The sequence below is a fragment of the Mercenaria mercenaria genome, chromosome 6 (assembly GCF_021730395.1).
Source record: "Mercenaria mercenaria strain notata chromosome 6, MADL_Memer_1, whole genome shotgun sequence".
NCBI lineage: Eukaryota > Metazoa > Mollusca > Bivalvia > Venerida > Veneridae > Mercenaria > Mercenaria mercenaria.
In genome coordinates this window covers 62,522,890-62,667,068 of record NC_069366.1, presented here as the reverse complement: position 1 = coordinate 62,667,068, position 144,179 = coordinate 62,522,890, and the positions used below count along the sequence as shown (strand labels likewise).

Here is a 144,179-nt window from a genome sequence, read left to right as displayed (position 1 = left end):
AAAACTAAAATTTTAACATTTTATCCATATTCTTTTCATAGATTTACAAAAGAATGACAAACGGTTATGACAACGCAAACAACTTTTCTGGTATTCAAACTTTTACTTTCATTTACTAAAACATTTTTTATTCAAAAAGCATGATTATCTTAAACAATTATCATTTTATCAGACAATAGATGTTAAAATCTTTGAACACCCATCGGCTATTCAACAGGTAAAAACGCTTGTCACCTGTATTTATCATAAACAGTTATCACGGTATAATACAAACCATTAATAACGCAGTTTTGATGCATCTACTGTTTGATTACCAGTAATCGGATATGCGCCTACTTTTGAGGCAAAATTATTGTAAGAGCATGACATGCGCTTATTATCCCATACGAAGTAACGGTAAGGCCGTATGCACTTACTTTTGATATGCGCTTATATTCGAATATGCGCTTATTTACCAGATTCTACAGTATATACTTAGGTGAAAATGAGCATTTTTTTTACTATTTCAGGGGTCATCTCTGAAAATAGGGGGCGGAGCCAGACGAAAAATAGGAGGTGCGCAAGTTCATATCATGATTAATACACATGCAAAGTTTCATGAATCTATATCAAATACTTTTTGAGCTAGGCACGTCACAAGGTGAAAATGTGCATTTTTAGCTCACCTGTCACAAAGTGACAAGGTGAGCTTTTGTGATCGCGCTGCGTGCGTCGTAAACTTTTCCTTGTGACCACTCTAGAGGTCACATTTTTAACGGGATCTTTATGAAAATTGGTCAGAATGTTCACCTTGATGATATCTAGGTCAAGTTCGAAACTGGGTCACGTGCCTTCAAAAACTAGGTCAGTAGGTCTAAAAATAGAAAAACCTTGTGACCTCTCTAGAGGCCATATTTTTCACAAGATCTTCATGAAAGTTGGTCTGAATGTTCATCTTGATGATATCTAAGTCAATTTTGAAACTGGGTCACGTGCCATCAAAAACTAGGTCAGTAGGTCAAATAATAGAAAAACCTTGTGACCTCTCTGGAGGTCATACTTTTCATGGGATCTGCATGAAAATTGGTCAGAATGTTCATCTTGATGATATCTAGGTCAAGCTCGAAACTGGGTCACGTCCGGTCCAAAACTAGGTCAGTAGGTCAAGTAATAGAAAAACCTTGTGACCTCTGTAGAGGCTGTATTTTTCATTGGATCTGCATGAAAATTGATCAGAATGTTCATCTTGATGATATCTAGGTCAAGTTTGAAACTGGATCAACTGCGGTCAAAAACTAGGTTAGTAGGTCAAATAATAGAAAATCCTTGTGACCTCTCTAGAGGTCATATTTTTCATGGGATCTGCATGAAAATTGGTCAGAATGTTCATCTTGATGATATTTAGGTCAAGTTCAAAACTGGGTCATGTCCGATCCAAAACTAGGTCAGGAGGTCAAATAAAAGAAAAACTTTGTGACCTCTATAGAGGCCATTTTTTTCATGGGATCTGCATGAAAATTGGTCAGAATGTTCATCTTGATGATATCTAGGTCAAGTTCAAAATTGGGTCAACTGCGGTCCAAAACTAGGTCAGTAGGTCTAAAAGTAGAAAATTCTTGTGACCTCCCTAGAGGCCATATTTTTCATGGGATCTTCATGAAAATTGGTCAGAATGTTCATCTTGATGATATCTAGGTCAAGCTCGAAACTGGGTCATGTGCGGTCCAAAACTAGGTCATTAGGTCAAATAATAGAAAAACCTTGTGACCTCTCTGGAGGTCACATTTTTCATGGGATCGGTATGAAAATTGGTCAGAATGTTCATCTTGATGATATGTAGGTCAAGTTTGAAACTGGGTTATGTGCGGTCAAAAACTAGGTCAGTAAGTCAAATAATAGAAAAACCTTGTGACCTCTGTAGAGGCCATATTTTTCACGGGATCTGCATGAAAATTTGTCAGAATGTTCATCTTGATAATATCTAGGTCAAGTTTGAAACTGGGTCACATGCGGTCAAAAACTAGGTCAGTAGGTCAAATAATAGAAAAACCTTGTGACCACTCTAGAGGCAATAGTTTTCATGGGATCTGTACGAAAGTTGGTCTGAATGTTCATCTTGATGATATCTAGGTCAAGTTTGAAACCGGGTCAACTGCGGTCAAAAACTAGGTCACTAGGTCTCAACATAGAAAGAACTTTTGACCTCTCTAGAGGCCATATTTTTTAATGGATCTTCATGAAAATTGGTGAGAATGTTCACCTTTATGATATCTAGGTCAAGTTCGAAACTGGGTCACTTGCGATCAAAACTAGGTTAGTAGGTCTAAAAATAGAAAAACCTTGTGACCTCTCTGGAGGCCATATTTTTCAAGAGATCTTCATGAAAATTTTTGAGAATGTTCACCTTGATGATATCTAGGTCAAGTACAAAACTGGGTCACATGCCTTCAAAAACTAGGTTATTATGTCAAATAATAGAAAAACCTTGTGACCTCTCTAGAGGCCATATTTTTCAATGGATCTTCATGAAAATTGGTCAGAATTTTTATCTTGATGATATCTAGGTCAAGTTCAGAAGTAGGTCACATGAGCTCAAAAACTAGGTCACTATGTCAAATAATAGAAAAAACGACATCATACTCAGTTCATGTGGGGGCAGGTGAGCGATTCAGGACCATCATGGTCCTCTTGTTAACTATTTCAGGGGCCATTACTCTAAAAATAGGGGGCATAGCCAGACGAAAAATAGGAGGTGCGCAAGTTCATATCTTGATAAAGAGTCATGCAAGGTTTCATCAATTTATATGAAATACTTTTTTAGCTAGGCATGTCACAAGGTGAAAATGTGCATTTTTTACTATTTCAGGGGCCATAACTCTAAAAAATTGGGGGCAGACCTAAAGAAAACTAGGAGGTGCGCAAGTTCTTATCATGACTAATACACATGCAAGGTTTCATGAATCTATATCAAATACTTTTTGAACTAGGCGCGTCACAAGGTGAAAATGTGCATTTTTGACTATTTCAGGGGCCATAACTCAAAAATAGGGAGAGAAGCCAGATGAAAAATGGGAGGTGCGCAAGTTCATATCATGATAAAGACTCATGCAAGGTTTCATCAATTTATATGAAATACTTTTTGAGCTAGGTGTGTCACAAGGTGAAAATGTGCATTCTTGACTATTTCAGGGGCCATAACTCTGAAAATAGGGGGCGGACCCAAATGAAAAATAGGAGGTGCGCAAGTTCATATCATGATTAATACACATGCTAGACTTCATGAATCTATATTAGATACTTTTTGAGCTAGGCTTGTCACAAGGTGAAAATATGCATTTTTGACTATTTCAGGGGCCATAACTCTAAAAATAGTGGGCAGAGCCAGACGAAAAATAGGAGGTGCGCAAGTTCATATCATGATAAAGACTCATGCAAGGTTTCATCAATTTATATGAAATACTTTTTGAGCTAGGCGTGTCACAAGGTGAAAATGTGCACTTTTGACTATTTCAGGGGCCATAACTCTGAAAATAGGGAGTGGACCCAAATGAAAAATAGGAGGTGCGCAAGTTCATATCATGATTAAAATAAATGCAAGGTTTCATGAATCTATATCAAATAGTTTTGAGCTAAGCGTGTCACAGGGTGATAATGTGCATTTTTGATTATTTCAGGGGCCATAACTCTAAAAATAGGGGGCGGAGCCTGACGAAAAATAGGAGGTGCGCAAGTTCATATCATGATTAATATAAATGCAAGGTTTCATGAATCTATATCAAATAGTTTTTGAGCTAGGTGCGTCACAAGGTGATAATGTGCATTTTTGATTATTTCAGGGGCCATAACTCTAAAAATAGGGGGCGGAGCCTGACGAACAAGAGCTGTCAGTAAGACAGCCAAGCTCGACTATTCGAAATATTGTCCCAGAAGCAGGAAAATATTACCCAAAAAGGTTAAATATCAAAAGAGTTTTAAGTTCAAAAGGGGGAATAATTTGACCAAAATGCATATCAGTTATGGGACTTGCTGCTATCAACTAGTTTTATAACCCCGAAGGCACATGTGAAGTTTCAATTCAATATCTGCATTAGTTCTGGAGATAATAACTTGCATGTAAAACTTTAACCAAAATTTTCTAAGTCTAAAAGGGGGCATAATTTGCTCAAAAAACATGTCAGAGTAATGGGACTTGACCCAGAGAGGTTGGTAATTGATCTAGAAAAAGAAAAAATAAGTTTCAAATCTATATGCCTTTTAGAAATAGCTGTATGTACTTGCACGCAAAACTTAAACCAGAATTTTCTAAGTCCAAAAGGGGGCATAATTTGGCCAAAATGAAGGTCAGAGTTATGGGACTTGCTGCTATTAACTAGATTTATAACCCCGAAGACACATGTGAAGTTTCAAATCAATATCTGCATTAGTTTTGGAGATAGTAACTTGCATGTAAAACTTTAACCAAAATTTTCTAAGTCTAAAAGGGGGCATAATTTGATCAAAATACATGTCAGAGTTATGGGTCTTGACCCAGTGAGGTTGGTTATTGATCTAGAAAAAGAAAAAATAAGTTTCAAATCTATATGCCTTTTAGAAATAGCTGTATGTACTTGCACGCAAAACTTTAACCAGAATTTTCTAAGTCCAAAAGGGGGCATAATTTGGTTAAAATGAAAGTCAGAGTTATGGGACTTACTGCTATCAACTAGTTGTATAACCCCGAAGACACATGTGAAGTTTCAAATCAATATCTGCATTAGTTTTGGAGATAGTAACTTGCATGTAAAACTTTAACCAAAATTTTCTAAGTCCAAAAGGGGGCATAATTTGCTCAAAATACATGTCAGAGTTATGGGACTTGACCCAGAGAGGTTGGTAATTGACCTAGAAAAAGAAAAAATAAGTTTCAAAGCTATATGCCTTTAACTGATGGCTGTATGTACTTGCATGCAAAAACTTAACCAAGGTGTGACGCCGACGCCGACGCCGACGCCAACACCGACGCCGACGCCGACGCAAGGGTGAGTAGAATAGCTAGACTATTCTTTGAATAGTCGAGCTAAAAATAGGAGGTGCGCAAGTTCATATCATGATAAAGACTCAGGCAAGGTTTCATGAATTTATATCAAATACTTTTTGAGCTAGGCGTGTCATAAACTTCGGACGGACGGATGGCAGACGTACGCACGGACAAGACTAAATCTATATGCCCCCACAACTCATGGGGGCACAAAAAGGGCTAAACTGAGTTAAAGTCCTTGGCCTAGTTATGAAGTCTTGCATATACAAAGTAAACTGTGATGGTAAATAAGTGGCCATATGACAGACTTGTATGAAAAATTCAACTGATTTCCAAGTCCAAAAACTGCCATAATTCTGCCAAAATAGTTGACAGAGCTATGTACTCTTGCCTACAGATGGAAATCATGATGATAAACAAGTGTTCAAAGTTAAAAAGTCATATGTCAAATAGTTTCAACAAAACATGGACTTGCATGAAAACAAAATCAATTTCCAATTCCAAAAGGGTCCTAATTCTGCCAAAATAGAAGACAGAGTTATGTACTCTTGCCTACACATACAGACTATTATACTGAACAAATGATAAAAGTTTCAAAGCCATATGTAAATCACTTTACACAAAATGTAAACTGGTACAAAAAACTTAACGAAGATTTCTAAGTCCAAAAAGGGCCATAATTCAGCCAAATTCTTTGATGGAGTTATGTATGGTAAACAGGTGTTGAAAGTTTCAAAGCTTTATCTCAAAAGACTTTGTCAAAATATGAACTACTAGGAAAGACTTAACCACAATTTCTAAGTCAAAGGGGCCATAATTAAGTCAAAATCCTTGATGGAGTTATGTACTCTTGCCTATAACTTGACATGGTGATGGTAAACAAGTGTTAAAAGTTTCAAAGCTATATCCCAAAAGACTTTGTCAAAATGTGGACTGGTACGAAAAACTTAACAAAGGTGTGACGCCGACGCCGTGGCGAGTAGGATAACTCTACTTATTCTTCGAATAGTCAAGCTAAAAATGAAGGTAACAATTGAAACTAAAGTATGAAAAGTTTATTGTTCAAAGACCCAATTATTGTTCAATAAAGTTTTGAGATCCTATGGAAACTATTAATCCTAACTTTTGAAAGACTTCTATGAAAATATTACAAATATCTACAGAGAACGGAAAGAAATGTTAGAAGAAAGGCAATGCTAATCACTGCATTTATGACCTTTCTGGATACAGACAAAACATGATCACTAAGCTCCTGTCGTAAGGCTCGGTTTGTTAAAATTAAGTTTGTTAAAAATACCAGACCATATGAGAACACATTTTTAACCAAAATGGCATACAGAAAAATACTAAAAGCAAACATACCAGAAAAATACTTACAAATAACAACCTTAATAAAACTGGGCATACAGAAAAACGCATTTAACGAAGTGCAGATAATTAAAATCATTGTGCATTTCAGCATGATTCGAATGCTTGGCCAGCAATTGGTATAGAATAATGTTCTTGTATAGCAGATAATGACTTTTTTTGTTCCATTACAGGCTACATAAATGTCTAAACTGTCATGTATACATAACTTTGAGATAGTTTAAAGCATGCATAAAAAGCTAAAACACTACTGTATGATGATGATAATACATTCAACAAAACAAATAATCTGTTGAAACAAAGTTGGTGGGGCAAGATATATTTTGATTATTTCACATTATTAAATTGTTTATACCCTTACAGAAGCAAGCCTCTGTGGCGTACATGCTGCGTATTTGCTGTGTATATGCCGCGAACACAGTAGTACGCCAGAGGAGTACATTTTACATACACCGCATGCCGCGTACATGCCGCGTACTATTTCGACGAGTACACAGCATGTACGCAGGAGGTCACTAGTACACTTCAAGTACGCAGCACAGACTCTGAAAATTTAAGGAGTACACTGCATGTACGCAGGAGGGACTTGTACAAGAAAATAGTACACTGCATGTACACTGCAGATACTTTGAAATTTGTGCAGTACACTTCATATACGCGGGAAAGACTTGTACAATTTCTTTTGGCATTTATACTTAGTGTTTTTTTTATAAGTTAAAGTCTGAAGTAAACTTCATATATGCGGGAGGGACTTGTTCATTTTCTTTTGGTGTTTATACTTTGAATTTTTTTAGGTAAAAGTCTGAAGTACACTTCATGCAGGAAGGATTTGTACATTTTTTTTTTTTTTTGGAAGCAAGAACTTGATTTCCGAGTAACTTTTATCTTAATAGCATAGAATAGTTCAGATTACCGGTATTCTGAACAATGAAAATTTGCCAAACTATTTGCAATGTTCATTTGTGAAGCTTACATCTTAGTGATTTCTGAGCTGCACCTTGCATGCAGTGTAAAAATATATTCTTTTTCATTTTGAATTAATCCTGGAGCTTTCTAACTTGGATAATTGAAAAGCCTGATTTGAACTTCGTTGCATTACATTTTGTAATACATGAAATAATTACCAAGATAATGCCTCAACTGCGCCCGAATGAGAAGAATTAATAGCTCTCTCTGTTATTTGAATACTCTTAAGCAAAACACCATTTTATCATGTTTTATAAAGGCTTTAATGCTCATTATGTTAACTCATTAAGGCCTCACCAAATTAAAAAGTTGTTCATCGGATTTGCTGCTCGTATATTTTCAGAACGTTTTTTGGCTAATTGCGCTCGCCCCATTGGAAAAATCAATCCACAATTTTTTGGTGCGCTACTTTTTACGGACGTAAAAGTGTATAAATGCTTATATAATTCCAGTCCTAGATTGTTCTCAGATGGATTTTAATCAAAATAAATACATACTACGCACACATCGTCTATAATAAATCATAACACTTATATTAGTTGCATTAAAGTTGTTTCCCCTTGATGCAGTTACGCCATTTTCTTCAAAGGTTTACCAAATTACATGCTACAAAATTTGATTTATTTCATTGAAAAGTGGATGGAGAAAAGCATACTAATTTATTTGATAACATCAATCTACATTATTTTGGTAAGGGTAAATACTTGTTGATGCATGTAACTTATCTTTTTTCTGTTTTTTTCTGTCCAAATGATCAGCATTTGCATACGAAAGTTGGTGGGGTAAGGAATTTACATTATCACAGCAGTTTCGCCACAAGAGTACACAGCATGTATGCAGCAGGAGTACACAGCATGTACGCCGCAGGACTCGGGCCAGGAGTACACAGCATGTACGCCGCAGGAGTACACAGCATGTACGCCGCAGGGGTAGTACACCGCAGGCTCATTTGCATGTGAAAAGTGTATGTGCTGCGTACATGCTGCGTACTATTTCCCGCATACTAAATTCCTCCAGCGTACATCCTGTGTACTATGTAGTCCACAGCATGTACGCAGCAAGTAGTACGCGGCAGAGCTCATTTGCATGTCAAAAGTGTACTACAAACGTACTATCGGTGTATGTGCGGTGTATATCCTGCGTACTATTGATTTCAGTACACATCATGTACGCATCATATACGCTGTATGTACACAGCAAGAGTACGCAGCAGGCCTTTTTCTTCTGTAAGGGTATACTTCAATATTGTTATTACATTGACAACAAATATTCTAGGATGAAAACCAAAGATAATAAGATGAAGTTTTGCTGTGTTATGTCACCATTAATCTTTTTTTCTGATTGCATGGGCTTCCCGTTTTGCATACACTACTGCATATTTACTGACAAACTAAGAAGTTTACATATAAGAAAATTTGCAGCATTATTTCTGCATCGGATATTCAGAGATTTCATGTAGCATCGTAAAGCATCAATATGTCGGTTTTCCTGTTCCATACACTGTCCTATTAAGTTCAGCGCTGTTTCCCTGTGACCTAGGTTTTGTTCTGTTTCAATGGTAGTGACAAGGTTTGCAAGTGCACGTTGTTGGTCTGCCACTCTCTGAAGAGCTCCGTACGTTTTGTACTGTAGAAAGTAGAGATAAGGTAGAGAATCTACCACTGCAGAGTCCATCCAAAAGTCAAAAATTTCATCCCTTTCAAGTCTGTCCTCTTGTGTAGACCTAAACATTTCATACTGTAGCTCTTCAGGAACACAGCAAATTTCACACCGCAGAAATCTAACACAAAATGCTATGATATGTTTAATTATCACTTCTTCATTTCCAGTGTTACATTTATGCTTGAATCCTTGCCTTTGGTAATACATGGGATGATAATGACATCCACATACAGGTTCAACAGAATTCAGATCATAATTTTCTTCTGTATTCCTCAGAACAAACTCTGCTCTTTCCATATCTCCTATACAGTATAATGCTGATGCAAGTTTCAATCTACCAGATGCTACATCCGAGTTCAAACAAACTGAAAACCAGGTCAGCGCCTCTGGAGATATACTGTGAGTAGTATAAATGTCATAAGATGCTATTACAGACCCAAGTGAAGATGAAAGCAGAGGTGCTAGAAGCTTCAATGCAGATTTTTCCAAACTGCTAATGCCCACTTCTCTGTACATTCTAGTTAGTGAAAACATAAAGTTTAATAATCTCTCACGCACCATCTCATTTCCATCATGCATTATTTCGTTTAAAAAGTGATCGTGATTCATGCTTATTGCAATGGTAGTATTAAGTAACAGTCCTGTTGAAATTTTGTTATGTATTTGGGCTGGAGTTTGGTAATACTGAAAACCTTCATCCATGTTCATCTTCACTTGTAGTCTCATGCCAAGGTCATCAGTGGGAATCTCCTGGAGTGCACAATCTCCACCTTGTAAGATATTTTGCAGGATTTCAAGAATTTTATGTTTGTTATGAGGAGAAATTCTTCCAGCCATCAGGTTGTTTTCAGGTATTATAAAATGTGGACAGTTTTCTTGTCTTACAAAGTTCTGCAATACTGTAAGGCAGCACATCAAACATGGGAGTAAGTTAGATTGCACCCAGTTATTTGAACGTGTATTTTGTATACAATGAAATAAAACAGTTTTGCACATGAAACTTGAAAGGACACCATTACACCGAGGATTTATGAATGTTTTAAGAATCATCTTCATCAGGATGTAACACCTTAATTGTGTGATGTTTATATTAAACATCAGACATCTTTCAGCCTGGGAAGTAGATATTCTCCATTCAAGTTGCTCATTCTGGCCATTTTTACTGCTCACTGGTACAACAAAACATCCTGTAGTCTCACAATATCTCTTAATGTCTTCTGAAGGCCATCTTCCTAGACCTTGTTGTAATAACCATGGTCGGGCTTCTACAGGCCATGAGTTACAGTGGTGTGCTGGAACAGAATCATGATCAGCAAAACCTGGCCCTCCTTGTATTGATGAAGCAGGACCATTACTTACACTTCCTGGGATAGCACTGTCTCTATGAGCTGTATTCTTCACCAGCACTTTACCTCTGCTAACTCTTAAATATCTGCCTAGTTCATGATTAAGTAAAGCAGTAGGAAAAGGAAGAGGCTCATCAAGTTTCAGACATTGTAGTAGACAGTAACCTGGGGATGTGGTCTCATCCTGGATCATCAGTAGATTGAGCTTGCCAGGTTGCCACTCACCCCAGTCCTGTATCACATTATACTTATTGTAGCAGAAGAGTGTATCAGTGTCTGAATGAAGTCCTAATGTTGTAGACCCTTCAGTCTGGCTACCAAAACGATAGGTGGAAATGTTCTTGCCCAGCAATCTGTCTGTACCTAAAGTGTCCATAGTATCCCACAACAAGACCGTCCTCCTCCTCTTCAGAATCATTCTCTCATTGACACCAATATCATTGAGCACCTTTGACAGTTTCAGTGATACAGTCCGGTGATCTCGAGACATTCTGGGAATGTAAAACAGAAAAAATAAACATCTACGGTAACCATCTTATCGTTTCTTGCAGTCTAATAATTGCAAGAGCAGCTTTTGAAAAAAACAAAAACAAAAAAACAAAACATTTCATATATAAAATTATATTTTTCATACTATGAGTCTGCATAACATCTTTAAAATTTATGAACTCTTTAATGCATTACAATTATTGTAAATTTTGAACAATTTATTGGTGGTCAAGTCACATTCTAACCATATAAACATACCTTAAAATAAAGTTCACCCACCTTGAAATTATTTTCTCATAAATTGGGACTGTATGTACTGTTTACTTCTCGGTCTTAAAACATATATAATAAAATTACTTTAAATCAACTTTCTTTTTTAGTTTTATTTGGAAATTCAATTCTAATTAACTTCCTCTTTTGGTTTTATTCTGCTAAGCGGGGTAATTCATTAAAGTAAAAAAAATCAAAACAAATGCTTATTATTTCCCCTTGACAGGATCTGTTACATTAAACTCCTAAAAGGTATTTAATCTGCTGGAATCAGAGGTTCAGCAAAACCATGTGGTCATACCCATGTGTCTTTTACTATTATGAAAATATGCATGCATTTATGGAAGGGTAAAACATTGGTTCCAAATTCTTTTCTGTTGCCCAGTTTCTGTAAGTCCTCTAGTTTTTCGATTTCATAACTCAGAAATTAGGCAAAGGTTCATCACCTTCAGCCATATATCATTCTGAGATTTAAGACTGGACGTCGCTTTCTACCATATGTTGAACAACAAGAGTGCCGCCAAGCGGGGCAATATACACCCGAAGGGTTATATCACAGGATGGGAAAATTTAAAGAACATGACTGTTGAAGCCCAAAGGACAGGAACAACAAAAAGAAGAAATTCAAAAAAAAAAAAATTCTAAGTCCATAAAAAAATTCTTAAAGGTAAAGTTATGTCAAAATACATCTAAAAATTGGATGTACCATCCATGTTGTACAACAGGAAAGTGGTCTCAGTTTTTCCCTACAGCCAATAATAAACAAGAGCTGTCATAGGAGACAGCACGCTCGACTATTTCGATGCTGGATAGTGAAACTGGGCACATCTGAGGAAACTAGAGCTGTCACTGGAGTGTTTAATGACTCCAATTGTGGACGAAGATATTGCACAATAGCCTGAGTCTATGTCAAAAATATCAACTTGAAGTAATAAGAGAGGTAAAGATAAAATGTATCAAAACACTATATAAGTATATCCTAAGCAAAAAGGGGCATAATTCATTAAATATTGGTGCCAGAGTTATGCAGCTTGTGTCATATAAGTGTTGGTGATGATGCTGAACAACTATTTTAAGTTTGAATCAAATCCATTCAGTAATAACAGAGACAGAGTGAAAGTGCATCAAAACTTTAACCTAAAGTTCTAAGTAAAAAGGGGGAATAATTAATGAAAAATTGGTGCCAGAGTTATGCACCTTGCGTCATATGGTGTGGGTGATGATGTTGAACAACTATTTTAAGTTTGAATCAAATCCATTCAGTAATAACAGAGACAGAGTGAAAGTGCATCAAAACTTTAACCTGAAAATCTAAGTGAAAACGGGGGGATAATTAATGAAATATTGGTGCCAGAGTTATGGCCCTTATGTCAGATGATGTGGATGATGATGAGGAATAAGTATTTCAAGATTGAATCAAATCCATCAAGTAATTACAGAGATAAGTTGAAAAAAGAGAAAGTGCACCAAAACTTTAACCAAGACGCCGACGCCTGAGCGAGTAGGATAGCTCTCCTTATGCTTCGTATAGTCGAGCTAAAAAATAAGCTATATATAGTAACAAAAAGGGAAGTAATTCAAAACAAGAGGGCCATAATGGCCCTATATTGCTCACCTGTCATCACTGGATTTAAGGACAAGAAGGTCAAACAAGAGCTGACGGATGACAGCGCGCTCGACTATTCGAAGAATTGATTGAAGAATGGGGTCAAAAATATTTTCCATAGATTTTCAGACAAAAGAAAAAAATGGATTAAACAAAAAATGTTCCTGTATTTGTGGATTTCGATTAGTCTTGCATTAAGTGGCAATGTGTGACCATGATGGCAAATATGTTATTAAGTTATATGTTAGGCAAAACATGGACTTGTATGAAAAGTTTAAACTAATTTCCAAATCCAAAAAGGGTCATAATTCAGTCAAAATAGTTTACAGAGTTATGTACACTTGCCTACAGATGGAAATCATGTTGATATACTAGTGTTAACAGTTCCAAAGCCACAGTTCAAATATTTTGACAAAAATTTTAAAGTCCAAAAAGGGCCATAATTCAGCCAAAATAGTTGTCAGAGTTATGTACTCTTGCCTACAGATGGAAATCATAATGATAAGCAAGTGTTTAAAGTTTAAAAGCCATATGTCAAATAGTCTTGACAAAACATGGACATATACGAAAACAGAACCAATTTCCAAGTTCAAAACGGGTCATAATTCAGCCAAAAAAGATGACAGAGTTATGTACTCTTGCCTATTGATACAGACTATAATTCTGAACAAGATATAAAAGTTTCAAAGCCATATGTCAAACACTTTACACAAAATATAAACTGGTACGAAAAACTTAACCAAGATTTCTAAGTCAGAAGGGGCCATAATTCAGCCAAAATGCTTGATGGAGTTATGTACTCTTGCCTACAACTGGACATGGTGATGGTAAACAAGTGTTGAAAGTTTCAAAGCTTTATCTCAAAAGACTTTGTCAAAATGTAGACTGGTACGAAAAACTTAACCAAGATTTCTAAGTAAAAAAGGGGCAATAATTCAACCAAAATGCTTGATGGAGTTATGTACTCTTGCCTACAACTGGACATGGTGATGGTAAACAAGTGTTGAAAGTTTCAAAGCTTTATCTCAAAAGACTTTGCCAAAATATGAACTGGTACGAAAAACTTAACCAAGATTTCTAAGTCAAAAGGGGCCATAATTCAGTCAAAATGCTTGACAGAGTTATGTACTCTTGCCTATAACTGGACATGGTGATGGTAAACAAGTGTTGAAAGTTTCAAATCTTTATCTCAAAAGACTTTGTCAAAATATGGACTGGTACGAAAAACTTAACCAGGGTGTGACGCCGACGCCGACGCCAACACCGACGCCGACGCCGTGGTGAGTAGGATAGCTCTACTTATTCTTCGAATAGTCGAGCTAAAAATCATAATCAAGATCAATCAAAAGAATTATGAGAAACTATAGCTGAAATTTTCTTAAAGGTACAGATATGTCAAAATACACTTATAAATTGGAGGTACCATCCATGTTGTACCACAGGAAAGTGGTCTCGGTTTTTCCCTACGGCCAATAATAAAAAGTTACTAAATAAGCTATTTATAGTAACATAAAAAGGAAATAATTAAAAAAAAATATTGTAAGTGAATAAAAGGATCTGCCAAATAAAAACAAGAGCACTGCAATGCAACGCAAATGCAGAGCAATATACACATAAAACAAAGTCATATGACCTTTGACCCCTAAGTGTGACCTTTACCTTGAAGTGAGCCATCCAAAACATGCACTCTGCACATAGTTTTGATGAGGTGAACATTTGTGTCAGGTTTCTTTGAAATCCTTCAAGGGGTTCAAGAGTTACGGAGCAGAACGGAAATTGCTAACTAACAGACATACAGACAGACGGACACCGAGGCGATAACATAATACTTTTCTTAGGGTGTATAACAAGAGCTGTCTGATGACAGCGCACTCGACTATTCAAAGAATTAATTGAATAACGGGGTCAAAATATTAACATAGATATTCAGACAAAAGAAAAAAATAGATTAGACAATGTTCCAGTATTTGTGGATTTCGATAAGTCTTGCACTTAATGGCAATGTGTGAACTAATTTCAAAGTCTAAAAAGGGCCATAATTCAGCCAAAATAGTTGTCAGAGTTATGTACTCTTGCCTACAAATGGAAATCATAATGATAAACAAGTGTTCAAAGTTTAAAAGCTATATGTCAAATAGTTTTGACAAAACATAGACTTGTATGAAAACAGAACAGATTTCCAAGTCCAAAAAGGGCTGTAATTCAGCCAAAATAGATGACAGAGTTATGTACTCTTTCCTACAGATATAGATTATTATACTGAATAAGTGATAAAAGTTTCAAAGCCATATGTCAAACACTTTACACAAAATATGAACTGGTACGAAAAACTTAACCAAGATTTCTAAGTAGAAAGGGGCCATAATTCAGCCAAAATCCTTGATGGAGTTATGTACGTTTGCCTATAACTGGTCATGGTGATAGTAAACAAGTGTTGAAAGTTTCAAAGCTTTATCTCAAAAGACTTTGCCAAAATATAAACTGGTACGAAAAACTTAACCAAGATTTCTAAGTCAAAAAGGGCAATAATTCAGCCAAAATTCTTGATGGAGTTATGTGCTCTTGCCTATAACTGGACATGGTGATGGTAAACAAGTGTTGAAAGTTTCAAAGCTTTATCTCAAAAGACTTTGTCAAAATATGAACTGGTACGAAAAACTTAACCAAGATTTCAAAGTCAAAAGGGGCCATAATTCAGCCAAAATCCTTGATGGAGTTATGTACTCTTGCCTATAACTAGACACGGTGATGCTAAACAAGTGTTGAAAGTTTCAAAGGTTTATCTCAAAAGACTTTGCCAAAATATGAACCGGTACGAAAAACTAAACCATGATTTCTAAGTCAAAAGGGGCCATAATTCAGCCAAAATCCTTGATAGAGTTATGTGCTCTTGCCTATAACTGGTCATGGTGATGGTAAACAAGTGTTGAAAGTTTCAAAGCTTTATCTCAAAAGACTTTGTCAAAAAGTGGACTGGTACGAAAAACTTAACCAAGGTGTGACGCCGACGCCGACGCCGTGGTGAGTAGGATAGCTCTACTTATTCTTCGAATAGTCGAGCTAAAAAGGAATCGAGATCTTATGGTGATACAAGTTGTGTGCTTGTTTGGTTAAAATCAAATCATAAATGAAGCTGCTATTGTACAGACAAAGTCAAAATAACTAATTCTGGCCCTTTCAGGGGCCATAACTCTGGAACCCATTAAGGGATCTGGCCAGTTCAAGAAAGGAACCAAGATCTTATGGTGACACAAGTTTCTGTGCAAGTTTGATTAAATTCAAATCATAAATGAAGCTGCTATTGTGCATACAAGGTCAAAATAGCTAATTCTGGCCCTATCAGGGGCCATAACTCTGGAACCCATGAGGAATCTGGCCAGTTCAAGAAAGGAATCAAGATCTTGTGGTGATACAAGTTGTGTGCAAGTTTGGTTAAAATCAAATCATAAATGAAACTGCTATTGCACAGACAAGGTCAAAATAGCTAATTTTGGCCCTTTCAGGGCCCATAACTCTGAAACCCATTATGGGTTCTGGCTGGTTCAAGAAATGAAACAAGATCTTATGGTAACACAAGTTTTGTGCAAGTTTGATTAAATTCAAATCATAAATGAAGCTGCTATTGTGCAGACAAGGTCAAAATAGCTAATTTTGGCCCTTTCAGGGGCCATAACTCTGGAACCCATAATGGAATCTTGCCAGTTCCTGAAAGGAACCAAGATCTTATGGTGATACAAATTGTGTGCAAGTTTGGTAAAAATCAAATCATAAATGAAGCTGCTATTATGCAGAGAAAGTCAAAATAGCCAATTTTCGCCCTTTCAGGGGACATAACTCTAGAACCCATATTGGGATCTGGCCAGTTCAAAAAAGAAACCAAGATCTTATGGTGATACAAGTTGTGTGCAAGTTTGGTTAAAATAAAATCATAAATGAAACCACTATCATGCAGACAAGAAATTGTGGACGGACGACCGACGGACGGACGAAGGGCGATCACAAGTGTGTTAAAAAAATTATTGTAAAAGAACAAAAAGGGATCTGACAAATAAAAACAAAAGCACTGCAATGCATAGCAATATATACAAAGCAGTCATATATGACCTTTGACTCCTAAGTGTGACCTTGACTATGAAGCGAGTCATCCAAAACAAGCACTCTGCATGTCGCCTCAGTGTGGTGAACATTTGTGCCAAGTTTCTTTGAAATCCTTCAAGGGGTTCAAGAGTTACAGAGCGGACACGAAACACACTCATATAACCTTTGACCCCTAAGTGTGACCTTGACCTTTAAATGAGACATCCAAAACATGTACTCTGCACGTCGTCTCAGTGTGGTGGACATTTGTGCCAATTTTCTTTGAAATCCTTCAAGCAGTTCAAGAGTTACAGAGTGGACACGAAACACACTCATATGACCTTTGACCCCTAAGTGTGGGCTTGACCTTGAAATGAGACATCCAAAACATGCGCTTTGCACATCGTCTCGGTGTAGAGAACATTTGTGTCAAGTTTCTTTGAAATCCTTCAAGGGGTTCAAGTTACAGAGCGGACACAAAATTGCTAACGGACGGACAGACGGGACCATAACATAATACCTCCCTTCGGGCGTATAAAAATAATTACCCGTTACAAATGAAATTTTACAACATTCTTCCAATACTGACTTGTGTTAAGTAATTAAAGGCTTGTTGTAACAGTTTATTCCAAAATTTGGCAATTTCTACTTAAATGCTTCAACAAGTAGAGCTACATTTTCACTAGTTTAAATAACTAGACCTTTTGGTATGTGTTTAGAATCATAATTTTATCAACTTTCATGAGGAAATATAATATTTTGCAATAACATTAGGTTACAGACAACAGTCTTATAAATGTAATACATACAAGGCAGTCTGAAAGACAGCTAAATCCCCCGCCACTGCTATGGATAGTGAAAGGGTAAAACCTTTGATTTTAGCTGTGACCTTGACCTTGAACTGACATGGCTGACTCATGAATTCTGCACAACGTCTTGATGAGGTGATCATTTGACCAAAGTTTCATGAAAATCCTTCAAGGGGTTTAGGAGATACAGAGCTGAAACCTTTGACCTTCAGTTGTGACCTTGACCTTGAGTTGACATGGCTGACTCATGAGTTCTTGATGAGGTGATCATTTGACCCAAGTTTGATGAAAATCCTTCAAGGGGTTAAGGAGATACAGAGTGGACACCAAATGGAAGGCTCAAACCTTCGACCCTTAGTTGTGACCTTGACCTTGAGCTGGCATGGTTGACTCATAATTTCTGCACATCATTCTGATGCGGTAATCATTTGATCCAAGTTTTATAAAATTCCTTCAAGGAGTTTAGGAGATATAGAGCGGACACAAAATGGAAGGCTCAAACCTTTGACCTTCAGTTGTGACCTTGACTTTGAGCCGAAATGGCTGACTCATAAGTTCTGCACATCGCCTTGATGAAGTGATCGTTTGACCCAAGTTTGATGAAAATCCTTCAAGGGGTTTAGGAGATAATAGAGCGGACACAAAATGGAAGGTTCAAACCTTTGACCCTAAGTTGTGACCTTGACCTTGAGCTGGCATGGCTGATTCATGGGTTCTGCACATCGTCTTGATGAGGTGATCATTTGACCCAAGTTTTATAAAATTCCTTCAAGGGGTTTAAGAGATATAGAGCGGACACAAAATGGCAGGCTCAAACCTTTGACCTTGAGTTGTGACCTTGACCTTGAACCGACAAGGCTGACTCATGGGTTCTGCACATCGTCTTGATGAGGTGATCATTTGACCCAAGTTTCATGAAAATCCTTCAAGGGGTTTAGGAGATATGGACCGGACACGATTTTGTTACGGACGGAAGGACGGACGGACGGAAGCAGACCATTCCTATAATCCCTCAGCCACAGCGGGGGATTAATAAACTGCATGTTATTTATCAATAAATTGAGTGAATTTATGTTCAAGTCTGAAAGATTTGGTGTACCAAATTAGTTTCCTTTTATTTCACATGCCAAAGTAAGCAAACTTTCATAATTTTGACATTTGGTGGGTAAAGGTTCTCTGTAAGTAATATATATTACCGTCTTCACTTAAATTTTCCAACGTAGAGAATTAGCAAAACTGAAATTACAACTACACAGTGATGGCATTTGTATGAATAAACCATGTTTACTGAACATTCGCACAAGACCGTTATAACTGTGTTTAATTAAAACCATGTTGCTATACTGAATTATTGTATATTGACAACCTACAGTTAAGGCTATAATGCCTCTTTTAAAATCACTGTTAAGATAGCACTTATTAGCATTTGTTCATGGTTTCTGCTTTGAAGTAAATGTATACAGTCTAACCTGTCTTAAGCAGCCAGCCAAGGGAAGCAGACGGCTAGACTTTAGAATCTGTCCGTAGCTATTCTCGTTATTTGGGCAGTCTTTTATTTATCGATATGGTAGCATGGATATATTTTCCTCGCCAGGTTTAGAAAATGCGGGGGGTGTGGGGGGCAGCAGCCCAATGTTATGAAATTCACAATATACTTTTAAAAACATGTCTATACTATTATTTATATACAACTACAGTTATGGCATAATGCCTAAATATTTAATGCATATTTACTTACGGAAGTATGTATACAAATGTTTGCTCCAAGCAGACAATTTGGCCGCTTAAGCCAGGTGACCGCTGACCGGAGGTGCAGCCAGTATATGTATTTTTCAGACTTCTGACCAGTCTATAGCCTTTAGGCCCATTTCTTTTTGGGTTTTCTATTATTATTTTACCAGGATACAATGACGTGCATTTGCCTTTGCAATACGAATGGTATTCTTAGCAATCTAAAACTCCGGCGTGGTTTTTTTTTTACTGCAAAAATTGTTACAGACAATTTTCCAACTTCAAAACAAGTTTGTTTACGATTTTCGCCATTTTGGTAAGGGAAGCTACTCTCGGCGCTTATTGTCTACGCTAAATCTAAGATTGCCGTTACGTTCCGTAAAAGATAAAGTGGTTTATATTTTTTTCAAACACAATTAATTTCGTATAAATTTAATAGTATTTTGATGACAAAAGTATAAAAAATCACAAATATTATGCTACTAATTAGTTATCGAGTATTATCTTTAACCGAGGTCAAACTGTGAACAACAAATTTGACACGAGGTGACACATTAATTGCCGATAATTACTGGCCATTTGATCATAACAAAAGGGGATTACACCTTTGGTTATCAGTTTTAATTGAGAAGCTCATGTCATTTTGTCGTTCTTGTGGTGAAGTCACGCGAAACTTAGCAACCACGTGCTTCTCAAAATCGGGTATCTTCGGCGATTATTGCCTAAAAATAATTGGTTTTGGAAGAAAAATGGCCGCTGAAAGGGGTCAAATACGGCGGTCGGGAGGCAATTTCGGTGGCCGCTGGCCGCGGACGGCAGGTGGCCGCTAAATAAAGTGATAAAATAGAGGGAAATCCGTCGGGGGCGTCATAAAATGGCCGCTGAATGGAGGTGACCGCTGATCGGAGGTGACCGTTAGTAGTGGTAAAGTGGTAAATGTACAAGTCATGCATTCTGGCATTGCGAAACACTTACTCATTTATTTTCTACAGCATTGCAACTTGAAATGAAACATAATAAAAGTAAGAATAAAACAAGGATACTGTATGGGCATTAGTGTACTATGATTTTGTGTATTGATGTGTTCTGTTTTGATATTTGATGGCAGGTCAGATTACAATTTACTGAAGTTATCGGTTTATGTGTATTATGTTTTTTAAGCTGCTGATGGAATTTCTGATGTAAATTAACACTGGACATTTGTTCTATCATACTTTGACATCATGGTTAGTGAAACATTATACTTTTTGTAAAACATTTCATCAAATTAATCTGTTTCTGTAACTTTAAAGGGATTTAAATATACTTAAGACTGCAGGATGTAACTACTTATCTGTGCAATCCTTTACTTCATTAATGTAAACCACTGAGTCTAGTTCTTCATATTTTCAGTATGGTATCTTTGATCTTATTTAATCATCAATATTTGTCTTTTCAAAAAGTTCAGTAAGTACAAAAACTAATTAATTTAAAAGTAGAAATGTATTTAAACTGATACATATAATTTACTTTAGTTTGAAACTGTCTTTTAACAACCTTTATCTAATTTCAGTAACATATGTATCAGAAATATTACTTCAAGCAGACACACTATAACATCAACATATGACAGAAATATAATTTGACATTGACAGGCAGCGACAAGTCATTGTTTAAGAAGTGTGATATGTTCATCATACATGCATACCTGCATACAAACTTGCTTGCAGAACCTTTGACTTTTGTTTGAAGCACACAAGTGGTGCATAGCTGTTTACATGATATATTTATTAAGATTTTGTATTCGATTTTTTCAATAGTAATATTTCTTTTATTGAAATTACATCTTAACACAGAATGAAACATTATATGTATGGACACAATTGGTTCCGTCTCTGCTTCCAGTATAGATCATGATCAGCCTGCACATCTGTGCAATGTTTCATTCCAATGATATTAAATGTGAAAACATTAATTTTCATGGGGGAACAGTTTTTGTGGTCGAGTTCATTCATGAAATTAAATCCTAACAAACAAGCAAAATTCCCCTTCCTTTTAACTTCAAAATTTGAAATCTGTGAACTCATATCCCCGAGGAATAACCATTTTGACCAAAACCATGAAATTTTGTGAACACCAAATGCGAACTATGAAGAAGAAGAAGTGAACACCAAATTATGATTTTACAGTAGCTATTACTGATATGCAGCTTGACAATTAGTTGTGTGCAGAACTTTAACCAAATTCTAAGTGAAGAAAAAACGTCCTTAATTTGAATTATGTTCAAGAAAGAGTTATTTATGGTTATGTCAGTAAGTCTGAAGACAGAGGAGAATTGTGTGAAGTTTCAATCACAAAAACTTGTTACTGAGATACAGATTGATAGTTTCACACAAGACTTTTAACTTAAGGTATTAGACCCCTAATAGTAATGTTTAAAAAATGGCATTTGCTTGGTATATCCTTACAGTTGACTGTGCTTCAATTATAAAACTTAAAATAAAACTGTCAATATCATTTTTTCTAGGGTGTTTCAAGTAAACGGATTTAATGAAACAGAATTCTAACTCCAACATTAAAAAATTAAGGTCGCATCCTGCGGGTGCGGGGCTGTTTTGAATTCTGCTCACTTCATTAAACAAGAGGGCCAAGATGGCCCTAGGTCGCTCACCTAAGAAACACACCATAACAGTGTAAAACATGTTTGACCTAGTGATTTCATGGAAACAAATATTCTGACCAATTTTCATTAAGATTGGACCAAAAAATTGGTCTCTTGTGATAAAACAAGCATTTTCTTAGATTATGATATGACCTAGTTTTTGACCCTAGATGACCCATGTTCAAACTCGACCTAGATTTTATCAAGGCAATCATTCTGACCAAAATTCATGAAGATCAATTGAAAAATACAGCCTCTATCACATATACAAGTTTTTTCTTTGATTTGACCAAGTGACCTAGTTTTTGACCTCAGATGACCCATATTCAAATTCGACCTAGATTTCATTAAGGCAATCATCCTGACCAAATTTCATAAAATTCAATTGAAAAAAACAGTCTCTATCGCATACACAAGATTTTTCTTTAATTTGACCTAGTGACCTAGTTTTTGACCTCAGATAACCCATATTCAAACTCTACCTAGATTTCATCAAGGCAATCACTCTGACCAAATTTCATGAAGATCAATAGAAAACTACATCCTCTATTGCATACACAATGTTTTTCTTCGATTTGACCTAGTGACCTAGTTTTTGACCCTAGATGACCCATTTTCGAACTCGGCCTAGATTTTATCAAGGTAATCATTCTGGCTAAATTTCATGAAGATCAGTTGAAAAATACAGCCTTTATCGCATACACAAGGTTTTTCCTTGATTTGACCTAGTGACCTAGTTTTTAATCCCAGATGACCCATTTTCGAACTCGGCCTAGATTTCATCAAGGTAATCATTCTGACCAAAATTCATGAAGATCAATTGAAAAATACCGCCTCTATCGCATACACAAGGTTTTTCTTTGATTTGACCTAGTGACCTAGTTTTTGACCCGAGATGACCCATTTTCGAACTCGGCCTAGATTTCATCAAGGCAATCATTCTGACCAATATTCATGAAGATCAATTGAAAAATACAGCCTCTATCGCATACACAAGGTTTTTCTTTGATTTGACCTAGTGACCTAGTTTTTGACCCTAGATGACCCATTTTCGAACTCGGCCTAGATTTCATCAAGGCTATCATTCTGACCAATATTCATGAAGAATAATTGAAAAATACAGCCTCTATCGCATACACAAGGTTTTTCTTTGATTTGACCTAGTGACCTAGTTTTTGACCCGAGATAACCCATTTTCGAACTCGGCCTAGATTTCATCAAGGCAATTATTCTGACCAATATTCATGAAGATCAATTGAAAAATACAGCCTCTATCGCATACACAAGGTTTTTCTTTGATTTGACCTAGTGACCTAGTTTTTGATCCGAGATGACCCATTTTCGAACTCGGCCTAGATTTCATCAAGGCAATCATTCTGACCAATATTCATGAAGATTAATTGAAAAATACAGCCTCTATCGCATACACAAGCTAAATGTTGACAGACGCCGGACGACAGACGACGGACGCCGGACATTGAGCGATCAGAAAAACTCACCTGAGCATTGCTCAGGTGAGCTAAAAATAACCTTGGAGCAGAAATAAAACCTACCTACATTTCTTCCACAATATGTAATCTAAAGAATGAAGGCAAAACAGAGAACTTTTACCGCATGTAACTCAGTATTTTTAAAGATGTCTAACTCTACCCCTTCTGTTTCGGAGGTAAATTCACTTTGAACAGCAAGAAATCGCTTATCAAATGAATTTTTCCCATTTTTATACAATAAATCAATAATAGGTCTTGAAAGAAGTAAAACCTTACTAGAAAAAAAGGAAAATTTGGTCCCAGTGGGGCTTGAACCTATGCCCCCCTGAAAATTGCAGTCAAAGTAGGTTTATGGTAGGAATTGAATACTCTTCAAAAAGGAGGTACTCTATTATGGGCCTAATACCTTAATTTTCTAAGCTGAAAACTGGCCATAATTTGAATTAAATTCACCAAGAGTTATCTAACATTGTTATATCAGTAGATTTGATGAATAAAGTTTCAATCCAAAATATGCAATGATTATTGAGTTATGAACTTGCATACAAAGCTATAAACAAGGTGTGAAGCAGATGACATAGTGAGCAGAACAGCTCCATACTTTATATAGTGAAGTTAAACAAGAGCTTGTAGAACACGAAATGCCCACCTTGATGCATTCAGTAACTGCACAAGGAACAGAAATTATTTGGTCACTGTGCACAAAAGTTCTACTGTTCTTGGTCAAAGTGACCTTAACCTTTGTCCTTTTGACCTCAAAATCAATAGGGGTCATCTGCTGGTCATGATAAACCTCCATATTAAGTTTCGTGATCCTAGACCCAAGCATTCTCAAGTTATAGTCCAGACACATTTCAACTGTTCCATGTCACTGTGACCTTGACCTTTGACATAATGACCTCAAAATCAGTAGGAGTCATCTGCTGGTCATGATCAACTTCCCTAATCAGTTTTGTGATTCTAGGCCCAAGGGTTCTTAAATTATTTTCTGGAAATTGTTTTACTGTTCCGGGTCACTGTGACATTGACCTTCAGCCTACTGACCTCAAAATCAATAGGCGTCATCTACTGGTCATGACAAACCTCCCTATCAACTTTCGTGATCCTAGGCCCAAGCTTTCAGGAGTTATCATCCAGAAACCATTAAAATGTTTCTGGCCACTGTGACCTTCGAGCTACTGACCTCAAAATCAATAGGGGTCATCTGCTGGTCATGACCAACCTTCCTATCAACTTTCAAGATCCTAGGCCCAAGTTTTCTTGAGTTACCATCCCGAAACAGACTGTTCTTGGTCACTGTGACCTTGACCTTCACGAGTTATCATCCTGAAACTGATTGGTCTACATACCGACCGACAGACATCTGCAAAACAATACACCCCTCCTTCTTCGAAGTGGGGCATAAAAAGATTCAACAATTGTTGCTACACTGACATTTTATTCAAGTACTGCTAAACTCACTCTTTTGGATATTCTTGACAATCATGTGGGATAAACTGGACTTACTCCTGCTCCTAAAATTCCAAATCTGAATTTAGAAATTACAGAGAAAACACGAACTATTACCATTACAAAATCTGCCCTCTTACTGCATCAATTTATCTAAAAGTTGTGAATAAATACTTTGAAAATTTGTTGAATACTGGTCCTGTAAAAATCTGAAATCCAATTAATTTATTTAGTGAAAATGTTTTGTGATCCTGAGGCAGACAAAACTGAAAACTGCCTGTTTATGGAGAAATAATAGCCAGGAAAACCAAAAAAGTTCTATCTTTTTATTCATGAAAGTAACAACATTGAACACAGAAGTGACAATGAAAGGATGTTCTCCCTGAACACAATGATAATGGAATGTCGTTCTTTAAGAACACAATGATGGAAGGACATCCTCTGTAGAAACAATTATGAAAGAGCGTTCTCCGTGAACATGATGATAGGCAAAAATCAACATCATCGTCCTCTTCTCCTTGCACTTGGGTCAAAACTGAAACATATAAAATGTGAACTCATTGTCTAAATATTAGCAGGAGTTATGTTTTTGTTCTGTTCAATAATGATGTACAGTAAGGGCAAAATCTACCACAACTGTTTAATTTGACCAAGGTGCATAAAATCCCCCTTTGGTTTTGTTAAATAAAGTCTCTGAAATTCAAAAACATATATATAAATTCATAATTAACAATTTCTATGTGATTTGTGTTTGCAGGGTGCAGTTTAATGTCAAATCAACACAATTTTAGGTCATATAGCATCTTTCCAACTTTTTATGGTAGAGGAAGACACCTGGTGTCTTGCTTGGCATTATCTCCTCATGGTTAGGCAACTGGGTAGAACTACCAATAGCAATGATTTTAAGTCAGCTGCCTTAACCATTCGGCCACAGAGGCGAATTTTAATTGTGTTATCTAACAGAATAAAGATATCAGTTTATCAAACAGAATTTTCTGAAGCCATTTTTTTCTGTCTTGAAATTTAATCCATATTCTCATCTAAACTGAATGAACCACATAATTTCAGCATTCCGTGCTGTTAAGATGTCTTAATGTATGTGATAAAAGTAGAACTCTCTAAGATATATCATCCAGCTTTTCAAGGTTTAGTAACACCTTGGTCTCGCTAGGCATCTGTTTATTTTTTTTAATTTTTTTTTTTTGGATTTAACGTCGCACTGATACATGATAGGTCATATGGCAACTTTCCAGCTTTAATGGTGGAGGAAGACCCCAGGTGCCCCTCTGTGCATTATTTCATCACGAGCTGGCACCTGGGTAGAACCACCGACCTTCCGTAAGCCAGCTGGATGGCTTCCTCACATGAAGAATTCAACGCCCCGAGTGAGGCTGGAACCCACATCGATGACGGGAAAGTGATTTGAAGTCAGCGACCTTAACCACTCGGCCACGGAGGCCCCAGGCATCTGTTTAGAACTACAACTTTTCACAAGAGATATTGATAGTTTCTCAACACAAGAGATTTTGTGCTCACAGCATAGCTTGAACACAGAACTTTCATCAATGAAGAGAAAGACAACAGGGAATCAAAGTCAGTGACATTAACATGCTGGTCTACATGAGTCTTGGGGAGGAGATGTACCAGTCACAAAGCTAGCATCTGACTGTTTTTTTCTTAGCTTAATGTTGAAATTGACCAATGACAAGGTCAATTTTGAGACTGGTCTTCAATTGTATAAAACCTAAGGTAGCACAGACTTGGGCTGTAATGGCAGTTTCAGAATATAAGGGTAAGCTTGTGCTGGGGGGCATGAGGGGTGTTGCACTTTCCACTACCTTTCATGAACAGACTTAATCAAGCCAAGTCTGCTATAATTTTGGTTTGTTGCATTCTGTGCTAAGAAAGGATCTCCTTATAGATTGTATTGTGATAAATGACAAAAATTCAAGGTAGCTGTCACCAAAAGGTGTATTAACAAGACCAATTAGATTATAGTTTATAAATTTGTATGTACTTTTTAAATGAATTAAATCTTGACCAAACTGTATGTAATAGAAATTAATGTATAAACACAATGAATGATACTCCAGCTAGGTACTAATCAGTACACTATTGTCATTACAAATTATACGTAGAACAATCCAATTAGCTATCTTCAAATTGAAGGTATCCAATATCTGATTTCAATTACTTATAAATGTCATACATCTTTAGACTGACACTAATTATATGAACTAAACAGCTTAAATTTCATTATAAAAAATGTTGAGTGATTTACTGTGAAATCATTAATATTCCTGGGGACTAATTTTTGTGGATTTCGTGGTTGAGTCAATCCATGAAATTTAATCCCAACAAACAAGTAAAATTCCCATTCATTTTATGTTCAAAAGCTGAAATCCACGGATTCATATCCCCACGAAATTGCCATTTTGACCAAAACCATGAAATTTCATGCCCACGAAATTTAATGAATTTCACAGTAATCCATGCAACATGTCATATTGTATCCTTAAATTATAGAGATGAAATGAGTGACCCTATGTTGACAATAATTATGTCTCCCCCAGGAGACATATTGTTTTTGCCCTGTCCGTCCGTCCGTCCGTACGTCACACTTCATTTCCGAGCAATAACTGGAGAACCATTTGACCTAGAACCTTCAAACTTCATAGGGTTGTAGGGCTGCTGGAGTAGACGACCCCTATTGTTTTTGGGTTCTCTCTGTCAAAGGTCAAGGTCACAGGGGCCTGAACATTGAAAACCATTTCCGATCAATAACTGGAGAACCACTTTACCCAGAATGTTGAAACTTCATAGGATGATTGGCCATGAAGAGTGGATGACCCCTATTGATTTTGAGGTCACTCCGTCAAAGGTCAAGGTCACAGGGGCCTGAACATTGAAAACCATTTCCGATCAATAACTAGAGAACCACTTGACCCAGAATGTTGAAACTTCATAGGATGATTGGTCATGAAGAGTAGATGACCCCTATTGATTTTGGGGTCACTCCAACAAAGGTCAAAGTCACAGGGGCCTGAACATTGAAAACAATTTCCGATCAATAACTAGAGAACCACTTGACCCAGAATGTTGAAACTTCATAGGATGATTGTTCATGCAGAGTAAATGACCCCTATTGATTTTGGGGTCACTCCATCAAAGGTCAAGGTCACAGGGGCCTGAACATGGAAAGCCATTTCCGATCAATAACTAGAGAACCACTTGACCCAGAATGTTGAAACTTCATAGGATGATTGTACAGGCAAAGTAGATGACCCCTTTCGATTTTGGGGTCACTCCATTAAAGGTCAAGGTCACAGGGGCCTGAACATTGAAAACCATTTCCGGTCAGTAACTTGAGAACCACTTGACCCAGAATGTTGAAACTTAATAGGATGATTGGTTATGCAGAGTAGATGACCCCTAACGATTTTGGGGTCACTCTGTGAAAGGTCAAGGTCACAGGGGCCTGAACATTGAAAACCATTTCCGGTCAGTAACTTGAGAACCACTTGACCCAGAATGATGAAACTTCATAGGATGATTGGTCATGCAGAGTAGATGACCCCTAATGATTTTAGGGTCACTCTGTTAAAGGTCAAGGCCACAGGGGCCTGAACATGGAAAACCATTTCCAATCAATATCTTGAGAACCTCTCGACCCAGAATGTTGAAACTTCATAGGATGATTGTTCATGCAGAGTAAATGACCCCTATTGTTTTTGGGGTCACTCCGTTAAAGGTCAAGGTCACAGAGGCCTGAACACTGATAACCAGTTTCGATCAATAACTTGAGAACCACTTGACCCAGAATGTTGAAACTTCATAGGATGATTGAACATGCAGAGTAGATGACCCCTATTGATTTTGGGGTCAGTCTATTAAAGGTCAAGGTCACAGTGGCCTGTTCATGTAATATCATTTTTTTGGAAATAACTTGAGAACCACTTGACCTACAATGTTGAAACTTAATAGGATGATTGGACATGCAGAGTAGATGACCCCTATTTATTTTGAGGTCACTTGATTAAAGGTCAAGGTCACAGGAGCCTGAACAGTGACTTGAGAACCACTAGGCCAAGAGTGTTGAAATATAGCGGGATGACTGGACATGCCAAGTAGATGATCCCTATTGCAGCCAACCATCAGTGTCTCTTTGACTTTTGCTCCTGACCCCTACTGACTTCTTGCCTATAGAACTTTTACATTGGGGGAGACATGCGCTTTTTTACAAAAGCATTTTCTAGTTTACATTTACCATTGACATACTTTAAAAGCGCCCACAAGCAAGTGAGGTCAGGATACAGAGAGAATAAAGACATAAATAATCAATTCTAAGTTATTCAAACCCATTAACACTGTAAAAAAAAAAGCTGATACTGGACAGAGTATCCATGCACAATACGTACTCAAACAATTCCTGAGCTCGTCTCTCCTCGGCATTATGCTCTGTTTCTGCCTGAAAAATAAAAACAAAATTCTGTTCTGTTCAAGATATTATCATATCATTAACCTGGAACAAAACAATTACACAAATCATGTATGCTTTAAATTTTGTGACATCATTTGATTTCATCATCAGGCTTTGATTACATATTTTTTTAGGTAAAATTAAACAGATTTTTACTTTTGTGAGTAGGGAGACAATTTCACAGACATAAATAGCTGCGACAACTTGTTGAGGAATCCCTGGTTGTAGACACAGGCAGAAATATCCAATATCCAGCTTGAGTGTTAACTGTTTTAGGCACTATTTTCTTAAATTATGTATTTGTCACTATGATGTCCTAAACAGCAACACAAATTATCGTACAATAAAAGAGTGTTGGACGAATTTTGCCAGATTGGATTAAAGCATTAATACTTCAATTCAGTATGCAAAATATTACATATATCATAGCTCATACGTAAACATTAAATGTTTGTAAGATACCTGTACAGATTCCCTGAACCAATCATCTAGTTCCTTTGATCTTTTAGCAACATGAACTTCCAGGTCACTGCCCCCTATAATGTTTGGTAACCCCTGGGAACCAGCATGATCAGTCTGCAAATAAAATACTGTGAGTTATATAATTATGTTTTCTTTATAGTAAGGTTTTTGGTAAGGGACCACTAATAAATGTTGCATTATACATTTACTATTGTTCCCCCTAAAAAAAACAAGAGGACCATGATGGTCCTGAATCGTTCACCTGTCCCCATATAACCCAGTTTTGAAATGAGTATGACATCGTTTTTTCTATTATTTGACATAGTGACCTAGTTTTTGAGCTCATGTAACCCAGTTTTGAACCTGACCTTGATATCATCAAAATGAACATTCACACCAATTTTCATACAGATCCCATGAAAAATATGGCCTCTAGAGAGGTCACAACGTTTTTTTATCATTTGACCTACTGACCTAGTTCTTGAAGGCACGTCACCCAGTTTCGAACTTGACCTAGATATCATCAAGGTGAACATTCTATCCAATTTTCATCAAGATCCATTCAAAAGTATGGCAGGTCACAAGGTTTTTCTATTTTGAGACCTACTGACCTAGTTTTTGACCGCAGTTGACCCAGTTTAGAACTTGACCTAGATATCATCAAGATGAACATTCAGACCAACTTTCATACAGATCCCATGAAAAATATGGCCTCTAGAGAGGTCACAAGGTTTTTTATTATTTGACCTACTGACCTAGTATTTGATGGCACTTGACCCATTTTCGAACTTGACCTAGATATCATCAAGATGAACATTCTGACCAATTATTTATGAAGTTCCATTCACAAGTATGGCCTCTAGAGAGGTCACAAGGTTTTTCTATTTTTAGACCAACTGACCTAGTTTTTGACCGCACCTGACCCAGTTTCAACTTGACCTAGATATTATCAAGATAAACATTCAGATTAACTTTCATATAGATCCCATGAAAAATATGGCCTCTAGAGAGGTCACAAGGTTTTTCTATTATTTGACCTACTGACCTAGTTTTTGAAGGCACGTGACCCAGTTTCAAATTTGACCTAGATATCATCAAGATGAACATTCTGACCAATTTTCATGAAGATCTTGTGAAATATATGGCCTTTAGAGAGGTCACAAGGTTTTTCTATTTTCAGACCTACTGACCTAGTTTTTGACCGCACGTGATCCAGTTTCGAACTTGACCTAGATATCATCAAGATGAACATTCAGACCAACTTTCATAAAGATCCCATGAAAAATATGGCCTCTAGAGAGGTCACAAGGTTTTTTATTATTTGACCTACTGACCTAGTTTTTGATGGCACTTGACCCATTTTCGAACTTGACCTAGATATCATCAAGATGAACATTCTGATAAAATTTTTATGAAGATCCATTCACAAGTATGGCCTCTAGAGAGGTCACAAGGTTTTTCTATTTTTAGACCAACTGACCTAATTTTTGACCGCACGTGACCCAGTTTCGAACATGACCTAGATATTATCAAGATAAACATTCAGATTAATTTTCATATAGATCCCATGAAAAATATGGCCTCTAGAGAGGTCACAAGGTTTTTCTATTATTTGACCTACTGACCTAGTTTTTGAAGGCACGTAACCCAGTTTCAAATTTGACCTAGATATCATCAAGATGAACATTCTGACCAATTTTCATGAAGATCCCATGAAAAATATGGCCTCTAGAGAGGTCACAAGGTTTTTCTATTATTTGACCTACTGACCTAGTTTTAGATGGCACGTGACCCAGTTTTAAACTTGACCTAGATATCATCAAGGTGAACATTCTGACTAATTTTCATGAAGATCTTGTGAAAAATATGGCCTCTAGAGAGGTCACAAGGTTTTTCTATTTTTAGACCTACTGACCTAGTTTTTGACAGCAGGTGACCCAGTTTCTAACTTGACCTAGATATCATCAAGGTGAACACTCTGACCAATTTTCATGAAGATCCATTCACAAGTATGGCCTCTAGAGAGGTCACAATGTTTTTCTATTTTTAGACCTACTGACCTAGTTTTTGACGGCACATGACCCGGTTTCGAACTTGACCTAGATATCATCAAGGTGAACATTCTGACCAATTTTCATAAAGACTCCATGAAAAATGTGACCTCTAGAGTGGTCACAAGCAAAAGTTTACGCACGCACGAACGGACTCACGCACGGACGGACGATGAACGCTGCGTGATCAAAGCTCACCTTGTCACTTTGTGACAGGTGAGCTAAAAATCAGTCAAAAATTGCTTTCTTCACACTAAAATGTAAAACTATATAAAGGGATAGTATTCCTATAGATTACATTGATTACAGAGGACTGTAAATATTTCATGCTTCTCTGGCTGTGCTTGTACACATATCCATCAGTTAATACTATGAAAAACATACACTTTCCGAAGGTTTAGGAAAAGCTTGAATTAAGAAGCAATGCTTTCTTTTTAATGTTTAGCCTGCTGGTGGCAAAAAAGTACAAAAAAGGACCATAAATCTAACAAATTCATATTAGAGTTATGGTTCTTGGCCCACATAATCTCCTAATGATGATAAACAAGTGTGCAAAGTTTAAAAGCTGTAGCTATCACAGTTTTTGAGAAAAGTTGAACCTAAACAAAAAATTTAACCAATGCAGACTCATACGATCAAATGATGACAATACCGATCAAGTGATGACAATACCGCATAGATTTTTTTCAAATATCAGAAGAGCTAAAAAACAAAACAGGTAAATTCAAGATATGATATGCAATCTAAATTAATCTATTTGCTTATGAATTTCCTTGTTGTGTTTCAAATATGCACAGATACCTTCAGCTTCCTCATACTTGAAGCACACTCATGTAAGTCGCAGAAGAATGACAAGAGTACCATGATGGTCCTGAATCGCTCACCTCTTCCCACATGACCCAGTTTTGAGTATGATGTTGTTTCTTTCTATTATTTGACATAGTGACCTAGTTTTTGAGCTCATGTGACCCAGTTTTGAACCTGACCTACAAATTATCAAGATAAAAATTCTGACCAATTTTCATGAAGATCAATTGAAAAATATGGTCTCTGGAGAGGTCACAAGGTTTTTCTATTATTTGACCTATTGACCTAGTTTTCGAAGGTACATGACCCTGTTCTGAACTTTACCTAGATATCATCAAGGTGAACATTCTCACTAATTTTCATGAAGATCTCATGAAAAATATGGCCTCTAGAGAGGTCACAAGGTTTTTCTATTTTTATACCTACTGGCCTAGTTTTTGACCGCATGTGACCCAGTTTCGAAACTGACCTAGATATCATCAAGTTGAACATTCAGATCAATTTTCATGAAGATCCATTGAAAAATATGGCCTCTAGAGAGGTCAAAAGACTTTTCTAATTTTAAACCTACTGACCAAGTTTTTGACCGCAGTTCACCCAGTTTTGAACTTGACCTAGATATCAGCAAGATGAACATTCAGACCTACTTTCATACTGATCCCATGAAAGTATGGCCTCTAGAGAGGTCACAAGGTTTTTTTATTATTTGACCTACTGACCTAGTTTTTTAAGGCACGTGACCCAGTTTCAAATTTGACCTAGAAATCATCAAGGTGAACATTCTCACCAATTTTCATGAAGATCCATTCAAGGGTTTGGCCTCTAGAGAGGTCACAAGGTTTTTCTATTTCAAGACCTACTGACCTAGTTTTTGATCGCAGTTGACCCAGTTACAAATCTGACCTATATATCATCAAGATAAACATTCAGACCAACTTTCATACAGATCCCATGATAAATATGGCCTCTAGAGAGGTCACAACGTTTTTTCATTATTTGACCTACTGACCTACTTTTTGATGGCATGTGACCCACTTTCAAACTTGACCTAGATATCATCAAGATGAACATTCTGACCAATTTTTATGGAGATCCATTCATAAGTATGGCCTCTAGAGAGGCCACAAGGTTTTTCTATTTTTAGACCTACTAACCTAGTTTTTGACCGCACATGACCCTGTTTCGAATTTGAACTAGATATCATCAAGATGACCACTCAGACCAACTTTCATACAGATCCCATGAAAAATATGGCCTTTAGAGAGGTAACAAAGTTTTTCTATATTTTGACCTAATGACCTAGTTTTTGATGGCACGTGACCCACTTTCGACCTTGGCCTAGATATCATCAAGGTGAACATTCTGACCAATTTTCATGAAGATCTCATGAAATATATGGCCTCTAGAGAGGTCACAAGGTTTTTCTATTTTTAGACCTACTGACCTAGTTTTTGACCGCACGTGACCCAGTTTCGAACTTGACCTAGATATCATCAAGATGAACATTCAGACCAACTTTCATACAGATCCCATGAAAAATATGGCCTTTAGAGAGGTCACAAGGTTTTTCTATTATTTGACCTACTGAACTAGTTTTTGAGGGCACATGACCCAGTTTCGAACTTGATCTAGATATCATCAAGGTGAATGTTCTGACCAATTTTCATGAAGATCTTGTGAAATATATGGCCTCTAGACAGGTCACAAGGTTTTTCTATTTTTAGACCAACTGACCTAGTTTTTGACCGCACGTGACCCAGTTTCGAACTTGACCTAGATATCATCAAGCTGAACATTCTGACCAACTTTCATAAAGATCCCACGAAAAATGTGACCTCTAGAGTGGTCACAAGCAAAAGTTTATGGACGGACGGACGGACGGACGGACGACGGACGCTGCGTGATCACAAAAGCTCACCTTGTCACTATGTGACAGGTGAGCTAAAAACAACAAAATCAACAACAGGGTCCCCAGCAAGTGTAGAAAAAAAACTTATTTTGTTCTATCTAAGAAACATATATGGCACAGATTTACACACAAAACATGTGTTTACCTTTTTAAATTTTTTGTAGTTGCGTACAACTTTTCCCTTCCACCTAGTGAATCCCTCTGGACAATCCCCTGCTCCTTTCTCTTTTCTTGCTGGCCTACGTGCAATCAGACTCACTGTCTCCACGTGCATACAGCCTACAGGTACATCCTTCTCTTCTTCAAAATCACGACGTCTTTGTACTTGATCCTTGAAAATATAAATACAGTTAATCATTGCCCATTCAAGTAATTGGGCTCACTCTATCAATTCATTATGTGGTCTCAGCTATTTTCCTTATATAATCTATTTTTGGATCACTTAAAACTCAGGATAATTCAAACATTTTGCTCTTCTCCTTTTGACCTATAGTGAGTATTATACACTTTCATTTCATCTAAGCTTTGCTTGTGTCACTTTAACCTAGAAGTAAGTTCAATGCATCAGCTTTTTCCCTGGGAAATGGTTTATCTAGTACATGTACACAGATTTTCTTTTTACAAAGTAGTAAAGAGACTTTAGTTCAAGAATTGTGACACCTTCAAAAACGTAAATATAAATCATTAATATTCATTGGAGATTAATTTTCATGGACTCTGTTGTAGAGACTATGGGCAGTTTAATCTCAGAAAACAAATCAAATTTCCATGTATACAGACAGATCCAAAACTGCCAGTCATTAATGTTTACATAAAACAGATTGTTCAATCAGGACTGTCATATACAATTATCAACCAAAACTGGAACTGTCCATTACAAACAAACGTTGAAATCCACCAACTCATATTGCCAAAAAATAGCTTTTTTTATTTGCCAATGCAACAAAGTTTAGTGCACAACAGTTGAATGATTTCATAGTTGTGTGATCATATACCAAGTCTTAACCAGTACTTTCTATCTACCATAGTATTATTAGTTAAGCCCAATTTAAGTGCATGCCATAAATAAACAGCATTCACAACCAATACTTGCTTGAGTGAAATTTTAACTAGTGAGTACATGTGTCTCTGTTTCTATGGAAGATTGACCATATAAAAAAATTATGCTAGTGAGATGGATTTGTACAAATTGATTCAACATTTAATCACTCCATTACTAACAAGAGCTGTCACAGGAGACAGCGCGCTCAACTATTTCGATGCTGGATAGTGAAACTGGGCACATCTGAGGAAACTGGAGCTGTCACTGGAGTGTTTAATGACTCCAACTGTGGATGAAGATACTGCACAATAGCTTGAGTCTGTGTCAAAAATATTAAGTAATAAGAGAGATAAAGATTAAGTGTATCAAAACACTATATAAGTATTGTTCTAAGCAACAAGAGCTGTCGGAGGACAGCAACGCTCGACTATTCAACAGCCTTGTCGATTGAATGAATACGAGTCGAAAAAGGGACATAATTTAGTAAAAAAGCAAAACAGGGTTATGGAACCTGCATAGTGCTTATCAGCTCAGGACAGTGGACAAGTGTGTGAAGTTTCAATCCATTCCCATTAGTGGGTACTAAGATACCAGCTTACATAATAGGAATTTAACCAAAAACTCCTAAGTCGAAAAAGGGGCATAATTTTGTAAAATGCTAAGTTGAGTTATTGACCCTTTGCATTGCATGTCATATCATGACAGTGAACAAGTGTGTGCAATTTCAATCCTTTCCTATTAGTGGATACTGAGATACCAGCTTACATACATAAACTTAACCAAAAATTTCTATGTTGAAAAAGGGGCATAATTTTGAAAAAAAGCAAAATAAAGTTATGGGACCTGCTTTGTGCATGTCAGATCATGACAGTGAACAAGTGTGTGAAGTTTCAATCCATTCCAATTAGTGAGTACTGGGATACCAGCTTACATACAAAACCTTAACCAAAAAATTCTAAGTCGAAAAAGGGGCATAATTTTGTAAAAAAGCAAAATAGAGTTATGGAACCTGTGCAATGTAAGTCAGTTTATCACAGTAAATAAGTTTGTGAAGTTTCAATCCATTCCCACAAGTGGTTACTGAGATACCAGCTTACATACAAAACCTTAACCAAAATTTTCTAAGTCGAAAAAGGGGCATAATTTTGTAAAAAAGCATAATAGAGTTATGGAACCTGTGCAATGTAGGTCAGTTTATCACAGTGAATAAGTGTGTGAAGTTTCAATCCATTCCCACAAGTGGTTGCTGAGATACCAGCTTACATACAAAAACTTAACCAAATCGGGACGCGGACGTGGACGCCGACGCATGGGCGAGTCCAATAGCTCTACTATTCTATGAATAGTCGAGCTAAAAATGGGGCATAATTCATTCAATACTGGTGCAAGAGTTCTGCACCTTGTCTCATATGATGTGGGTGATGGTGTGGAACAACTACTTCAAGCTTGAGTCAAATGCATTCCATAATAACTGAAAATCTCTCTGAAATATAGTGAAAATGCAAGAAAATAAACCATAAATTCTAAGTAAAAAGGAGCGTAATTCATGAAAAAATTGAAGCCAGAGTTATGCACATTGTGTCATATGATGTGAGTGATAAGTAGGAACAACTATTTTAAGTTTGAATCAAATCCATTTAGTAATAACTGAGATAGAGTGAAAGTGTATCAAAACATTAATCAGAAATTCTAAGTAAAAAGGGGGGATAATTCATGAAATATTGGTGCAAGAGTTATGACCTTTATGTCATAATGTGAGCGATAATGTTGAACAACTATTTTAAGTTAATTTGAATCAAATCCATTTAGAAATTACTGAGACAGAGCAGAAATGCATTAAAACTTTAACCTGTAATTCTAAGTAAATGAAATATTGGTACCCGAGTTATTGACCTTGTGTCATAGGATGTGGAGTGATAATGTGGAACAACTATTTCAAGTTTGAATCAAATCCATGTAGGAATAACTAAGATAAAGTGGAAGCGCATCAAAACTTTAACCTGAAATTCTAAGTAAAAAGGGGGGATAATTCATGAAATATTGGTGCCAGAGTTATGACCCTTGTGCCACATGATGTGGGTGATGATATTTTAAGTCTGAAGGAAATCCATCAAGTAATAACAAAGATAAAGAGAAAAAGCATCAAAACTTTAACCAAAGTCCGGACACGGAAGGACGCCGACGCCGGGTCGAGTAGGACAGCTCTCCATACTTCGTATAGTCACGCTAAAAATCTGTAAAAATTTCAAGTAGGCAAGGTCAGGATTTTTAGACATAATTATTCACCAACATACAGTTCAACCAGCCTAGGTCAAAGATTAAATCCTCATTTCGCGGTTTTAGTCAAAATGGCTATTTCACCAGGATATGAATTCATGGATTTCATCTTTTAAAAAGATTAAGAATGGAAGGTTTGTTTGCTGGAATTTGGTTTCAACGATTACAGCAACCATGACATCAATGAAAATTAGTTCCTCATGAACATCAATGATTTTGCAGTATTGGCATATGCTAATTGAAAAATATAATGTTTTCATTTAAATTTTACATCTAAGCCAAGTAAACTAAAAGAAGTACAGTATAACTTGTATTAAGAGACCATCTAAGGCAATGGTAAAACAATGGTCTCTTAACACAAAGTGTCTCATGATACAACATAATTTGTTCTTAAACAATACAGAACAGAATTGAAAATGTGGTCTCTTTGTGTAAGTGGTCTCTTATTAGACATTGTCTCTCAAGCAAGTTTGACTGTATTGCATTTTGTAAATATCTCTATGTACTATCCTGTTCCTTTTGTGCTCCTGCAAAAGCAATATCTTTACAAAGCATGTTTCTAAGAAATGATTAACATGTAAGAAATACTTTTTAAACACAGAATTAGAACACAGAAGTACCTTGATTGGTTTTCTGGTAGTAAGGAAACCATGTGGTACTTCAGCTTGACTGATGCCGGACTTACGATCATACAACATAACCTCCTCCTCCTCCTCCTGAAATTAAACTACCTATGATAACAGGAGTGCCAGAATGTCACAATATACATGTACGCTTGTCCTAGCAATTTACTTTACACTGCCACCTGTGGAACAGAAAATGTTCCCCTTTTTTGTCTTTTTTTTTATACAAACTGGTCCAGAATAACAAATTTTACAAGAAATGTTTGCAGAATGTTTCTTGATTGCAGGTGTGAAGAAATGAAAATAAGGTAATGAAAATGTTTAATGTTCATTTATACTAAACTGTTTTATAACCTAATAATAATGTTTATATTTTTAAATACATTCTGTCAAAATTCAAGTATTGTTACTGTAAAAACGCTGGCCCAAAGTAAGTGCTTATTGAACTTGACCTAAATGTTATAGTAAAATATAGTATGTGTAAATTTGGTAGATATTAAAGAAAATTAATTTAGTTATCAAGCAAAAAAAAATGGAAATTTGAGCAATTTTGTCTCATTTAAGGACCTTAACTCTTGAGACACTGGATGAACTGCCTAGTTATCAAACTTTTACTCAAAATTACTCTTCTTTTCGAGCAGACACTGTTAATTTCAATTCAAGGACCTTCACTGAAGATACTGGTCTGGTTATCGAACTTGACCTAGATTTTATAGAGAAACATAGTTTGTGTAAGTTTATTTAGTTTCGATACAAAGTACTCTTAGTTATTTTTCTGACCCAGTTTTTTCAGCCAACCTGCCCATAAAGGGTGAACATATTAAACGTCCTTTTTTTTAAACAGATATATATAAAAATCTGTTTGATTTATAGGGTTTAACATCAATACTTAAATCACCAAAATATCCCCTCAAACTGTAAACAAAAGTTCTACTTCAGTGACCATGAACTTGCTGTTGTATTTTAGATCACACCAACAAAGTACAGGTAAGGTAATGACTTCTCAGTATCTAATGGCGGAGGAAGGCTGTAGGAGCTCTGTTGATCATTATTTCAGGAAATTTATTATAGACACTAGTGTAGTACCACAGACCTTCCACTAGTCAGCTGGATTGCTTCCTCAGAAAACCACCCAAGCAGGGCTTGAAAAAAAAAAGACCATGATAATAATCAGATAACCTTTCATTCAGTACTGTCTGTCTATATTCCAAGACTATACCTAAGTTCATGAGTGAAAACAAAAATTCTATTTTAGTAACATAGCCTTTACTTTGATTACACAGATCAAAGCCCAAACTGAGCACTAGTTAATGACTAAACAAGAGTGCCAGAATGTCGCAATATATGCCCGTCATAGCAAATTTATTCACACTAGCACCTGTATTTGCAAATGGAATTTTAATTCTGTGGTTCTGTAGTACTTTTGTTCTTCTAAATCCGCAAAAAAACTCCTTACCAGGTAGATACCTTAAAATACACCTAAATTTTGAAAGTAACATCTATGTTGTACCGCAGAAAAGTGGTCTTGGTTTTTCTGTATGGTCAATTATAAAACAGTAACAAAAAGTTCCAATATAAGTTATTTATAGTAACAACTAAGAGAAGTTAATCTTAAAAAAAAATTCTTACCAGGTAGAGATAGGTCAAAATACACCTCAAAATTGGATGTAACATGCATGTTATACTACAGAAAAAGGGGTCTCGATTTTTTCCTACAACTAGTAATGAAAACAAGAGCTGTCGGATGACAGCGCGCTCGACTATTCGAAGAATTGATTGAAGAATGGGGTCAAAATATTTCCATGGATTTTCAGACAAAGGAAAAAAATGGATTAAACAAAAAATGTTCCTGTATTTGTGGATATCGATTAGTCTTGGACTAAGTGGCAATGTGTGACCATGATGGCAAATATGTTATTAAGTTATATGTTAGGCAAAATATGGACTTGTATGAAAAATTTAACTAATTTCCAAGTCCAAAAAGGGTCATAATTCAGTCAAAATAGCTGATAGAGTTATGTACACTTGCCTACAGATGGAAATCATGTTGATATACTAGTGTTAAAAGTTTCAAAGCCACAGTTCAAATAGTTTTGACAAAAATTTCAAAGTCCAAAAAGGGCCATAATTCAGCCAAAATAGTTGTCAGAGTTATGTACTCTTGCCTACAGATGGAAATCATAATGATAAACAAGTGTTTAAAGTTTAAAAGCCATATGTCAAATAGTCTTGACAAAACATGGACATATACGAAAACAGAACCAATTTCCAAGTTCAAAAAGGGCCATAATTTAGCCAAAAAAGATGACAGAGTTATGTACTCTTGCCTATTGATAGAGACTATAATACTGAACAAGATATAAAAGTTTCAAAGCCATATGTCAAACACTTTACACAAAATATAAACTGGTACGAAAAACTTAACCAAGATTTCTAAGTCAGAAGGGGCCATAATTCAGCCAAAATGCTTGATGGAGTTATGTACTCTTGCCTACAACTGGACATGGTGATGGTAAACAAGTTTTGAAAGTTTCAAAGCTTTATCTCAAAAGACTTTGTCAAAATGTAGACTGGTACGAAAAACTTAACCAAGATTTCTAAGTCAAAAAGGGGCAATAATTCAACCAAAATGCTTGATGGAGTTATGTATTTTTGCCTACAACTGGACATGGTGTTGGTAAACAAGTGTTGAAAGTTTCGAAGCTTTATCTCAAAAGACTTTGTCAAAATATGAACTGGTACGAAAAACTTAACCAAGATTTCTAAGTCAAAAGGGGCCATAATTCAATCAAAATGCTTGACAGAGTTATGTACTCTTGCCTATAACTGGACATGGTGATGGTAAACAAGTGTTGAAAGTTTCAAAGCTTTATCTCAAAAGACTTTGTCAAAATGTGGACTGGTACGAAAAACTTAACCAGGGTGTGATGCCGACACCGACGCCGTGGTGAGTAGGATAGCTCTACTTATTCTTCGAATAGTCGAGCTAAAAATACAGTATCAGCTATTTATAGTAAAACAAAGGAAAGTAAGAAGGGACACTCTGTCTCATGATGGTGTACAATTGTGCCAAGTTACATCAATCCCTCCATGCATGAAGAAGAAATTCTTTAGACAAAGTCATTCTTGCACCTGACCTTTGGCCTCTAAGTGTGACCCTGACCTTAGAACTAAGGATCTGGTTCTTGTGCATGACACTCCTTCTCGTGGTAGTGAACACTTGTGCCGAGTTATTTCAAAATCCCTCCAGGCATCAAGAAGAAATGAAGTTTTGATTCTTGCATCCTTTGACCTCTAAGTGTGACCTTGACCTTAGACCTAGGGACCTGGTTCAAGTTACATCAAAATCCCTCCATGCATGAAGAACATATGCTCAGGACAAAGTCATTTTTGATTTTGATCTAACCTTGACCTTAGACCCATGGACCTGTTGAACAATTGTGCCAAGATTCATCAAAATCCCTCCATGCTTGAAGAAGATATGCTACGGACAAAGTCTGTGGATGCTGTCCGCCCGGCCGAACACCTATCCACCTGCCCGCCAGGGGCGTTCCCATAATACGTCCCATTTTTCAAACGGGCGTATAAAAACAGTTCTTCAGTGTATTAAGTTACTGAAATGAAATTAGCTGAAATGATGCCTCCCTGCTTTCTGTGAAAATCTGTTAAATGTTTTTCCATTATCATGATAAAGTGCAGATACTATTAGGGTTTAAACTGAATTATGAAGGCTTATTCTTCAATGAAGCGTTGTGAATTCCAAATATAAATGGCATCAGTAGAATTAAACAGAATACTGTTTTAGTCTGGTTACCAGAACTACAATGAGGATCAGTGATAGTAAATATGTACTTGACATTCTTTCCTGATTTTTTTTCAGAGCAAGGCCCCTGGTCTTCGGGCATTGCTGTAGGTATAGGAGGGCACCCAAGTGGAATCATTGATCCTCACATGAAAGAATTCTACATCAAAAGTGAGGAGCAGTGAGGGACAGGGGTCCGGAAATTTGCCAGTTTGTCGGTTTTCGACCGATTTTGGACTTTTCAGACCGATTTGTGAAGTGAAAAAACGAAAAAAATCGGTCCCGTAAAAATGGAGAAAAGTATAAATTTCGGTCTGAAATCTCAATACACGATCACCTGCCAAGCAGGAAATTGTTAGTAGCACCCTCAGATAATCAATAAACGTGTCAAACAGTCTGATTGTCACCTTGATAATCGGTCTGTAATAAGCATGTGACACAATCAGTGCTAGCGCGGCACATCCTTTAATGTTTGCAGACAGCCGACTGCAATGTATTAAACAATTTTGACTGGTTTTCTAATGTTTCTGACTGGATCCAAATGCTTTCGACGGGGATCCACTTCAGACTTCTTTTATTTAGAATCCGACGGATGGTTTATTTCAAAAGGCTATGATTAATCACGGGTAAAAAAACAAACGGTCACTGCATTTAATGAGACATCACACGGGTAACCGATATAAACAGTTTTTATAATTACTTGATTTTGTAAAAATTACATGATTCATTTGTTGGGCCTCTGGTTGAAACAAGTATAGAAAAGCGTCTTTGCAGCCCGACTGTACAAAAAAAAAAATAAAAAAAAAAATAATGGACTGGCAAACACGAATGATAAAGAAAACCGAAGTGGCACTGTTTATCAAATCGGTCTTTTAAAAAACATTTCAAAATGAAATTTTGTTTACACCAAAAGAGAACATGTAACTTTATAAAATGTAGTTGCTTACTGAAGTACAACGCCAGTGAAATGAAATATCCGTGGCCAACCTGCGTGACCTTTTGGTACTATACATGCGGGAAATTCGATCTCAGCGTTCACATAACGTACACATTCAGTCCCCGACAGAGTATTCTTAAAATACTGAGGATGTTTGGCAGAGAACATTTCACTTTGACGCATTGTATTTTATTAAATTCCGTCAAAGAATGAGGAAGCATTACAAAGTTTCTGCCGTGAATACGGTACCAAAGTCACGTGCGTTGGCCTTTAGACTAGTTAGGTACACGGTGTCAATGCCTTGGCAATTTTATCTCTGCAAGTATTTTCTCGGAAAAACATCGAAATTTAAACAAAGTAACGAACACTTATAACACTGAAAAACTATTTTCATTGTATGGTAACTCCTGGTGGCCGTAAATCATTCTTAATTAATGACATGCTTATTTCTTTACTCTATCACGTTTTACAAATATGGTATATTGGTAATGCGGTGGGTGGGGTAGCGCCGATGTCATGATTTTCGTTTCGGACCGATTGAGTTCTCAAAATTTCCGTAGCCCTGGTGAGGGACAAGTGATCTGAAGTCAGCAACCGTAAGGTTCCCAATAACATTTTTAACCATCATGGTTTACTACATGACTGAACAGTCTGAAAAAGTTCCAGAACAGTTCTCTAACATAATACTTTGACTAGCACATGGTCTGAGTATGCTGAATCAAGAAATATATGTATACAAAACAAGAGCTGTCCGTAAGACAGCCAATGCTGGACTACTCAAATTTTTGTCCCAGAAGCAGGAATATTACCCTAAATGTTGAAATATCTATACAGTTTCAATCCGGTATCTGCATTAGTTTTGGAGATGGTAACTTGCATGCAAAACTTTAACCAGGATTGTTTAAGTCCAAACGGGGGCATAATTTGTCAGAAATACATGTCAGAGTTAAGGGTCTTGATCCCATGAGGTTGGTAATTGACCTAGAAAAAGAAAAGATAAGTTTGAAAGATACATGCCTTGAAATGATAGCTATATGTACTTACATGCAAAACATTAACCAAGATGTGACGCCAGGGTAAGTACAATAGCTCAGACTATTCTTCAAATAGTTGAGCCAAAAACTAACAAATTTATACCTTTATTCTCCTTTCAGGCAGTGTATTTTGAGCATCTATAACTTCTGGTCTACTCTGAGTTGGACGAAGTGGTTCATTTTCAACTTTTACTTCTGTCTGACCTTTGTCATTTTTGGAGTCACAACCTTTCCTGTTTGGCTTGGAATTTATCTTTGGATTAGGTGATAATGGTTCTATTTTTACATCTTTCTTAGCAGGTGACCTTAACTTTGGAGCAGGTGACCTTGACCTTGGAGCTGGAGACTTTGATCTTGATCTACTTTTGTTTCTATGACCTTTGTTCTGTCTGCCTTCAGGAACAGGTGACTTCTTCCGATTATGTCCTGGTGATGTTTTTTGTTCATTGTGTTTCACGGATACATCTGTGTCTATTGTAGTGTAATCAATGTCGTCATCACTATCCCAAACAAATTCTGCATCTTCTGCTTTGGATGTGTTTGATTTATCGTCTTTTGTTTTTGGTGCACTTGATTGAATACCTGGGGATTTGGAGGGTGTTATTGGCTCAGCTTTCACTCTTTTGCTTATTACTTCAGTTATCTCCAATTCCTCATCTTCCATTCTATTCCTGAATCAGAAAAATAATGTCTTAAAATATCATAACTTTTTTCTGCTGTAAAACACTTTGCGAGAACTTACCTAATTGTTCCTTATATACCAAAGTTTCATCCCTCACCAGTGTTTGCAAAAAGATTGACAACTTTACCTCACCATAATTATATTATAATACATTTCAAGATTTCAGTTTTGCAGCATCATAAATTCTACATTTTGAAAATAAAAAAAGGACAGATCAGTGCAAGTTTACAAAACAAACCTTACAAACCTTAAAGTGTTTTACAGTATTAAGCAAAAAATGTTAGGCATTAATTAACTAACTAATTTCTTCAAATTATCAATGCTGTCTGCTTGAGAATTTGCTTATACCACTTAGCAAACAACATTTCAAAAACTGATTCATATTCTTTCTTCCAAAATTAAGGGTAATATGGCAACTTTCAAGTTTTTGATGGCGGAGAGAGGCCTCAGATAAACCTTCGTATTTTATTTTGGTAATTGTTGGGCACCTAGGTAGAACCACTGCCCTTCTGTAAGCCAACTTGATAGCTTTCCCACCGATGCATGGGTTCAAACCTACAGTGATGAGAGGCAACAACCTTATCACTTGGCCAGGAGGGCACATTAAGGTATCCAGTGCCATAAAATAGATAACATTTCGATGCTGTGTAACCCTGTGTCCTTTTAATATCATTTGAGAGAGTTGTGTCTGCTGAACAAGAATCAATAAATAAGATGACCGTAATAATAAGCATGAATGACTACTGTCATGTTTTGTGACTGCAAAATGATAAATCTTATACTTTAATAACTGGATTTCTGTTAAAGTACCATTGAAAACTATGTAAAAAAATATCCTCCAATATATTTTTGTCATGCAACTTAAATTTTCATTTTCAGTAGACAATTAACCTTTTAAATGATACCAAAATTATATGAGCTTACCAGGCATCCAAATTTAATACATTTTAATAGCACTGTAATATAGAACTTGCTTGTTTTAAGGAACGGATACAATAACTACTCTGTACTGTGAGAAACCTTACACATGTACATGCAGTTATAATGTACAAAAAAAATTTAGTGTCAGAACATTCCAAAATATTACTTGAATGATTTGTTTGTTTAATTTATGTTAAATATAAATTCTTAACAATACAGTAGAGCATTTAATTTCATGGATAAAAAATTAGGTGTTTTCTTTTCTGTTTGGAATTATTTTATGGTTTGACTAAACCTCACAAATATTAATGATTTCACTTGATCACATGTCTGACATCACGAGACAGATATAAAGCCGTAACAAAAAATTGGTAATAAACTAGAATAATAAAAGCTTTGACATCAACGTCATTTAAAGTGTAGGAGACGTTGGTCAAATTGACTTGTTTATAGCAGTTAAAGAAGGTAGAATTTTTTATGCTTTGGCAGGAAAAGCCTACATGTGCTAAAAAGAATATTACATTAATTTTTTGTGACTTTCCACATTGAATTTATTAAACTTATTGAATAAAACTGATAAAGTGCTTGTTCATAAATTCAATATGAAAAGACACTCAAGTAATATCCTCTATGTATTTCTGTAGTCTAATGGTGCACAGTCATAGTGTAACTTCTTCATTCTTGTGCACTGAGGTAAAACAGTTGTGTAACAAATGGAAAAAAGATTTTAGTATAATACTTACCTTTTCTTTGATGATCGTGTGTGTGTTGGTGTACTCTGATCATCTTTCATTTTAACCACAGGAACCACTGGAGACTTCTCACTCTGAAATATTGCACAATTAGCCTACCATTGAAGAAAAGGTTAATACTGTTAAATCTATTCATTTTGTTGCCATGCAATTTTGGGGGATTCCATCAGCTCTCTCATGGGAACATAAAATGTTCATTTCAAATTCTTAAGATAAAACAAAAAGGACTTTAAATTTTTTTGTTCACCTCCAAATCCTCAAAGGCCACATACTAACAAAGATCTTTTCATTTTCACACTGCTGAATCAGTTAACTTTGTTGTCAAGCAAAATAATTCTTCTGACAAAATAGGCTCTTCATAATGTATTCAATTTATTTTGTGGTCCAATATTTGGCATTTTGATTGAAATGTATATTTCATGGAGACATGAAACCATGGAGTTCAAAATAAAAGTTAATAAAGACATATTAAATGGACAACTGTCACTGGTTTCAATTTCGTTGGGACCTTACTTTGTATAATGAATCAACATTAAAATCAACTAAAGTGCCCCATTAATATTTATGATTTTGTAGTACTTGTGTAACTTGCGGCTTCTGGCTGGCCCTCTGAGTCTGTGTCCTAGAGGCGTGGTCTACCTGCATGGTTCTAGGGGTCTGTGTTCTTCCTGTATCATCACCAAACTTTGTCTCATCTATAACTGTCTGAGTATCCTTCTTTGTTCCTCTTCTCTGACTTCTAGAATCTTTCTGGGATCTAGGGAAATATAAGATGGTAAGTTTAACAAAGAAATAAATAAAATATTGCTCCCTTTAAAGAAAACAAGTTTGCTTTAGAAAGAACTAGGTACATGCCACATTTTCAGGGCCAAATAAGGTCTTTATTCACAGGTGGTAAGTACAAACCATTAAACAGGAACAAATTTGTTTACAGGTGGTCTTTAACACAGGTGTTCTTTTACACTGGTGGTCCTTAAGACAGGTGACCTTTAACAAAGATGGTCTTTAACAAAAATTGTCTTTTCAAAATGTGTTTTTAACACAGAAGTTTTTGAACTGAAGTGTGACTTTTGTTACTAACATTTCACAGAAAGCAATCAATTACCTGTCGTGAGTTTCTGTATCTGCTACAAATGGTTCAACTTGAGAAAGGCTCTGTGATGGTAGTCGAGATATATCAGCATCTAAAACACAGAAAATGGCTTTAATATAGTATTCAGACAGTTATGAATCAAGTATATGTCTAAAGATGTTATATCCAACCCAAAAGCAAAGCTTCTTTAGGATTTTGAAAATATTTTGGAGCCTTTTTACTGAAAATAAACATATTAAAAGGAACTTTTTGCTCTACCAGACCTATCTGTGGAATTCATACTGTGAAATGATTTAATTTTGAGTAGAGACTGACTGTAATGAGAGTTCTACCAATATTTTGATATTTGTACTGAAATGGGATTAAAATGTGCACCGGTAACAAGTAAAAGTATAAACATGTAGAGAGGTATTTAATTTGTAACTGTAATTTTCTATCACTGAAATCCTCTTGACACTTGCAAAATTATTGCTGAAATTGCGTTTCAAAGCCTTTTTTGATTCATAACTGTTATGAAACAATTAGGAGATGTCTCTATTTCATGGGTATGAAATTTCATGGTTCTGGCTAAAATGGCTATTTCAAGGAAATTTGAATAGTATTTACATGAACTTCACATTTTTGTCTTCAAAATGAATACAAGTATTGTTTGTTCTTATAGATTCAATTTCTCAGACTGGCACAACTGCAAAATCCTTGAAAATTAATCCCCTACAAATATTATTGATCTCAAAGTATATGCTCAAAAAATAATGCTCATTTATATTGCAGAATTTCGAATCTTGTTGAGTGTCAAATAACTTTACATAAAACATGCTCAATAACTGTATATCACTTCTATATATTTGCATAAATCCCCTTTAAAAAACAAGGATTTCGACCTTAATACAAGATCTCACTACCCCTAACAATTAGAAAGGACAGTGCTGGATATACACTGAAGACAAACTCTGGTAGAGTGAAATGGATTGTCTGTAGATGCCGGGGGCATAAATTTTTTTTACCTGAAATATAATCTGGGTTGCAATGTTTCTCTGTGGAACAATATAACACTGCAAAACCTATCTCAGCATCGGCTATCATGTGCTTGTTATGTCTGAAAATATGGAAAGATTCAATTTAAATTGACCACTATAATATAAATATAAATGTCTGTATCGTACTGTATTTGTGTATGTCTATGATTATTTATATCTGCTAGTATGATTCTTCAAGAAAAGAGTTAACTCATTTTAGTTTCTAGAGATATATGCAAATGTAGAAGATGCTGTAATTGGAGAAGCTTCCCTGGTTCTTTTACATGTAAAGGGAAACCACAATACAGGGGACCTTGATTTAAAGTCACACTGAAAGTCCGTATGTTAGTAGTAGATCATACTCATGAACTGTGGTTTCTAGTCCAACAGTTAACCACTGGACCACTATATCCACTTCTTGGACCAACGGCCGGTCTCAATAAACAGTTTTATAACCTCAGATCCTTAACAATCTGATTGGTTGATTTCAGCACAATCTTTAATCTCCAAAGCTATTTACTCAGTTGATAAACAAACAAATATGACTGATATTTTACATGATAGGTGATTTTGACACAAAAGAATTCATCAACAGTACATTAATATATACTATTAATCAGCTCTCAAGCTAGGTTCAACTTTTAGGGAGGTCATTCCTCCCTCAAGCTGATTTAGAGAGAAGTCTGGAGACTTTATGGAGAAGTGGGAAGACTTTGCATCAATATTTTTTTTTTACCTCAATGTTGTTAAGTGATTCGAAAGATAGCTATAATTTTCTTGTTTTTAGATAAAAAGCATTGATGTGACAATTCATTTTCTTAGTTACATTATTTCCAATGCACTGATTGTTGTTTCAATACCAAATTCTAAAAAAAAAGGTTTTTTGGTTTTTTTTAAATTCCGGCCAATGCTGTAAATCTTACCTGCCAATATATTTTTTTTGTGCTATATCTTGTATGAAGGCAGGGTGAAGGGATATATTATTAACACCGAGTCACCACTTTGGTGAACAGTATCTCACTCGAATAAAGATGAAAGTAAACTATGAAAACTAGAAATATATGTTCAAATCAATTCATTGATGAAAGTCATTTTTACATAGTGAATACTTTTAAAGAAGCTGCTTATGTCATTCTTTTACCATGGATACCAAATAATTGTGTAATTTGTGTATCAATGCCAATTAATTGCTTATTAATCAACAACTTGCACTCACACATGTTGACAATAAAATGCAAAGTGTCAAATCAGCAATCTAAATATCGCTTTAAGGTTAGATCTGAGTGAAGTTTGAAGCTCAAAAGTGACAATTTCACTCAAGTTTCCCACTTACAAGAGCCCTGTTACTGCAAGTATAATGAAAGCAGGGCTCTCGCGAGTGGGGGACTTGAGCAAAATAGGCGCACTAGAACTTCAAACTTCGCTCAACTCTAACCTCAAAGCGAAATGCAAGTCGCCCGACTTTCCTTGATTTCCGCACTCGCTAATTACTGCTACCCGGACTGTTGACAATTTGCACGGTGTCATAACGAGAGTCGAATACACAAACACACGCCGGTAGCATAATTTAAGCTCCGCCTTCTTCAGGTACTTGCGAGATTTTCCCGAGAAGTGTGAAAGCGAATCAAATCATACATGTGATAAGTTCAGAATCCCAAAACTGGAGGTTTGCCATTTTTCAGCTGGAGTTGGGGTCTCAAAACTGGAGGTTTTTTATCGACATAAATTAAGCGCGCGGACACGTAACTTAGAGGCAAAATCCAACATTTCTGGCCACACAATAATGTATATAAGTCTACACCAGAAGAAACAATCCTCATAACTCTTGATTTGAATTTTGACAGAGTTATGCCAATTTTTAACTTCATTTTTTTTTTCTAAGTTTTATATAATGTCTAATATCTCTGTTACATTCGAAGCTATTGACTACTATGCCCCTTTTACTGGCAAAGCTTTAATTCAGAGTCAATCAATGAGAAAAGTCGAGCATGCTATCTTACAGAAGCTCCCTCTTGTTCTAACTTTAACTTTTCTTAAAAGATTAAATTTTTGGAAACAAAGTCTCAATTTAGGTCTGAAATAAAGGTGAACATGCATTTACATTATTCTACTAGAGGACTAAAAAAAAACCGAAGCTCTAAATTGGTCTGAACACAACTCATAATAAATTATGTAAATTCCTTACCCCACCCACTTTTGTATTAAAATACTGATGATCTTGACATGAAAAATAGAAAACAGAAATGCATCAACATGTATTTACCCTTACCAAAATAATGTAGATTGATGTTATCAAATAAATGAGTGTGTGTTTTCATCCAATTTTCAATGAAATATGTCCGATTTAGTAGCAAATTAATTTGGTAAACATTGGAAGACAAGAGCCATGTCAGACATGGCTAATCCCCCCACCGGGCATATCATAATTGAAGGATGTGGTCCGCATCAGGGGTTTTAAGATGTGGAAGAAAGAATAAGTCAGTAGTGAGGTGGTTTACTGCTAAATTTTATTAATTTTCATGAAGAGTATAACTATGATGTTTTTCTATATGGCTACTGTAAAAAGAAGGAATGGAAAGCTAACCGGGAACAAGAGTGCCAGAATGTCACAATATATGCCCGTCAAAGCAAATTTCTTTACTCTAGCAGCTGTATTTGCAAATGGAATGTTAATTTTGTGGTTGTTTAGTAATCATTGTAAGTCTTTTGTTTTTTAAAGTCCACAAAAAAACTCCTTACTAGGTAGAGATACCTTATATATAATAAAATTAATAAAATACACCTAAAACTGGAGAGTAACATCTATGCTGTACCACAGAAAAGTGGTCTTGTTTTTTCCCTAGGGTCAATTATAAAAATGTTACAATATAAGTTATTTATACTAACAACTAAGGGAAGTTAATCTTTAAAAAAAAAAAAAAAAAAAAAAAAAAAAAAAAAAATTGCAAGTCCACACAAAAATCTTTATCAGGAAGAGACTGGTCAAAATACACCTCAAAATTGGATTTAGCATGTTTGTTGTACTACAGAAAAGTGGTCTCGATTTTTCCCTACGACTAGTAATGAAAAAGTTACAATAAAAGCTATTTAAAGTAACAACAAAGGGAAGTAATTCTAAAGAAGGGAACTGCGCATGACACTTCATCTCATGATGGTGTATAATTGTGCCAAGTTACATCAAAATCCCTCCATGCATGAAGAAGAAATGCTTCGGACAAAGTCAATCTTGTATCTGACCTTTGGCCTCTAAGTGTGACCTTGACTTTAGGCCTAGTGACCTGGATCTTGCGCATGACACTCCGTCTCGTGGTGGTAAACATTTGTGCCAAGTTATATCAAAATCCCTCAATACATGAAGAAGAAATGCTCCGGACAAGGTTTTTATTCTTGTATCCTTTGACCTCTAAGTGTGACCTTGACCTTAGACCTAGGGACCTAGTTCTTGCGTATGACACTCCGCATCGTGGTGGTAAACATTTGTGCCAAGATATATCAAAATCCCTCCATGCATGAAGAAGATATGCTCCGGACAAATTTCTTTAAGAAAATATGATAAAGGGGAATAACTCAAAAAATAGGCAAGGTAGAGTTATTGTTCTTGCACACTGCACTTCCTCCCAATGTGTTCTATCAGTGTATGAAGTTTGAAGAAAATCCCTCCAGTACTTTTGGGGTTATGCTCCGGACAAAATGTTTTAAGAAAATATGATAAAGGGGAATAACTCAAAAAATAGGCAAGGTAGAGTTATTGTTCTTGCACACTGCACTTCCTCCCAATGTGTTCTATCAGTGTATGAAGTTTGAAGAAAATCCCTCCAGTACTTTTGGAGTTATGCTCCGGACAAATTTTTTAAAGAAAATAAGATAAAGGGGAATAACTCAAAAAATAGGCAAGGTAGAGTTATTGTTCTTGCACACTGCACTTCCTCCCAATGTGTTCTATCAGTGTATGAAGTTTGAAGAAAATCCCTCAAGTACTTTTGGAGTTATGCTCCGGACAAATATCGTTGCGGACGCACGGACGGACGGACGGACGGACGGACGGACGGGACGCACGGACGGAGAGCATTTCTAATATCCCCTTCACCTTTGGTGGGGGGATAAAAATGGCGTTACTCCATAAGGGGAAATAACACTCCTGTTCTAAAAATAGTAATGGGTTGGTTTTTCCAATAATTATTTATGTGATTTTATTACCGAGTGGAATTCAGTTTGGAATTATTTCTTATGACTGGAGTTTTTTGCTTCAAATTGGTAAAAAATGAAGCTTAATTGGCATTGAGAATGGGCAGATATTCGGCCCCGTGAGACAGGTGGAAAAGGCCCTGCTTGTCTAATCCCTTATCAAAACAAACAATTAATAATTCCCGTTGTGAAAAACAACTCTTTCCTCCAGCTACATGTGTGTCAAACATGCATAATACACAACAGTCGGTGACACTTTGATTTACTGTGTAAACATGTTTGGCACTCCTCGGTAATTATCAACCCAGTCATAATACCGATTTTTTTTTTTTTTTGAAAAGCGGGAGAAATATGGTTTTGGTCGGGAGATGGGAGGCAAGGTGAAAAAATCGGGATTTTGACCCTCCCGCGCGGGAGATCACATGTATGATCAAATTATCCGATACACCAGAGTCGATTGTGTTCAGCCAATCAGCGCCGCGTTTACGTCTTTGACACTTCGCGTTAATTGTCAACATGTTCGAGTGAAAAAAAAACAACAATGTTTTATAAAGAAACTGCTGATTAACCATGCGATTAATTGGAATATGGTACACAATTATTTTTTATCTATGATAAAAGAACGACATGTAATGTATTAACTATGTTAAACTGACTTCCATCAATGAATTTATTTGAATATGTATTTCTAGTTTACACAGTTTACTTTCAGCTATTCCTCGGTGAGTGAATAATAAACACTTCATACAAGATATAACCAAAATTCGGCGGGTTACATACCGGTATATAGAATCAGCTTAAATTTTGAAATCGACTTTTTTCAGAATTTTGTAACGAAACAATAACCACTGTATGGAAAATGACCTACATATGTAACTAAGAAAATGAATGGTCACATCAATGTTTTATCAAGAAACAAGAAAATTACAGCCACCTTTCAAGTCACTCAACATCATTGCGGTAGGAAAAGTCTTCCCACTTCTCCCTAAAGTCTCCCCACTTCTCCCTAAATCAGCTTGAGGGAGAAGTGACTTCTCCCAAAAAATTGGACCTAGTTAGACCCCTGATGAAAGTATAAAGCAATATAATGTGGGCAATAAATACATACTTGTCTAAGAGCTTCTGTACATCAGAGACCCAACTATCAGATGACTGTGTCAACTCTGTGTCTGTACAGTTCATTACAACAGATTCTGTAAATGAAAAACTTCCTTTAATTAGCTAACAAAATACTTTTTTGTGTAAAATAAAAAGTTCAGGTGAAAACAATTATGATATTATACAATGGTTTCCAAGGATTTTTACTTTTGATTTAAATCTTTTGTAATGTAATCTAGCAAATGAAACAAAGGTGTGTGTAGGGGGTAGGGGGCAAATGAATTTTGAAGCAGTATCTTCTTACTTATAGATCTTTTATTTGCAACTATAGTTAAGTAGACCAAAGCCAGGAAAGTAAAATTTCTCAGCAGGATTTTTGCTCATAACCAGAAGCGTCAGAGGCAAAAAACCAATGGGTTATACATGACTTGCAACTTGGGTTATAACTAGAAATTGCTTTCGTAAAAAAGCACATGTCTCCCCCAATGCAAAGTCCTATAGGCAAGAAGTCAATAGGGGTCAGGAGCGAAAGTCAAAGAGACACTGATGGTTGGCTGCAATAGGGATCATCTACTTGGCATGTCCAGTCATCGCGCTAAATTTCAACACTATTGGCCTAGTGGTTCTCAAGTCACTGTTCAGGCTCCTGTGACCTTGACCTTTGATCAAGTGACCTCAAAATAAATAGGGGTCATCTACTCTGCATGTCCAATCATCCTATTAAGTTTCAACATTCTAGGGCAAGTGGTTCTCAAGTTCTTCTCCAGAAATAATTTTACATGACCAGGCCCCTGGGACCTTGACCTTTAATAGACTGACCCCAAAATCAATAGGAATCATTTACTCCGCATGTTCAATCATCCTATGAAGTTACAACATTCTGGGTCAAGTGGTTCTCGAGTTATTGATCGGAAATTGTTTTCCATGTTCAGGCTCCTGTGACCCTGACCTTTAACAGAGTGACCCCAAAATCGATAGGGTTCATCTACTCTGCATGTTCAATCATCCTATGAAGTTTCAACATTCTGGATCAAGAGGTTCTGAAGTTATTGATCGGAAATGGTTATCAATGTTCAGGCCCCTGTGACCTTGACCTTTGACGGAGTGACCCCAAAAACAATAGGAGTCATCTACTCTTCATGATCAATCATCCTATGAAGTTTCAACATTCTGGGTCAAGTGGTTCTCTAGTTATTGATCGGAAATGGTTTTCAATGTTCAGGCCCCTGTGACCTTGACCTTTGACGGAGTGACCCCAAAATCAATAGCGGTCATCTACTTTTCATGACCAATCATCCTATTAAGTTTCAACATTCTGGGTCAAGTGGTTCTCTAGTTATTGATCGGAAATGGTTTTCAATGTTCAGGCCCCTGTGACCTTGACCTTTGACGGAGTGACCCCAAAAACGTTAGGGGTCATCTACTCCAGCAGCCCTACAATCCTATGAAGTTTAAAGGTTCTAGGTCAAATGGTTCTCCAGTTATTGCTCGGAAATGAAGAGTGACGTACGGACGGACGGACGGACAGGGCAAAAACCTTTGACGGAGTGACCCCAAAAACATTAGGGGTCGTCTACTCCAGCAGCCCTACAATCCTATGAAGTTTGAAGGTTCTAGGTCAAATGGTTCTCCAGTTATTGCTCGAAAATGAAGTGTGACGTACGGACGGACGGGCAGACAGACGGACGGACAGGGCAAAAACAATATGACATCTTGCTGATGTACAAATACATGTATAACAAGAGCTGTCTCCATAGGATGACACATGCCCCCGATGGCACTTTGAATGAATAGTTATGGCCGATGTTAGAGTTTAGGACCTTTGACCTACGGACCTGGGTCTTGCGCGCGACATGTCGTCTTACTGTGGTACACATTCATGCCCAATAATTTTAAAATCCATGCATGAATGACAAAGATATGGACCGGACACGCCCATCAATGCACTATCATGAAATATGACCTTTAACGTCTAAGTGTGACCTTGACCTTTGAGCTACGGACCTGGGTCTTGCGCGCGACACGTCGTCTTACTGTGGTACACATTCATGCCAAGTTATTTGAAAATCCATCCATGGATGACAAAGATATAGACTGGACATGAATGCACTATCATGAAAAATGACCTTTAACATCTAAGTGTGACCTTGACCTTTGAGCTACGGACCTGGGTCTTGCGCGCGACATGTCGTCTTACTGTTGTACACATTCATGCCAAGTTATTTGAAAATCCATCCATTGATGACAAAGATATGGACCGGACACGAAAATTGCGGACAGACTGACAGACGGTTCAAAAACTATATGCCTCCCTTCGGGGGCATAAAAAGTCACGGATAAGACATAGCACAAAACTTGGATCATAATATCATACAGCAGTTATCAATATACATTAAAGCATTCTAAAGTTGTAAAATGATCTGCTTCTTCTTATGTAAAAAGGAGGAGTAAAACAGAAGCCTTTTCTTCCACAACAGGTACCAGGGGAGACAGTACACTGCGCTGTTTTGATTAGGAAGCCTCTTATGAAACTAGAGCTAACTAGAATGTGTCTCAAGGACACAGGGTGTGCCCCTCACCGGTACATTTGTCACAAATGAGGGGAAATAATTCAAATGTTTGCATTCTTAATTGGGTATAGCCTCTAAAAAATTATGAAAAGGATTCATTATTCTATACCATATACTTTTTGAGCTATGAGCATCATAAGCAAAAAATCCACTATTTTGGCTATTTCAAGGGCCATAACTCCATAATAAACACTAAGATTCTCAAGAAGAATGCCAAGTGTGCAAGGTCACATTATGATAAAGACTCAAGCAAGGTTTCATGAACTTACATTAAATACTTTTTGAGTTAGGCACATAATTAGGTTAAAATGTGCATTTTTTACTATTTCAGGGGCCATAACTTTAAAAATAGGGGGGCAGAGGCAGATAAAAAAATAGGAGGTGCACAAGTTCATATAATGATAAGGACTCACGCAAGTTTTCATCCATTTATATCATATACTTTTTGAGCTAGGTGCATCACAAGGTGAAAATGTGCATTTTTGACAATTTCAGGGGCCATAACTCTGAAAATAGGGGGTGGAGGCAGATAAAAAATAGGAGGTGCACAAGTTCATATCATGATAAAGACTCATGCAAGGTTTAATCAATTTATATGTAATACTTTTTGAGTTAGGCACGTCACAAGGTGAAAATGTGCATTTTTTACTATTTCAGGGGCCATAACTCTATATATAGGGGGCAGATCTAGATGAAAAATAGGAGGTGCGCAAGTTCATATCATGATAAAGACTCATGCAAAGTTTAATCAATTTATATTAAATACCTTTTGAGCTAGGCGCATCACAAGGTGAAAATGTGCATTTTTTACTATTTCAGGGGCCATAACTCTGGAAATAGGGGGCAGATCTAGATGAAAAATAAGAGGTGCGCAAGTTCATATCATGATTAAGACTCATACAAGGTTTCACGAATTTATATCAAATACTTTTTGAGCTAGGCGTGTCACAAGGTGAAAATGTGCATTTTTGACCATTTCAGGGGCCATAACTCTAAAAATAGGGGGCAGAGCCAGACAAAAAATAGGAGGTGCACAAGTTCATATCATGATGAAGACTCATACAAGGTTTCACGAATTTATATCAAATACTTTTTGAGCTAGGAGTGTCACAAGGTGAAAATGTGCATTTTTGACTATTTCAGGGGCCATAACTCTAACAAGAGATCACAGAGTGATCTTGGCGCCCACCAATGTGCCATTTTTGAGTGTTCCAAATTTCAAGACTTACTGACTAGCTCAAGGTCAAATTTCATTTCCATACACAACACTGTGCATGTGGTCCAAATTCGAAAGCTTTAGCTTGAGAAATGTGAAAGTAGGTCACTAGGTCAATGTCAAGGTCAAACTTTGTTTCGGTATACAATCCTATGCATGTGGTCTAAATTTGAAGCCTGTAGCTACAGAAATGTGAAAGTAGGTCACTAGGTCAATCTTAAGGTCAAAGTTCATTTCGGTACACAAAACTATGCAAGTGGTCCAAATCTGAAGGCTGTAGCTTGAGAAATGTAAAAGTAGGTCACTAGGTCAAAATCAAGATCAAATTCTATTTCGGAATCCAAAACTATACATGTGGTCTAAATTTGAAGCCTGTACCTTCAAAAATGTGAAAATAGGTCACTAGGTCAATGTAAAGGTCAAAGTTCATTTCGGTACACAAAACTATGCATGTGGTCCAAATTTGAAGGCTATAGCTTGAGAAATGTAAAAGTAGGTCACTAGGTCAAAATCAAGGTCAAATTTTATTTCAGAATACAAAACTATGCATGTGGTCCTAATTTGAAGCCTGTACCTTAAAAATGTGAAAGTAGGTCACTAGGTCAATGTAAAGGTCAAAGTTCATTTCGGTACACAAAACTATGCATGAGGTCCAAATTTGAAGGCTGTAGCTTGAGAAATGTAAAAGTAGGTCACTAGGTCAAAATCAAGGTCAAATTTTATTTTGGAATACAAAACTATGCATGTGGTCAAAATTTGAAGCCTGTACCTTCAAAAATGTGAAAGTAGGTCACTAGGTCAATGTGAAGGTCAAAGTTTTTTTCGGTACATAAAACTATGCATGTGGTCCAAATTTGAAGGCTGTAGCTTGAGAAATGTGAAAGTAGGTCATTAGGTCAAAATCAATGTCAAATTTCATTTTGAAACACGGAACTATGCATATGGTCCAAATTTGACGCCTGTACCTTCAAAAATGTGAAAGTAGGTCACTAGGTCAAAATCAAGGTCAAAGTTTTTTCCACTGCACAAAACTATGCATGTGGTCCAAATTTGAAGGCTGTAGCTACAGAAATGTGAAAGTAGGTCACTAGGTCAAAATCAAGGTCAACTCATGTCAAGGTTCATCTTGCCACGCAAAAATATACATGTGGTCCAAATTTGAAGGCTGTAGCTACAGAAATGTGAAAGTAGGTCACGAGGTCAAAATCAAGGTCAACTCATGGCAAGGTTCATCTTGCCACTCAAAAATATACATGTGGTCCAAATTTGAATGTTGTACTTATTGACAAGAACAAATTTCAAAGCTTTTCCCTATATAAGTCTATATGAACCATGTGACCACCGGGGCGGGGCAATTTTTGACCCTAGGGGGATAATTTGAACAAACTTGGTAGAGAACCACTAGATGATGCTACATTACAAGTATCAAAGCCCTAGGCTTTGTGGTTTAAACAAGAAGATTTTCAAAGTTTTTCCCTATATAAGTCTATGTTAAACCATATGACCCCCAGGGCGGGGCCATATTTGACCCTAGGGGTATAATTTGAACAATCTTAGTTGAAGACACTAGATGATGTCACATACAAAATATCAAAGCCCTAGGCCCTGTGGTTTTGGACAAGAGGTTATTCAAAGTTTTTCCCTATATAAGTCTATATAAACCATGTGACCCCCAGGGCGGGGCCATATTTGACCCTAGAGAAATAATTTGAATCATCTTTGTAGAGGACCACTAGATGATGCTTCAAACCAAATATCAAAGCCCTAGGCTCTGTGGTTTTGGACAAGAAGGTTTTCACAGCTTTTCCCTATATAAATCTATGTAAAATATAGAAATAAACAAAGGGCCATAACTCACTTATAAATTGTTGAACCAGTCTGATTTTCAGGGGGACACAACTAGGGTATCAATACATCATTCTGACAAAGTTTGGTCAAAATCCCCCCAGTAGTTTCTGAGGAGATGCGATAACGAGAAATTGTTAACGGACGGACGGACGGACGGAATGACGGACCACGGACGCAGAGTGATTTTAATAGCCCACCATCTGATGATGGTGGGCTAAAAATAGGGGGCAGAGCCAGCCGAAAAATAGGATGTGCGCAAGTTCATATCATGATAAGGACTCACGCAAGGTTTCATCAATTTATATCAAATACTTTTTGAGCTAGGCGCGTCATGAACTTCAGACGGACGCACGGACAAGAGCAAATCTATATGCCCCCACCACTCATGCGGGGGGGGGGGGGGGGGGGGGGGGGGCGGGGCACAAAAATACCCTCAATGTGGATGATGATGTTGGTCAGAAACTTGTGTCAAATCCATTTAGTAATAACAAAAATAGACAGAAACGGTGAAGAATAGCTCTATTTTTTTGGTAAAACCTCAAGCAATGGATGTCTTTGTTTATAACACACGACTACAAAACAGAATTAAGTACAGCAACTAAGGACAGCAACTAACAATGTTTTATATTTTCTTATAATATCTGTTATATTTAGTTCTAAAATACAGCTGTACTCCTTATTTGGATTATTTCTGTTGTTTACTAGCCGAACAGAATTCAGTATTGTACTTAATACTGTTAAGAAACGTGACACATTTATCATTCAAAATACACACATACTTGTTTTCAAAATATTTTTGTCGATTTTCCCCTTGTCCAGCAACAATGGCATTCCTCCAGCAAGTTCTATCGCAACATTCATTTTCTTCAACTATATTCAACATAAAAAGCATCAAATATTTATCTTGGAATATGTCAAAATCAAGTTAAACCAACATCAGAAAATTAAGAAATTATATACAGAAACTTGAAATGCTTCCAGTGCAAAAGGGTGCCCCTATAAATAACGTTTTTTCCATAATGTTTTTTTACAGAACAACAACACTGTCGCTAATTCTTTGTCCAATTCTTTCCTGTGAGGAAACCATCCAGCTGGTGATCAAGCTGACCTGCCAGGCCTAAATTAATGCCTCTAGGGGAAGCAAGGGCCTACACCCACAAAGTGGAAAAGTTCTAATATGACCTTAGCTGTAGGTGTAATTATATAAATTCTTAACCCAACCAACAATCCTTTTGTTACAGGACTTTAGAGGGGCGTGGGGGTCTCAAGAATACCAGTACAAACACAGTTTATCTTAACTAAGAAAATGTGATCAACCTCAGATTATCTACTGCAGTGATACCCACCTGTTTTGGACTCAAGAAGTAGAAAGTCATGCCTTCAAACAATGTCTTCCTCCGACTGTCTGGGTTAAATGAAACTTCACTTCCATCTAACTGAGTCTCTGCTAATTCAGGCGTAAATCTGTAAATAATTAAACTAGAAAATGCTTTTGTAAAAAAGCGCATGTCTCCCCCAATGCAAAGTCCTATAGGCACAAAGTCAATAGGGGTCAGGAGCGAAAGTGAAAGAGACACTGATGGTTGGCTGCAATAGGGATCATCTACTTGGCATGTCCAGTCATCCTGCTAAATTTCAACACTAGTGGCCTAGTGGTTCTCAAGCCACTGTTCAGGCTCCTGTGACCTTGACCTTTGATCAAGTGACCACAAAATAAATAGGGGTCATCTACTCTGCATGTCCAATCATCCTATTAAGTTTCAACATTGTAGGTCAAGTGGTTCTTAAGTTATTTCCAAAAAATGATTTTACATGAACAGGCCACTGTGACCTTGACCTTTATTAGACTGACTCCAAAATCAATAGAGGTCATCTACTCTGCATGTTCAATCATCCTATGAAGTTTCAACATTCTGGGTCAAGTGGTTCTCAAGTTATTGATCGGAACTGGTTATCAATGTTCAGGCCCCTGTGACCTTGACCTTTAACGGAGTGACCCCAAAAACAATAAGGGTCATTTACTCTGCATGAACAATCATCCTATGAAGTTTCAACATTCTGGGTCAAGAGGTTCTCAAGTTATTGATTGGAAATGGTTTTCCATGTTCAGGCCCCTGTGGCCTTGACCTTTAACAGAGTGATCCTAAAATCGTTGGGGTTCATCTACTCTGCATGACCAATAATCCTACAAAGTTTCATCATTCTGGGTCAAGTGGTTCTCAAGTTACTGACCGGAAATGGTTTTCAATGTTCGGGCCCCTGTGACCTTGACCTTTCACAGAGTGACCCCAAAATCGTTAGGGGTCATCTACTCTTTATGATCAATCATCCTATTAAGTTTCAACATTCTGGGTCAAGTGGTTCTCAAGTTACTGACCGGAAATGGTTTTCAATGTTCAGGCCCCTGTGACCTTGACCTTTAATGGAGTGACCCCAAAATCAATAGGGGTCATCTACTTTGCATGTATAATCATCCTATGAAGTTTCAACATTCTGGGTCAAGTGGTTCTCTAGTTATTGATCAGAAATGGTTTTCAATGTTCAGGCCCCTGTGACCTTGACCTTTGACGGAGTGACCCCAAAAACAATAGGGGTCGTCTACTCTTTATGACCAATCATCCTATGAAGTTTCAACATTCTGGGTCAGGTGGTTCTCTAGTTATTGATTGAAAATGGTTTTCAATGTTCAGGCCCCTGTGACCTTGACCTTTGACGGAGTGACCCAAAAATCAATAGGGGTCATCTACTCTTCATGACCAATCATCCTATGAAGTTTCAACATTCTGGGTCAAGTGGTTCTCTAGTTATTGATCGGAAATGGTTTTCAATTTTCAGGCCCCTGTGACCTTGACCTTTGATGGAGTGACCCCAAAAACAATAGGGGTCGTCTACTCCAGCAGCCCTACAACCCTATGAAGTTTGAAGGTTCTAGGTCAAATGGTTCTCCAGTTATTGCTCGGAAATGAAGTGTGACGTACGGACGGACGGACGGACGGAAGGACGGACGGACGGACGGACAGGGCAAAAACAATATGTCTCCTGGGGGAGACATAATAATTAAGTAATTTTACTTAGGCCTAATTACTGTCTAACCTGTAATAAAGACCATCACTGAATAACCAGCACAACTACATACCAAGCCAGGAAAAGTTGGTTGGTTGGGGGTTTGTGGGGGAGGGAACATTACAACATAGAATATAAATTTAATGAAATTTATCACTGTTGTAAATGAACACATCCTCTATCATATGGTACAAGAGAAATTTGCTAATGATTAAAGACATCAGCAAGTTTCAACCTGATTTTGTGATTTTTCATGGACACCGAAACATCAGTCTAGGGGATTAACAAAATGCTTTCCTCAGTTTGAAGTATTCCAACCACAAACGTTTATCTGAGGCATGATTTTTTCTGTATGTCAGATAAAGGATTTAGGCCAAATTCTCAAGATAAATGAAGTTATGCCAGAACTTCCATTGCAGAGCTACCCAAACTGTAGTATCTTTTCGTTCTTTTAGTTCCCATTTTCCCCTATCAACCTCTGCTGCATTTTTCAAGGATTATGAAATTCTCTTGTAGAGTACATCCAAACAGAAATATACCTTTTTTGTCTAAGGTATGGTAAGAAGTTCTTTTCATTTTTTTTTTCATGTTTAAAGTGGTGTCCAAAGTGAAGTCACTGATCAAACAGAAGTCTGTAATTAAATGTAGGTCTAGAATGCTAATGAATACCACGACTTTTCCTAAGAATCTTACTTGCTAGGGTCCGGTTTTTCTCCTGAACCTTGCAGATGTTTTTTGAATGCTTCTAAATACTGTGGTGTCACTATGAACTTCTGTGATACCAATGCACTGATAACCTACAAAATGTTGAATGTTTTAAAATGAATTCATATAAAGCAGCAACAATGAAAGGACTACTGTAAAAGCAGAAATTTTCACAAGGGTTTATATTTGCAAGGACCTACATCTCACGAAAATTAATCCTCACATAATATTCACCATAAGTATAATTCAAATTCAAGTAGGATACCATTTTATAATTTCGCAAATACATTTGTATTAAACCTCGTGAACATACTCAAAAAATCAAATTTGCAAATTTTGACCAAGCAAAAATATGTGTTTTTACAGTATTACTTGAAGTGGAAGTATGTGCATTTTTCAAGTAAAAATCCAGCTGAAGTAGATGTAAGTTTAAAAAGGGTGGCAGTTATTATAGCTTTTAATCCGATAAACCAAACTATTCATGTTAACAATTCGAAATAATAAGTTTCCAAATATGACTTTTCTTATTTTGACTGGTAAAAGCCAAACTGCATGCAGAAGTTGCTTCCCTTCAACTTCCATAGAAGATTGAAGGAAAGAACTATTATTTTATTTCTCCCAATTTCTTTTTTTTGAAACCAGCTTACATACAAAGACAAGAGTTATGAAACTTGCCATGTGAGGTCATCCCAAGATGCCACAGATTCCTGGAGAATCTGAAAACATTTGGTCTAGAAATTCCTGAGAAACATGCTTACATGCAAAACTGTCACAAAATTTCTGTGTTAAAAAAGGGCATAATTTTAGTTATGCAAGTTGTTCTGGGAAGTCATCTCATGACGCCAAAGACAAGCGTGCAGTTTGACCTGGTAGTTTCAGAGAAACATGCCTACATGCAAAACTTTCACCTGAAATTTTAAGTTAAAAAGGGGATAAATTTCAGTTTCTCAGAAACCTGCTTACATGCAAAACTTTTATCTTTGGTGACACAGACTTGGACACCGACAAAAGGATGATTACAAAAGCTCTACTATTTGAAAAATTTCAAATTGTCAAGCTGAAAAGAAGATAATTTCCTTCAAGGGAAAACAGACAAGTTTATATATCATACCTTGATAGTGACACTGATTTTACTCATGACAAGCAAGGAGCAGTCTTTCTGCCATTCACTGATCATGTGACCACCTAGAGTACACATGTACTGCCTCACTGTCTTCTTGACTGCAGCATCAAGGCATGATGCTGTTAGTACTAAAGGTTCATACACCACCCTGAAATGTAAACAAGAGGGCCATGAAGGCCCTGTATAGCTCACCTGACCTATTGACCTAAAGATCATCAAGATAGTTTCATTAAGATATGGTCATAAAAGTGTTAACTAGCTTTTCCTTTGATTTGACCCGGTGACCTAGATTTTGACCCCACATGACCCAGATTCGAACCTGACCTAAAAATCATCAAGATTAACATTCTGACTAAGATTCATGTAGATGCAGTCATAAATGTGGCCTCTAGAGTGTTAACAAGCTTTTCCTTTGATTTGACCTGGTAACCTAGTTTTTGATCCCACCTGACCCAGATTTGAACTTGACATATAGTTCATCAAGATTAACATTCTGACCAAGTTTCATTAAGATATGGTCATAAATGTGGCCTCTACAGTGTTAACTGGCTTTTCCTTTGATTTGACCTGGTGACCTAGATTTTGACCCTATATAACCCAGATTCAAACTGGACTTTGAGATCATCATGATTAACATTCTGACCAAGTTTCATGAAGATACAGTCATAAATGTGGCCTCTACAGTGTTAGCAGCATTTTCCTTTGATTTGACCTGGTGACCTAGTTTTTGACCCAAGATGACCCAATATCAGTCACGTCCAAGATTTTAGTGAGGGTAACTTTCTGACCAAGTTTCATTTAGATTGGGCCAAAATTGTGACCCAGGGCTCCAGATAATTTTTTTGGCCAATGAGTATCTACTCAACATATTTTTTGTGAATGAGTAAAATGGTAAAATCTGAAATTGACTAGAAGTAATTTTACTCCTGAAAATTTATAAATGTGAAAAAAACCAGAAATCAGTTTTATAACATATTTATTGGGTGTAACACCCAGGCATTTGTTTGCAGTTTAGTTTCAATTTATCATTTAAGTTTTTGCTTCTTTTTTTCCCCTTGGCTTGCTTTGGCTTCACACTCGCTACCTAATAAAATAGAATATTCAATATACCTTGAGCTATGTTTTGGGGATCAATTTTGTTGGTTTAAAGAATGCGTGGAGTGTTTGTTCACATATACATTCTCAGAAAGAGACATTTTTGTTTATTCCGCACCAGAAGTTGATATTTTAAATCGACACCACTTTAAAAAACACTACCACACCATCAATATTAATTCCCAACTATTTGATATACGCAGACATTGAGTGTAAAAAAAATAGTTTAACCTAGGTTTATACAGTACCATTCAATGCGTGTGTATGTTCAATGTGGAGAATTAATGCCAACTGTGCTCTGTTACATAAAGCATCCGGACCATTCAGATTTTGTTTACGCCAGTAAATAGTCATTGCGTGCGTTTCTGTTATTTCATATACGTTTTTATACGCTTAAAAATTATCAGACATGCGTATATGCATTATTTCAAAGTGTAATTTACGCTAATATGCATCTTATCTGGAGCCCTGGTGACCTCTAGAGTGTAACAAGCTTTTCCTTTGATTTGACTTGGTGACCTAGTTTTTGACCCTAGATGATCCAATATCGAAATCATCCAAGATTTTATTGAGGGTAACATCCTGACCAAGTTTCATTAAGATTGGGCCAAAATTGTGACCTCTAGAGTGTTAACAAGCTTTTCCTTTGATTTGACCTGGTGACCTAGATTTTGACCCCAGATGACCCAATATCGAACTGGTCCAAGACTTTATTGAGGGTAACATTCTGATCAAGTTTCATTAAGATTGGGCCAAAAATGTGACCTCTAGAGTGTTACAAGCTTTTCCTTTGATTTGACCTGGTGACCTAGTTTTTGAACCCTGATGACCCAATATTAAACTCATCCAAGATTTTATTGAGGGTAACATTCTGACCAAGTTTCATTAAGATTAGGCCAAAATTGTGACCTCTAGAGTTTTAACAGTCAAATTGTTGACGACGGATGGACGATGGACGACTGACGACGGACACAGGGCAATCACAAAAGCTCAACTTGAGCACTTTGTGCTCAGGTGAGCTAAAAACACCTGGCATACAGTTATACACTGTCACATGTACTGTCTTAATGCTTTCTTGACAGAAACATAAATTACTGATAGAACTATTATAAATGAAATGTGCAACACCCGTCAAGTCCCCCAGCACTGGATTAAGTGGAATTGTATTACATACATACTGAATGGACTCCATGATCCTAGTGGACCAGAAAATATAACAACACTGAATCCACAAACTTGATAGCACATTTAATCAATTACACTTGCAAGCTTATATATTATATGCTCAATTTTCAACAAACAAATTCAATAACAATTGTCTCAAAACAAAACAGATAAAGTCATTATTTGACAAGCTCCGATTTCAAACCTAATGATAAAATAAATGGAATTCTTTTAACATATATTTTGACTTGATTTTTTTGCTGGAAATCACCTTTAACCCCATGAAAAGTAGTTCCCCCACAGGTAATAAAGATTTCACAATATTCAAACTTACATGAATGCTGATTTCTGAGATCCAAAATGAACAGAGTCACCATCTTTTAGTATCCTTTCACCTTCCACACGCTCTCCATTCACCCATGTTCCAAACTTGGATATATCTTTCAGTTTTAGAATTGGCAACCTAGTTATATTTGTCTGAAAACAAAAAATTTCAAAATTAAAATAAAGTTTACAATTATTTTTTCTGCTTATTTCTGTACAAGTAACTGACAACTTCTCCTCATGACTCGGAGATGGAAGAAAAATAACTTTATTAGACAAACATCTTCTGCAAAATAATCATAGAAAACATGCACTACACCCGTGATCATTTATTTATTTGTTGGATTTAACGTCGCACCGACACATGATAGGTCATATGGCGACTTTCCAGCTTTAATGGTGGAGGAAGACCCCAGGTGCCCCTCCGTGCATTGTAATTAATTTCATCACGAGCAGGCACCTGGGTAGGACCACCGACCTTCCATAAACACCCGTGATCAAACTGGCAACCTCTCCATTCATTGCCTATGCTAACCTACTGAGGTAACGTCATGACAGACAACATTAACATTAAACAAAAGATAAAATACAATAACAGAATACTCTATAGGCCTACTTTATTGCACTGCTAATCATTTCAAAAGGTGTTTACTGCAAATATATCAATTCAAATGTTGTAAATCCTGTTCAAGCAACAGCTGATGACATGTTTCATGTTTAGTATATTCTGTATTGAACAAAAAGACCCCTTACACAGAGAACATCAGATGCAAATGCTATATAACAATCCTCTAACGTTTTATGACTCTAGGCCAAGTTCATTTTGAGATTCATAGAACACAAACACTTTTTAACTAACTAAGTCAAGGGCCATAACTCTGGTCTTGCAAAGTGAAATCCAAAAAGAACTCAGATGCACAAGTTCACATGCTCAATAATATTCCTATACTGTCATGCTTTCATGATTCTAAGAGAAATATTTTTAAGATATATGCAACACAAACTTTTAAGCACTTCTACAATTTATCACATATTTTTGCAACTTCACATAATTATAGTCATATAGCAAGTACCACAGCAAGATTTAAAGCAACAAAACTGCTTTTTTCTGTTTCCATTGATTTAGTAAAATAGAATATATAAATCATGAATCTATTTCTTAGAAAATACATGATTACCCCTTTAAAGGTATATACAAGTATTACAGTCCTGGAACACATCCATGGTATATATTTTCTAACACTTTATGTATTGAAGGGAAACAGAAATATGTCATTTTTTTTACCTACATAAATGGCTTGCATTGTACAAGTAAATATGAACAGGCAGAAAACATATTGTATTGTACCTTTTGTATTGTGTGCTGCCGAACTACTTTCATTTATTATGCATGACCTGACACAGTTCTATGAATAGCGAAGTTCTATTTTAACATCGGCAAACATTGAACATTGAAAATTTCATTCGATAACAAAAACAAGAGTTGTCCGTAAGACAGCGAATCAGCCAATGCTCGACTATTCGAATTATTGTCCCAGAAGCAGGAAAATATTACCTTAAATGTTAAAATATCTATAGAGTTTCAATCCAGTATCTGCATTAGTTTTTGGAGATAGTAACTTGCATGCAAAACTTTAACCAGAAGCTTTGAGTTCAAAAGGGGACATAATTTGACCAAAATGCATGTCAGAGTTATGGGACTTGATGCATTCAACTAGTTTTATAACCCCAAAGACACATGTGAAGTTTCAATTTAATATCTGCATTTGTTCTGCAGACAGTAACTTGCACGCAAAACTTTAACCAGAATTTTCTAAGTCCAAAAGGTGGCATAATTTGCCCAAAATACATTTCAGAGTTATGGGACTTGACCTAGTGAAGTTGGTAATTGATCTAGAAAAAGAAAAAATAAGTTTCAAATCTATATGCCTTTTAGTAATAGCTTAGTGCAAAACTATTGTAACTGTATATAAATAAAGAACATAATACAATAGTTTTGCACTAAGTCCAAAAGGGGGCATAACTTGGCCAAAATGCAGCTCAGAGTTATGGGACTTGATGCTGTCAACTAGTTTTATAACCCAGAAGACACATGTGAAGTTTCAATTCAATATATGCATTAGTTTTGGAGATAGTAACTTGCATGTAAATCTTTAACCAGGATTTTCTAAGTCCAAAAGGGGGCATAATTTGCCCAAAATACCGGTACATGTCAGAATTATGGGACTTGACCTAGTGAGGTTGGTAATTGATCTAGAAAAAGAAAAATTACGTTTCAAAGCTATATGCCTTTAAATGATAGCCATATGTATTTGCATGCAAAACTTTAACCAAAATGTAACTCCGACGCCGATGCCGATGCCAGGGTTAGTAGAATAGCTAGACTATTCTTCGAATAGTCGAGAATAGTCGAGCTAACAAACAAACAGGTGGAATGTACATGTATATAATAAAAGGGTCATTATAACAGTAGCTAGATCTGGAATTTTGTGTTTGGCTCTCATGGATTTTGCAAGATCGAATCAGATCCAATCAGGCAAAATCCACTCGAGCCAAATACAGAATCCTAGACCAAGCTCGTTTTATAAATACCCTATTTTATATGACAACTCATACTTTAAAAGCTGTCAAATAAACTAATTCTGATTGACAAAAACAATTGCTAAAAATTTTATAAATTGATAATATTGCATAGTTACTAAAAATAGCTGGTTCGACATGCCAATCAGGAATGTGACAAATATATTGTAAAGTAAAATCTCCGAAAACCTAAGTAAAAGTTTGGTTTTCAGAGTATAACGGTTTTGAAGATTTCTCAGGGATTTGTAGGAGGTACATCGCATTATGTATACATGTCAATTCTGATTTCATATATCTGCCAGTATTATATTAATGTCTTCTAGTTTTTGTTTTTAAAATCTGCATTGTACTTCACTGTTAAAACTGAAAACTAAATAAATCATTTAATACAAAATTCTTTCTTTGAATATTTCTCTAATCATGGAAACTGACTAGACTAGCTCATATAAATCATGTAAAAATGCATCTGTAATAGAAAAGAATGTTTATCTTTTTCGTCTGCTGAAACAGACATCATTTTGTGAAAAAGGACCTGTAGAACAGATTAAGACTGATCAGTAAACTTCACTCTTTGAGATTAAGATACTTCTAATCTAATAGTTATATAGGTTAAATAGTTATATAGGTTACATATAATATTTGAGAACATAAAATTGTCTCCTGTTTGAAATAATGTTGTTTTTTGTAAAATTGAATTAACACTACAAAAAAATTAAAACTTTCTGTTACTTACACGGTTTTCAGAATTCAGAGTTTCCGGTATTCAGAGTGCTTTTTTACTTGAATATATAACAGAAAAACAAGGGACTTTCGAAACTATCTGCTTTTCAGAGGATTCTGGTTTTTAGAAGGTCCCATTTTTCAGAGTTTTTACTGTAATTTGTTTAAATTTCAATAATTTTCAGGTGCTTTCTTACTTGGCATATGTGAATATCTTATCTGAGTATTAAAGAAATATTGTATTTTGTCTTAATCATACCTGTCAAAAAAAAGACTGAAAAATAATGTTTCTATAACCATGAAAATAGACGAATTACATTTGTTTCTAACTAAAGCTTCTGTTAAAGCATTCCAAATAATTCTGTCCAGATGGAAAGCTGCTGGTAACTACTTACAAGATTTGCCTCTGTGTGTGACACTGTCAGCTCGGCATGTTTCCGGCTCACTGTTGGATCACCAGGTAGCAAGATGTCACAGTCTCGACGACCCACAATGTAACCTTTCCCACCAAGTACCACATATCTCTGATCTGAAATATGATCAAAATTTAATCTGTTAGCTGCTCAAACTCGGAAATGAAAGAAAACGCAAAAAAACAAGAGATCAAAATGGCCCTTTGACTTTGCTTCTGACTGAATTTGGTGAACATCCATTAAAGCTGCTCGCCCAGTTTGGGTGAAATTTTTCATCCTGTTCATTTCCAGCAAATTTGGTAAATGACACTAAAAATGATAAATTGGGTGAAAAAAGAAGTTTGATATAAGTATTATTTGAGTTATTTGTAAGAAAATGTTGTAACTAGATGCCCACGAGCAACATGTCGAGCCCGCCAGCTGTCAAAAGGACTAGGAGTTGCACATGACACACTGTCTCATTGAGGCAAACATTTATGCCAAATAAAAAGTGACTGCAAAAAGTTACAATATAAGTTATTAATAGTAACAACAAAGGGAAGTAAATCTTTAAAAAAATCTAAGTCCACACAAAAATCCTTAACAGTAGAGATAGGTCAAAATACACCTCAAAACTGGATGTAACATGCATACTATACTACGAAAAGTGGTCTTGATTTTTCCCTACGACCAGTAATAAAAAAGGTACAATATAAGCTATTTATAGTAACAACAAAGGGAAGTAATTCTAGGTTCTTGCACATGACACTCCGTCTCATGATGGTGAACAATTGTTCCATGTTATATCAAAATCCCTCCATGCATGACAAAGAAATGCTCCGGACAAAGTCATTCTTGTAGCTGACCTTTGACCTCTAAGTGTGACCTTGACCTTTGACCTAGGGTGCTGGTTCTTGCGCGTGACACTCCGTCACATGGTTGTGAACATTTGTGCCAAGTTACATCAAAATCCCTCCATGCATGAAGAAGAAATGCTCCAGACAAGGTCATTATTGAATTTAACCTTTGACCTCCAAGTGTGACCTTGACCTTTGAGATAGGAACCTGCGGTTTGCACGTGACACTCCGTCTCGCTGAGGTCAACATTCATGCCAAATATAAATGAGATTGCTCCATGCATGTCAAAGTTATGGTCCGGACAAACAAATCCGGATGCACGCATGGACGCACGCACGCACATACACCGAACAGCCATTTGGACAACTATGTCTTCGCTTCCGCAAGCGGGCTCGACAAAAATCTTATGTCTGTAAGTTTTAGGATGTACCACTAGTCAGAGTACTCATTTTTTATGGATTTTTGAGAGAAATTTTTTCTCTTAAAATGTGTTGGTTAGTCCCTTTTTTTAAAGCAGATCATTAAAAGCTATTTCAGGTAATTTGTGTTGTTGTTATTTGGCTGTGCCGGCCCTAAAACAAGTAACCATAAGAACAAACTTCAGAGAGATCCCATTAAGGGTGCAAACGATCAAGTTAGGTCAATCATGTTCATGAGAAGAAGTTGTTTAAAGACTTTCCGGCTCTGGCAGCCGCAGCCCCTACCTACAGTCAAGGGGAAACATTTAAAAAACACTGAGGTAAATCCAATAATATCACAGACCAAGTTTAGCAAAGATCTTTCAAGCATTTCATGAAAAGAAGGTGTTTAAAGTTTTTTTAGCTCTATAATAAGCAGGACCATTTCAAAAAAAAATATATACAGAGGGACAATGAAAATATGCTATAGAAAGGTTTGGTGAAAAGCCATGGAGTGGTTTATTAGAATAAGATGTTTAATCATGGGTTTTTATTCCGTTTTTAGCTCTGGCAGTCCCTAAGAGGGATCATTTGAAACCACTTGAATAAATATGAGACAGCACCATTCAAAGGTGTTACATGCCAAGTTTGGTGAAGATCCATCAACTAGTTTGTAACAAGTTGCAAAGTGCCGAGCTAAACCATTTAAAAAAAAAAAAATGGGAGAGGTACATAAAGGATGCTACAGGCCAAATTTGGTAAAGGTTCATCATCTGGTGCTATCATGTAAAGAACTTGTTTAAAAGGCTTTTTCTATTTTTTAGTCCTGATGAATCTTAAGAGAGGCTTAGCAGAACCATCTGAACAAGAAATGTGAAAATTTCACAAAATCCAGATTTTCAACTTTGCATCACACCATTATGTTCTATTATAAATGTCTGACTATTGAGACGTTCAGATAAATTACTTTCAACCTCAAAATATCACAGTTATTGTAAACAATTTGCATTTACAAATCTTGTCACTGTAAATGTGTACATGTAGCATATTCTGTGACATAAACGATAATACTCTCATAAACAGCTAAAAATAGGCCTCACTATCCCCATTTACAGATGGTGTGTCAACTCATATACAGAGATGCATTACTCTCACGTGTGGTAAACGCGCAATCCAATTCCCGCCGGGAATACGCTTAAAATGGGTTGCGCAACGTCCGGTGCTGGTGTTGCGCGTAAAAAAAGACGAAATTGAGGTATGTGAAGTTATGATTTTGCTTAGTATGAGACAAGAATAAATTTTCTCGAAAAAAGCAAAATGCTATTCGACACAGATATGATAATACATCATATGTGTAAAATATCTGGTTTGTAATTTATGATTCGGCTCTATTATCATAAAAACTCTGGCGACACGAAACGTGAAAAAAAGTATGAAATCAACAAAAATGGCAGTTTCTGACCTAATATGCCTAATCTGAGGACATCTGATGCTTTTTATGATAACTCAACTGTTACAAAGTAACGAATATCAAAATTATTTGTTTCAAATCCTGCTTACGGGGACATAATTGACAAAATAATCATCGGGAATGGGGTTGCGCACCGGGAATGGAGTTGCTCATATACATCATAATGTGTATAATGTATACGCGCAACTCCATTCCCGGGGCGCAACCCCATTCCCGATTATTTTTTTGCCAATCTTTCCCCTAAAAGCAACATTTCATTCAAGTGTATGAAATATTCATGACTGTTGTACACGTGTTTGATCATTCGAAGCGTCACATTTCCAGAAAGAAGGCACAAGAGTTAGAAAATTTGCATTTTTCTTGATTCCATGCTTTTTTGACAGCTCGAGCCATCAGGGTTTTCGTGATAACAGAGCTGATTCTTAAATTAATAAATTGGTATTTCACACATATGATCCTTATTCATTTTTGTGTCGAATAGCATTTTGCTTTTTTTCGAAAGCACTCGTAAATGTGTAATTATTTACAAAAACAAAAACCCACCTACCTCGATTTTGTATATATTGATGCGCAACACCAGCACCGGAAGTCGCGCAACCCATTTTTAGCGTATTCCCAGTGGGAATTGGATTGCGCGTTTACCACCCGTGACTCTATTACTCAGATATAAAAACAATTTAGCAAATATAATTATATCTCTTATGAAAGATTTTTCAATGGATGTGTTTGTTGTAAATTTCTTCATGTAAATTTGATAATCTTAAACTCTATTGATATTTAACATGCAACACTATAATGATGCTCAAAATAGCAAAGAGGAAATAGGAACGTCTCTACTTTGCTGTTCATTTGAAAAAAAACAACACTTTTCACATAATAACATACCAGTATAATGATATGTATCAGAATACAATGTTGCAGGCTTGCAGTATCATAATATATGGCAATTTCTAACACGATCCGTAGCAATTGCTATATAAACATATAGAGAAATCGCCTTTTTATAAATATACGATAAAATATGGTTAGCTGTTACATTTCACTCCCTAAGATTGTGACATATTAACTTCTGTTTCCATTACATACGAATTATTTCAGGGCCGAACGGTTGAAAATAACATTTCAAAAACAAAATTAGGATAAAAAGTCATACTGACTTATGTGTAGGACTGTAAAACCGTTTTGATCCCTACAAGCGAATTCAATTAGCTCAATTATGATTCAGCGGTGACGTCATAAATATATGACATAAAATATGACGTCATTGTCACGGGTCGTAATTTTTATAGACTGTTTCATCTTTAATAGTAACTTGCGCCGTGCATTAAGTCTTTTCCAGAGCGGGAAAATGATACTTAACCCTCGCGCATGCGCCAAATTTCCGATAGTGTCCGTCAGGTTTTTATTATGTTGTATCGTCTGCTATTTAATTGAATCGGGGCTTCTCGGTAATGTACGTAATATCACGGATATTAACGGAAGTTTCCGAGGCAATTCATCCATGTGTTTGTCCGTGCAGTTTTGTGAACACTTGTCATGTTTGTCCAATCGTCTTGTTTGTCTTACATGATTGAATGAGAGATAGAATGAGAGAAAGATATACATTGGTCTGTTCTTTTTATCCTCTTTGCACTTTTCACCGCCAAAATCCTTCGGCCCTCAGTGCAGTCTTTCTTCTCTTACGAGTAAGATGGGAAAACATTAAAGTAGAATTCAAATTATTTTGAATTTATCTGATAATCCTCAGTTAATTCACCAGACGCTGTGGTAAGAAATATTTAGATCTCTTGTTCATTAATATTGTATTTTGTATTTCTTGACCCGACGCGTGAATTAATGTTTGTGCAATTTTGTATTATTTTATCTTTATTTTACCATGATTGTTAATTTCATGTTATTATATGTTTTAGGCTTTTTATGTAACGGAATAATAAAGAGAGTAGAACCTACGCCGGGATTGCTAATATATTTAGCCCTGTGACATCATAATGATGTGACGTCATATAAAAGTTAAGCTTGTAACTCGTAACACAGGGTCAACTAAACTAATTTGATTATTCTGTTCATAAATAATTTGCGAGTTGTTTGATAACTAGTTTATAGATACTTCTCAAAATTCTAATAAAAGAGGAACAAATATCTATACGTTCCATTAGCTATGCAACACTTTCTAACCATGGGAGTAAACTGTAACTGCATATGATCCGGATGACGCATTACGTTGAAAATTTAGTACTATAAAATGCGAATTACTTGCGTTGTTAGAATCAAAATAATAAACATGTTCCAATAATTTTATCAGTTAATAAAATATGAGCAGTCATTTGGATGCAAATAATTGAACCACTTGTGCAACGCATTAATTATTTATCATCCAAACTCCTGCCTATATTTTATTAACTGATAAAATATAGGAACAGATTTATTATTTCTTTAAATAAGCAAAATTTTTGTTTATACCCAGCCCTATTGAGCTAAGCAGGCAGGCTCGTTTTATACCCAGCCCTATAGAGCTAAGCAGGCAGGCTCAGTTTTAATGTTGAGCATACAGTTTGCACAGTCTTTACTCAAATTTTCATACGCAATATTGCAAGTAAGTACCGATTTGCGCTTGGGTACAAAGTTGTAAGGTAGACTGCGTTCTAGATTAAATTATTGGATGGACCTCTTTGTCTCTTTATATGGTAAACCATTCAACAAAAATGGCTAACCAACAAAAGATGATGTGTTTTCTGTCTTCTGCAAGCGGGGAAAACCCTGTCATTGTCTCGTCCTCAAACGAAACCGAAACATTTAACAAATGTTGTGGCAATTTCAACACTACTTGCAAAAATATTTGTGTGATGTGTTTATCTACTCTGGGTTTGAATTTAAGCTCGCATATTCGCAAAATGCAAGTACATTTTGAACAACAGTGGACAGTGCTTGATAGTATAATATAAGCTATGAGTAAAACTATAACATTACAATAAGCATATTCTAAGTCGAAAAGGGGCCATAATTCAGTCAAAATGCTTGATAGAGTTGCCGCCTCCTTTTTACAGACTGGGGTCATGATGGTAAACAAGTATGCAAAATATCAAAGCAATATCTCAATGGACTTTGAAAATATTTGGGATGGTACGCAAACTTTAACATTTGTGTGACGCTCACACTAACACTTACACTCACACTCACGCTAACGCCGATGCGAGTAGGATGGCTCCCCTATTCTTCGAATAGTCGAGCTAAAAATGCAAGTAACATTTGCCCAAACTTGCAAAATTTTTTGAGTGCAAAATCTCAAGTAGTAATGATGACGTTTTTAATTTCTTTAACTGTAAGTTTCAATCTGCTGTAAATTATGCATTTAATGATGATGTTTCACACAGTACGCAACTTTTGGGGACAGGTACCCATACCCTCAGATAGGGGAATTTTTTGTCGTTTAAAGACAAAAAGGGAAAGTTTTTAGCCATATATATATGTTACTACTTTTCACACTTATTAATGCTGTTTTCAATCATTTCTAACTAATGTAACTATATTGCAGCAGTAACCTTCCTAATAGAGGTACTATAATATAACTTGAAAGAGAGTTCATATCTAGTTGTGTCAAACAACCTGTTATCAGGGGAATTTTCTTCCGAGAAAGGGGAAAAAACATATTATTTTATGAGGGGAGTGGGGCCCAATGAAAAGGCGTGTCATGCGCAAACCCTATGTTCCTATCTCAAAGGTCAAGGTCACAGTTGGAGGTCAAAGGTCAAATAGAAGTTTGTTTGGAGCATTTCTTCTTCATGCATGGTGGGATTTTGATGTAACTGGGCATGAATGTTCACCATTATGAGATGGAGTGTCATGCGCAAGAACCAGGTCCCTAGGTCTAAGATCAAGGTCACACTTGACAGTTGTAGGACTCGACATTCTGCTCCTGAGCATATTGTTAATACCTTTTTCGCTCATTTATGGATTTTCAAAATTCAAAAAGTTTTGAAATATTTACAATTTTCATATTTTCGTATTCAAATATCTTTAATAAAAGCGTTCATAATTAATCCATTTTATTTCGAAATAACAATTAAAAGTAATTAACAAATTGCTTGTTTTATAACCTTTCCATTGATCAAAAAGTTATTGACATAATTTTTGTTTTAAGAAAGTTTAGGCCATTACAAAAACATTAATTACTGTTTACAAAACAAGAGCTGTCCGTAAGACAGCCAAGCTCGACTATTCGAAATATTGTCACAGAAGCAGGAAATTATTACCCAAAATGTTGAATATCAAAAGAGTTTTAAGTTCGAAAGGGGACATAATTTGACCAAAATGCATATCAGAGTTATGGGACTTGATGCTATCAACTAGTTTTATAACCCCAAAGAAACATGTTAAGTTTCAATTCAATATATGCATTAGTTTTGGAGACAGTAACTTGCATGTAAAACTTTAACCAGAATTTTCTAAGTCCAAAAGCGGGCATAATTTGCTCAAAATACATGTTGAGTGTTATGGAACTTGACCCAGTGAGGTTGGTAATTGACCTAGAAAAAAAAAAATAAGTTTCAAAGCTATATGCTTTTTGGTAATAGCTGTATGTACTTACACGCAAAACTTTAACCAGGATTTTCTAAGTCCAAAAGGGGGTATAATTTGCCCAAAATACATGTCAGAGTTATGGGACTTGATTCTATCTACTAGTTTTATAACCCCCGAAGACACATGTGAAGTTTCAATTTAATATCTGCATTAGTTTTGGATATAGTAACTTGCATGTAAAACATTAACCAGGATTTTCTAAGTCCAAAAGGGGGCATAATTTGGCCAAAATACATGTCAGAGTTATGGGACTTGATCCAGTGAGGTAGGTAATTGATCTAGAAAAAGAAAAAATAGGTTTCAAATCTATATGCCTTTAAATGATAGCTGTATGTACTTGCATGCAAAAACTTAACCAAGGTGTGACGCCGACGCCGACGCCAGGGTGAGTAGAATAGCTAGACTATTCTTTGAATAGTCGAGCTAAAAACATGGACGTTCGGCTTCTGCCCACCCAATCACTGTCTTATCAACTTATTAATTTTGGCTGTCACGTCCAAACTTACTCTGCATATCCCCAATGAAATCCGTTGGAAACGTTTTCTGGTACATGTACAATGTAATTGTAATGATTTTATTACCGAACAAAACTTTTCTTTGAATAATCAAAAATTCATTTCAGCTGTGAATTATTTCTTATGACGGAGTTTTTTGCTTCAAATTGGTAAAATATGGAGCCTAATTGGCATTGAGAATGGGCCGATATTCGGCCCCGTGAGACTGGCAGAAAAGGCCCTGCTTGTCTAATCCCTTATCAAAACAAACAATTAATTGTGTTATCAAAATTCACCTGTGAAAAACAACTCTTTCCTCCAGCTACATGTGTGTCACATGTATAATACACAACAATCGGTGACACTTTGACTTACTGTGTAAACATGTTTGGCACTCCTTGGTAATTATCAACCCAGTCATAATACTGATTTTTCTTTTTTGAAAAGTGGGAGCATTATGGTTTTGGTCGGGAAACGGAAGGCAAGGTGAAAAAGTCAGGATTTTGACCCTTCCGCACGGGAGATCACATGTATCTTAATTGTTGGAGTTTAAACAAAATCTCGTTTGAGTCATTCTCTATGTGCAAAAAGAATGTTTCTGTATGTAGAAATCTAACATTATAAAATAATTATAATTATGGCTCTACAAGAGTAATAGAAGTGTCAGCTTTCTGTTGACATTTAATTTATTCAAATCCAACCAAAATCGGTCCTTTGATAAAGGTTTGAAGTTACGTGGTGAAATATTTATATACAGGGGAGTGAGCTCAAGTTAATTTTTAATAATTAAGCATATCACCACATGCAGTTGCATGCTGTTTTTCCTTCAGAATCCCTTTAGATCAATCTCTGATCATCTAATTATCGCCACTTAACATGTGGTTGATAAACCCTTTGAACAACAAGTGTTGTAGCTCCATGATTAAGTGTAGTTAAACAAACTATTTTGTGTGACCTTACATCGCATGCATAGTAAAGATTTGTCTTGTTCTGCTGTGAAACTTACGCATGCAAGCCCAGGCATGAATAAAGAAAACGAAGATTTTCAGGAGTGTCAGCAAGATTCTACTTTTAATTATAGTGGTGAAGGGTCAGATAATAGTAGTGTCATCGCCGCACTAGGTCGTATTGATGATAGGTTAACCAGACTTGAGAAAAAGTCTTCTGAAATTTCTACCTCATGTGGTGAAAGTAGTTCTCACAATCGCCATATTGATAGAGTTCCACCACCATTTCCGGATGGTTCTTGTCGTCCAAAGACGTACATCTCGCCAACACAGGCCGATCATGATAAGCCATACCAGGCCACTGCCTATCCCTTCCGTCCTGACTACCCAGTAGACACCGCAGAAAGGCCTGAATATAGTAAGATTCAAGAGGAGTATAAATGTATAAGAGACTCCTTCAGTAAAACTGTTCCACCGGCAAACTTGAAGGTGCATGATAGCCGTACAGGTGTGAAAAGGGAAGATCAAAAATCTTTGAATATTATTTCTAATTGTGCTCGGAATACAGAAACAGTTCTTAAACTTTTGAGTCAGTCTAAATCTGATGAACCTTTAGATATTAACCCAATTCTTACCACATTGACTGCTAATGTTAAATACTTACAGACAGAATATGCATGTTTACAAACACGTGGGAATTTTGGTGACAGTACAGCTCAGTTATTTCGATCTCTGCAAACACATACTTCGGATCTAGATCAGTCTAGTTTGAACAATATGAGAATAGCCGCGGAACTGTGTAGTATCTCCAACTGCTACAACAGTAAAGACTCTTGTGGAAGAGGGCGCGGCAGAGGTCGTGGGCAGGGACGCAGAGATGATGATATATTTTCAGGTTTTCAAGGATCGCGTTTCAGAACACCAGGTCTAAAGCCATTCTCCGAGCATACTGACCGTGATGATAAGTAATTATGAAACAAACTTTATTTGAAAATTTACAACAAGAGCACCGCCTTGCGGGTGCTGACGCTCATCTGATTTTTTGGTATAATAGAAATATTGTCCTACCCATGAGAAGTCTAAAAAGGGCCATCATTCTTGCAAAAAGCAGGAAAGAGTTGTGTTTCTTGATGTACAGCGTCTGCTTATGATGGTGAAAAACTGTTGCAAGTTTTAAAGCAATAGCTTTGATAGTTTATAAGAAAAGCTGACCTAAACATAAAACTCAACGAAGAAAACTGATTTTCTAAGTCCAAAAGGGGCAACAATTCTTGCAAAAAGCAGGATGGAGTTATGTTTCTTGATGTACAGGGTCAGTTTATGATGGTGAACAAGTGTTGCAAGTTTCAAAGCAATAGCTTTTAATAGTTTAAGAGAAAATGTTGACCTAAACATAAAACTTAACCAAGAAATCTGATATTTTCTAAGTCCAAAAGGGGCCATAAATCTTGCAAAAAGCAGGATGGAGTTATGTTTCTTGCTATACAGGGTCAGCTTATGATGGTGAACAAGTGTTCAAATTTTCAAAGCAATAGCTTTGATAGTTTAGGAGAAAAGCTGATCTAAACATAAAACTTAACCAGGCAACGCCGATGCTGACGCCAACGCAGACACCGATCAAGTGATGACAATAACTCATCATTTTTTTTTTTCAAAAAATCAGATGAGCTAAAAATGGAATGATATTGGTACTCCATCAAAAATTTTAGACTGGATTTCTAACAGTGTAAAGTTTCCCTTTTCTGAAGAGATAAAACCTTTTGAATCTTCTAATAAATGTTTTACTGTTAAAGAAGAAGAGTTTCTGTCATCTGAAATTAACAATTTGTTACTTTTGGGACATACTGATGTTTGTGATGAGAAGCCGCACTACATTTCTCCAATTACTTATGTTCCTAAGAAAAATGGTAAACTTCCGTTTGGTTACTGACCTACGTATTATCAATGAAAAATGTAAAGCGCCAAGCTTCAAAAGTGAAGATATTAACACTATTATTTCTTTAGTAAAACCGTCAGATTATATTGTAACTGCTGATCTTAACAAGAGTTGTCAGAGGACAGCAACGCTCATCTATTCAACAGCCTTGTCAATTGAATGAATACAAAAGTTGAAAAAGGGGCATAATTTTGTAAAATGCAAAGTAGAGGTATTGAACCTCTGTACTGCATGTCATATCATGACAGTGAACAAGTGTGTGAAGTTTCAATCCTTTCCAATTTGTGGATACTGAGATACCAGCTTACACCAACGCATGGGCGAGTCCAATAGCTCTACTATTCTATGAATAGTCGAGCTAAAAATGGATTTTTTCATATACCTGTGCACATAGATCACCAGAATTACCTTGCATTCAGTTTTCAAAATATATATTACAAGTGGACTGTCCTACCTTTTGGACATTCCTGTAGTCCATATCTTTTCAATAAAGTTTTGAGACCAGTTGTCGCGTTCTTACGTTCTAAGGGCCTTCAAATTGTTGTTTATGTTGATGATTTTATATTATTAGCAAGTTTGACTGACATTGAAAAGCATAAATGTTTATTTTTACAAACATTAAAGGATTTAGGTTGGACTTTTAATGATGAAAAGTCATCATTAGAACCTTCTTTAGTGAAGAAATATTTCGGTTATATTATAGATAACTCGGGTGATAAGACAGTGATTAAAATTTCCAAAGAAAGGATTAGGAAATTAAAAAGAGATATTAAGAAAGTTCTTTTAAAAGGTCAGGCTTCGGCCTGTGCGTTAGCTGGAATTGCTGGACAGTGTGTGTCCATGTGTAAATGTATATTCCCAGTGAAATTATTACTTCACAACTTATACAGACTGATTTCGTTAAAGAAACATTGGAGCGAAATTTTAATTATTGATCAATACTCTAGTGAAGACTTGCAATGGTGGTTTGATTCAGTCACACATTGGAATGCGCGTATAGTTGTTGAAAAGAATATTGAAGCACAATTGGTAATGCGTCAAGTACAGGATGGGGAGCTTGGATACAGAATCTCCAAGCACAAGAATTCTGGAACAACAGAGTCAGTCTGTCAAGTTCCAACGTCCGAGAGTTGTTCGCGGTTTTAATGGCGATATTATCTTTCAAGGAAAAGATTCGCGGGAAACACATTCAGATTCTGTCCGACAACATTAGTAACAACTGTGGCTTTTATAAACGGCATGGGGGGGGGGCCAATAACATCGTTAGACCAAATAGCCAGAACGATACATTTGAAAGCTATGGAGTACAACATTCATATATCCGCACAGCATATTTCGGTCGCAAAAATTGGAAAGCAGATTACCTTTCCTGAATCAATTCAAAATACAAATGGAAGCTTCACCCAGCGTTTTTCAAAATGTCAGATCACATGTGGGGTCCTCACAATATAGATCGGTTTGCGTCGATAACTTCAACACAACTACCCCATTACAATTCAATGTATTACGATCCGTTGACATCAGGGATAAATGCCTTCGCACAGTTGGATTGGGAACAGGCCATCAACTTTGTAAACGCACTGTTTTCGTTAATACCAAAAGTGCTAGAAACACTCAACCAACAAAATGCGACAGCCAGGATTATTGCTCCGTTGTGGCCTGCACAACCGTGGTTCAAGGACCTGATAAAGATGTCCATCAACCACCCTGTAGAACTTCCGTTAACAAACAGGACAGTTGTAGCTCCATGATTAACATTAGGTAATTATGCTAATTACACGCTAATCTATAGTGGCAAAAACAAAATATCCATCGCTAACGGCTGGTCGATATTTACAGGTATGGACGACAGGATAAGACAGATAAATGTATTGATTTATACGGAGTGTCCACTCCCCGTATTAGACCTTCCTTATCACACCCAAGTAATAACCGATATATCCGAAAATACATCTACTTGAAAGAAATTTGTTAAACAAATAAATATTTCGCGTATGATTTGTCAACATATTTTTTATCATTAACATACCAGGGTTAACACTTGATATTAGATAAAACATGTCAATTTATTTCTGCAATTGTTTTTTGTGTTGTTTCATTTCCCCGCGAATGCTGTAACAGTAACTCCCCTTGCATTGAATTTTGGAACACCTCTGATTTTTTCCATGAGCAACACGGAGTAACACAAAAAATGAATTTTAAGGTTAGTATTGTTTAATTCTTGTATATATCTTCTTTGTTTTAATATTTCAGTAAATTAGAAACAAAGAATTAATTTGAAAATCAACAAAACATGTTGCTATCCGTAAATAACTGATCTATGTATAAGTTTTTCTTTGAAAACACCTGGGGCCCGGGCACTGGTCTAGACGGTATCAAGTCAAAACGTCCCCTAGTCAAAACGTCCCCTGGTCAAAACACCCCCCATTTTGGTCAAAACGTCCCCCATTCAGTTTAGAATTTGGTCAAAACGTCCCCCTAATTTTTTTTGTATTAGATCTATTAATTCTTTTCAATTAGGCAGTGGCTACAATTACGGTACCGTAATCCTAGCCTTCGGTTCTAGGATTACGGAAGTTCCGTATTCCTAGAAAACACTATGAGAATAGGCTAGGATTACGGAAGTATTTAAGAGGCATCAAATTTATGTTTGGACATGCATAAATGACATTGTAAACTTACTCATTTTCACTTAATTTCACTTATATTTCGTGCTATCGATCGGCCATTTTGGGTTAGTATAATCTTAATGGCGGTGAGCGGAAATATAGAATTATCTTTGTTTCGTATATACCTGCATTTTTTTCATCAAGTCAACACAAATGGTCTTTAATAACATACAATATGGTTATAAATCATAAAATTCAAAGTATAGATTTTTTTTTAGATCTATAACTTTGACATTCAAATTACTAATATATTTCCGCGCGCCGCCATTAAGATTATACTACCCCAAAATGGCGGATAGAAAACACGAAATAATAAGGCAGGCATGAAAAATAAAGTGAAATAAGTAAGTTTACAGCATCATTTATGCGTGTCCTAATATATACTTTATGCCTTTTAAAATACAAATGTACTTCCATAATCCTAGCCTATCCTCATTGGGTTTTCTAGGAATACGGAACTTCCGTAATCCTAGAACCGCAGGCTAGGATTATGGCACCGTAATCGTAGCCACTGCCTTTTAATTAATTCATATCTTTTAATGCAATCAACACCTATCAACTATACATGGTTGTGCATTAATTGTGCTGAGGGCTTAATATTAGTAGGTGTTATAAACCCATTAATCACCAGTAATAAGGTGTGAACATTTATGAAGGGAAAATCTTTTCTTCTATACAATCTAAATTTGTGTAGAATGAACAAAAATCCTGATCAGAATTATAACTTTATTTATAAAACATTAATAAAACATCAAAACAGTCACAACTGCATAGTTATTAAGTAAAAATCACATATCGCACTATTCATTCACTGTTCTACACCAAGAAGTCAAATTCACAATATAATAATTCAAAGTGTTCCAGCTACACAATATCAAGAAGTCAAATCCACTTCTATGCTACTTAATGTTTTTATCACAATTATTCCTCCTTGTGAACTGTTGTAGTGGGCCTGGGTTTGTAAATGGTGCTCATCTTTTTTAGCAAGGAACTTGCAGACATACCCCCTGCACGGTAGCTGTAAAAGACATAAGAAACATTTATAGGAGATAGAAATGACAAATTATGCATAAGTTACTGAAAAAATATAGTAAGAGAATGATATTACTGAAAAGAATGTTAATACATTTTTACACAAACTATAAATAATAATACCTTTTTACACAAACTATAAATAATTTTCCGAAAAATATCTCTTATCATGCTGTTGCTGGAAGAGAAGAGTCTTATAAAATTCATAATTTTTTTTATCAAGGCAATGAAATACTAATAGCATGAACATAATCACCTGTCCAAAGTTGCGAATACTCTGGCCAATGCATGGACCTATAGGCTATACTTTAAGATAATTACTTCAAATTTCAAGATTTTAAAGATAAAAGAATGTTCTTAATGAATATTTTGTTATCTTAATTTTGATATTTTTGGTCACTAAAACAGGTTTCCTCATGGAACGACCCATTATTTCTTTTTATTGTCCGTAAGTATTGACCTGGCACTCATGAATATTCCGTATATTTCCGTAAATTAATTTCCGGTGTCCGAACATCAGGGCTCCGGAAATTTTGATAACTCAATCGGTCCGAAACGAGAATCCTGACATCGGCGCTACCCCACCCACCGCATTCCCAATATTACATATTTTGTAAAACGTGATAGGGTAAAGAAATAAGCATGTCATGCATTAAAACTGAGTTACCAGTCACCGCGTGTTACCATACAATGAAGACAGTTATTCAGTGTTATGTGTGATCGTTACTTTGTTTCAATTTCGATGTTTTTCCGAGATAATAAGAGGTAGTGATGAAACGATGATCGAGTTAAATCGAATAATCGTCGCCGGCAGCCGCAGGTCGCCGACTATCGATGTTGGAGTTCTGAAATCGATGTCGCTAGCGCTTTTCGCGCAATTGATCCCTTTCCGTTCATTCCATATATCCGTAATTTTCATACATTTCGTTAATTAAACCGCAAGGGACGTCACTCTCGCACGTAAAATGGCAGAAAAAAGTGTCCATGAAAAGTTCGGTCGACTGTGTGGGCTTATTTTGGCTTCGAAAAAACAAAACAAGGACCACCTATTAAAGAAACCTCAACATGCAATCTGTTATTTGCAAACTCTGCCGAAAATCATATGTGAACAAAGGTATGTTTTCGTACCCAAACTATTCGAACTCTTCGTAATTCGTATGGACTTTGTGAATTATTTAACAATGATCCCGATGTACCTCTCTGTGTCTGTCAATTTGTCAACCTTATTTTGAAATAGTCTTGAACTGTCTTGTTTTATATTTATCTTATCACGCCAACGAGATTGAGATTAAATTAATCAATTTTATACTTATAGAAATTTATAGTTAAAAGTAAAAATGCATTCCCTAAATACATTAAATGTATTCACCATGATCACTTGACACTTGTTATTGGTTTAATTTACTTATCAAGAAAAGTATTTACGAGTACAATTTTAATAAACATCCCTAGTCCCAAGTAATGATAAAAGCATAGTATATTTTTGTTTTATGAAATTATCTGAAATGTATTGCCTAAGTGGAATCTATAATAAGAGTATAATTATAGGTAAGTCTGAATGCTTTTACTTTCGATTATATAATCGATTGTGAATCGAAATAGCTGTTCAGATTCGATTCGATTATCGATTTTGTTTTGAAACCGATTTTACAACACTAATAAGAGGTATTGACACCGTGTGCGTAACTAGTCTAAAAGCCAACGCACATGACTTCGATACCGTATACACGGCAGATACTTTGTGATGTTTCCTCATTCTTTGACGGAATTCTATAAAATACAATGCGTCAAAGTGAGTTACACGACACATATTCTCTGCTAAACAGCCTCAGTATTTAAAGAATACTCTGCCGCGGACCGAATGTGTACGTTATTTGAACGCTGAGATCGAATTTCCCACATGTATAGTACCAAAACGTCACGCGGGTTGGCCACGGATATTTCATTTCACTTACGTTGTACTTCAATAAGCAACTACATTTTATAAAGTTATATGTTCTCTTCTGATGTAAACAAAATTTCATTTTGAAACGTTTTTAAAAGACCGATTTGATAAACAGTGCCACTCCGGTTTTCTTTATCATTCGTGGTTGCCCGTCCATTTTTTTCTTTTTTGTACAGTCGGGTTGCAAAGACGATTTTCTGCATTTGTTTCCACTGGAGCCCCAACAAATGAATCATGTAATTTTTTCAAATCAAGTGATTATAAAAATTATTTTTATCGGTTTTCCGTGTGATGTCTCATTAAATCAAAGACCTATAATGTACAATTTATTAAATGCAGCGACCATTTGTTTGTTACCGTGATCAAACATAGCCTTTTGAAATAAACCATCCGTCGGATTCTAAATAAAAGAAGTGGATCCCCGTCGAAATGATTTGGATCCAGTCAGAAACGTTAGGAAACCAGTCAAAAATGTTTAATACACCGCAGTCGGCTGTCTGCAAACATTAAAGGATGTGCCGCGCGAGCACTGACTGCGTCACGCGCTAATTACGGACCGATTATCAAAGTGACAATCAGATCGATTGACACATTTATTGATTATCTGAAGGTGCGACCAACAATTTCCTACTTGGCAGGTGATCGTGTATTGAGATATCAGACCGAAATTTATACTTTTCTCCATTTTTACGGGACCGATTTTTTTCGTTTTTTCACTTCACGAATCGGTCTGAAAAGTCAAAAATCGGTCCAAAACCGACAAACCGGCAAATTTCCGAAGCCCTGCCGAACATAAATAACAATATAACTAAATATTACATATATAATTCCTAACTGGTATATTGTCACATGTGCAGGTAGTTGTGCGGACAAAGCGTTTACCTGCCAATATCTGGATTGTGGGTTCGAGTCCTACGTCTGACCATATCTTTTTTTCCCCTCGAAGTTTATATGCAGACTGAATACTACTCATTTGATCAAACGTATCGTGATATTTATGGTTCATTTATTAAAAGTAATCATATTTACCCATTGCAAAATTTGGAATAAAACTATTTTAAAACTATCTTAGATAAAAAGACAAATTACCTTCACCAGCGTTCCAGAAAAAAAATACAAAAGAAAAGAATTGAAATTCATGAAATATGATAAATTAAATAATATAAACGATAACATTACACTACATTAAATTGAAGGAAAAAAGCTCTACATATGTGATTTCGAACCCGAGGTAACGAACGTGGAAGTCAGACACGTTACCTCTACACCACCGTGTCATCGATAAACGTTACATGTTACTTTAGTAATGTAGATACTTTCGGGATACTAATATTGCGTAAATAAACGAAAACGCCCGAAATATTGGCGAAGATTAATGAGTGCCAGGTCAATACTTACGGACAATAATTCTGATACTTTAAAATAAATATATTTATTTATTTCTCATTCCATTCAATATACGGAATCTCTTGATTGAATTAACACCTACTGATAACACATTATCTCCTCTGATTGGATTAACTTGACAATGCATTGATTACTTGTATATTTGAATTTGTTTGCTTTTATAATGTGATTATGATCTGTATATTATTTATTTCTTTCTGACCAGATTTTACAATATTTTATAAAATAAAATAAAAATTTTATTAAATGGTAAAAAGTAGTTAATCAGATTTTGGTCAGCTAATGGAATGTAAACATACAAACTGTATAACTCTATGTAATGGGCCTTTTTGTTCCTTAAATAATGTATATATCTAAATAATGTATAATTTTATATGATGTATAGTTCAGCCAGAAAATTACATATTTGCCAAAAACGTAGTTAGACAATTCGGAATATGATAAGTATTCCGCAAAAGATATTGTTTACTGAAGTCTAGTAATTCAAGAAATCAATAATAATAATAATAATAACATGAATATAACTTACCTGTGTCACAGGTTCTGTGTTGCCAGCTGCCATACGAGTCGCAGGCAATGGCATGTTGATGCGGTCTGACTTCGTTTCTACACTTAATGCAAGGATACTCCATAAATACGTTATCTTATAAAAGCACCAATATTTAAACAAATAACAATCCAACACACTATTCACAGAGACAGACAGTATACATACACTAGGAATACTAAGAAAATTAGTGGTTGAATATAATAGTTATAACTTTTTCCACATTATTTAATTATTGTGCAATTAAACTTTAGATACTTAAAAAAAATTGTTTACAAACATCTTGTTTTATGATCCATTATCCCTTTGTCCTCATGCAGTTGTAACAATTTCATTTATAACATAACATTATAATTTCATTTAATTTTATTATTAAATAACAGAAACATCACTTTTTCACTATATAAACATCAGATATAATTTCACAACAATGCTATAACATTCTAAAACTAATGGTTTACAACATTCTAATTAAAAATTTTTAAGGGGGGTGTTTTGACCTGGTAATTTTTGGAAGGGGGGTGTTTTGACCAGAAAAGGGGGACGTTTTGACCAAAATGGGGGGTGTTTTGACCTGGGGACGTTTTGACTAGGGGACGTTTTGACTAACATCCGTCTAGACTCTAGTCTACTGCCTAGTCCTTTTTTTTAAAAAATGTAAATACAGTTTATCATGAATCTATAACAGACAACCCAACTACCCCGGTCTCTTTGGTTTCTCCCAACTGGAATCATTAAACCCGACAACCCCGATGGAATAATGATTCTCTAAACTAGAAAAAATGAAAAAGAAACTATCTTCAGTCATTTCAGTCTCGGCCGCGGTGAGAATAAATCAGTAGACGAGAGTTTCTCATATATGACAGATTTTGTATTTTCAGGCATGGATCATGTCTTGATTAGAGATTGTTCCATTGTGAGGTGATTATTGTTGATTGTTGTCCTAATTAACAGGTTAAACTTAAAGGCATGTGTCACGTTAATACAATACGATACAATATTTCAGGGTTTCAGAAATCCCATGTCCGGAGCCCGGGGGCTACCAGAAAATTCTGTCGGGCTACTAAATTTTTTCAGAGCGTGCCCGGCGGGCTACCTTGAAACTCCGTATCGAGTAGCCCGGAAATCAATAATTTAGTCTTCAAATATAATTTTGATAGTAACGGTTGTCTATAAACCCCTTGTTTATCAAGAGATACATGCCCGAGGCTTATCTTAACACCTACTGTCACAATCGGCAAACAATTAACCGTTTAATCGTACCTGCAGGCAATTGTTTGCAAAAACATGTGCAAGATTGATTTTAGACTGATTCAGTAACATCAAAGACGCTGATCGGTATTGTTTAAAACAATATGCAAACCAGTCTTAAAATTACGTCATTTTAGCGCCACCTGCCAAAGTGTACTTTCGGTTTCGCTGACCTTAATATTTATCGAGTGATCAGAACAGATGTTTGATTTTGAGGCATTTTAGTTGCCTACACTGATTGTTTATGCTTTCCAATTTAAATACTTGCCTAACATGAAAAAAATCGACCATGATTTTGCAAAATATCAGAAAGTATACAGAATTTTGGACAAACATAAATTCGGATAAGTGAATTCATATACGGTGTCAAGAAACAGAGACACTATATACGCTGTTCTAGTCTGTTTATTAAACCAGGCAGATGTTTAGAATCAGACAGGATCAGCTTTAAATAATTTTGAGATAAATTACAATTCATACAGCTCTAAGTTAGTAAGTTCTAAGGAATTTGCAAGTTTATAAAAACTGATTTGCATTCCTTTTTTATTGCCATGTTGCAATAACTATCAGGAGTACTCCTGATAATATTTCAGTTTAAAAACATGTAGTTTTATCTTTTAAAATGAGCAAAAGGAGTAATGATAACTGCTATTTAAGAGAACAAAATTTATAACAATGTGCGTAAGGCTAAAATGATGAAACCTCTAATAATTTATTCATTCCATCCAATGTAGTATAGAAGCACATAGTAAATAAACCGAAATGACCATTGCCAAATACACCAAAAACGTTCGGGCTACCAGATTAAAATTTTGGTAGCCCAATGGGCTACCAATAAATTTGCAGATTTCTGAAACCCTGAATAATTACAATACAAATGTTATTTAAAGTCGATGCATATATATAAACAGGAAAACATTAGCTATGTATAGCTATTTACCGACATAATAAGTCACATGCAGCTTGTTTATTTCATAACCGAATCTTTCTTTCGTTAATGCCAAACCCCTCATGGGGACGTAGACATTTGACACACCAAACCACAAAGAATATTAATAAACAGGAAAAAATAGCATTGTTAAGTGTGAAATTAAATACTAAAGTGAAATGAAAAGAAAAAATGAGGAAAACTGTTTATGTACACTTCCTCAGATAAAAAAGTATGAACCTCTTCGGTAGACAAGTTTACTGTCACTGAGTGGCTGCTTTTTAAGGCTGATCACTACCAAATAGAATGTAAGCCTCCGCTGGTCTAGTCACAAGTAGTCCAATATAAATAGTAGTACTGATCTTTTTTCCTTTCCTAGTGCATTTTCTCGGCAGCAACGTGCTTACTTTTACTCTACCGCGTTTCAGTATGTATCACTTTACATTCTATTGAAATCGGCATGTTCCTATCGCATGCTAGGTAAAAATGGCGGCGTAAGAATTTAATGACCAGTAAAGAGAAATTGAAAGAAGCGAAAAGTAGTAAATTCAGCGGGTTGTATTTAACGAACTGTAGTTTTCTTATATAAAAGTTAACATCCCCTTTTCTTTTTGTTTTTCTAAAGTAGCGATCTAGTTCTTTATGGGAATATAAGTCTCTGAAAATCTGATATGCTAGAAAATGTCGAAAAACCGTTATGAAGTAAGTAGATTTTATATGAAATAAAGAACAGCTGGATTTAGTGGTGTTCAGCCTATAAGGGGCAATACATGGTATTTTCTGAAACTCCTCGAAAATGATTGGAAATGCAATTAATCTATTTTTTATGATGTAAAACGGTAACAAATGACTGAAAACTGTTATTTTCTTGTGTTTCTGGAATTTAGATCGAATTTTCGACCAGGTTGTTCTATTGTGGTTCGTTTTAGAACCTAGTAGATGTCTTTTCTCGCATTTTTGCACTTCAATTGTCTGTATATAATTGAAATTAGCATGTTTCTGAATGAAAATGACAAACATCGTAACGATTAAATGAATTTTAAATGAAAACTCCACGAATAAGGTAAAAAAAAATGAATTACTGCTTGCACAGGGCTAAATTTCGCGTAATTTTGAGGATGGGGGTGGCCTGTAATGAATTGTCATTCCTCTAGATTTTCTCAATATTTTGCACCAAAACTAAGCAGAATCATTGTAAAACAGGTGTACCTTGAGAATGAATGCAAATTCATGGAAAGACTAAATAAAAATTTTCTCTTATAGGCTGATCACTACCAAATAGAATGTAAGCCTCCGCTGGTCAAGTCACAAGTAGTCCAATATAAATAGTACTGATCTTTTTTCCTTTCCTAGTGCATTTTCTCGGCAGCAACGTGCTTACTTTTACTCTACCGCGTTTCAGTATGTATCACTTTACATTCTATTGAAATCGGCATGTTCCTATTGCATGCTAGGTAAAAATGGCGGCGTAAGAATTTAATGACCAGTAAAGAGAAATTGAAAGAAGCAAAAAGTAGTAAATTAAGCGGGTTGTATTTAACGAACTGTAGTTTTCTTATATAAAAGTTAACATCCCCTTTTCTTTTTGTTTTTCTAAAGTAGCGATCTAGTTCTTTATGGGAATATAAGTCTCTGAAAATCTGATATGCTAGAAAATGTCGAAAAATCGTTATGAAGTAAGTAGATTTTATATGAAATAAAGAACAGCTGGATTTAGTGGTGTTCAGCCTTTAATTTCTGACATTTGCAGCCACAGTTTGAACGTCACAATATAAAACAAACTATATGCGTCGGATAAGTTCGACTACCTCTTCGGCAGATACAATATACTGACTAAAGGTTAGATTTAGCTTTATTGTTTATTTGTTTTTTTTAGTTTAACTTGAGCACTGTTTTCAACAGCATTTCAGACATCATATGTTATGGCAGACAGTTATCTTGGATTCTGCACCAGTACCAACCTGTTCTCCACAAGTAACTGCCAACTTCCTTACATAGATCAGAGGTGGAGGACAAATGATTTCAGACACAGTGTATTTTATTAAATTGTCACAGAGACAATACAAGTTACAACCCACCTGTGGATTGAACTCATGACCCTGAGATCCATAGCACTGGGTTCTCCCTTTTGAGAGCGTTACTTATAATAGCTTTAACATAGGTTTAATAGTGTACCAGAAAGGTGGATACCGTAATTGGATCAAAGCTTTGACACAAAGCGATATCCTACAGTTTATACATCAGTCAAATAAAAAAGAAACTGATGACCAAAACAGTATCTTATAGTTTAAATGCCCCATTTCATTTAACGGACAGGTTAAAGAAACAAAAAGCTCTCTCTGGAATAAACTAAGCCATGCCTTCTTCAGTCTCTTGGAATTCATTGGCTTGTCTTATCTTTACTCATGATGGAGAAGTACATGTTTACTACAACTTTATACAAGGTCATTTTAGTGTCAACCTTAAGCAAAACAGCGGTTGATCCAGTGCTGGAAGATTTTAATTAAGTTATCATAAATACATAGTAGACGACTAAGTCTTATCGAGTAGTTTGTGGAACACCAGGGCACTAGACAACTTTTGGGGACAGGTACCCATACCCTCACTTAGGGGTAAATTATTCGACATTTTAAGACGAAAAGGGGAAGTTTAAGCCATGTATATGTAACTACTTTTCACACTTATTAGTACTGTTTTCAATCATTTCTAACTGATGTGACTATATTGCAACAGTAATTTTCCTTTGAGGCACTATATAATATTAAAAGAAAGAGTTAATATCTATTTGTGTCAAACAACCTATCATCAGCCTGACAGGGGAATTTTCTTCTAAGAAAGGGGAAAAAAACATATTATTTTAGGAGGGGAATGGTACCCATATTTGGCCCCAAAAATGGCCAAACGAGTGCCCTGAACACAATTTAATATTCTTATTCAATGGAAATATAATATGCAGGTTTAACTCGTAATGATCTAACAGTACAATTTAAGCAACTGTTCCGCCGAGAACTTTACCTCCGGAACTTTTGTAGAATGGGGAATCTAAGAAAATATATAGAAGAAAGATCAATCCTCTTTTCCAGCAAGTTTTATTTTATTATTTTCCTTCATAAGAAAGTTGGCAGAATCATGTCTGCCTGCTGGAAAAGGGATCTTTTGAGGGTTCCTCTCGTTGGCCATTGGTCCTCGGATCTTGACCAATCCAAACGCAAAATTTCACATAATTTACATAAGGCGGAGATGTTAAATCTTTAGTTAAGTAGTAGAAAAAACTGTGAAAATCTTTAAGATGTTGTACATGTCAAGCCAGACAAACTATCACCTATGTTTTTAGAACAATACAGCTTAACATTTGCTAAAACAGCAAACATTTGATCACTTCCTTTGAAAGTAAGGGAAGTGTTAAGTGGCTTCATACCTAGCTACAGATGTCAGGATATTGAGACTTCTTAGTGTGATTACAAAAATTTAGCAAAGTAGTGCTTTTCTAAAAGATTACATTCCTGACTGTGGGAATATTAAGAAATATTAAAAGTGTAAAATATTTGTGGCCAAAAAGTAATATAGACCAAAGTTCAGAAACAAAGTATTTTACTAATAATAAATGAAAAATAAAATATAAGAAATTTACACAAAAATCACAGCATAACACCATCTCCCCCTTAAAATTTACTTTATTCCTATAAAGTAGAATAATGTGTGACCAACGAGAGTTGTAGATTAGTTAGTTGTGGGTAAGTGAGCCGAGGATTATGTACAGAAATTTACAGAACTTTGCATTTATTGTAATCCTGCTAAGACTGATGTTCGATTATAAGTTATAAAGATAACCGTTTGTTCCATGTAGGAAATAAGTTACATCTTTATATCCAAAAATATGAGACATCAAAGCAAAATGTTACATAAACACATATGAAAAGCATAATACAAAACACAAAATGAAGTTACGACAATATTCTGAAGTTTTTCAGCATAAGGAACAGTATAAATGCTGTTTGCATTTGTTTGGTGCTTCCAATTCTCATGCTAAGGCAATGCACTGCTTACAGGAATTAGTAAATTACCATGTTGAAAGTAGAAATACACACAATATGGTGTGCTAAGAATTTCTCTTATCTTTCTGGATTGGAACATAGAAACTTTATGTTGAGTTTTCACTGACAAGGTGTTTTCAGTTAGTTTATTCTTTAACTGGCAATGGTCCCAATCAAATATTAGAACGGAGTTCCATAGTCCCCTAATAGATATGCTTTTAATGTTCTGTGGAAGGTGGGCCTCCCAGTAGGTAGGACACAAAGATAGAGTTTGTAAAGGTATCCGTACGCAGTTAGTTCCATTGGTCAGTTCAAGCACAAACTTTGTTTGTTTATAATGTTGCTTTCTGATTAGATACAGTATAATCGAAATGACAAACAAAAAGGTACAGATAGATAATGCCAAAATATAGTGATCTAATGTTAAGTCAAGAGTTTCGAGAAAATTTGGCTCTTGAGTTGTGGTTACTTTGTTGCGTTTGTAAATAAATGAAGGTGCTGTAGTCGCAGTTACATGTTTGGACTTTTGTAATACAGCTACAATTGTAACAAGTTTTCTCAGTTTACAGAAAACTATGATAAGCAAAATAAGACAGATGCCTGCTACAGCAGTAGTGCAATACAGTAATATATCATCAGTGGCTGGCCAAGAATCATCTAATGAGATATGCCCAGCCAAAAGAGGTTCAGTCAAGGTTCGGAAAGCTACAGCATCATTTTCTGCTGCTTTAGCCATTTTCTGTAAGCTCAAATGTGATTTTCTATCATCTGCTATAATGTGACTCATAGAATGATTATATAGTTTAAATTGAGGGACATCTATATTTAAAGGGTTTTTGAAAACTGAATTACTTTCTATTGACTGTAGAGATGTGTCATTGAAAAATTGTTGTAAAACAGCCAAATTGACAGGGTGTAACTTTGTGATACTGGTCTCTTGACAAGAAGACAGTCTTTGAGGCAGGTACATACCTCGAGCTGATACAGAACATTGACATGGAACAGTTAGAGTACAAAAATTACAACCTGTTACCATATGTTTAGATGTATTACATGTAAATTCCAAAGACTGAACTTTATATATAACAATTAATGTTTTTGTGAGTACAAATATATTTGGTTTTACATGATCAGTCAAAAATCGAAAGTCACATAATTTCTTCACAGTAGTTTTATCATTGTGAAAAATAGCTAACAGACAATTCTCAGTTGTAATTGGCACCAAGACTCTGTTGATTTTACACAATAATTTGTGTTGGTTGCTCACTTTACAGCGAGCAAGGTCATTTTGATTGAAAACTGTATAAAATTGTAAATCAGAAGACATTGCAAATAATTCAGGTAAATTCAACAACTGAGTAGCATGATCTGTAGAGTCATTTACTGGGACTGGAAATGACATGACATTAAACAAAGTGAGTGGTCTCTGAAATGGAGATATAGGAAATTTTAAAGCTACATATAGCTTTGATCCTTTCCGATTAAACAGACTTTGTACATTTTGGTAAATATCATTTATGTCTGTATAGACTAAGTGAAAACCTGGGTATTTTGTATACAATATCTTTTTAATGTCATAGACTGTTTTTGACATGGTTTCTGCATTGATTAGATGAGGAGAAAGTTTTCCTTCCACTAACTGATATACACCATCTAAAATTTCATTAAATCTGTGTTCAATCTTCCTAGATTTTTCAATATGTTTTGCCATGAAAACACTCATAATAGAGAAAGCCTTTTCTAAATTATTAAAAGATTCATAAAGTTGTGTTTGAATATGTTCAATTGCTAATTCATTATCTTTGAGCCCTAACATGATATTGTTCATCCTTTCATCCGAAGCTTTAATGTACGAGGCTAGATTTTCCTCATGTTGTTCCACAGTTGAAACTACTTTTGATGTGATTCTATTTAAAGCATTAATATGACGAGCTAGCATCTCAACATCTTCAACTGTTGCTGTTCCAAAGATAGATTTACTAAGGTCACCTATAAATGACAACAATGCTCTTCTTGAACGACTGCGCACACTTAAACGTCTTTCAGGGATTAACCTATATACTGATTCCAAGGTGCTATTGATGATTATCTCGGTCTCATGCCTTATTTGATTTATCTCGAGTAATACTTCATTCATAAATGAACATGTTTGTGCGTCCTTAGTACAACTTGGTAAATCTAACATATTTAGAGTTGTTGGTAACTCAATTTCAAGGGTGTGGATCCACATGTCTTCTGCCATATAAAGTTGAGCTCTCGGCTCGAAGGTGACACCATAATTTAGACGCTGCAACTCAGTCGGAACAATTCCAGACACCATGGTCAGACAGAGAGCCAGAAGCAAAGTTCTAAGCATCATGGACACCCATTTAACTATAAAGAAATAGAAAGAATGCAGGTCAGTCAGTGTTGTAATTCTGCGGCCAACAGTTTTACAATCTAGCACTATAATCAGGAACAGGAACTGACAGAGAAAAGTAGAAGGAAAGATAACTTTTATTCACTCACATACAGAACACATACACACGCCTTGCAAATCAGACCTGAACCTTAAATTTATTGTTGACATCCCCGCATACAATTTCTTAGAACACAACATGATATGTATGATGTGTAAGAAAAATGGATACAAGTCTGCTTAGTATACTTATTAGAGTGAACACTCATAAGCTACACTGTGACCTGTCTTTATTCATTATGTCCCATTACAAGTTTTGTAAACAAAAGACTGATTAAGACATATAAGTATCTGTGAGTTCATAACAGCAACTAAAAAGTGTATACTGTAACAACGCTTTCTTTAACACCATTCCATTAAGACAATTTAGTTTTAACTTTATCAATCCACCTTAACACCTGGAATCAATATGGTTCCTTATTCATCCCTTCTTTTAAGATACCTCAGTTTCTTTTGTTTGTTTTTCTTGCGATTTTTCTTACGTGCCTTGCCTGTTGTTGTATGAGTTTTATAAAATGCATCTTTTAAAGCCTGTGAGACATCATCTTCTGCTTCCCATGAGCGTGGTATGTTGGGGTTTTTCCATTCAATATAAAATTGCTTTACATTGCCCCTAATTCTTTGTCTAATGATCTTGTTTGCCTCGTGCCATTTACCATCATAGTCGTTGCTATTGTTATTATTGTCATTGGTACTCTGATCTTCATTATCATTTTGAATATCACTGTGCTGGGACGTGTTTTCCCCTTGCCCTTGACCTTGTGTTTGACCATAACCTGATGTGTCCGTATCATTTTGATTGGTATTGGCTTCAGGATTTTGGACCTCGTTTGAAGTTGGATTTGGTCTTACTTGAGATAGACCAGAACTTGGCCCTGGTTGGGGAATTGAACTGCCAGAATTTTGTGTGGCTGCTTCAGGGAATTGTCGATAGTTTCTAGGATCATGGTACCTTTTGAGGTTCTTTGCATTAACCATACCTTTAACAAGTTTGTTAGTCTTGTTGTCTGCTATGCGGAAGGTATTTGGGGCTGACCCTTTCTCAGTGATGTGATATGGCCCCTTCCATTTATCTTCTAGTTTATTTGACAAACCTGGGGTGTGCTTGTTATTCTTTAACAGAACTCTATCCCCAATGTCTAAATCTGAATTCTTTGCTTTGACATCATGCTTTTGCTTGCTTTCCTTCTGTGTTAACTCTGAGTTGGTTTTTGCCTGACCATGTACCATTTTAAGGTTTTCAAGCATTTGTTCTACAAAGGTCTTTGCTTCGGGGTTTAGTGTTTCTCTAGGAACTAAGGAGGTATCAAAGGGAAGTCGCATTTCAGTACCAAATAACATTTTGTAGGGAGAGTAACCAGAAGTTTCAGTGTTTGGTGCTGACCTAATAGCCATAAGGACAGTGGGTATGATAAGATTCCAGTTGTCTTGTCTTTTGTTAATATACATTCTTAAGGTTTGTGCTATAATGGCATTTTGACGCTCCACGCAGCCATTTGCTTGGGGATGATAGCTGGCGGTTTTATGCCTGGAAACTTCATAAATTTCACAAACGGCATTGACAAGTTTTGAGAGGAAGTTGCGACCCCTATCGGTTACTAAGGACAAACAAGCCCCATAGCGACAGAAGATCTCATCATGAAGAACTCTTGCAATTTCACTAGCAGACTGAGTAAACAGAGGAAAGGCCTCAACCCACCTACTGAAACTATCGACACAGACGAGAATGTATTCATGACCAGATTTTGTTTTCGTTAGAGGGCCCAGGATATCAACATGCATCCGTTCAAAGACCTTGACAATAGGCAATGGATTCAATGGCAATGAATGAGGATGTGAATTCTTCTTGGCCATTTGACACCTATCACATGATTTTATGAAATCAGTAACATCTTGAAGCATTCTAGGCCAGTAATATTTGTTTTGTAATGCACCAAAAGTTTTCTTTATGCCAAAATGACCATTAAAGTCATGATATGATTGCATCGCCTGTAAACGAAGTTTGGCAGGAAGAGCTATCTGGAAAATAAACTTTTCATGATCTGGCTTTTTCTTAGACCTAGGTTGATATTTTATGCATGAGAATTCCATCAACAATGTCATAAAAATCTTGGTTGTAAACAACAAATTTAGAAGATTTTTCTTCGGATGGAAGTACACCAGAAGCCAAATAATTATAAATGTTTTTGAAGTCAGGGCACTCTTTCTGTAATTGTATCAATTCAATGTCATTTTCAATTTTTTCAGTGACTGGTGATTCTACATCTACAGATAAGACTGGGGCAAATTTAGAGTACTCAAAGGTTACTTCTAACATTTCATTTTCAGGAATTTCTCCTTCGTTTTCAGTCACAGGACTGGTTAAGTTAGTCACATTTTTATTTTCAGAATAATTTGGTAAGACTTGAGCTTCTGCTGAGTGTACATTTTCAGCCATTATATCTAGCGGATTCTCAGACTTAGAACTTTGGTTCAAATCTTCGTTATGACTTGTTTGTCCTGTTTGTGCCTCAATAGTAAGTCTTGATAAGGCATCAGCACTATTTTGTTTGCCTTTAATGTATTCAACTTTATACTGAAAGCCTTGTAAAAAGAGTGCCCATCTAGCAATTCGACCATTTGTTGACTCATTCATGGAATTTAAACATTTCAATGCTTTGTGATCAGTAAATATAGTAAAACGGTGGCCTGTAGAAAGATATGATTTGTATGTCTTTACCCCAGAAACTATAGCTAAACATTCCAACTCAGATACTGAATAATTTTTCTCTGCTCCATGCAACGCTCGGCCACCATATTCAATAACTCGCTCTTTGCCATTTTCATCGAGCTGACCTAATATATAACCTAAGCCTGCAGTACTTGCATCACATGTGAGTATAAAAGGTTTGTTCATATTTGGAAATGCTAGAATAGGCGCAGATGAGAGAGCATTTTTCAAAGTTCTTAGTGCTTGTTCACACTCTTTTGACCATTCAAAGCGTATACCCTTTTTTAATAGTTCAAAAATTGGGGCACAAAGTTTACTATACCCCGCGATAAATTTTTTATAATAGTTAGTTAAACCGAGAAGGCTTTTTACCCCTTTTTGATCTTTTGGAGCTGTTAAATTCTTAATTTTTTCAACTTTTCTCTCATCTGGCTCTACCCCTTCCTTACTGAACACATGACGCAAATAATTAAGTTTTTTCTGAGCAAAGTAGCACTTATGTGGGGAAAGTTTCAAACCTGCTTCCCTAAGACGCTTAAAGACCTCTGAAATGTGTGTCAAATGTTCTGAGAAGGTACGAGAGAAAATTATCACGTCATCGACATAGCACAAGACGTATTTCCAACTGATACCACGTAAGACTGTCATCATTAGACTTTGGAAAGTTGCAGGCGCTCCTGATAAACCGAAAGGCATATTTCGAAAAGAAAAAATTCCATCATACGTGATAAAGGCACATTTTTCTTTACTTTCCTCATCAAGTGGGACCTGCCAAAAAGCCTTTCCCAAATCTAGTGATGTAAAATATTGGGCATTCGACTCCCCTATTGCATCTAAAATATCTGTGAGCCTAGGTATTGGGAAGTCTTGTTGCTTGCAAATTTTGTTCAACCTACGGTAATCGACCGCGAACCTGTACTCGTCTGAGTTGGCTTTACGGACGAGAACCACAGGTGAATGCCAGTTAGAATTGCTTTCCTCTATATGACCTGTTTTTAGCATTTCGTCAGTAAGCTCTTTAGTTTTGCGCCTCATTTGTGGTGATTGTTTGTAAAAAGGCAGTTTCACTGGTCGGGCATCTCCTGTATCTACCTTATGTGTAACTAAATGCGTCCTACCTAGATCATGTAAACCCTCAGAGAAGATATCAGAGTTTTCATTTAACAATTTTAACAATCTCTCTTTTTCATCAGGTGTCAGATCGGAATCATCTAAATTAAAAGACCACTTTTTTGTTTTAGGCCTATCTGAATCTGTTTTACTTTGGTCTTCAGTTAGAGGTTCTGAAAGTGCAAATATGTGGTTGTGGCTAATTTCAGAAGCTATTGCCAAAATCCTGTTTTCTTTTAAAGTAACATCATTTTCAGTTGGGTTAATCAGTCGAAAAAATGCCCTTCCATTTTTAACCTTTACTAAGCACTTAGCACCCATAACATTTTGATTTACTAGACTAGCTACAGGCTCTAACAGGACCTGTTCACCTGAATTTACTCTTGCAATCTTAACTTGAATGTCTGTTTCAGAATTTGCAGGTAAAATAACAGATTTCATAGTCCTAGCATATCCTGTGTTAGTACTAAGGTTACAAACAATGATGTCCCTGTTATTGTCATCCTGAAGATGTAGTTGTTTTGTCCTATAATCTATATTTGCACTGTAATCTTCAAGAAAATTATTTCCTAAAATCACTGAGTGATGTAGATCCTTTATGATATAAAAACGATAAGGAATTATTAAACCCTTAAACTTTACGTCTAAATGAACTAATCCATCAACTACATGGTATGTACCGCCTACACCTTTAATATGTTTTAGGGAGCAATTTTCAATAGTTGGTGCATTTTTGGGGAAAGCGTTATCAAAAAAGGTTTTGCCAATACATGAAATTGCTGCACCAGTATCTATTAAAGCACTTGTTTTCCTTCCATTAATAGACACGTTTACTGTATTTTTGGTCATGTATGCAGTAAAATTAGCATTGATTTCCTCACAGTTTTCAATATCATTAGACTTTGAAGCACTACTTTTTTCACCTTTTTGTTGAGCAAACCTAACTTGCTTACATTTATTGTCATTATGAACATTCTTTGAAAATTTAGTGTTAAGGATACCTTTAGTCCTATCTCTGTGCCCATCTACATGATCGATTTTCTCGGTCTTGCAGACAGGCGCGAGTCCCTATTGCCTGCGCCCAAAAGAACGGTCCCTCCTACCCGAAGAACGACCCCTTCTCGAGTAGGAAGAATCCCTTCTAGCATTTGATTGACCATTTTTTGGAGTAGGACAGACATTTGAAAGATGGCCACGGCCTTGACAATTATAACAAATCGTATTTTGCATTTGCATTGCCCTACAATGAGAAATAGAAGAGCACCTACTTTTACAACGTGAACAAGTGTCCTCTGCTCGCCTGTCATCATAGTGTTGTCTGTTCTGGTACTTGGGTTGTGGAGGCCGATGTTGGTTGGTCTCCATGGCGACTGTAAGTTTTGCTACGTTTGCAGTAAGAGTCTCCAGGGAGTTTTCCAGTTTGGAATTGGTGGTTATGACATTTACTTCTGGCTGTCTGAGTTGGCCCATTCTCGACACAAGTTTTCGTACATCATCCAGGTTGGCCGGAGCATGCGTTGAAATGGCTGCTCCGAGGGAACGTTCCATCCCATTCAATGCTATTTGAACCTGCACATTAGCTGGTACTCTTCCCTGAATACACTGAGCTTCAAGTCTATTTAAAAATGCATCTACTGACTCTAAAGTCCCTTGTTTTGTGTTATACACATTTAAGTCTATTGGCTGACTCCTCTTATATTTGTTTGTCAATAAAGTCTTTAGCTGATTAAGAGTGGTTGGCAAAGTTTCTAAATTCTCAAACCATATGCGAGCATTTCCATCAAGGTGAAGGGCTAAAGTGCCTAGAGTACGTTCATCAGGTATTCCAGAATATGAAAGATACTGGTCAAATCGTTTTAAATACGCGACAATGTCTTGGGAGCCGTCTCCGACGAAACTCTCAAGTCTGAAGTGTCCCACAGACATACCTGTTGGTGTGGTCACAGGAACTGTTGGCTGCTGATTTTGCTCGACAGGTGGTGTCGGATGCTGATTTTGTTCTGTAACTGGTGCTTCTGCCTGCTGCTGGTCCTCTTGTGAGCTGTCTCCACCTCTACGCAGATTATAGTTTGATGGTCTTGAAGTCAACACCATTTCATCACGCTTGGCTTAAGTGAAAGGTTCAGGATCTTTCGGTACCCACCACGTGTTCCGCCGAGAACTTTACCTCCGGAACTTTTGTAGAATGGGGAATCTAAGAAAATATATAGAAGAAAGATCAATCCTCTTTTCCAGCAAGTTTTATTTTATTATTTTCCTTCATAAGAAAGTTGGCAGAATCATGTCTGCCTGCTGGAAAAGGGATCTTTTGAGGGTTCCTCTCGTTGGCCATTGGTCCTCGGATCTTGACCAATCCAAACGCAAAATTTCACATAATTTACATAAGGCGGAGATGTTAAATCTTTAGTTAAGTAGTAGAAAAAACTGTGAAAATCTTTAAGATGTTGTACATGTCAAGCCAGACAAACTATCACCTATGTTTTTAGAACAATACAGCTTAACATTTGCTAAAACAGCAAACATTTGATCACTTCCTTTGAAAGTAAGGGAAGTGTTAAGTGGCTTCATACCTAGCTACAGATGTCAGGATATTGAGACTTCTTAGTGTGATTACAAAAATTTAGCAAAGTAGTGCTTTTCTAAAAGATTACATTCCTGACTGTGGGAATATTAAGAAATATTAAAAGTGTAAAATATTTGTGGCCAAAAAGTAATATAGACCAAAGTTCAGAAACAAAGTATTTTACTAATAATAAATGAAAAATAAAATATAAGAAATTTACACAAAAATCACAGCATAACACAACTACATGTATAAATACAACAAGACAAAGTAGAATCTAAGTGCACCCTGGTTTATTTTTAGACCAGTAGAGGTAGTGAAAGCTGCAGAAAGGTCAAACTTGAACTATGGAAGTACAGCTTGCATTAAACTAAAACTAAAAACATATATTTAACAGATATTTGAGCCGTGCCATAAGAAAACCAACATAGTGGGTTTGCGACCAGCATGGATCCAGATGTCTGGTCTGGATCCATGCTGTTCGCTTCAAAGCCTATTGGAATTAGAGAAACTTTTAGTGAACAGCATGGATCCTGACCAGACTGCGCGGATGCGCAGGCTGGTCTAGATCCATATGCTTGTCGCATACCCACTATGTTGGTTTTTTCATGGCACGGCTCATTTATCTATATGGTCCGTTTATTACATAGACACATTATTTCTTGTATGCAGTCCCTGCTTTGGTAATTGCTCCGCCTCCTAGAATGTGGGAAATCCATAGTAGGCGGAACAATGAATACTCATTAATTTTGAACTACGCTCCGTTTCGGCAAACTTAATTGCATTAGAAGTTCAATAAATGATCTATAACCTATACGTATTAATTGACAAGGTGAATTGGCAAGCTTAACCATAGGCACGAGTATCGGACCTGGGACAAAAAATATGACCAGATTAATTAAAAAAACTGTTTTCATCCTGAATGAGTCCAAAATGAAAAATATATAGGGAAATATGAGCCCCCTTCAAATAATATATAATTATTGCTACTGAAGGCCAGAATCCAGAGATTTCGGGCAGCTAGCAAGGGTTTACTTCCGAGGCTGTTGCGAAATAAATTCTACAAGTTTGTTCAAATGTAAAGTTTGTTCAAATGTTGGCACTTGGCCCCTTTTAGGGGCCTCTAGAGCCAAAATTAGAAATACTTTTAAATGATTTCCTATCATGAACAGTTACTGCTTGAAGGATCTTCATCGAACTTGGTCTGTAGCTGCTAGCACCATTATAAGGTCCTGTCCCAAGTTTGTTCAAATGGGGGCACTTGGCCCCTTTTATGGGCTCCTAGAGCTAAAATTAGAAATACTTTTAACTGACTTCTTATTATGAACTGCTTGAAGGATCTTCATCTAACTTGGTCTGTAACTGCTGGCACCATTATAAGGTCCTCTCCCAAGTTTGTTCAAATGGGTGCACTTGTCCCCTTTTAGGAGCTGCTAGAGCCAAAATTAGAAATACGTTTATTAAAGGCTTTAAACAACTTTTCATGAACCATTCAAAGGATCTTCATCAAACTTGCTTTGTAGCATCAATATAAGGTCCTCTCCCAAGTTTGTTCAAATGGGGGCAGTCGGCAGAAATTTACAAATCTGTTCAGTTGCAACCAAGTAAAACGGATGCCATTAGTGGGCTTTTACAAAACGAAACGGACGCTGGTAGGACATGCCAAACCATATCCAGCAAGTAATAGTTAGGCTATTTCAATAAAAACTACCTGCAAAACATGCAAAATTGCAACTGCTATTGGTGAAATTAATCTGGAAAAACGTACCTGAAACTGCAGGGCATTTCAGACAACACAAATTCGGATAAGTCCATGTATAGTGTCAATGAAGGTAGAAAACATCAATAATTTGACTTTAAATATTTTTTCATGAAATGAGCTACAGATTCAACTAAAACACAAAATACAGAATTAATGGTAGGTTTAAAAGGTAGATAGTGTTTGACACTGTATAAGGACCAAATAGACTGCCATTTATATTTCCTCTCAAAATTGCTGTTTCTGTAAAAGTTTAATTAATGCAAGAAAAAAATCACAATGCATATTTTCTTTTAAACTCAACTTCAAAGAAAATCAAATAGAAAATATTAAATGATGATTTTTGCATTGATTTATTTACTTAAGCTACCTTTGATAAATATGTTACAGTTTCAGAAGCTGTTTCATATCATTCTTATATTTCATCACCTTAGTTTACTGAATGAATAATATGTTTATCGCAATACACCACTAAAAGTGAACCCGGCTATAATTCCACAGAGCCCGGCTATAATAAAGTCCTTGGGAGAACCCTGGAACCTCTCGTCACTTGTTCAACTTTGGGTGCTTTGTCATTTTAGGGTCAAATGGTTAAGGTCCTCTTCAGGTGAGAGACTTAAGCCCAATCGATCGTCTTGTTCAGTTTTAACAAAATCTTCCAGTTTACAATGCAGTCCACTTTGCTTGGAAAATGTTGCTGTTGCCAAGATTTTGGGGGTTTTATGGCTGAGTGGTTGAGGTCACTGACTTAGAATCAATTGGTCCTCAACAGTATGGGTTCAGCAACTTGCTGGAAGTGTAGAATTGTTGTGTATAAGCAATGCAGCTTCTTAAGAAAAGGTTAGTGGTTTTAACCAAGTGCTGCCTATGCCTGCAACAGTACCTTTAGGAGCAGCATCTGGGATCTTCCTGCAATATCTAAAGCTTGAAAAACCACCCTTTTAACTATAACTGTATTGGTGTAACCTAAAACCCCACAAAAACAACGTGCAAGATTCAAGCAGGTATTGAAACCAGTCTCGGAATGCAGCCATGCTATTGGTCAATTTCTAAAGTTCACTCAGAATCAACCAATCAGATGCTTGAGTTTTGAGAGACTGGTCTCATGACTCAGTTTCGTAACATTTCTTTAGAGAGCAAAGTTGTTAACCTATTTAGGAGGATTTGAACCAATTAAGTGTTTTCATGCATTTAGTTATAAAAAGAATTTGACTCCTGCTGGTACATGTACATGTAGGTAATTGATTTATAATTATGAAGATAGCTCTAAACTTTATCACTGCTAGCTGCCTTTGTTGATGAAATTATCTTGAAAATGTGAAAGCAGTACAGGCAATTAACAGAAGTATGTGTACCATTACTGTAAAATATCGGCAAGGAAATTATTTTCATTTATTTTATGTTCTTATTTGTGTAATAACTACATTTCCTATATGCTTTGGCTAGAAAGAAATGTTTATTCATTTTTGTGTAAACATCATTGATGCAGTAAAACCAGGCGCTTTCCTTGAGATTGCTATCATTCCAAAAATCCTGAACAAAAAATGCCCTGTTGCAAAAAAATCTTTCAAAATTGGACACATATTTAATTTCAAAAGGAACAACTAATTCTTTTGACTATTTCTTCTGATTTGTTACTAGATATCAGGATACTGAAAATGAAAATTAGGAACAGTTACTGTAGAGGAATTACGGTTTAACTTCAATGGGCGGGTCTTTATGGCTGTTGTATTTACGTGTTGAAAAGATCAATATTCTGAGATTTATTTAGATTTTCTGATACTCTAGGAATGCAAATCACTTGTTTTTGTAGCAAGCTGCTGTTAATAATGTAAATATAAGCACACACTATGAGGTAATAACAGGCACCACAAGACAACATGACACCAGATCGGACAAAGTGGTATTTTTCTGAGATTGTTTTCGTTTTGCAGTCAGTATTTTCAATTTTGTCTTTACACATTGGGAATTAATGAAAGTCAAGATTCGTACCGGGTTTTGAGGATAGAAAGAGGCATCTAAAGGAATGTTTTCTGAAAATAAAAGACCACCAAATACTATTTTGTGCATTTAGAATTGTGACTTCCTGCAATTCATCCAAGAATTGCTACATGTAACTAGTGGGATTCATGGATTTGCAAGAAGCCCCATGTGGTTAATACCAGCCCAAATGTAGAAACAATATTTAATTTAATGAAAAGTTCTATCACAAATACAGTAATATATCTTAATAATCATTACTCTTATGGTAAAACTTAAAGCTTACAGAAGGAAGATCTAGTTATTAGACTGTTTATAAGTATTTGTAAAAACATCTGATATGAAGGACAAAATTAATGTGCAAAATTATGATGTTGTTCACCCTTTCAACATGCTAATGTTTCTGGCTAATAACCTCCAGTTTTATTGACAGATTTTGTGTTTAACCTAATCTCCATAATAAGCTTGCTGTTGAGGGAATTATAAGAGAAATGACCAATTTACCTCTACAAAGTGGTTTTATCTCAAGAAAACATTATTCTATATAATATTGAAATACGGAGATTATCAAAGCGGCTGAAAAGGCTTCACATGAAAAATGAAATTGTCTTAAAACTTTCCATAGTGTTTTCTGTAAAAGTGATTTCTTAGTTTGATTTTTAGTTTACTGTTACTAAAACCTGGTGTAAGTGTTTGACATTTATTTTCCTTTGAACTATCCCTCTGTATTGCAAATCGTGTTGGAAAGTGTTGATTTATATTCTGCAAGATTATTTTAATACTTGATAGCTATTGGTATTTTTCTATGCCATGAAGATATAGAAAACCAGCTGCGACCATTATAGCAGATTTTATTACAATGTGGTGATGTTGTGCAGGCTGCAGTGTGTGATATAATATATACATACAATGATATATATATAAATATCTGATGGAGTGACTTAGAAAACTTGAAAATTGGAAGCTTTAAACGTGTGGTTTGCCATGACATTGTAGGGAGTAACTTAATCAATTTATTGGACAATTTAATATAATATTAAAGTAAGAGTCAACTCTAACTAGTTATACCAGAATCTTGGAATATGAGATTGACCAGTTATGCAATGCAAACCTGACAGGCTGACAATGATTTTCTTAGGTAACTTTATACAAAATTTCTTCAGGTAATTTTCCTATGACTTGAAATCTCAATCAAGCACACTGCTAAATCTGTTTTCACCAAGAAACAAAATATATAGACTGTTATCACAGCATTGTGTCTGCCTTTTTATTAAAAGTGAACTGTTTCAAGCATCTTGAAAGTGGGTGCTAACTTCTGGAGTTTGTTTGAGAATAAATATTAAGATATTAAACTTCTATGGAAAGAGATTGTCTTGTGTGATTCTAAGTTCTGAACCAACTGATATTACGAGAATAAAAAATGGACTGTCTGTGTGATATAATATTATTGTTGAAATGGATATGAAAACCTGGTTTTATGATTCACTGACTGATACAGGTAAAAATAACACTGTATAAATGCTACACTGAGTTAGAAATTTTTCAAATAGTAGAGCTGTTGTTGTCACCCTTTCATGGGAATTGGGGTCACAAACGTTTTGTATGTAAGCAAGTTTCTCTTAAACTTCTGAGCCTAATGCTTTCAAGCTGTGATCATGAGATGTTCACACGGGGGACAAGTTGTGTAACTCTAGTTTTTATTTTGTCAAAATTATTCTCCTATTTAACTTAAAAATCTAGTGTAAGCAGCTTTCTCAAAAACTACTGGGCCAAATGCTTTCAAACTTAACACATGCTTCTGACATCACATACATGTAGCTAGATACATACAGTAACTCTAGTTTTTAGCTCACCTGTCACTCACGTAGTGACAAGGTGAGCTTTTGTGATCGCCCTTCATCCGTCAGTTCACAATTTCTTGTGAACATGATAGAAACCACAGTTTGCAATCAATTTTAAGCAAATTTGCACACAACTTGTATTGGCATAATATCTCGGTTCCTTTCGAAAACTGGCCAGATCTCATCATGGGTTCCAGAGTTATGGCCAGAATTTGCTATTTTTGGCTTGTGAACACGATAGATACAACATTTTGCAATCACCTTTAATAAAACTTGCACACAACTTGTATTGGCATAATATCTCAGTTCTGTTCAAAAACTAGCCAGATCCCATGATCATGGGTTTCAGAGTTATGGCCCCTTAAAGGGCCAAAATTTGCTATTTTTTTGCTTGTGAACACGATAGAGACAACATTTTGCAATCACCTTTATTAAATCAAACTTGCACACAACTTGTATTGGCATAATATCTCGGTTCTTTTGCTATTTTGGCTTTTGCAGCCATATAGAGACTTCATTTATGGTTTGATTTGATACAAACTTGCAAAATATCTTCAACAACAATAAATCTTGGATTCCATGATGAATCTGTCAGATTCAGTCATAGGTTCTGGAGTTATTTTATATCTGATTACCTCCCCTGATTTTAATCAAAATCGATTTATATCAGAAAGTACTTATAGGACTCATTTGAAATTTCATTATTGTCATTAGTTGGACTGAGACAGTCAGGGTAGGTAACTATGGACTGATTTTATGTCAAATTACCTCCCTATGTCAAATTACCTCCCTTTATTTCAAATTGAAATGGGTATATCTCCGTAACTAATGAAGATACTGATCTGAAATTTTATTTATGCCATCAGATGGACTTGGACAATCAGTGAAGATATATATTGACTGAATTTATGACAAATTACCTCCTTTTATTTCTTGTGTAAATGAATATACATATACCTAGCAGCTTCCAATGAGATTGGTTTGAACCGTTATTTATGTCTTCCATGGTAAGAAATATCTACTATTACTTACTTTCCTAATATATTGTTGTAAAGGCTTGTACTCTGTATCTTCTACATGGTATACCAATGCATGATTACCTCTCCTGATTTTAATAAAAATGGATATATCTCAGCAAGTATTTGAAATTTCAGGGTAGATGTCTAATGACTGATTTTATGTCAAATTACCTTCCTTTGTTTCAAACTAAAATGGGTATATCTCCGTAACTAATGAAGATACTGATCTGAAATTTCATTTATTATATGCCATCACATGGACTTGGACAATCAGTTTAGATACATATTGACTGAATTTATGACAAATTACCTCCCTTTATTTTTTATGTAAATGAATATACGTTAGCAACTTCTAATGAGATTGGTTTTAAATGTTATTTAAGTCTTCCAGGGTAAGGACAAAAAATGCAGCATTTGAGCCTAGGATCCTCAAACTTGGTATGGAGATTGGCCCTGACTAGTATGTGACCCATAGGTCAAAAGGGACTGTAACAAGAAAATATTTATCCTGATGATATTTAATGTGTATGCCTATGTGATCTGTTTCAAAACTTGATCTAATCATTAAGAGCAATGGTACTCAGGTGAGCGATATAGGGCCATCATGGCCCTCTTGTTATTTTTTCAGATTTTTGCTCCTTTTAATGTTGAAATTTTGTTTAAAGATTTGCATGTTACAACACAGTTTTCTCAAAAAGTACATTACTCTAGCTTTTATTTTATCTAAATTATGCCCCTTTTAAGACAGAAACTTTGTGACAGGTCTGCATGTGAGAATGTTTTCCAGAAATAAAGTGACCAAATGTTATCAAAGTCTCTACAATTCTTTGGCATCATGGGGTAACCTCCTGCATTAAGTTTCATAACCATGCCATGCCATGGCTTATATTTTAGTAAAACTTCTTTAAAATATTTATTTTGCTAAAGCTTTTGTACATGTAAGGTTGTATTAGGTGGAAGGGCTTCAGATAGAGTGCTGTCATTAGACAGGTTTTGTTTAGACAGATACAGAATTTACATCCTGTTTCTGAAGAATTGAGGATTGAAACTTGGTTCATAATGCCATGATAAATAAGTTGCTTGATTTTCATGCAACACCAATTCTTCTTAATTTCTGAAGAACATTTTTTTTTGTAAGATAATATTTTTTTTGTATTTCAGCACACATTTGTTTTGTTTCATGATCCCAACAAGATAGCAGTTTTGATTCAGACCATGAAATTTTATGCCAAATATTAAGTTTATGGTTGTTGTATATATCCTGCTTCATATATATCCTGCTCCAGAAATCTTTTTTTAAAAAAAATGGTGCTAGTAGTGTGTATGGCACAATAAGCTACCCACAGCAGTAAGGTGAATTAAAAAAATAAAAAGTTTGTTCTGATCAGCTTATCAAATGTTGTTTCCCAGGTTACAATAGAGATATAGTTAATGAATATCTCAGAACTTCTCTCTCAGAACTTCAGTAAGAAGCATAAAATGGTATTGACAGCAGCTGTTAAATATGCATAAAAAAGCAATTTATCTTACAATTTGAAAAACTTCATGTTCAGAAATGTTAAGACAATGTGGAAAACAAGTATCTGGTTGGTAATTGATTAATTATTTTTCCCAGAACATTTATGAATTCTAGATCAGAATACATGTACATGCAGTATAAGGCAGTATACTGTGAAATCATCTACACTTGTTGGGTACTTGCAATCTATGAGGTATTGTCGTCACTTGATTTGCCTTGTCGGCATTGGTTAAGATTTTTGTTTAGGTTCTTTTTAGCTCGACTATTCAAAGAATAGTCTAGCTATTCTACTCACCCTGGCGTCGGCGTCACACCTTGATTAAAGTTTTGCATGCAAGTACTTACAGCTATCATTTAAAGGCATATAGCTTTGAAACTTATTTTTTCTTTTTCTAGGTCAATTACCAACCTCACTGGGTCAAGTTCCATAACTCTGACATGTATTTTGAGCAAATTATGCCCCCTTTTGGACTTAAGTTTGGTTTAAGTTTTACATGCAAGTTACTATCTCCAAAACTAATGCAGATATTGAAATGAAACTTCACATGTGTCTTCGGGGTTATAAAACTAATTGATAGCATCAGGTCCTATAATTCTGATCTGCATTTTGGCCAAATTATGCCCCCTTTTGGACTTACAAAGTCCTGGTTAAAGTTTTGCGTGCAAGCTAGTACATACAGCTATTACTAAAAGGCATATAGATTTGAAACTTATTTTTTCTTTTTCTAGATCAATTACCAATCTGACTGGGTCAAGTCCCATAACTCTGACATGTATTTTGGGCAAATTATGCCACCTTTTATACTTAGAAAATTCTGGTTCAAGTTTTGCGTGCAAGTAATACTATCTGCAGAACAAATGCAGAAATTAAATTGAAACTTTACACGTGCCTTCGGGGTTATAAAACTAGTTAAATGCATCAAGTCCAATAACTCTGACATGCATTTTGGTCAGATTATGTCCCCTTTTGAACATAAAACTTCTGGTTAAAGTTTTGCATGCATGTTACTATCTCCAAAACTAATGCTGTTACTGGATTGAAACTATAGATATTTTAACATTTAGAGTAACATTTTCCTGCTTCTGGGACAATAATTCGAATAGTCGAGCATTGGCTGTCTGACGGACAGCTCTTGTTTTGTTTCTTTTAAACTTCAAGTGCTAATCATTTTGAAACTTTGCACAATTATCATCATTAGTTGAGTAAATAGACCAAGAAGCATAACTCACAGGCACCTGTCATAATTATGACCCTTTTTTGTTCCAACAGAATCGGAATTTTTTGGTTGAAAGTTTTGGTTAGGTCTGCTTTTCGTGAATACTATTAGAGCAATAGCTTTTTATATGCCGGCTTGGGAAAAATGGATGTATTTATGGTGACGCATCTATCTGTCTTGTTTCTCGTCTTGAGCATTACTCAATTACAATTCAAGATATTCACTTTAACTTGGCATATATTATAAGGTAGATGCCGATGAGACGATGTGCAGAGGGCATGAACTTAATCAAAAGTCAAGGTCACAAATGTAGCTCAGAGGCAAATTTGACCCTCATATTTTGTGTCCAGAGGATAACTTAAATAAATATTCAAGGTATTTCCTTCAATGTTGGCATATAGGTAGATGGCGATGAGACGATGTGCAAACTGCATGAATCAGGTCTATAGGTAAAAGGTCAAGGTGCCAGCTAAGTCAAATCTGTCATATATTTGGTGCAGAGTAGTCAAGGTATTGACTTCTAACTTGGCATTTAGATAGATGGCATCAGATGATGTGCAGACGGCATGAATTTGGTTGAAAGTCAGTCATAAATTGAGTTTCTGTCCTCTGTCTGGAGCACAACTTCAACAGATTATACTTTAGAAGGTGGGTAGTGGTGAGGTCACCCTGCCCCCCAAAAAAATCACTTTCATATTCTTGTACTTTAGTATTCAGTTGCATGAACCAGGTCTGTATGTCAGTGGTCAAGGTTACAGCAAGGTAAAGTCAGATTTTGTGTCCAGAGCATAACTCATTAACCATTCAAGATGGACATATACACAGGTGACAGTTTTAGGAGTGCAGCAGTCCAAATAAGCCCCCCACCCCCCACTCCCACACACACACCTTTCAGCTAGCTGGGTGAGGGCAGCAGCAGGCAAGTAGGCAGTCCCCTTGTTATTATATGTACTGTCACCAGCAAATGTTTAAAAGAGAGATCTGATGCAGACTTTTTCAGTCAATTAAATTAGATTATTGTTCTTCACTCACTGTTGAGTACAGAAATCAACTTTAATCAACATCAGATTCTGTTGGCAGATGCTATAGTGGATTGAATTATTAATCTATAGACGAAATTAATGCATTCACATCCGAAGTAAATCAATGAGATAGATCTATATCATATACTGGATCACAGGAAATGTACTATATAACTAAAGACAAACTATAAACAAAAATGTTTTGAGGAAAAAAACCTAATCAGAGGAAAAAAACGCATTTCTTATTCAAATCCACATCCAAGCGTGTGCATGCGTCTGTGTAAATTCTTGTCCGGGCTGTAACTCTGCCTTCAATGAAGGGATTTTGGAGTAACTTGGGATAAATGTACACCATAATGAGATGATATGTCATGTGCAAGACCCAGATATATATTTCTACTGATATTGACAGAATTCACAAATGTCCACATCAAAACTATATAGGTTGGATGTTACATCATGCTTGTATTTTTCATTATTATGTTATTGAGTGTAAAATTGTTGATTTTGTTTTAAAAATTACATGAAAAATCTTTTTTTTTTTTTATTCATCTTGTTTATCCAAAAATGATTGATTTATTAATGGTTGATCAGGAGGCATCTGTATGTGCATATAAGCTGTGGCTAATATGTAAATTTATAAATGTTCAATATTGTGATCTGACTTTGAAATTAATCATGTCTATAGATAAACACACTTGAATGAACAATAAACAAAAATGTTTACATTTTTGGCTTAGGAAAATGGGACGTGCTAATTTAAAGGTATTCTCTTATTTAGGTATTGTAATTTATTCAAATCATTTAAGTCATACTTCAAATGTTTTGGATACCAGTGTCTAAATTTTATGTTTCAAAAGCATTGAATTATGTTTGACCTTAAATGTGTGTGAAAAATACATCACATCAGGTATTATACCTGTGTCTTTATGAACTGACATTGTTTGTGACCATAAGGGATTGTTGCTTTCGACTCACTTTTTTAACTGAGTAAACCTCGATCTTTTGTTCAGTTAAGTTTTGTCATTATATGAATCACAGTTCACAAGTGCTTCTATGTAATTCAGTTTAGACACCTGTTACATAGATATCGATCAGTTTAATACAAGTTATTAGATATTTTATAGAAAATTGTGTGTGAATGATTTTTCAGGTGTTACAGTGGAAGGATCAAAATTATGGTCTTTATTCACAAGTTAAGCTGAAGTACAGTGAAATTGTAAAGAGCTGAAAAGTGATCTGTATGTGCAGATCTGTTCACAAGGGGTCAATGTTTCCTGGTGGCCTCTGTTTACAGTTGGTCTCTGCCTACAGATGGTCTCTGTTTATACATGATCTCTGCTCACAGATGATTGTCCCTGCTCACAGGTAACCTCTGTTGTTCACTCATGATGGTCTCTGCTCACAAATGGTCTGTGCTCACAGACCTATGGTCTCTGCTCACAGACGATCTCTGTTCACAGATGGTCTCTGCTCACAGAATCTGATGATCTCTGCTTACTCGTGATGGTTTTTGCTCACAGATGATCTCTGCTCACAGGCAGTCTTTAGCATATAAATGACGGTATATTGGAAAATTCAAGTTTATCAGCTGTAGACCAGCTGATATCAATTCTAATAAAACAGTACTGCATTTTCTTCAAAAGATGAGGAAGAAAATTTTTGAAGAAACTGTAGTAGCATTTTATACAAGTGTCTTGATTTTTTAGAACAGTTTATTCATTAGTTAGTAACTATAATAAAAAATGAAATAAATGATTCAGTCTAGTGTGGTCTAGTCATAACACAGTTGACTGTCATTCCAGATGGTACGGGGTTGGAGTCCTATTCAAGGCACTTGAAATTTCTGAAATGCTGAAAGTCAGCACTGGTTTTTAGCCTGACTATTTGAAGAATAGCCAGAGCTATTCTACTCACTCTGGCGTCAGCATTGGCGCCACAACTTGCTTGAAGTTTTGCATGCATGTTACGATCTCCAAAATTAATGCAGATACTGAATTGAAACTCAGCATGTGTCTTCATGCTTATAAAACTAGATGATAATATTAAGTCCCATAACTCTGACATGCATTTTGGCCAAATTATTCCCTCTTTCGGACTTATAAAATCCTGGTTAAAAGTTTGCATGCAAGTACATTTGGCTATCATTTAAAGACATATAGCCGCGAACTAGTTAAATGAATGGTTACTGACTTCTATCCACCTGGCGCCTGGCATAGTGGTAGGAGTTGGGAGGTAATTGGTACGCACAATTAAGGTGTCCCATTAGCCAAATTGGCTGGCCCTTTCAATAGGGGTGACACTGTAATAAACAAGACCTTTACTTTTACCTTTTATAGCTTTGACACTTGTTTTTTCTTTTTCTAGGTCAATTACCAACCTCTCTGGGTCAAGTTTCATAACTGTGACGTGTATTTTGACCAAATTATGCTCCATTTTGGACTTCAAAATTCTGGTTAAAGTTTTACATGCAAGTTGCTATCTCCAAAACTAATGCAGGTATTGAGTTGAAACTTCACGATGTCCTGTGTCTTGGGTTTGTAAAACTAGGTTATAGCATCAAGTCCCATAACTCTGACATGCATTTTGGTCAAATTATGCCCCCTTTTGAACTTAGTTTTGCATACAAGTTACTATCTCAAAAACTAATGTAAATATTGAATTTAAACTTCACACATTTCTTCAGGTTTATAAAACTAGGTCATAGCATCAAGTCCCATAGCTCTGACATGTATTTTGCAAAATTATGTTCCCTTTTGAGTATTGACCATAAAAACTTCTGGTTAAAGTTTGCATGCAAAAACTCCCGGGGGAGACATATTGTTTTTGCCCTGTCCGTCGTCGGGCAGGCAGTCTGTTTGAGAACCATAGGGTGGTAGGGCTTATGAAGTAGACAACCCCTAATGTTTTTGGGGTAACTCTATTAAAGGTCAAGGTCACAGGGGCCTGAACATGGAAAACCATTTCCAGTTAACTGGAGAACCACATGACCCAGAGTGTTGAAACTTCATAGGATGATTGGACTGGCGGAATAGATGATCCCTATTGATTTTGGAGTTAGTCTATTAAGGTCACAAGGACCAGAACATGGAAATCCATTTCTGATCAGTAACTTGAAAACCATTTGAACCAGAACCAGAACCTTCAAACTTAATAGGTTGGTAGGACTTACAGAGTAGATGACCCCTATTGCTTTTGGGGTCACTCCATCAAAGGTTAAGGTCACAGGGACCATCTGCCTGTCACACTTCATTTTCAGTCAATAACTGGAGAACCATTTGACCTAGAACTTTCAAACTTCATTAGATGATAGGGCTTACAAAGTAGATGACCCCTATAATTTTTGGGTTAACTCGATCAAAGGTCCAGGTCACTGGGGGCTGCACATCAAAAACAGTTTCTAATTAATAACTAGAGAACTACTTGACCCAGAATGTTGAAACATCATAGGATGAATAGAAACGTAGAGTAGATGACTGCTATTGAATTTTGGGTCACTTGATCAAAGTTCAAGGCCACAGAGGCAAGATACCCATTTCTCATTGGTAACTTGAGAACCATTTGACCCAGAATCTTCAATCTTCATAGGGTGATAGGACTTGCAGAGTGGATGATCCCTATTGATTTTGGGGTTACTTGAGCAAAGGTCAAGGTCACAGCAGTTTTTCATAACATTCTTTTAAAATTTCAACTTTAATTACATTGATATATGGTTCTGGGTATTCAGTGCATGCTTTTCTTAAAAATTTTGAAATGTCAATGTTGAAAAAAAATTTGAGGCATGTCCCTTTAATAGAGACACCTTTAACATCTTAACTTTGTTGTCATATAAGGAAGCTATCCACTGGACTTGCAGAAGGCTTATGATATTACCCAGATTTCCCAAACCCTTGTGTGTGAAATAATGCCAGTTTAGGCACCTAAGCTCTTTCATCTCCATTGAAGCTTGCAGTTGTCATGTGACCTTAAATGTTTTGATTTGACAGAAAAAATTGTATGATGTTCAAGTTCTTTCTTTCATATTTCAGCTACGGTAATGAGTGACATACCTGGCCCAAATATTCTTTTTCTGCAATACACGATCAAAACTAAACAGGAGAACGTGGCGATGTTACATAAAAATAAAACGGTGGCAGCAACACACATTCGTAGACCGATTTCAGCAACCAGTGCAAGGCCTCGACGATGTATGTCTGATGGTGAAAGAATGTGCGAAGATGGTTCCTGTATCGCAAGGGTTGAACTATGCCGTAAGTTGATTTAGCTAAGTGAACTATTGTGATCAGCCTGTGTCAAACGTTCATTGCAGTTTGTGGTCAGCACTTTGACTGTTAACATTCTAGAGGTCACAAGTTTTGGCCAAGTCTTAAAGAACTTAGATGAGTTTATTATTTGGTCATTTGGGTTAAAAAAACTTGGTCACTAGGTCAGTTAATAAGAAAACCTTGTTAGCACTTTGATGGCCACAATTTCTGCCTCATTTTCATAAAACATTGACAGAAAGTTTGTCTCTATGAAGTCTAGGTAAAGCCCAAAACTGGATCACCTGAGATCTTAAACTAGGTCAATAGGTCAAATCATAGAAAAATATAGTTAATATGCTAGATGCCATATTTTCTACTTCATTTTTATAATTGTTTGTCAGAATGTCTGTCTCTGTTGGATATAGGACTATCTTAAAATTGGATTACCTGAGATAAAAAAAATAGGTCTGTAGGTCAAATCATAGAAAACCCTTGTTAAAACTTTAGAGGCCACATTTTTGACTTGATCTTCATAAAATCTTGTCAGTATGAAATCTAGGTTACGTTTTAAACTAGTTCTCTAGGTCAAACCATAGAAAAACCTTGTTAACACTCTACAGACCACATGTTTGACTTGATCTTCATGAAACTTTGTCACTAGGTTAAGTTCAAAACTTGATTATCTGACATTTTAAACTAGGTCACTGGCATCAGATAAAAAAACCTTGTTAACACTTCAAAGCCAACATTGTTGACTTGATCTTCATAAAATTTTGTCAGAATGTTTGTCTCTATGAAATCTAGTTTAATTTCAAAACTTATTTATATATTTTGAGGTCAAAAATTAGGTCAGTAGGTGAAATCATAGAAAAACGTTATTAACACTGTAGAAGCCATATTTTCCATATTATCTTCGTAAAAGAGTTCTGAATGTTTGTTGCTATGAAATATAGGTCAGTTTCAAAATTGGGTTATCTGACATCTTCAAGTAGGTCACTGGGTCAAATCATAGAGAAAAAGCTTGTTAACATTCTTGAGGCTTTCTTCTTTATCATCATGAAACTTTGAATGGTTGTCTCAATGAAATATAGGTCAAGTTCAAAAGTGGATTATGTAGGTCAAAAACTAGGTCACTAGTTCATATCATAGAAAGAAATATTGTTAATACTCAAAAGGCCATACCTGATCTTTATGAGACATGTTTGGAATGTTTGTTTGAATTTATGATGAACATGTTACTTGATCACTTGGGAAAAAAACTAGGGCATTAGGCCAAATCAAAGAACATTTTGTTAACACTTTCAAGACCTTTTTATGCCCCCTACTGATGCGGGAGGCATATAGTGATTGTCCTGTCCGTTTGTCCGTCTGTTTGTCCGTCCGTACGAGGTTAACCAAATAGGACTGTTTCAGCTAGTATCAATACCCCTAACTGGAATGACTTGATACTAATGCAGATGTAACCTGTGACCATTCCTCATCTTCAGACATCGCCTGACCTCAGTTTGACCTTGACCTTGAACTTGACCTCGTCTTGGACTTAGGTTGCTTTGTATCGACAATGATGCCAGTGGGGGAATCAAGTTTTTATTGAACACAGCTACTTGTTGTTTTTTTTTTTCACTTTATCATCCTAAATCATAGTCAGAATGTTTGCCTCTATTAAATCTAGGTCAAGTTCTAAAGTGGGGTACCTGAGGTCAAAAATCATGTCACTAGGCCAAATTATTGAAAACTTAGAAAATGATCTACTAATGTTTGTCTCTATCAAATCTAGGCCAAATTAGGTACTAGGTATCAATTTTAAGAATTAGGTCAGGTGAGCAGTACAGGATCTTAAGTACCATCTTGTTTTATCTTGTCAGTATTCAGTTTAACTGGAGAATCAGGTTTGGGTATAAAGACTAGACAAAGTTAAATTGATGAGATATGGATATTAAAAAAAAAACTGCTTTCATGTCACTTTTCAAATTAGTTGCTTATTACTATCACAGGTTCAATACTTCTTCATTTCTGTTCATTTTAATAAGCAGTAACCAACACTGACTTTGAATCACCCGCATTCATTACTTCAAGTTCAAAACCTAGCTAGGGAGCTACAATTCTTTCATGTGAAGGAGATATTGGCTTCCAGAAGGTCTGTCTGAGGTGTCTGTCTGTGTCTGAAATAATCCTCAGAGGGGCACCTGTAAATTTCCTCCACAGACTAAATTGCGTATTGACATTAAAAAATGTAGACATTTCTTACTTATATTTACATGTTCTTGTAGAACTGTTGGGTGCAGAGACATGATTATTGATAAGGTGCTAATGAAATAGCAAGACATGACTTTATAAGAATGAGTAATAGTAAGCCTCTGTGTACTCTGAAATTATCCATACTTGTAGGGGACTAATTTTTGTGAATTTCATAGCAAGGTCAATCCTTGAAATTAATTCACAGCTAACACATAACATTTCCTTTTATTTTAAGTATACAATACTGTGAAATCATTAATATTCATGGGGGATTAATTTTCATGGTTGAGTCAATCCACGAAATTTAATCCCAACGAACAAGTAAAATTCCCATTCATTTTATGTTCAAAAGTTAATATCCACAGATTCATGTCCCCACGAAATTGCCATTTTGTCCAAAATCACGAATTTTCATACTCATGTAATTAAATCATTTTACTGTAATTAATATTGAAAGCCACCAGGAAACTGCATTTTTGGATGAAACCACAAAGTTTTAAGCCCATGAAATTAAATGGTTTCATAACATAGTGTAAAGTATAAAGAATTACTGCTGTAAGTGCTTTCATATTGTAAAATTTGAGAACCAGGTGAAAACCGTCTTGGTGGTAACATCACATAAATTTAAAACACAATGGCAACTTTTATTATCCAATCACAGTTGCTATACAAATTTCTTATTTTCACGTACTTGAAAGACTAGGAACAAGCAATGTCTGGTCTGAGGACGCCTTGTGGCAGTGTCAAACATACCGGTAGATACAAATTTAACACTTCAGTCTGTTACTGTAAGTTGGGTAAACAGTTCTAGAGCCAGTTGAAGTTGGCTGATGATTCTACACGACCTCTTCTTAAAATTAGCCCGCCCGCTTAGCTCAGTAGGTAGAGTGTTGGTCTACGGATTGTGGGGTCGTGAGTTCAATCCTCGGGCGGGGTGTATGTTTTTCGTGACTATTTGATAAACAACATTGTGTTTCTGAAATCATTAGTCCTCCACCTCTGATTCATGTGGGGAAGTTGGCAGTTACTGGCGTAGAACAGGTTTGTACTGGTACAGAATCCAGAAACACTGGTTAGGTTAACTTCCCGCCGTTACATGACTGAAATACGGTTGAAAAATGGCGTTAAACCCAAAACAAACAAACAAATCTTAAAATTATGCATTTATTGTCATTGAGTTATTACTAATGTGTATTGTTCTCCGTAACACACCCTCATAAATTCTCTGTGGATATAGTTAGAGACAAAAATGTCATTGTATATTATTTTGGCCTGTAAATGATCTTATTCTTTCCCCAATATTTCATTCCCAAAGGAAATAAAATAACATTTGTGACAGGCTTTATGGGAAAACACTCCCTGTTAAAAAAAATGCATTTCTGTGAAGAAATAGGGGTTGTTTTAGTTTGTACATTTGAAAAATTTCACAAAATATTCTTTAATAAATAATTTCTTAAAGGTACAGTAGTTTATCAGATCTTGATCAAGTAATGGATTTGGTCTTAGGTTTAACAAATGATCACTTATTCACTGACTGCTTTAAAATACCTCCAGTGAAATTCGTACATGTATTAAGCAGTCAGTGAACACAAATAAGTTTAAATGATCATTTGTTAAAAACTTAAAATCATAAACTACCTTTAACAAATTATTTATCAAAGAATATTTTGTAAGAATTTCGCTGGAGGTATTTTTAGCTCGTCTGATTTTTGAAGAAAAAAATTACAAGGTATTGTCATCACTTGATCGTCGGCGCCGGGGTTGGTTCAAAATTTTGTTTAGGTCCAGCTTTTCTCAAAAACTGTAAGAGCTACAGCTTTGAAACTTTGCACACTTGTTTATCATCATTAGGTGACTTAGTAGGCCGAGAAGCATAACTCTGAGCATTTTGTCAAAATTGTGGCCCTATTTGTTCTTAGAAAATTGTAGTTTCTTGGTTAAACATTTTGGTTAAATAGTTAGAGTGGCCTAGAGTTTTAGAAAAATGAAGTACATATATTTAAATGAACAAATTTCTGTAGAGCAAATTAAAAAAAAAAATGTTAATTAAGAATGTTCTACTGACTGAGGTGACAGTAAAAGAATCGTGCAGTCTGTCAGCATATTGGAAAAACAGAGACCTGGCATGTGACTTATGGTTATTGTCAACAAAGTCACATAGAAGATAACATGCATGTAATTTGCTGGAATTGTAAATGGAAAACATAATTATGAAATATTTTAAATAGGGGTAATTAGATACTTAAATAACGATGAATTATATTTGAGCCGTGCCATGAGAAAACCAACATAGTGGGTTTGCGACCAGCATGGATCCAGACCAGCCTGCGCATCCGCGCAGTCTGGTCAGGCTCCATGCTGTTCGCTTTTAAAGCCTATTGGAATTGGAGAAACTGTTAGCGAACAGCATGGATCCTGACCAGACTGCACGGATGCGCAGGCTGGTCTGGATCCATGCTGGTCGCAAACCCACTATGTTGGTTTTCTCATGGCACGGCTCATTTATAGAGGGAATTTGCTGTTGTAATTTAAGACAATCTCTCATAATATAATGGCAATAGAGGCGTGATCTTGGGCGATACTTTTTAGCTCACCTGAGTGCAAAGTGCTCAAGGTGAGCTCTTGTGACCATTCACTGTTCATCATCCGTCCATCCACACTTTTCTTCAGACAACATCTCCTCTGAAACCACATGATGGAAGTTGTTGATACATGGCCTGGATGTTTCTTGCATGGTGCTCAAATGATTTGGCTTGGAAAGAATTATCTTGTATGAAACTGCTGACCTCATTGACTGACCAGATTTTAAAATAAGTTTACACAGATATTTCTTGGGTGACCCTTTTTAAAGATATTACACAAATTATTCAGTTATTATGGCCCTTTTTGGACTTGGAAATCAGTTAAATTTTTCATACATTTGTAACAGTCCATAATTGGCCTTACCTGTTTGTCATATGGCTTTGAAACTTTGACCACTTGTTTATTATCATAATATACCTAGGACAAGGACTGTCTCTTCAGCTCAGTGATGGCCCTTTTTTTTCGCATACCATTCAATATTTTGTCTTTAAACTGTTTGATATATGGCTTTGAAACTTTGACCGCTTGCTCACCATCATGGTCACACATTGCCATATTGTGCAAGACTTGTCCAAATCTACAAATGCAGGTACATTGTCTTATTTATTCTTTTTCTTTTGTCCGAAAATCTCTAGTAATATTTTTACCCTATACTTCTATCAATGTTTCGAATAGTCGAGCGTGCTGTCAACAGACAGCTCTTGTTATTACTGTATTCTAAAAGATGACTTGCGTAGTTATAAATCAATTATTTGTGCAGGTCGTAATTTAAGGTATGAACATACCTTTGGTGTGACATTTTGTGATCAAGTTTGCCAGACAATTGCCAGTACCTGTTTGCTTTTGACTTAAATCGGCTTGTCTATCCATGTGATAATTATGTATTATGCTTTTATAATACCATTAATATATTATAAAATTAAAACATTTGCTGATGTTGCCTATTTCTGTTTATTATAATGTTATATAGCTGTATGCAACACATAAGATTTTTACTGTAACGGACAAAATGCTGCTGTAAGCAAACGCTTAAATTGTAATAGTAGTAAGTGCAAGTAAAATATCGATAGTCTGGTATAAATCAAAACCAGCTTTGGAAAAAAACTGGCAGTTCAGTCAGGTTCTCAGTGATTTTTTGTTCCAGGATTGTTAAGGTAGTTCTACATGTTGGGATCAAAATTTATTTTTCAATGTAGGATTTGGTCAAAGCTTGATTTTTCAAATCTTCAAAATATACATAAAGAAAATTCGGCAAATAAAAAAAGATACAGTTCTCTGATTTAATTTTTACTAGAGTTATTTGAAAAATTTGGACTTCATACAAGTTTTCACTATGGATAGTTTCTCTTAGTGCCTGTGTTGTCATTCTTATTCTTCATACCCACCTCCACCCTCACACTCACTTATTACGCCCCCCTATAAAGAAGGTGAAGTATATTGTTTTGCAGATGTTGGTCGGTCTGTCTGTAGACCAATCAGTTTCCGGATGATAACTCAAGAACTCTTAAGCCTAGGATCATGAAAGTTGATAGGGAGGTTAGTCATGACCAGCAAATGACCACTATTGATTTTGAGATCAGTTTGTCAAAGGTCAAGGTCACAGTGACCCAGAACAGTTAGAACAGTTTCCAGATGATAACTCAAGAACCCTTAGGCCTAGGATCATGAAAGTTGATAGGGAGGTTGATCTTGATCAGTAGATGACCCCTATTGATTTTTAAGTCAGCAGGTCAAAGGTCAAGGTCACAGCAATCTGGAACAATTAAATGATTTCCAGATGATAACTCAAGAACGCTTGGGCATAAGATCATAAAAGTTGATCGGGAGGTTGGCCATGACCAGCAGATGACCCCTATTGATTCTGAGATCAGTAGGTCATAGGTCAAGGTCACAGTGACCTTGAACAGTTAAACAGTTTCCAGATGATAACTCAGGACCATTTGAGGTCAATAGGTCAAAGGTCAAGGTCACAGTGGCCTGGAACAATTAAAAGGTTTCTGGACTTTAACATGAGAACGCGGGGGCCTTAGGATCATGAAACTTTGTTGATCGTGACCAGCAGATGACCCCTATTGATTTTGAAGTCAGTAGGTCAAAGGTCAAGGTTACAGTGACCTGGAACAGTTAAACGGTTTCTAGATGATAATTCAACAATGCTTTGGCCTAGGATCATGAAAGTTGACAGCAGATGAACCTATTGATTTTGAGATCAGTAGGTCAAAGGTCAAGGTCATATTGCCCCAAAACAGTAGAACTTTGTTTGCCAAATAACTAGAGAATGTATTGGTCAAAGATCACAAAGAGTTACTTATGGCTGGTAAATGACCCATAATAATTACTATTGATCTGAGGTCAGTACGTCAAACATCCAGTGCACTGTGACAAAATAATTTCTGTTCCTTGTGCAATTACTGAATACTTCAAGGGGGGGCATTGCGTGTTCTACGAGCCCTTGGTTCTAAAAATAATAATATCTTGATAAAGGTTATCATAGTCACGCATGTAGTCTTTCCGACAGCTTGTGTCAGTTTTATCATGTAAATGAGCTGCCTTATACTAGCATGATTTTTTGTTTTCAGCGGAGGAGCAGCTGATGAATCAGAACACGATTTTGATCATGATCATTGTGGGGCTTGCAGTGGTTGTGTTTCTAGCTATACTCTACTGTTTCCAGAAACGACAGCAGCAGGCTAACAGACAGTTAGGTATGATCCTTGTTACACCCTGGTTAGGGGTATATACAAGTCATCTTACAGTTGGTCTGTTGCAAAACATATTGGTGCTATTTTTTCCACACCTTTAAAAGGATTCTAGTTAAAATCATACACAGGACCATGAAGTGTGGATATGACATTTTTCAGGGTCTGTTGAAACATTGCAAACGTAAGAGCATTTGTACTAAAAAAATGTATTTTGATATCATTGGTAAGTGATGATTTTTGGCACAAAGTACTTCCACACATGACAATATTGAGTCAGCTAAGGCACTGCAGAGTTAGGGGCTTTCGGTCACTAAGACGAAATGTGTATAATGTATTATTTGGGAATGATAGCTTTTAAATGGAGTTGAATGAAACTTCATGCATGTGATCCCCTTGAAGTTAAGATGTGTTATGGACTGATGGAATATCATTCCTAGATCTGTTCTAACTGTATTGAGATGAATAAGTAATATTAACAAACAAAGTCAGTATTCGGGGTTAAAAAAACCACCAAAATACATATTCTTTCTTTATTTCAGTTTCTGACCTCCGTCTAAAATGCGCATGATTTACAATTAGTAAACGGTGTAATTATTATTTAATATTATCGGAGAGAAATATTATATACCAGCATCATTCCCATGTAGCAGAAACCATGGAAACAAATTAACCTGAGAATGTTGTTTTTCATTCTAGCTCTATTTTACAATCCTGCGGTCTTTTCTCCTGCAAATTTCTGATGACATGTTTCTATCAATACCTGATAATTTCCGATTACATTGTTTACTGTAAATACTGAAAATATTTTTGAGGTAATAACTTTCACTGACTTTGCATTTTAGATTATAAAAAAAGATAGTCTTCATAAAAACTTGCATTGGAATTAGTTTTATGGGAGACATCTGATGTAAAATTATTGAGCTAAGGTCAAGGTCACAGAGGCCTGAACATGGATTACCCTTTCTGATCAATAACTTGAAAACCACTTGACTCAGAATGCTGAAACGTCATAGAATGATTGGATGTAGTCTGAACATGGAAAATGGTTTCTGGTCAATAACTTGAAAACCACTTTATCCAGAATGTTGAAACTTAATAGGATGATTAGTCATGCCAAGTAGCCTATCCCTATCTTAGCCAACCATCCTGTCCCCTATTCACTTCTTGCCTATTACTGGCTGTGCCACTCATGGAAATATTACATATGATGTTGACTGTAAAATGAATTTTGATTTTACACTGAAACAAACAAATTTTAATATCTTCTGTTTACCAAAAGCATGAAATTTCATGCCAAGAAATTTTATGATTGTACTGATTTAGCATAAAATCAAGTCATTTTGGATATTACACAATCTTCAGTATTACAGTAGATTTGATAATTATGTCTCCCCCAGGAGACATATTGTTTTTGCCCTGTCCGTCCGTCCGTCCGTACGTCACACTTCATTTCCAAGCAATAACTGGAGAACCATTTGACCTAGAACCTTCAAACTTCATAGGGTTGTAGGGCTGCTGGAGTAGACGACCCCTATTGTTTTTGGGGTCACTCCGTCAAAGGTCAAGGTCAAGGTCACAGGGGCCTGAACATTGAAAACCATTTCCGATCAATAACTAGAGAACCACTTGACCCAGAATGTTGAAACTTCATAGGATGATTGGTCATGAAGAGTAGATGACCCCTATCGATTTTGGGGTCACTCCGTCAAAGGTCAAGGTCACAGGGGCCCGAACATTGAAAACCATTTCCGATCAATAACTAGAAAACCACTTCACCCAGAATGTTGAAACTTCATAGGATGATTGGTCATGAAGAGTAGATGACCCCTATTGATTTTTTGGGTCACTCCATCAAAGGTCAAGGTCACAGGGGCCTGAACATTGAAAACCATTTCCGATCAATAACTAGAGAACCACTTGACCCAGAATGTTGAAACTTCATAGGATGATTGGTCATGCAGAGTAAATGACCCCTATTGATTTTGGGGTCACTCCATCAAAGGTCAAGGTCACAGGGGCCTGAACATGGAAAACCATTTCCGATCAATAACTAGAGAACCACTTGACCCAGAATGTTGAAACTTCATAGGATGATTGTTCATGCAAAGTAGATGACCCCTATTGATTTTGGGGTCACTCCATTAAAGGTCAAGGTCACAGGGGCCTGAACATTGAAAACCATTTCCGGTCAGTAACTTGAGAACCACTTGACCCAGAATGTTGAAACTTAATAGGATGATTGGTCATGCAGAGTAGATGACCCCTAACGATTTTGGGGTCACTCTGTGAAAGGTCAAGGCCACAGGGGCCTGAACATGGAAAACCATTTCCAATCAATAACTTGAGAACCTCTCGACCCAGAATGTTGAAACTTCATAGGATGATTGTTCATGCAGAGTAAATGACCCCTATTGTTTTTGGGGTCACTCCGTTAAAGGTCAAGGTCACAGAGGCCTGAACATTGATAACCATTTCTAATCAATAACTTGAGAACCACTTGACCCAGAATGTTGAAACTTCATAGGATGATTGAACATGCAGAGTAGATGACCCCATATTGATTTTGGGGTCAGTCTATTAAAGGTCAAGGTCACAGTGGCCTGTTCATGTAAAATCATTTTTTGGAAATAACTTGAGAACCACTTGACCTACAATGTTGAAACTTAACAGGATGATTGGACATGCAGAGTAGATGACCCCTATTTATTTTGAGGTCACTTGGTCAAAGGTCAAGGTCACAGGAGCCTGAACAGTGACTTGAGAACCACTAGGCCAAGAGTGTTGAAATTTAGCGGGATGACTGGACATGCCAAGTAGATGATCCCTATTGCAGCCAACCATCAGTGTCTCTTTGACTTTCGCTCCTGACCCCTATTGTCTTCTTGCCTATAGTACTTTGCATTGGGGGAGACATGCGCTTTTTTACAAAAGCATTTTCTAGTTTTTCTCTCACTATGGTGAATATTCTATATTTACTTGTAAGTTATAGTATTTCTTCCCATCCTTAGTTTGGACTGAGCAACTTAATTGTAAGTTCCCAAAACATGTTACATGTTTCAGGTGCCGATTCCGGTCTGTCAGAAGAATGTGACAATGAATCACTGTACGCTCCTCCACCTGCATACGAGGAAGTTGTAAATAGCAACATGTATCCTGCAACACCAGAACAAAGAAGAGTAATATTATATATGAAAAATTATTTATTTGCATGTCAACTTATAGTATTTTCTTTTAAATGGAAATTTATGGCAGTTTTTGTCATGACAACCGCCCAAAGTGATCTCTGCTGTTGATATCGTATAATATTATGGAAACTTCTTCTAAAATCTCTTTTAAATATTTTTAAATGTCCAGTCTTATTTACAATGTATGTGTAGTTAACAGACAAGGTGATTTTTGTTAATACTTTATTGTATTATGCATCGTTTCTAAAATACAGAAAATCTTTTTTTTTTTTAAATGAGCATAGAAAGTTTCATCTGAAAAGGGTTGTTACATTGACTTTTCTGTAATGCATGTGATGTGAGACAAACTACCTCCACCTTTGTCAGTCTAGAATGTGTTTTAGATATTAACTCTGGTGAATTTTAAATGTTTCTTTGTTAGTGTCATAAGGTATCAGTTCTAAAAGGTATGATGTTTTTATGTTTTCAGTTACGGCAGTTGTCATTGGATGAGCCACGCAGTCCGATGACTCCGCCTCCAAATTATGCTTCAGCATTAATCATTCTTGCTCAAAGTGAGGAATCTATCTCATCAAAACAACATTCACAATCTGATCTTATCAGGCGTAGTGTCTCGCTGGACCAGATTCAGGATGCAGCACCAGAATCTTCGAGAGACAGTTCTGATTCATCGTGGAAACGGAAATATTCAAAAACTAGAAATATATTCAGATTTAGTCGACAGTTCAGTAAAACTAGTGGGAATAATAGTTTGCGAGCTAGTGAATCACCAAAAACTCCACGGTCTCCACCCCCGTACCCACAATCTCCACTTATTTATCCGCAGACTCCGCCACCCCCATTAACGCCGCTTCCAAATGAAAATGAATGTGCAGTTCAGGAACAAGGAACAGATTCTGACATTGTCACGTAGCGTAAACTAATGATGTTTTATTTCACTACAAGTACTTTCACAAAATATATATCAAACTATTTGTCTGTCACAAAACTGTAAATCGGATTCATGCAGTTATTTTTGCAGAAGTGTATTCAAAACTTTTGTGTTTGTTGCAATATAAAGTTCAGTAAAATTGTGCTTCAACACATCTGTATTGTGTAAACTGTGTCTGTGTTATGTAACGATGTAGTGGGGCTTTTTATTCTGCCCCATGATCATATGGCATTAGATATTTATCCTGTGATTAGAAATACTCCAGCCCAGAAGTGGTAATGGAATAGCGCAATTGTCATTGAAAGTTAACAATTCCAATTCAAGGACTGAAATGGATTACCATACTAGTGTTAAGTATGTCACTAGAGGATGAGATTTAAGCATTTATTTAGTCAGTCTGTATATTCAGGTTAAAATTCTGTCTTGTTTGTACAATAAGTCAGTGTAATTATTCAGCTTTGCATGTTATATAATCAAACCTGTACTTAAGACCACCTGTGAACAAAGACCACTAGCCGTTAAAGACCAATAGTTCCATTTCCCATTTAAACATAATGCAGATTAATCCAAAGAAATTTAAATATTTTAAACACTGACACAAGCTTGAAAGTATCCGTGAGGACCACCAACAAATAAAGGTCTCTTCACATCACTCACAGAATGGTCTTTATATACAGGTTTGATTGTATACTGCAAACTGTGTAGTAAACACAATAGGTCTAGATCGATTTATATATATATACTATTCTAATTTATCAGTAATCTTTTTGATATTGAAACTTTAAGCAGTTTTTGCATGAATTTATTTTTAGCTCACCTGTCACAAAGTGACAAGGTGAGCTTTTGTGATCACGCGGTGTCCGTCGTCCGTCCGTGCGTCAGTGCGTGCGTCCCGAAAACTTTTGCTTGTGACCACTCTAGAGGTCACATTTTTTGTCAGATCTTTGTGAAAGATGGTCAGAATGTTCATCTTGATGATATCTAGGTCAAGTTCGAAACTGGGTCAGGTGCGGTCAAAAACTAGGTCAGTAGGTCTAAAAATAGAAAAACCTTGTGACCTCTCTAGAGGCCATATATTTCATGAGATCTTGATGAAAATTGGTCAGAATGTTCACCTTGATGATATCTAGGTCAGCTTCGAAAGTGGGTCACGTGCGGTCAAAAACTAGGCCAGTAGGTCTAAAAATAGAAAAACCTTGTGACCTCTCTAGAGGCCATATCTTTCACAAGATCTTCATGAAAAGTGGTCAGAACGTTCACCTTGATGATATCTAGATCAAGTTCGAAACTGGGTCACGTGCCGTCAAAAACTAGGTCAGTAGGTCAAATAATAGAAAAACCTTGTGACCTCTATAAAGGCCATATTTTTCATGGAATCTGTATGAAAGTTGGTCTGAGTGTTCATCTTGATGATATCTAGGTCAAGTTCGAAACTGGGTCACGTGCAATCAAAAACTAGGTCAGTAGGTCTAAAAATAGAAAAACCTTGTGACCTCTCTAGAGGCCATATATTTCATGAGATCTTCATGAAAATTGATCAGAATGTTCACCTTGATGATATCTAGGACAAGTTCGAAATTGGGTCACGTGCCTTCAAAAACTAGGTCAGTAGGTCAAATAATAGAAAAACCTTGTGACCTCTCTAGAGACCATATTTTTCATGAGATCTTCATGAAAGTTGGTCTGAATGTTCACCTAGATGATATCTAGGTCAGGTTCGAAAGTGGGTCATGTGCCATCTAAAACTAGGTCAGTAGGTCAAATAATAGAAAAACCTTGTGACCTCTCTAAAGGCCATATTTTTCATGGCATCTGTATGAAATTTGGTCAGAATGTTCATCTTGATGATATCTAGGTCAAGTTCGAAACAGGGTCATGTGCGGTCAAAAACTAGGTCAGTAGGTCTAAAAATAGAAAAACCTTGTGACCTCTCTAGAGGACAGACTTGTGAATGGATCTCCATAAAATTTGGTCAGAATGTTCATCTTGATGATGTCTAGATCAGGTTCGAAAGTGGGTCACGTGCCTTCAAAAAGTAGGTCAGTAGGTCAAATAATGAAAAAATGTTGTGACCTCTCTAGAGGCCATATTATTCATGGGATCTGTATGAAAGTTGGTCTGAATGTTTATCTTGATGATATATAGGTCAAGTTTGAAACTGGTTCAACTGCGATCAAAAACTAGGTCAGTAGGTCTTGAAATAGAAAAACCTTGTGACCTCTCTAGAGGCCATACCCTTGAATGGATCTTCATGAAAATTGGTCAGAATGTTCACCTTGATGATATCTAGATCAGTTTAGAAACTGGGTCACGTGCCTTAAAAAACTAGGTCAGTAGGTCAAATAATAAAAAAAAACTTGTGACCTCTCTAGAGGCCATACTTTTCATGGGATCTGTATGAAAGTTGGTCTGAATGTTCATCTTGATGAAATCTAGGTCAGGTTTGAAACTGGATCAACTGCGGTCAAAAACTAGGTCAGTAGGTCTAAAATTAGAAAAATCTTTTGACCTTTCTAGAGGCCATATTTTTCAGTGTATCTTCATGAAAATTGAACTGAATGTTCACCTTGATGATATCTAGGTCAGTTTTGAAACTGGGTCACGTGCGGTCAAAAACTAGGCCAGTAGGTCTAAAAATAGAAAAACCTTGTGACCTCTCTAGAGGCCATATTTTTCATGAGATCTTCATGAAAATTAGTGAGAATGTTCACCTTGATGATATCTAGGTAAATTTCAAAACAGGGTCACGTACCTTCGAAAACTAGGTCAATAGGTCAAATAATAGAAAAACCTTGTGACCTCTCTAGAGACCATATTTTTCAATGGATCTTCATGAAAATTGGACAGAATTTTTATCTTGATAATATCTAGGTCAAGTTCAAAACTGGGTCACATGAGATCAAAAACTAGGTCACTATGTCAAATAGTAGAAAAAACGATGTCATACTCAAAACTTGGTCATGTGGGAAGAGGTGAGCGATTCAGGACCATCATGGTCCTCTTGTTTATTTTGTTTGTTTCTTATGATATTAGATCTGCAAACACATCTACATCTTTCACCCAACTGTCGATTTCCGACTATAACTGTGGACAATTTCCATATGATAACATATTCTTGTATGTTTTATCAGCATCCTTCACCATAACAGCAAATTGTTTTTCATAACAAGCAGAGATCGTAGACAGAATTACATACAGACAGTGTGTAATCTCGCAGAAAAGGCCAGTTGTGATTGCAGGTCCACTACCTTAATCCTGATATGAGCTGTGCCATGAGAAAACCAACATAGTGCATTTACGACTAGCATGGATCTAAACCAGCCTGCACATCAGAGCAGTCTGATCAGAATCCATGCTGTTCACTTTCAAAGCCTATTGCAAATAGAAAAACCATTAGTGAACAGCATGGATCCTGACTAGACTGCACAGGCTGGTCTGGATCCATGCTGGTCGCAAACGCAATATGTTTGTTTTCTCATGGTGCGGCTCAAATGTTCTTTCAGAGTGAAATGTTATGTAGTAGTAGGGTATTTGATCTCAGTGTACATATATGGTGGACAAAACCTTTCCATGTTTAGATTATATATATATATAAAAGATATTACAGGACTTACATTTGAAGGGAGTTTTGGTGGTCTAAGGTTTACATCTTACATCTTAGTACTTACTCAAAGAAATTGTTTACATTACAAGCCTATTTATTACAGTCTGTGAAATATAGCGTTTTTGTTTGATATTACTGTACGCCAGAACTTTTTGTGTCATTATTTTGGGAGGATTTCCTGGACAGCAGCAGTATTCATAATATAAAGATTTTGTACTTTATATCTTGAAATGATTTTGAAAATAACATTGATTAATTCAAGTTACAACTGTTTTAAATTTGCAGTTAAATCTTCTGATATTGGAAAATCATTTTGTGAGTATAAGTTAATCTCCTTGCACAATATCAGTGAAAATGGAATCATATAGAGTAGTGCCCAGTTTACTATGCAAATTATATGCCTTTCAATGGAACATCAGTAGGAAAATATTATTACAGGACAAACAGATATATTAGGACAAGAAATTATTTTATTTGCCAACTTCTTTAACGTGCAAAATCATTTACTTTCTTTGGTGTTTTTATCAAAATATCAAAATGTATGTTTTTTGGGGGGTTGTGGTGGGGGGGGGGAATAAAATGAATGGGGTTTTCATGCATTTGGTAGAATTTAATTCTGAAGATTTATTGTCAGAACCACAAACTGCGGAAATTAGTCCCAGATATATATATTATCCCTTTGCTGAACATGAATATGCCTTTTCGACCATTGTAGATCTTGATCAGCCTGCAAATCCATGCAATCTGATCAGGATCTGCACTGTTCGCCATTCAGTCTGTATCTTTTTGGTAAGCACCTCTTTTAACAGTTACTGGTACAGTCCAAATTGAAAGATTGCAAGTTCATTGTTGAAATTTAGCAGGGCAAGGGTTAACGATTTCAAAGTATCTGAATTACCTGCAACTAGAAAAGCTGTCATGAAGTGATCAATTTTCAATATTTAGTAAAACTATATTTAAGGGATTAATGTGCAATATATGAATTTTATTCATCTGTGTACTAACATTTAACTGTTTTTCTCATATTTTTGTTTTTGTTATTCATTGCTATTTAGAGCTTTAACCCTATGTTAAATTGAAATAGTTTACTGCAACATGCTATACTATACAAGATGCCTCGTGATTTTTGTTTTTCTCATACATCCTTGAAACTGTGAAATTGTTTAATTTTGTGGACATGAAATTTTGTGATTTTGGCTAAAATCAGCCATTTCATGGGAATATTAATGTTATAGTTCCTATCTTTGATATAAAATGAATAGGACTTTTATTTGTTCATTGGATTTAATTTTCTGGATTGACAGAAACCATAAATTCCAGAAAAAATTTGTCCTCGAAAATAATAATGATTTCAATGTAATCTAGCTCTGTTTTACAATTTCAATAACAGATTGTCACAGAGAATGTGAGCTGTGTTTGTGAACTTGGTTAAAACACTAAAATTTGCAAAAATTCTGATTAATCAATATCTGTAATAAGAATGTTTCTAGAAATATTGCGCCCAGGAGAGTTTTTACTATGTAATCTGATGGAGTGTACAGTTAATTATAATGATGATGTAAAAACCCACGTGAATTCTGTAATTGTAGTGTTACTGTGTCTCATATTCTCTTTGAAGTAACAATTAGTTCAAAATTATAAATTAAAATGATTGGACAGACACAGTTGCCAGTAACAACATTTTAATTAAAGCTTGCAGTAGTTTTACACGTTTGATAGTCAAAGGACTTTACACATAATTTGGAATTATCTAAAGTAACTGGTACTTCCTTTTCAATGATATGGTGGTAAATAGGGGCCTCCACAGCCGCATGGTTAAGTTCATTGATTTAGAATCACTTGCCACTTACATCTGTGGGTTCAAGCCCTGCTCAGGTATTCATGTCCAGTGCCTAAAGTAATGCTCATATCGGACAACCGGGTTTCCCTCTACCATTCAAAGCTGGAAAGTTGCCATTTGACCTTAATTATGTTTGTATGACTGAGCTCGAACAAACCATATTTAGTTGCCCTTAGCTACTTAGTTAATAAAAAATACATCATTTTCAAATATATTTGGGCCATTCCATGACAAAACCTGTATTAGTTACAAAAAAAATCAAAATTGAGATAACAAAATATTCATGAAGAACATTCTTTTACCTTTTAAATCTGAAACTGTTAAGAAAATATTTTCACTACTTTAACCTTAAGCCTGCTGGCGGCAAGCGATTCTGCCAGTGCAGACCATGTACTGTTTGATATTCAGTCAGTAAATTCAGTGAACACCCCTTTGAATAATAAGTGGTATTGCCCAAATTGAATGATGGACCAGTCCATTTCAGAAATTCAGCAGGGTAAAGGTTAAAACTTACAATGCTGTTAAGCCAATCACCGAATCATGAAAGCCGTATGACATTGTTGAGCATTGCATGTATTTTTCATGTCATTTATGGGGCAAATTATGTGTATCACTAACTAAACATCATGCATTTGAATATTTCAGAAACAGTTTGAAATGATTTTTTGAAAAATAACTTATCCATGTATTTTTGTGTCATCACAGGATGGCGCATATGAGCTTCAGTAATTTAAACTATTATGCAATAATTATATCATGTCACTAATACAGGTTTTCTCATGGAACGGCCAATATATATGTGAAGTACCTTACTGATACTTTATAAGGTTCTTGAAAAAGCAATTTTTAACTCGCAACACTATAAAGCAACAAGAAAACATGCTGCAGTTGCCACCTTCATCAACTAGGGATTTAGTCATACCCTGACAGTACAATTAAGCAGCAAAGCAAGATGCATTTGACACTTATTGATTTGTCACTTTCATCATCTTCCTGGAATACATAGAAAGTCCCCCGTGCCAGTATGGATAGAGCAGATTAGATTGCCTTCTGACTTTTCTAATCAATTCAGTATTGCAAATGTTCATGATAATCAATCTGAATAGTTCAATAGAAGTATAATTAATTACCCACTAGAGTCAAAGGACAAACTGGTTTTTCTAGTAGACTTTGTTCTATTTTCTCAAAGGTGATAATGGTAATTGCTTTTTAATGAGACATAAGTAAATGTCCCTAAAACATATTATATTTTGAGCTCATTATAGACATTGAAAGTTATTTCTCAAAATTTGTAACATGATGAGGCATATAGTAACAAGTCTAGTGATGTTGTTGCACCATAAAAAACAGCTCATCTGTTTACCAAGTTATTTAATGTATAAGTATAAGTTATTTTCCTGTTAGTTACACCCTTTATTACACCATTTTGGCTCTCGTCTTTAACAGGCTATTTCGGTGGTGCAGAATTAGGTAACTGTGTCTGTATTTGGCATGTTAATTACAGTTGATTGTAGCATATTGATTGACAGGATGCCATTCATTCTGGTAGTACTGGTTAATTCCATGGACAAGACTTCCGCTCTTCAGATATTTTCAGACTTTCCATTTTCAGTACATTGACTTAACAATTTGTACCTTAAGTCAATCTTTCTTGTCATAAGCAAAGATTAAAATTATGTCTTGGTATGAACACTAGTCAGCTTTACGACAATTAAAAAATGGTAATAATTTACTTACTCCTGAACAGTGAAAACCATTTATAGTGGTCTTTATTGGGAGGTGGTCTTTATTCACAGGTTAAAATACATTGTAAATGTTAAAATGGGAAACAAAACATGTGGTCTTTAGAGCCAGATGGTCTCTGTACAGAGGTGGTCTTTAACACAGGTTTGACTGTATTTGATTAACAAAAATAGACAATGTCTGAGTCTGTGGACAAAGAACAGTTGACAAAATGATGGTAAAATCCAGCTAGCTCCAGCTTTGAAATATGGATAGTGGCCATTTCATCTTAATTATGTTTGTGTGACTTAAAAGCCAACCAAAAACATAACATATTTTTAACATGCCAATTTGCCTGAATTTAGATCATTAAGGAGAGAAAAAGCCTACCAGTCTGGTGGTCTGGTGCTCACCTCTTGGCAAAATGGTTTCCATGACAATTTTGTCAGAAGACACAAATAATGGATCTAGGAACACAGAGTAGGTTAACTGAAAAGTTAACTTTAAAACTACACATACATGAAACATTAGGTAAAGACACCAATCAATTCTCTTTCTTACTGTTGCTCTAAAATAGGCAAATAGTTCAATAGTTCTTTTTTTTTTTGCTGTTCAGTGTGACAATGCTTTCCTCCTATATTAGATATTGTAAAATTTCAACAATGTTATAACAGTCTGAGTTATTTACATAGCAAAGCTTATCAGCATTTCTTAACAGAATTAGATATTTGAAGTTATGTAATTACTAGAATTAAGAAGCTGTGAAAATCAACACTTGAAAAATGCAGCTGTAATGTTGTAAAAGTTAAGTGGTGTTTAAGAGCTGTAGTGCTTGTATTTATATTGAATAAAGCAACTTTATTCTCAAATCTTCTAAACCTGCATTTAGAGAGGTTATTTGATGCTTCTAAATGTAGGAACTCTTGGGAATTGTTAACACAAGTGGCACGTAGTGACTTTAATATGAAATTATTTAATTTTGCATTGAATTTTGTGATTGTTGCCAGAATAGGTATTTTGGTTGAAAAATTAATCCATGGATTTCAACTTGAGAAGAGCAAATGCATGGGAATTTCATTTTTGTTCTTTGGAATTTAATATGATACATTGATGCAATAACATAATCCATGAAAATTGGTCCCCTATGATGGCTATGAATATTAATGCTTTGACTGTATTTTTTGTCAGCTTTTCTTGAAAAGTGCTATTCCATTGTTGTAACTGTTATTTTCAAACACAGATAAAATACTTAATATTATATATTGTCCAGGACCCAAGGTTATGAAATGGAGTTAGGAGACCAGTCTTAGAATGAAGACTTGTCGTTGGTCAGTTTGAAATTATTGCTCAGTAGCAACCAGTCAGATGCTGGAAATTTGAGAGTGGTCTCCAAATCAGTTTTATTACCTTTGAAATTGGTTTTCCTACTTAGTGTTAAGATAAAGTGTAATACTTAAAAGTGGTTAAATATTTATGCATTATCTTTGAAGAAGTTCCTTTAACAAGTCTGTCAAGTTTTGCTGCAGGGTTGATAAAAAAGTGCCTTACACTACACCTGTTCTGTATAGACTTCCAGGCAGGATTAATTAACAAACAACTGATGGAAGTAATTAAAGCGTAATAACTGAAAAGAAAACAACATATACCCCATGTTAAACACTTATGAAAAGAAAATCATCTCTCCCTTCTTGGTCTCCAACATAGGATTTAAGAGAAAACAGTTTTTAGAAAATACATCAAGCGTGAACATGTGAAAAGTAAGCATTCTTTACTAATAAGAAGGCTTTTGTTCTTTCTTCTTTCACCTGAATTACCCTCGTTAAATCTACAGTATGTTGTGCATATGTCAACTTGGTGAAGTTAATGTAGGGTAGCTGTGATGACATTCGTCAGTTATTTTGCATTTATAGAGAATTCATATTCAAACATAAATTGCGGTTTATCTACAGGTTCATTGCCTTATGACAGTTTCTTGGCTAGTGATGTTTGTATAAACCATTGTATCACAGTACTCTCATTAAGAAATGAATATCCAACCAGTGATTTGTCATTGAATAAAATCATTGTTCGGAGTTTAGATGCGAAGAATTTATATCACGTAGGCGCAGTCCATGTCATATAATAATACGCATCTAAATGACAAATAATGATTTTATTTCAGCGCAAATCACTGTTTGAGATATATTATTCTGATTCTAACACGTTATCAAGGATTATTATGTATGTCCTTGCCAATATCTATCAAATATTTGCCCAATTTCTGTTGATCTCTTTTTCCAGCGCGCCGTAATGCTGTCTAGTGCCATGACGTAATAATTGTAACGTCAGAAAAATGAATTCTTGCAAAAAAACACACAATTTTCAGCCTTCTATATTTGATAGGAAAACAAATAGGTCATGTTGGAGTGGTGAATAACAACATAATGTTTATTCAATTATTTATGTGATTGTATGCATTGCTATCGCTTTCTTTTATATATGTATACAGTAGATCTCTTGATCACTGAATTAATCCTAATTGTATACTAATGAATTTATTATGCAGCAATGAAAGTAAATTGTTTTATTAAGTTCAAAGGTAAATTAACTTCTGGGAATTAAAACAAAGTCTCAGTGAACAAAATCACCACCACCCCCTTGATTTTTCTGATTCTGAGGCTGATAGATCTACCAAAACAATTTCTAATTCATGAGTACACAGTTAAAAAGTGTATGATTTTCAAGTTCAGTATCTGTTATATTTCAATGAAAGCATAAGTATGCATAGTTGTTGTTTTAATTAAAAATCAAAGTTAAATCGGATATTTTGTTTGCCGTCAGCAAATTGTGAGTGGAGATTTTGCCGCTAGGGATTTTGTCCAACATTCTAGTTTTGATTTTTAAAGAGCACGAAGCCTCATATTGTATAAACTAAATGGTTCAGCCTCTCTCAATATATATCGGAGGATATAGTTTGATAATTATTTTGTTTTTGAAACTGTTTTGTGTTTCTGTTGTTTTTGTTTTCTATTTTGATATTGTACAGATTTTTGTAAAAAAAAAGTCTTTGAGAAATGTTTATTGCATATTGTTAATGCAAAATGTTGTACATGTTTTGATAATGAACTTGGTGCTTATATATACTGTTGTAAATATTGTATCTTTAAGGGTTTGTGTAGTTCATGTATCAAAAATTCCTTTTGATTTTTATAAAATATCAGCAAAGATACATTTAAAACAGCTGGTCATTAACGTTGTTGAAATTTATGAAATATGTATTATGTAAGACTTATATTTTGTAATACCAAACAGAAACGTTCGTTTTCGTGTAAATTCTGTTAAAAAACTGAGATAAGATATTAGACATTACCTGCATTTCCACACTTGAATATTTAGGTTCAAAAAATAAGATTTCATGACCTGACCATTTAAAGGGGCATACTGCCATATTGTAAATAGTGAGATAGTACAGTCAAACCTGTCTTAAGCAGCCAGTCAAGGGAACCACTCAATTGGCAGTTTAAGACAAGTTGAAATTAGAATGAAAAAGTCATTTTTTAATGACAACTGACTGGTGCCTTAATAGAAGTGGCTGCGTAATACAGATGGCAGTGTATGCAGGTTCAACAGTACTTTCAGTTGTAAATGTAAAAGAAAATTAAAATCAGTGTTCTCTCAAGTTCTAGGTAATCTGTATTCATAAGAACACTTAAACCATTTGTAGAATGTGCTATAAAATGTCAGTTACACAGTAGTGTCAGTCACATAGTAAAAAATGTGATGTTTAATAAAATCAGACACTATACTTATTACTTTATGACTTTCCAATATTGTACAAATTTGCATATCTGTCTTTAGATTTTAGTTATTGTAATGTATATCTGGACACTGGAGGCATGTCCCTTTAAAGAGTTGTGATTACAAGAGTGAATAAATTATATATCAGTAGTAAACAGTCTTTCCAAACTATTTGTATGTCTGTATAACTCAATAACTGTCCGTCCTGTATAGATCTATTTTTCTCTGTAAAAATATTAAATACATTTATTACAATGTTTTCTACACATTATTATATACTAAGTTAATTCATTACAGATATTTCCATTTTTTTCACTAGGTCATATAAAAAATGTAATTATTTCAATTGTCTCTTTTTTGAAGAGCATTTGAAAAACGGAGGATTTTTTTTAAAAAGCAGTCTGAGTTATTCTGAGGCATTCACTCTGGCTTGCTTGATGTTAAGGTTTTAAAAGTAATGCACTGAATATTTAACTGAAAATAAAGTTCAATTTAAAGTGATGTGTTCATACTGTTTTTATAAAAATGAAAATTGAAGTTGTTAAAAAAAATTTATAGGAGTAAATCTTCTGAGATGCATCTTGGCTAAATTGTTACTGACTTTGATAACATTCCTCTTCTTATTGTGGGTTAGATATCAGGTTTGGGATATAGAATTCTGTCATGAGAGGAAACCATCAACCTTGTTTAAGGAGGTAGGTTACCTTGTTACAAGGGTAAATTCAAATTAATTGAACCGCAGCATGTTATTGTATTTCGTGTAATATGAAGTTTAAACTGCTACAATCTCAATTTCGTTTATCTCTGTCCCTTCAAGTTCAATTTTCATCCAGGTTTGAAGAACATGACCCTCCAAAGGTATTTCATATTGAAAGAAGAAGAAAAATACGGATATATAACAGTTTTCAGTGTATTTTAGTTTCATTGATATCCGTAGAAGTCTGCATAATTGATAATTTCACTGGTATGCACGTTATCTTTCTAATACAAGCTTAAAATGTATATGTCGCGGGGCTCGTGTTTCCATGGTAACGCATTTTCTCTCATTTTTAGCTCGACTATACGAAGTATAAGGAGAGCTATCCTACTCACCCCGGCGTCGGCGTCGGCGTCTTTCCGCGTCCCCACCTTGGTTAAAGTTTTGGTGCACTTTCTTTTTTTTCAACTTATCTCTGTAATTACTTGATGGATTTGATTCAAACTTGAAATACTTATTCCTCATCATCATCCACATCATCTGACATAAGGCCATAACTCTGGCACCAATATTTCATGAATTATCCTCCCTTTTCACTTAGATTTCAGGTTAAAGTTTGATGCACTTTCACTCTATCTCTGTTATTACTGAATGGATTTGATTCAAACTTAAATAGTTGTTCAGCATCACACCCACATCTAGACACAAGATGCATAACTCTGGCACCATTTTTTCAAGAATTATTCCCCTTTTTACTTAGAATTTCAGTTAAAGTTTTGGTGCACTTTCACTCTACCTCTGTTATTACTGAATGGATTTGATTCAAACTAAAATAGTTGTTCAGCATCATCACCCACATCATATGACACAAGATGCATAACTCTGGCACAATTTTTCATGAATTATTCCCTTTTTACTTAGAATTTCAGGTTAAAGTTTTATTCATTTTCACTCTATCTCTGTTTTTACTGAATGGATCTGATTCAAACTTAAACAATTGTTCACATCATTACCCTTATCATATGACACAAGGTGCATAACTCTGGCACAATTTTTCATGAATTATTTTCCTTTACTTAGAATTTTAGGTTAAATTTTGATGCACTTTCACTCTGTCTCTGTTATTACTGAGTGGATTTGATTCAAACTTAAAATAGTTGTTCAACATCATCACCACCACCATTTGAAGCAAGGTGCATAACTCTGGCACCATTTTTCATTAATTATTCCCCATTTTTACTTAGATTTTAGGTTAAAGTTTTGATGCACCTTCACTCTGTCTCTGTTATACTGAATGGATATGATTCAAACTTAAAATAATTGTTCAACATCATCACCCACATATATGACACAAGCTGCATAACTCTGGCACAATATTTAATGAATATGCCCTTTTTGCTTAGGATATACTTAATAGTGTTTTGATACATTTTATCTTTACCTCTCTTATTACTTTAAGTTTATATTTTGACATAGACTCAGACTATTGTGCAATATCTTCATCCACAATTGGAGTCATTAAACACTCCAGTGACAGCGCTAGTTTCCTCAGATGTGCCCAGTTTCACTATCCAGCATCGAAATAGTCGAGCGCGCTGTCTCCTGTGACAGCTCTTGTTAAACAACTATGTATAAAAATAGGGGTTTTCGACGGCTTCAGTGCCATTCTGTTAATGACCAACATGAAATATTTGGGTAATATTATTAGCAAAATACCAAGCACTTTACATGGTACCCTATTTTTCTTAAATTTTAAAGAAACCATGGCAACAGAGATGTTTAAAATAGCTTATATCTTGCTGTTTGTCGTAAATTCTTTAAAAAATATTGAATAAGATTATCTTTCTAGTTGATGTAGCTTTAAGACATATTATTTCTAACGTAGGTTACATTTTCGTGTTATTTGCATTTATTCAAACAAATTTCACAGCTTGGAATACATACAGCAGTGCCCCTCGTCTGCCATTTTTCATGGAAAAATCGTTCAGCGTGCTGCTGTTATTCTCATGGATATTGTTGAAATGAAAATAAAAAGCCAAAGCTGTGTTTCTTAAATCGACCAGTGTCAACGCTTTTGAATTTTACATTTAGA

At 35.8% G+C, this 144,179-nt stretch overlaps 3 protein-coding genes across 5 annotated transcripts; 1 reads left to right on the top strand and 2 right to left on the bottom strand.

Moving 5' to 3' along the window:
- Positions 1–7,874: 7,874 nt before the first annotated feature.
- Positions 7,875–11,576, bottom strand: LOC123548710 (uncharacterized). The gene is made up of 2 exons (XM_045336214.2): positions 11,107–11,576; positions 7,875–10,829 (listed from the first exon to the last, which is right to left on the bottom strand). The coding sequence occupies exon 2, from the start codon at positions 10,826–10,828 to the stop codon at positions 8,699–8,701; it is 2,130 nt and encodes a 709-aa protein (XP_045192149.2). The 5' UTR covers position 10,829; positions 11,107–11,576; the 3' UTR covers positions 7,875–8,698.
- A 13,636-nt stretch (positions 11,577–25,212) lies between these two features.
- On the bottom strand, positions 25,213–83,720 carry LOC123548711 (nibrin-like). Its single transcript, XM_045336215.2, has 18 exons — positions 83,583–83,720; positions 70,875–71,008; positions 67,190–67,332; positions 64,585–64,744; positions 63,462–63,565; positions 61,052–61,169; positions 60,485–60,575; positions 54,082–54,166; positions 48,777–48,868; positions 47,785–47,863; positions 47,259–47,436; positions 46,671–46,753; positions 44,428–44,995; positions 38,549–38,644; positions 34,755–34,940; positions 29,843–29,956; positions 29,319–29,368; positions 25,213–25,435 (listed from the first exon to the last, which is right to left on the bottom strand). Exons 1-18 carry the CDS (start codon positions 83,611–83,613, stop codon positions 25,402–25,404), a joined length of 2,346 nt encoding a protein of 781 aa, XP_045192150.2. The 5' UTR covers positions 83,614–83,720; the 3' UTR covers positions 25,213–25,401.
- LOC123548712 (uncharacterized) lies at positions 83,651–141,561 on the top strand. 3 transcript variants are annotated; one of them, XM_053546095.1, is made up of 6 exons: positions 83,661–83,756; positions 115,718–115,932; positions 118,593–118,814; positions 126,209–126,334; positions 129,392–129,507; positions 129,986–141,561. In XM_053546095.1, exons 3-6 carry the CDS (start codon positions 118,601–118,603, stop codon positions 130,427–130,429), a joined length of 900 nt encoding a protein of 299 aa, XP_053402070.1. In that variant the 5' UTR covers positions 83,661–83,756; positions 115,718–115,932; positions 118,593–118,600; the 3' UTR covers positions 130,430–141,561. The 3 variants fall into 3 exon arrangements, with proteins under 3 accessions (XP_045192152.1, XP_053402070.1, XP_053402071.1); XM_045336217.2 differs by lacking the exon at positions 115,718–115,932 and having other exon boundaries at positions 83,651–83,756; XM_053546096.1 differs by lacking the exons at positions 83,661–83,756; positions 115,718–115,932 and adding an exon at positions 93,088–93,171.
- Positions 141,562–144,179: the final 2,618 nt, after the last annotated feature.

What these genes read in the sequence shown, in the direction of transcription:
- LOC123548710 (XM_045336214.2), bottom strand. Translation starts at nt 10,828, where the DNA reads ATGTCTCGAGATCACCGGACTGTATCACTGAAACTGTCAAAGGTGCTC.
- LOC123548711 (XM_045336215.2), bottom strand. Translation starts at nt 83,613, where the DNA reads ATGTTTTATCTAATATCAAGTGTTAACCCTG. An exon ending in CACACACAGAGGCAAATCTT is followed by an intron (nt 67,333 to 70,874) that starts GTAAGTAGTTAC and finishes TTTTGTTTTCAG; the next exon opens with ACAAATATAACTAGGTTGCC. An exon ending in CAAAAATATTTTGAAAACAA is followed by an intron (nt 54,167 to 60,484) that starts GTATGTGTGTAT and finishes TTTCATTTACAG; the next exon opens with AATCTGTTGTAATGAACTGT.
- LOC123548712 (XM_045336217.2), top strand. Translation starts at nt 118,601, where the DNA reads ATGAGTGACATACCTGGCCCAAATATTCTTTTTCTGCAATACACGATC. An exon ending in CGCAAGGGTTGAACTATGCC is followed by an intron (nt 118,815 to 126,208) that starts GTAAGTTGATTT and finishes TTTTGTTTTCAG; the next exon opens with CGGAGGAGCAGCTGATGAAT. An exon ending in GCAGGCTAACAGACAGTTAG is followed by an intron (nt 126,335 to 129,391) that starts GTATGATCCTTG and finishes TACATGTTTCAG; the next exon opens with GTGCCGATTCCGGTCTGTCA.